Genomic DNA, 134,444 nt, shown 5'->3' with positions numbered 1-134,444 from the left:
CAACAGCCCTAAGATCTTTGCCTCAGGAGCTCCCTCTTAGCACCACCCACAACTCTCCATAAGCCTGGAGAAAAACAACAAAAGAAAATACAAGCGATGCCTGACAAAGAAAGGATCCATTCACCTTGAAGTGGAATCATATATTTTTAAATATGTTACTTTATTTTTCCCAATTACTAAACTCCGATTTGTTTCTAAATCTTGAGAACTATTGAAAATTACAACACAAGAAAATTAAATTATGCACAATTCTATCCAACATTTTGGTTATTCACATCTACATATTTATTTACTTTTCTTTTTTCCAAATTGGAACCATACTATTTTATGACCTCCATTTTTCATAACAATTCTTAAATATCTTTCCCTGTCATAAAAGAGTCTTCTAAAACAGCATTTTAATGACCACAAAATATTCCATTCTATGGCTTTAAAGTAATTGATTGAATCCCTTATTGTTGACTGCTTAGTTTTTCCCACCCTAAACAATACAACCTCGGGGCTCCTAACTTGTAAATCTTTGCATGTAGACATATTCCCTGTAATTAATGTCTGTTGACCATTTGCTGTGAAAAGCTTTCCCCCTATGGGCACAATAGATACAGGGGACGGCCAGGAAGGAGCCTGCTTTCCACCCTGCTGGCATCATCAGTCCATTGTTGAAGGCAGTTGGGGGCAGAGGTGGGGAAGACAGATAAACCTGTGTTCGAATTCCAGCTCTGCCACTTACCAATTGATCCCATTAAGGAAGTATTTGGCTGCAAATAGCAATCACATAAAAAGCTGAAGGTAGCTTAAAAATAGAAGGGTTTCTTGGTCTGGGGGTATACGGCATGGGGCTAATGCAATGGCTCTTCAGGGACCCACATCCTTTCATTATTCTATCTCGCCACCCTTATCCTTATCCTCATTTCTTTCACTTAATGATTGCAACATCGCTTGGCCCCAAGTGAGCATTATAGGCAGGAAGAAGGAGGAAAGAGAAGAAGCTGCAGAGATTGATTTCTGCTCATGCCCCATTGGCCAGAAAAATGTCCCATGACTGGAAATCACGTTTTACCTTGCATTCCAGCCTCTATTAGCACCTCTAATAGAGATATAACGTAAGCCACAAATGTGCACCACGTCTATTCTAATCGCCATGTTCATAGACGTAAAGAAACACAGGTGAAGTGAATTTTTTTCATACTAAGTCTGCAAAATCCTTTGTGTATTTTACACTTCCAGCACTTCTCAGTTGGGACTAGCCACATTTCAGGTGTACCGTAGCCACATGCAGCCAGCGCCTACTCTGTTGGACAGTGTGGCTCTATAATATAAAGCAAGCAAGGGAGAACATGAGTGAGAAATAAGGGTTGAGTCGGTCAGTCTAACCTGTCAAAACTATTGCTGATCGCTTAACCTTCCTGAGCCTGCTTCCTCATCTTACAATGGGGTTTACAGTCGGTGACAATAGCTCACTCGTGGCTGATACAAGGATTATAGCGGATAGACGTGGAAAGCTGGTAGTAACCTGGTACACAATAACTGCTCTTGTTGTAATAAATGTTGCTATTCAGATTTCTGTTCTGGGGCATGGAAAATGAGGATAATGACTTAAAGGACATTTTGTGGACAAACAAAGTGGTAATAGTATTTTGTTTTGTGGGACTTTTAAAAGTGTCACCTTTTAGAGGTACATATTGAGGAGTTATGGATAAAATGATAAGCTATGTGGACTTTGCTTCACTGTAATACTGGGAGGGAGGAAAGGTAGAGGGGCAGGGAGGCGAAACTAGATTGACTGTCAGCTGATTAATTGTTGAAATTGGGAATGCATTCCTTATTTTTTTTGTGTTTGATGTTTACCATAAATGAAAGTTTGGTTAAAAGAATATTATGTGGTTATTCAATACATCTTGAGTTTCTCAGGTTCCAGGCTGCTATTTTGGAAATTTGTTGGGTCTGGTGATTGCCTGGTAGAATAAACGATTCAATTGGCCTCTTGTGTACCAGAAGTAGCTTCCATGCTGCCCAGTGCAATAATCATTATTGAAGAGAAGGAATGGTATAGTATTGCCAACAATTATTTTATTTCCCCCACTTAATATTTCAAAGGAAGAGACCCTTGTTTTATCTCAGCTCAAGTCACCCAAGCCTTGTGTTCTTTGATGCCGGCAGGGGCATAGTTGAAGGTTATGAAGATGGTAATTAACCATTTAACTGCTTTGTTTGTGTATTGTTCTTTCTCGTAGTAGATTCGAGTATGTAAGAGCTAATTACGGTAATTACTTCTATTAAACATTTAATTACTCAAAAAAAAAGTATGCAGAACTATGAATCATTATGAAAAAGAGCAATAATGAGCAGGAAACAAGTTATTGGTCAGCAGGGGCAGGAAGGCCACATGCCCGGGGCAAAGTGCCTTCGCTGTGACCAGAGCCCTGCAAATCAAGCCCCCGCGAGGTGCCGGTAAACCCTCGGGGGGCTTGCTCGGGGCCTGGGTGCCCTATGTGTTGGTGTGGACGGGGACCACCTTGGGAGCCTGTGGCAACACCCCAAAAGCTCGAGCGCGCGAGGCCTGCCCTGGAGATGTGCTCAGGTGCAGTGAAGAACGGCGGCCAGGAATCCGCACAGCGGCAGTGCTTGCGGTGGTGGGAAATTGCAAATGACCAGGGTGTCTGACAAAAGGAGAAAGGACAAGGATGCGGTGGCGGCCAAAGGCACTGCCCCTCTGTGGCGGCCTCACGGGGCTGTGTGTGCAGACCCTGAGCATCCTCGGGGGTCAGGTGAGCAGCCCGCGGAAGCGGGTGCTGAGGCTGGGGGCAACATGAGGCGTCCCGTGGGTGGGCTGGGGGCCCTACCCCATTTGTGAACCTCTGCAGGGGTGGGTAGGGGCGTGGGCACAAGCACTGGGACCCATGAGGGGCCCGTCGGGGTGGCTGTGTGGACATTCATTTTATTGTAATCCGTAACGTGAGCATGTTACATCTGTTCTTTGGGCGTATCGGGTATTATGTTATAAAACAGGATAAGTCCACACACACACCTTTGTGAGTGTGTTTTACACACGTGCTTTGTTGTCTTGTTGGGTTCCAACTGCTCTGGTCCCTTTAGCACCAGACCTTGCTGCCCCTGGGCCAGCTGTCCTCCCCTGCTCAGCTCAGGGTCTCCTATTTGGCTCCCCAGTCAACCTTGGCTCAACCTTGACCTGAGGTGTGTGGCTGGTGGGGACCCTGGCCTCTCTCCTGCAGCCTCTGCCCCCCAGCCAGGGGTCGTGCTGGTTTGTCCCCAGGATCTCCTGCATGGCACATCTCTGTGTGGAACACGGGGGGCACCTGGGGAGTGTCCTGCTGGGACCGAGATGTGGCTGAAGTCGGCCATCTCTAAGGGGCCTTTGCACAGTGGGTCCCTTCTCAGTCTTCTGAGCTGGAGGCAGAAGGAACAGGAATGCAATTTTGGAGACTTGGGCGTTGGCCGGACCAGGCCTTCCGGGAGTGTCCATGGACATCCATCTCCTCCTGGCTCCTCGTGGCTTCTCCTTCCCAGTCCAGCTGTCCTCTGCATATCAGGACTCCAGTCTGGCTGGATTAGGACCCACCCTGGCTCAGCTTGGCAGCACCTTAGAGGTTCTTTGGAGATCCCATTCCCAAGTGAGTCTTCACTCCTGGGACTCCTGGGACTGGGGCTCAGCCTTGCGCCTATCTTTGTGGGGATGAGTCACTCCACCACAGCCCACAGGAGTCTTGGGGAAGCGTGTGTACATTCTGTGTCTCCCCCTAGCTTATAGGGCCCTTTCCAGTTCCCTGGACTCATGGCTGTGGACATGGTTCATGCAGTCCTGTCTGCAGACACGTGTGTGCATGCTTATGCATGTGTGTGTACCTGTGCATGCACGTGCCTGTGCATTTGTGTGCATATGTGCATATGCATGTGCACATGTGCCTGTGCTTGTGCGCATATGCCTATGTGTGCGTTCATGTGTCCTGTGAATGTGTGTGCCTGTTCGTGTGCATTTGCCTTGTGTGTATGCATGCCTGTGCTTTTGCATTCATGTGTCGTGTGCATGTGTGCCTGTGTATGCACATTTGTCTGTGTATGTGCATCTGCTCGTGTGCCTGTGTGTGTATGCTCATGTGCTGTGCGAGTGCCTGTTCATGTGTACATGAGTCTATGTGTGTGTGCCTCTGTGTGCGCATGCCTGTGCATGTATGTATGTGCTTGTGCATTTTTGCACATGTCCCTGTGCATGTATGCCTGTGTGTGCATGTACATGTGTGTGTGTATGCGTGTGCCTGTCCGTGTGTGCATGTGCTTGCATTCACAGTTATTTTTTTTTAATACTTTAGAAATCTCTATGCATTGTCTTCTTAAATTTGGGTTTAATATTTTCTCTTTAGCTGTTTTATGTGAAATCTAACATCTATATATAGGAAACTGCATACATGTTCAGAGCTGAGCTCAAGCTATTACTCCCAAGTGGATTCCTGTGTAGCCACTGTCTAGGCCAGGAAATACAATGTTGCTAGGATCCCTGAAACTCCTATTCTTCTCTTTCATCTCCATAAATAACCCTATCCCAACTTCAATTTGCTGTTTACTCTTGCTTTACCTTTGGTTTACTACCTAAACAGGCATAGCTTAGTTTCATCTTGTTTTTTGAATTTTATATAATAGAATCATACAATACATATTCTTTTGTGTCTGGCTTCTTTTTCAAACATTACTTTGTGAACTTCAAACATGTTGGAGGTAGCAGTCTTTATTTATTCATTCACTCATTCATGCATTCATGCTGGATGGCGGGATCACGTTTCATTATTTTTCCATGTGAGTATCCTGATATACAGCACCATTTGTTGAATTGTTCATAATCGAACCGGGGTCTCCCGCATGGCAGGCAAGAATCCCACTCTGAACTACCCTTGCACCCCCCATTCATTTATTTTTAATGCTGCACAAAATACATTGTATGGCTATCCTCAATTTATGTATTCATTCTACTTTTGATGGACATTTGGGTGGTTTCCAGTTTTCAGCCATTACAAATAGTGTTTCTGTGAATGTTCTCTTGCTCCTGTGTGCACATTTCTGTTGGTCTGTATCTAGGAGATTTCCTGAGTCACAGGGTGTGCCTGTGTTCAGCTTTTGTGTATAATATCACTTTTCCTCAGTGGGTGTGTCAGTTTACATTCCCATCACCAGTGTAGCACAGTTGCAGTTGTTTCACATCCTACCAAAACTTGGTATGGTCAGTCTTCTTAATTTTAGCCATTCTTGTGGGTGTGTGGAGGTATCTCATTGTGCGTTAATTTGTATTTTGTTGATAACCAAAGATATTGAGCATCTCATAGTTGGTCATGGAAGAAGTGCCTTTTTGAGTCTCTTTGCCATTTTCTCCCATTGTAGTATCTACCTAATATATACAACTTATTAATATATACTGGAGAGGGAACTTTTTTTTTCTAGTCTATTGGAGATATCTTCTCCCTCTCTGTGACTTGCCTTGCCATTCTCTCAGTGCTGTCTCTCAATGAACAGAAATTCTTAATTTTCATTCAGTCTGATTTACCAGTCTGTTCTTTGTATGGATACAGTTTTTTTGTGTTCCATTTAATTTTGTCCCCTAAGTTCTTAAATATATTCTCCTATATACTATCTTCTAATAAAGCTTCCTTCCCTTCCTCCCGTCTTCCTTCCTTTTCTGTTAAGATTTAGGACTACCAATCACATGGAATTGCTCTTTTTTTGTAAAGGGTATGAGCTATCAGTCAAATTTTATCTTTTAAAATATGTATTTTAATTTATATACAGTAAAGTTGGCCCTTTTAGTGGGCAGATCTGTGAGTTTTAACTTTTTTTTCCTGTATGGATAAACAATTCTCCCAGCAGCCTTTATGGAAAAGGAAATCCTTTTTCACCTCTCTGCAGTGCCATCATGATATAGATCTTGCATTCATTATGCCTGGTCTGTTTCTGGATTCTTTATTCTGTTCCTTACTTTTTGCATTTATTTAAATGCAAAATTTAAATAGATTATTTAAATTTATTTAAATTTTATTTAAATCTTCTTTGATTTCTTTTAGCAAATTTTTGTAGTTTTCCATGTATGAATTTTTTACATCGTTAGCTACATTTATTCCTAGATACTTGATTCTTTTAGATGCTCTTGTAAATGGAATTTTTTTTTTCTTTACTTCCTTCTCAGATTGCTTATCACTAGTTTATACAAATTCTACCGGATTTTGCATGTTGGTCTTGTATCCTGCCACTTTATTGACTTCATTTATTAGCTCTAGTAGCTGTGTTATCATTTTTTTTTTGGACTTTCTAAATATAGGCTCGTGTCATCTGCACATAGATAACAGTTGTACTTCTTCCTTTCCAATTTGGATGGCTTTTGTTTTTTTTTCTCGTCTAATTGCTCTGATTAGAACTTCCAGCACAGGGTTGAATTAGAGTATCGACAGTGGGCATCCTTGTCTTATTTCCGATCCCAGAGAGAAAGCTTTCAGTCTTTCACCATTAAGTGCAATGTTGGCTGTGAGGCTTTTGTATATGCCCTTTATTGGGTTGAGGAAGTTTCCTTTTAGTCCTCTCTTTTGATGTATTTTTAGCAAGAAAGGATGTTGGGTTTTTTTTTTTTTTATTAATTAAATAAAAAAAAAGAAATTAACACAACATTTAGAAATCATTCCATTCTACATATGCATTCAGTAATTCTTAATATCACATAGAAGTATGATCATCATTTCTTAGTACATTTGCATCGATTTAGGAAAAGAACTAGCAAAACAACAGAAAAAGATATAGAATGTTAATGTAGAGAAAAAAATAAAAATAATAATAATAATAAAAAATATATAAAAAAAGGAAAAAGAAAAAAAACAAAAGACACAAACAAACAAACAAACAAAAAAACTATAGCTCAGATGCAGCTTCATTCAGTGTTTTAACATAATTACATTACACTTAGGTATTATTGTGCTGTCCATTTTTGAGTTTTTGTATCTAGTCCTGTTGCACAGTCTGTATCCCTTCAGGATGTTGGGTTTTGTTACAACACTTTTCTACATCAGTCAAGGTGATCATGTGGTTTCCCCCTCAGATTTGTTAACGTGGTGTACTACATTACTTGATTTTCTTGTGTTGAACCACCATACCTGGGATAAAACCTATTTGGTCATGGTTTTTTAATAGTTCTTTTAATGTGCTATTGGATTCAATTTGTAGGTATTTTATTGAGAATTTTTGCATCTATATTCATTAGAGAGATTGGTCTGTAATTTTCTTTTCTTTTAGTGTCTTTATCTGGCTTTGGTATTAGGGTGATGCTGGCTTTGTAGAGTGAGTCAAGGAGTTTTACTCTTCATTTTTTTTGGAAGAGTTTTAAGCAGGATTGATATTGATCTAGCAAAGTTTGGTAGAATTCAGCAGTGAAGCCATGTGGTCATGGCCTTTTCATTGTCAGGAGATTTTTGATGACTGATTAAATCTCTCTATTTGTAACTGGTCTGTTGAGATAGTCTCTTTCTTCTGGAGTCAGTGTAGGTTGTTTGTATGATTCTAGGAATTTTTTCATTTCATCTAGATTGTCTGATTTGTTGGCATACAGTTGTTCATAGTATCTTCGTAGATCCTTTTTATTTCTGTAGTCTTAAAAGTACTGATCCCCTCTTCTCATTTCTGATTTTATTTGCATCTTCTCTTTTTTCTGTCAGTCCAGCTAAGGCTTTGTTTGTCAATTTTATTGATCTTTTCAAAGAATCAACTTTTAATTTCGTTAATGCTCTCTATTATTTTTATTTTCTATTTCATTTATTTCTGTTCTAATCCTTGTTATTTCTTTCCTTCAGCTTCCTGTGAGTTTAGTTTGCCGTTATTTTTCTGGTTCCTCCAGGTATGCAGTTAGGTCTTTGGTTTTAGCTCTTTCTTCTTTTTCTAAATGCAAATTTATCAAGATGTATTCACACACCATACAAACCATCCAAACGTATGCAATCACTGGCTCACAATATCATCACGTTAGTTTTGCGTACGTCCCCATGATCAATTTTAGAACATCTTCATTACTCTAGAAAAGAAATACAAATTAAAAATGAATTTTTTTTGTAGCTATCCTCCCATTTGCAGATTTTGTGCAAGTCCTCCTATGCTCCTTATCCCTCCCCCCCATTACTGACACCATCATATTGGTGTGGTACATTTGTTACTATTGATGAAAGAGTACTAAAATATGATTGTTAACCATAGTCCATAGTTTACAATAAGTACATTTCCCCCCATGTACCACTCTATTATTAAGTCCTTGTAATAATGGTGTACATTTGCTCTAGTTCATGAAATAATTTTTTTTATTGCAGTTAAACACAAGATTCACTGTGTTATACATTCCCATGTATCAACCACCAACTTTCCTTCTGGTGATGTACATGTCTCAACTTTCCCTTTCCACCACATTCACACGCCACTCAGCACTGTTAATTATTCTCACAATAATGTGCTACTGTCACCTCTGTCCATTTCCTAACATTTAAGTTAAGCATTCTGCATATATGAAGCAACCACTTTCCATTCCTTAAACTCATTCTATATCCTGGTACCCTAATTCTATATTTTATGTCTATGCATTTACATATTATAATTAGTTCATAACAGTGAGATTGTACAACATTTGTTGTTTTGTGTCTGACCTATTTCACTTACTATAATATCCTCAAGGTTTGTCCATGTTGTTGTGTGCTTCAGAACTTCATTCCTTTTCAGAGCTGAATATTATTCCATCATATGTATATACCACATTTTGTTTATCCATTCATCTGTTGGCAGACACTTAGATTGTTTCCATCTTTTGGCAATTGTGAAAAATGCTGCTATGAACATCGGTGTGCAATGTCTGCTCATGTCTCTACTTTCAGATCTTCTGGGTATATCCTAAATAGCTGATTGTTGGGTCATAAGGCAACTCTAAGCTTCCCTGAGGAACTACCAAACTGCCTTCTACAGTGGCTGTACCATTTTACATTTCCACCAGCAGTGAATAAGTGTTCTAGTTTCTCCACGTGCTCTCCAACACTTGTAGTTCTCTGTTTGTTTAATAGCAGCCATTCTAGTAGATCTGAGATGATATCTCATTGTGGTTTTAATTTGCGTTTCCCTAATAGCTTGTGAAGTTGAACATCTTTTCATGTGCTTTTTAGCTATTTGTATTTCCTCTTTGGAAAAGTGTCTCTTCATGTCTTTTACCCTTTTTAAAAATTGTGTTGTTTGTCTTTTTATTGTTGACTTGAAGGATTTTTTTTTTTATATATTCTGGATATCAAACCCTTATCAGATATATGGTTTCCAAATATTTTCTCCCAGTGAATCAGTTGCCTTTTCACCCTTATGACAAAATCCTTTGAACACTGAAGTATTCAATTTTGAGCAGTTCCCATTTATCTGTTTTTTGTTCCATTGCTGTTTTTCTCATGTAAAGTCTAAGAAATTATCTCCTATCACTAGGTCTTAAAGATGTTTCCCTGCATTTCCTTCTAGGAGTTTTATGGTACTGTCTCTTATATTTAGGTCTTTGATTAATTTTGAGTTAATTTTTGAATAGGTTATGAGATACGGGTCCTATTTCATTCTTTTCATTATGGATATCCAGTTCTTCTACTATCATTTATTGAAAAGGCTCTTCTGTCCCAGTTGAGTGGACATGGAAGCCTTATCAAAACAATTGACCATAGCTCTGAGGGTCTAGTTATGAGCTCTCAATTTGATTCCGTTCATCAATATGTCTATCTTTATGCCTCTACCATGCTGTTTTGACCACTGTAGTTTTAAAATATGCTTTAAAGTCAGGAAGCATGATACTGCCCACTTCCTCCTTCTTTTTCAAAGTGTTTTTGGCTATTCAATGCCCCCTCAAATTGATAATTAGCTTTTCCATTTCTGCAAAGTAGCCTAATGGAAATTTGATTGGTATTGCTTTGAATCTGTAGATCAATTTGGATAGAATTGACATCTTGATGTCATTTAGTTTTCTGATCCATGAACATGGGATGTCTTTCCATTTATTCAGGGCTTCTCTGATATTTTTTAGCAATATTTTGTAGTTTTCTGTGTATAAGACCTTTATATCCTTGGCTAAATTTATTTCTAGATATTTAGTTCTTTTAGTTTCTATTGTAAATGGAAGTTTTTTCTTGATTACATCCTTGGGTGTCCTCAGATATCTCAATACTAGTGTCTAGAAATACCATTGATTTTTATGTGTTGATCTTGTATCCTGAACTTTGCCAAACTTGTTTATTAGTTCAAGTAGCTTTGCTGTTGTTTTTTTCTGAATTTTCTAAATATAGGATCATGCCATCTACAAATAGTGACCATTTACTTCTTCCTTTCCAATTTGGATACATTTTAGTTATTTTTATTGCCTAATCATTCTAGCTAGAATGTCTACCACAGTGTTGAATAATAGTGGGCATCCTTGTTTTGTTCTTCATCTTTGAGGGAAAGTGTACTAATTTGTTAATGCTGCCAGAATTCAATATACCAGAAATGGGTTGGCTTTTTAAAGGGAATTTATTAAGTTGTAAGTTTACAGTTCTAAGGCCATACAAATGTCCAACCTAAGCATACAGGGAAAGCTACCTTGAATCAAGAGAGGCCGATGGGTCCAGAATACCTCTGTCAGCTGCGATGGCATGTCACTGGCATCTGCTGGTCTTTGCCATCTGGTTTCAGACAGCTTCCCGGGAGTGCTTTCTTTCTGCATCGCCAAACATCTGGGTCTTGTGTTGGCTCAAAGCTTTTTCCAAAATGGTTCTTTCTTAAAGGACTCCTTTAAGTGGATTAAGATACACCTTGAATGGGTGGGTCACATATCCATGGAAACAATCTAATCAAAGTTTTCCACACCACAATATTGAATCAGGATGAAAGGAAATGGCTTTTCTGGGATACAGTACACTTTCAAACCAGCACATTCCACCCTCTGGACCCCATAAGACATATTCTTTCCATATACAAAATACATTCACTCCATCACAATATTACAAAAGCCTTAAACCATTTCAGTAAAAATACAAATACAGTACCAAGTAAAAATCAGTACAAAATCTCATCAAAGTCAGCTACAGGCATGGTCTCTCCAAAGGCAAGATTCTCTGGCTGTTGACCTGTAAAACTCAGAACAAGTTGTCTGCTTCCAAATAAAGAGGGACAGTCATAGGATACATGTTCCCTTTGCCATATGAAGAAAGCGAAAGGAAAACAGGTTCCAAAAACCTGCAGGGCAAACTCCATTAGATTTCAAAGTCTGAGAGTCATTTATCCTTGGGGCTTTAGAAAGCTACAGTCTCACCTTTCCAAGGGCTAGTGCAGCAGCCCTGCTCTCTCCAAGTGCTGGGGTGAGTTGCAACACTGGGGAACATTGGGAGATCAATCAGTTTTCCTTGGCTACACCCTTTCCAAGCCTCTGCCATCTCCAGGACACACACTTAACCCCCTGAAAACAATGGGGCAATCCCCAGGCTTACCCCAACCCCCCATTTATGTGATCCACCTTCTCCAAGGCCTGGGGCACCCAAACTCTTCCTGAGCAATGGATGGGAAGGCCCCGCCTCTGCCTCCAGGGTACACTCACCCTCTCTTCATGTATGGCCCTAGATTTCCTGGCCCAGACATTAGCTTCCAAGATTCTGCCTCTGAAATAATTTTCCCTTCAATTTGTTCCTTTCCTGTCCCTTTTAGTCCAGACTTGGAATGGTTCCATTTATACAGATCCCACAACACTTTGGTGTTTTTGTTTATGCAGTATGCAGGGATCATGCCTATCAGACAATAGTCTTTTTACAAATCCTTTCTGGGAGAAGCCATCTCCAATTCTCACTTGCCCTATAATGGCTGACTGCTTCCATGTTTGGTTAATTCCTCATGTGGGGCGCTATTCACTGCAGCACTTTCTGGGAGCCCAGAATTTTCCAGACCATCAATCTGTTTTCTTTGTACCCAAGAGTTCAGTTATCAGCTTAACTATTTCCTCTTGTATTTTACTATAAGCTACAAGGAGCAACCGGGCTGTATTTTCCACATTTAATTTGGAAATTTCCTCAGCTAAGTATCCTGGGACATTGCCTTTAAATTCTAACATCCATCCAAGAGCAGTACACAATTTTGCCAAGTTATCTGTCACTTGAAAACAAGGATCACCTTCCTTCCAGTTTGCAATGACACATTCCTCATTTCTGTGTAAGACCTCATCAGAAGTATCTTTAGAGTCCACATTTCTACCAACAGTCTCTTCAAAATAATCCAGGACTTTCCTATTCACCACCTCACAATTTTCCCATAATCGTACCCTTATCCATTTAAAAAGTCATTCAACATGTTTGGCATTTGCAAACCAGCAGCAGCACCCCACTTCTCTGGTACCAAAAATCTGTATTGGTTTGCTAATGCTGCCAGAATGCAATATACCAGAAATGGGTTAGTTTTTATAAAAGGAATTTTTAAAATTATAAGTTTACAGTTCTAAGGCAATAAATATGTCCAAACTAAGGCATCCAGGGAAAGATACCTTGATTCAAGAAAGACCGATGGCATCAGGAACACCTCTGTCAGCTGGGAAGGCATGTGGCTGGCATCTGGTGGTCTCCCAGCTTCCTCGGGTGCATTTTCTTTCTGCATCTCCCAATGTCTGGGTCTTGTGTTGGCTCTGAAGCTCTTTCCAAAATGGTTCCTTCTAAAACGATTCCAGCAAGTGACCCACTTTGAATGGGTAGAGACACATCTTCCTGGAAACTACTTAATCCAAACATCTCACCCACACTTGGATGGGTCACATCTCCATGGAAACAATCTAATCAAAAGTTTCCACCCTACAATATTTTTTCTCTTTTTTTTAAATTAAGTTTTAAATTTTTAAAAAATATAACAACAAACACAAATACTCTTAACATATGATCATTCCATTCTACATATATAATCAGTAATTCACAATATCATCACATAGTTGTATATTCATCATCATGATCAATTCTTAGAACATTTGCATCAATTCAGAAAAAGAAATAAAGAGAAAACAGAAAAAAAATTCATACATACCATGCCCCTTACCCCTCCCTTTCATTGATCACTAGCATTTCAATCTACTAAATTTATTTTAACATTTGTTCCCCCTATTATTTATTTTTATTCCATATGTTTTACTCGTCTGTTGGTAAGGTAGATAAAAAGAGCATCAGACATGAGGTTTTCACAATCACAGAGTCACATTGTGAAAGCTATCTCATTATACAATCATCTTCAAGAAACATGGCTACTGGAACACAGCTCTACATTTTCAGGTAGTTCCCTCCAGCCTCTCCATTACATCTTGACTAACAAGATGATACCTATTTAATGCATAAGAGTAACCTCCAGGATAACCTCTCGACTCTGTTTGGATCCACCCTACAATATTGACTCAGGATTAAAGGACATGGCTTTTCTGGAGTACACAACACTTTCAAACCAGCACAGAAAGCTTTCAGTCTTTCACCATTAAGTGCAATGTTACTTGTGGGTTTTCATATATGCCCTTTATCATGCTGAGGAAATTTTCTTTTATTCCTCTTTTGAAGTGTTTTTATCATGATAGGATGCTGAATTTCATCAGATCCCCTTTCTGCATCAATCAAGATGATCATGTGGTTTTTCCCTTTTAATTTGTTAATTCAGTGTACTACATTAATTGATTTTCTTCTGTTGAACCGCCCATTCATACCTGAAATAAACCCAATTGGTCATGGTGTATAATTTTAAGGGGATGTTGGATTTGATTTGCAGATATTTTGTTGAAGGTTTTACATCTATATTCATTAGAGAGATTGGTCTCAAGTTTTCTTTCCTTGTAGTATCTTTATCCTACTTTGGTATTAGGGTAATGTTGGCTTCATAGAGAGAATTATGTGTGTTCCCTCGTCTTCAGTTTTTTGGAAGTATTTGAGCAGGAATGGTATTAATACTAAGTGGAATCATGGGTAAAATTTTCCTGTGAAGCCATCCGGTCCTGGGCTTTTCTTTGTTGATAGGTTTTGGGTTCAATCCCTTTACTTGTGATTGGTTTGTTAGGGTCATATGTTTTTTCTAGAGTCTGTGTGCTTGTAGGAAGTTGTCCATTTCATCTAAGTTGTCTAGTTTGCTGGCATACAGTTTTTCCATAGTAACCACTTATGATCTCTTTTATTTCTTTTGGGTCCCTTCTTTCTCATTTATTCATTTACAACTTCTCTCTTTTTTTCTTTATCAATCTAGGTAAGGATTTCTTAATTTTGTGGATCTTCTAAAGAACCACCTTTGATTTTCCTTAATGCTCTCTATTATTTTTATTCTTTATTTCATTTATTTCTGCTCTAATCTTTGTTATTTCTTTCCTTCTGTTTCCTTTGGGTTTAGTTTGCTGTTGTTTTTCTGGTTCCTCTAGTGTTCTAGTTTGCTAGCTGCCAGAATGCAACACACCAGAGATGGATTGGTTTTTAATAAAAGGGGACTTTTTTCATTAAGAACATGTAGTTCTTCAGAGGAAAGGCAGATAACTTTCAACTGAGGTTCTTTCTTATGTGGGAAGGCACAGGGTAATCTCTGCTGGCCTTCTCTCCAGGTCTCTGGGTTCCAACAACTTTCCCCAGGGTGATTCCTTTCTGCATCTCCAAAGGCCTGGGCTGAGCTGCCCAGTGCTGAGATGAGGTATGCTGAGCTGCTTGGGCTGTGCTATGTTGAGCTCTCTCATTTAAGCACCAGCCAATTAAATCAAACAGCATTCATTGCAGCAGGCACGCCTCCTAGCCGACTGCAGATATAATGAGCAACAGATGAGGTTCACATGCCATTGGCTCATGTCCACAGCAGTAGAACTAGGTGCCTTCACCTGGCCAAGTTGACACCTGAACATAACTACCTCTAGGTATGCAGTTAGGTCTTTGGTTTTAGTTCTTTCTTCTTTTTAATGTAAGAATTTAAGGCTAGAAATTTCCCTCTCAGCACTGCTTTCACTGCATCCCATAAGTTTTGATATGTTGTGCTCTTGTCTTCTTTCATTTCAAGATATTAATGAGTTCTCTTATAATTTCTTCTTTGGCCCACGGATTGTTTAGGATTGTGCTGTTTACCTTTCATACATCTGTGGGATTATTTCCAGTTATCTGCTTGTTACTAATCTCCAGCTTTGTTCCATTATGTTTAGAGAAGATGCTTTGAATAATTTCAGTCTTTTTCACTTTGAGTCTTGTTTGTTTCAATATGTGGTTGATCCTGAAGAATGATCCATGTGTACTTGGGAAGAAGGTATAGCCTGCTCTTTTGGGGTGCAATGTTCTGTATATGTCTGTTAGCTCTAGTTCATTTATCGTGTTATTCAACTTCTGTATTTCCTTATTGATTTTCCGTTTAGATGTTCCATCTACTGACAAGTGTGGTGTGTTGAAGTCCCCAACTGTTATTGTAGGTTGTCTATTTATCCCTTCAGTTTTGTCAGTATTTGCTACATGTATTTTAGGACATTGCAATTAGGTGCATAAATATTTATGATTGTTATTTATACTTGGTGGGTTGATCATTTTTATCTTGGTTTTATATATTTAGTACCGTTCTTTGTCTCTCTTTTCCTTTATTGCAGTCTCCTCTCTGTAGTTGATCTTTTGTGATGTATCTGACTGGTCGCTTTCTAATTTCTGTGTATGTATGTCTTGAAAATACATTCTTTGTTATCACCATTCGGTTTTTATTATACAACCTACATGTATAGCCTACAAATTTGAAAAGATACTAATGTAGTTTCAATAGCATACATGTTCTCTGTTCCCAAAGCTCTGTCTTTCCCATCTTTATATTGTTTTTGTCCCTCATTGCCTCTTTATATTTTGTGTGTCCATTATCAGGAAATATGACTTTTTTTGGTTCAATTGTATTCTGACTCTTATATGAATTAAAAAGTAGAGTTACATGGGGTGGTGCAACCGTAGTTCAGTGGTAGAATTCTTGCCTGCAATGCATGAGACCTGGGCTTGATTCCTGGAGACTGCACATGCCAAAAAAAATGAGAGAAATTTCAAATAGGTAGAATTATATACTGAAGATATAGTTCTATTGAGCTTTCAGTGCACTCTTTTAGTTATCTTTACTGAAGCTCTTTTTTTTTCTCACGGTACTCCGAGCCATTCTCTCCTGTTTTTTCCTTTCAATTGGAAGCACTCCCTTTAGCAATTCTTGTAGGGCATGTCTTTTGTTGATGAACTCTCTCAGTTTCTGTTTATATGTAAATATTTTAAATTTTCCCTCATTTGATAACGTTTGGGTTTCTCTGTCAGCTGACAACCACGAGGCCTTCTCCTGGTCCTTTGCTCCTGGATTGCATTGCTTTCAATTTCTGATTCCAGTGTCTGTCTTTTTTTTTTTTTTCAGGTCTCCATTTTCTTTTATTTTTTAAAAGTAATTTCTGTCTTTTACAATGTGTTGTCACACACACATGTGTACACACTTACACACAACACACACGACTTGAGATGGGCAGAGAAACAAGGATAACCTACAGTTGTGCTTTTTTTTTTACAAAATTCAAAGTAGACTACATTTATGTGCTTTTCAGTCATTGCACAACATACAGACATGATCCATTTAGTGATTTATGCTCCCCAAATGGTTAAACAAGAGGATTTTCTATGAAAGTATACATAAATGCTTTTTAGAAGTAAAGTCCTGTTTCCTGCAAAAACCAGTCTCAGGCATACATTTTATGTTTACATATAGTGTTTGAGAATATTATAGTAGCAGTACATAAGTTCATTCTGTAAAAAGATCTGAAAGATGATTTTTAAGAGACTTCTTCGTAAAGCACTGTGCTCTCAGATGAAAATCCTAAATCAAAAGATAATAACAGTTAAAACTGCATATTTATGTCAGAGATCGGAAGAGGTTTATAAAGAAATATAAATAGCTGTGCTTAGGGGACTCTTCTTTGGCAAAGTTGTTCTAAAAATAAATAAAAACTTTAGAAGTCTCAGAGACTGATATGAAATAGACACAGATATTAAGGATTACCTATACTTGGTTTTGAGTTTAAAGGAGAAAATAATCTCCATGTGAAGGACACCGCATCTAGTAATCCCAATTTGGGCAAGTTCTTACTGTCATCAGGCAAGGTGGTTTGGGAGAAAGGATAAAATTGTTTTTCCCCACTTAACAGAAAGTCAGGGTGAACCAATTAGCTAAACCAATGCCTTACCTCCTTTAGAAGTCTTAGATCAAATAGAGAGGTCGCCCTGTTTCCAATGGGTTTTAATTAAAAAACCCCACATGCTTGGTATCTGGACCACAATCTATTTTGTAGTTCACTTAGGATAAGCATGAGCCCTCAGTGCTTTAGGCTTTTTTTTTGAACTTCCACGCATGAACAGTAAAACTCTTATTTTAGAAATACCATGACAACTGTTTATGGTGCTAGAGGGCATAAGGTATAATTTACATAGTAACGTTGCTGCTTGTAGCCAAGAAGTAAACGTAATTTTTATTTTTAGGCTAGTCAGTTTGCTCTTTTAGGCCTTTAACTTTGAAGGACACATGACCTTAACAATCAAAGCAAACTAAAAAAAGATGGCAAGCTAGCAAATGTTGTTTTAGTTAAAGTCTTCTGTGCAATAGGTACAGATACAAAAAGTATTTCTTCAAATAATTTCATTGGTGCCACTCAGAAGCATCCTTGCCGTCTGTAACGTAATGTGCTAGAGTCCTTCAAATAGAATTATAGAGTAATTTAAAATATATATTAAATATTTGAAGTTATTTTAAATAATTCAATAGTTTATAGCATGTTAATGGAGTGAGGTAAGGAGACAGGCTATCCACATTCATGATACATTGAAGATAAAATTACTTCAGAAGTCAGTTGAAATTCTTGCTCATGTTCTAAGAATAGCCATTGTGATAAGACCAAAAATATAAGCAGCCACTGATTTTGATTCACCCTTAAGTGGAGGGAGCGCGGTACCAGCGATAGGAAGCATTAGGGCTGCAGTGCCCACCAATCCCAGGAAGAAGCTTAGGAGACGAGGCCCTGAGGAGACAGTTCTGTTTCCTGGTTGAAATGACTGCTCAAAAAATAAACCTTCTCTTATATGCTCCCTTATTCTTTTTTCCTCCTCCTTTTGTTGTTCTTTTGCAGATGGAAGAAGTGTAGCAACAACTTCTTTCCTTCCTAAAGCCTTCCTCTGGCTTTGCTCAGAAACGTGGAGACGGAAGTTTTGTCTGTCACACCATAGCGACAGGGCCAAGCATCTCCATGGGGAATCACAAATATCCACACAACAGGGAGGCTTTACTGCACCTGCAGCATCTACGGCAGCACACTTATTTGGAGTAGTACACACAACTTTGAACTTGAAGGCAAACTCGCAGGGATTATACAGAGTCAACATTGGCTTATGTGTTGACTGATCATCTGCATAAAATTTAGCTCCATGGGAAATACAAAAGCAGGAGATTTCTTTCCACTAACTCTGGCTGTCTTTTTTGTTGATGTCTTGGCACGAATCCTCCCTTACTACAGCTTGTTTTGACAGCCTCGTCTATTCTGGACTTTTCTTACATTCAGTTACAAACTCCAAAGCATTTTGGCAATCTTGGGAACACGGGCTCCTTGGAAAGCAGCTGCGACTGCTCCTCCCGCCCTTTGTTAGCGTCTCTAGGCCGCACTGCCTGCTGGGATACCAGAGAACCCGGAATCCAGGGTCTTTCTATGTTGGCTTCCCAAGCATCTTCGAACAACCATGTCTTTCTGCTCTCTGTATCAGCTCTGACTCATTCTCTCGCCAGTAAAGGAATTAAGACCCACCTTGAATGGGTGGGGTCACATCTTCATGGAAACAGCCTAATCAAAAGGTCCCACCCACAATAAGCCTACACCTGCAAGGTTGGATTAAAAGAACATGGCTTTTCTGGGGTGCATAATAGATCCAAACCAGCACATTCCACCTCTGGACCCCAAAAGACGTGTTCTTTCCATATATATCACATCACAATATACAGAAGTCTTAAACCATTTCAGTAATAATGCAATTACAATACCAAATAAAGAAAAAAAAACAGTGGAAAATCTCATCAAATCAGCTTACAGGAGTGATTTGTCCTAAGTCAAAATTCTCCTAGTCAAATATCCCACCCGCAGTAAGCCTGCACCCACAAGGTTGGAAAAGGCATGGCTTTTCTGGGGTGCGTGACAGCTTCAGATCAGCTCAGGCTCTGAGCGAGGTGAGTGGCTTCCTAGGTGGGAGGCGTCCAGCTTTGTGTGAAGTGACCTGAGTTTCCAGTGTGTGCAGCCGGGCCCGAGGTGAGGGGATGCTGTGACTGGGGTCCGACTGATGTGGATGGCCTTGGGACTCATCTCCAGTGAGGTGACTTGAGCTTTAGGGGAAGGGGTTCCGCTTTTGAACGGGGTTCTCCAGGCTCAGAATGAAGCAAGCCCAGCTTTGAATGAGGTGAGCGGGGCTTTGATTATGAGGACCTGGGGTCCAAAGTGAGGCAGGCTGGACTCTGAAGAAGTGAGTGGGGGCTTTGGAGAGGTAAGTGTGACTTGAGTGATGTGATCTGGGATATGGGCGGGGTGGTCCCGGCTCTGGGCGTGGGACCCTGGCTCAGAGTGAGGCATGCCATGCTCTGGGTGAGCTTGAGTGCTGGGTGAGGAAAGTCCACCCTCGAGTCAGGGGAGCCGGGAACTGGGCGAGGGGCATCTGGCTTGAGTAGGTTGAGGGCGGCTGTCAGTGAGATGGGCCTTCCAAATCCCTCCTCACAGTGTCTGCTAATTGAGAGATTGCTCTTAGGTTTTAACTTCTCTGAACTTGGTTTAAATGAAATCAGCCCCTTTGGGGAAATGAGTAATAGCTACCTGTTTGTTTTTTTTTTTTAATTTTTTATTAATTAAAAAAAATTACAAGAAACACAAACATTCCCAACACATACACTCAGCAATTCACAATATCATCACAGTTGCATATTCATCATCATGATCATTTCCCAGAACATTAGCATCAATTCAGAAAAAGAAATAAAAAGACAACAGAAAAATATAACAAACAAAGAAAAAACATTTTACATGCCATACCCCTTACTGATCCCTTTCATTGATCACTAGCATTTCAAACTAAATCTATTTTAACATTTGTTCCCCCTATTATTTATTTTTATTCCATATGTTCCTCTCATCTGTTGACAAGGTAGGTAAAAGGAGCATCAGACACAAGGTTTTCACAATCACACAGTCACATTGTGAAAGCTTTATCATTATACGATCATCATCAAGAAACATGGCTACTGGAACACAGCTCTACATTTTCAGGCAGTTCCATCCAGCCTCTCCATTACATCTTGGATAACAAGGTGATGTCTACTTAATGCATAAGAATAACCTCCAGGATAACCTCTCGACTTTGTTTGGAATCTCTCAGCCATTGACACTTTCTCTCATTTCACTCTTCCCCCTTTTGGTCGAGAAGGTTTTCTCAATCCCTTGATGCTGGGTCTCAGCTCATTCTAGAGTTTTTCTCAATCCCTTGATGCTGAATCTCAGCTCATTCTGGGATTTCTGTCTCACGCTGCCGGGAAGATCCACACCCCTGGTAGTCATGTCCCATGTAGACAGGGGGAGGGTGGTGAGTCTGCTTGCTGTGTTGGCTGGAGAGAGAGGCCACATCTGAGCAACAAAAGAGGTTCTCTTGGGGGTGACTCTTAGGCTTAATTTTAAGTAGGCTTGACCTATCCCCTGTGAGGTTAAGTTTCATATGAACAAACCCCAAGACTGGGGTCTCAGCTTGTGAGAATATCAAGAATTCAACTTGGGGAAGTTGAGATTTCCCCCGTTCTCACCATTCCCCGAAGGGGACTTTGCAAATACTTTTCCAATCACTGATCAAATCTCTCTGGGATTCATCATGGCATCACCTGGACAAACCAACAAAATCTCATGTCCTATACAAAGTTCCATGTACTTAAGGCGTTCAATCAACTATCTACATAAGTTATATTAGGAGATGCACTAGTCAAAGTATAGATTTGTACCAAATAAACATTTTTTGCTTTAGTCTCACACATTAATTGAAATTTTAAACTATTAAGTACCATCTCTTTTCAGCACACTGCAGTAATGACATTCTTTTGTTCTTCCTCATGCAAAAACATTTTTTAAGTTTGTACATTTAGTCACTATCATTATACACTCTAGGCATTTCTAGATTACACCATCTCAATCTTTATCGTCTATCTTTTTTTGTGATTTCATTTATGCCCCAGCCCTCCTCTCTCTATCATTCTCATATGCAATTTCATTCAGTGTTTTAACATAATTGTATTACAGTTAGGTAATATTGTGCTGTCCATTTCTGAGTTTTTATATTCAGTCCTGTTGCACAATCTGTATCCTTTCAGCTCCAATTACCCAATATCTTACCCTATTTCTATCTCCTGATGGTCTCTGTTACCAAGGAAATATTCCAAGTTTATTCACTAACGTCAGTTCATATCAGTGAGACCATACAGTATTTGTCTTTTTTTTTTCTGGCTAATCACACTCAGCATAATGTCCTTAAGGTCCATTCATGTTGTAACATACTTCATAACTTTATTCTGTCTTACAGCTGCATAATATTCCATCTTATGTAAATGTCACAGTTTGTTTAGCCAACTGTCTGTTGATGGACATTTTGGCTTTTTCCATCTCTTGGTAATTGTTAATAATGCTGCTATAAACATTGGTGTGTAAATGTCCATTTGTGTCCTTGGCCTCGTGTCCTTTGAGTAGAGACAGCATATAGATAGGTCCTGTTTTTTAATCCATTCTGCCAGACTATGTCTTTTTTTAAATTTATTTATTTTTATTAATTAAAAAAATTAACAAACAAAACATTTAGATATCATTCCATTCTACATATACAATCAGTAATTCTTAATATCATCACATAGTTGCATATTCATCATTTCTTAGTACATTTGCATCGATTTAGAAAAAGAAATAAAAAGACAACAGAAAAAGAAATAAAATGATAATAGAGAAAAAAAAGATTATACATACCATACCCCTTACCCCTCGCTTTCTTTCATTTACCACTATTTCAAACTGAATTTATTTTAACATTTGTTCCCCCTATTATTTATTTTTATTCCATATGTTCTACTCTTCTGTTGATATAGTAGCTAAAAGGAGCATCAGACTTAAGGTTTTCACATTCGCAGAGTCTCATTGTGAAAGCTATATCATTGTTCAATCATCATCAAGAAACATGGCTACTGGAACACAGCACTACATTTTCAGGCAATTCCCTCCAGCCTCCCCACTACATCTTGAACAACAAGGTGATATCTACTTAATGCATAAGAATAACCTCCAGGATAACCTCTCAACTTTGTTTGGAATCTCTCAGCCATTGACACTTTCTCTCATTTTACTCTTCCCCCTTTTGGTCGAGAAGTTTCTCTCAATCCCTTGATGTTAATTCTCAACTCATTCTAGGTTTTTTCTCAGTCCCTTGATGCTGAGTCTCAGCTCATTCTAGGATCTCTGACCCATGTTGCCAGGAAGGTCCACACCCCTGGGAGTTATGTCCCATGCAGAGAGGGGGAGGGTGGTGAGACTGCTCGTCATGTTGGCTGTAGAGAGGGGCCACACCTGAGCAACAAAACAGGCTCTCTTGGAGGTGACTCTTAGGCCTAAATTTTAAGTAGACTTGACCTATCCTTTGTGGGGTTAAGTTTCATGTGAACAAACCCCAAGACTGGGGGCTCCAGACTATGCCTTTAATTGGAGAGTTTAATTCATTAACATTCAGTGTTATTACTGCATGGGTAGTACTTTCTTCTACTATTTTGCCTTCTGGATTTTATATGTCATATCTAATTTTCCTTCTTTTTACCTTTACTCATAGTCTTCCTTTCTGCACTCTTCTCCACACCTCTCTCTTCTGTCTTTTCATATCTGACTCTAGTGCTCCCTTTAGTATTTCTTGCAGAGCTGGTCTCTTGGTCACAAATTCTCTCAGTGATTTTTTGTCTGAAAATGTTTTAATTTCTCCCTCATTTTTGAAGGACAATTTTGCTGGATATAGAATTCTTGATTGGCAGTTCTTCTTTTTTAATAATTTAAATATATTATCCCACTGTCTTCTTGCCTCCATGGTTTTTGCTGAGAGATCTGCGCATAGTCTTATTGGGCTTCCCTTGTATGTGATGGATTGCTTTTCTCTTGCTGCTTTCAAGATCCTCTCTTTCTATTTGACCTCTGACATTCTAATTATTAAATGTCTTGGAATATGTCTATTTGGATCTGTTCTCTTTGGGGTATGCTGCACTTCTTGGATCTGTAATTTTAAGTCTTTCATAAGAGTTGGGAAATTTTCAGTGATAATTTCCTCCATTAGTTTTTCTCCTCCTTTTCCCTTCTCTTCTCCTTTTGGGACACCCACAACACGTATATTTGTGCGCTTCATATTGTCTTTCAATTCCCTGAGTCCCTGCTCATATTCTTCCATTTTTTTCCCTATAGTTTCTGCTTCTTGTCGGATTTCAGATGTTCCATCCTCCAGTTCAGAAATCCTATGTTCTGTCTCTCAAAATCTACCATTGTAGGTTTCCATTGTTTTTTTCATCTCTTCTATTATGTCTTTCGTTCCCATAAGTTCTGTGATTTGTTTTTTCAGACTTTCAATTTCTTCTTTTTGTTCTTTCCTTGCCTTCTTTATATCCTTCCTCAATTCATTGATTTGGTTTTTGATGAGGTTTTCCATGTCTGTTCGTATATTCTGAATTAATTGTTTCAGCTCCTGTATGTCATTTGAACTGTTGGTTTGTTCCTTTGACTGGGCCATATCTTCAATTTTCTTAGTGTGATTTGTTATTTTTTGCTGGCGTCTAGGCATTTAATTACCTTAATTAGTTTATTCTGGAGATTGCTTTCACTTCTTTTATCTGAGGTTTTCTTGCTGGATGAATTTGTTGTCTGTCTGTTCTTTGACATTCTGTTCAGCTTTATCTGGACCTTTAGCTTAAGTTTTGTTTAACAGAGGAGAATTTTTCAGTTCTTGTTTTCTTGTTTCTTGCCCTGCTTGTGTGGTGCCTCCCCCCGCCACACACACTTAGGAGGGTCTACTTAGATATTATAGACCCAAGCCAGATTTTTCCAGATCAAACTGGCCTCCTATCAGGAGGAAAGAGTCACCTGCATCGGTTTTCCCTGAGCGTGAGACCCAGCAGGTTGAAAGACTTTCCTGTGAAGTCTCTGGACTCTGTTTTTCTTACCCTGCCCAGTATGTGGTGCTTGTCTGACTGTAGGTCCCACCAGCATAAGATGATGCAGTACCTTTAACTTTGGCTGGGGGCGTGTTGGAGACAGAGGAGAGGTTGTAGGCTAGTTTTAATGGCTTCAAATTACCAAGCCATGGTGTCTGAATTCCTTGAGAGAGGGATTCCACCTGGGTGGGGCTTCACCCCTCCCCTGGGGAAGGCACAGGCTCCAGATAAGCCCCCCAAAGAGCTCACTTCTGCCTATGCCTGGGGCAGTTGCAGCCTGAAAAGTCCTGCCACTGTATCCAGAGGCAGTCACGCCTTTGTAGATACACAGCCACAAAAACCTCTGTTTCCTTCTCTTTTTTTCCCCCTTTTTCTGTCAGTCCTGCTCCCTTGGTGCCAGGGCAAAAATTAGCAACCTCCACTTTGTTCAGGTTCACCTAAGCTGGGGGCTTATTTTTAGTAGTCAGAATTTGTTAATTAATTCCACAATTGGCGTTTGATTGTGCCCAGTCCCTGCTGCTGGTAAAGTCCTTTTCTTTCCCCTCTGGGAAGCGGCCTGTGGGGGAGGGGCACTGGCCGCTACAGCTTTGAGAACTCACGGTTCGGGGGGGGGGGGTGCTCGCAGCCGGTCCAGCTGGTCCAGACTGGGGTACGCAGTGTGTCCGGTCACTGACGTGGCCCCAGGAGCTGTTCTGTACTGTTTCTGGTTATTTAGTAGTTGTTCTGGAGGACGAACTAAGATGCGCACGTTGTTAAGCCACCATCTTGACCTGGAAGTCCAGCTACCTGTTTTAAGGCCCATTCCGCTACCTCTACCCCATGCAAAATTGCTGACCCGAACTCTGAAGACGGAGATGAGAAAATACGAGCTCACTTGGAGACACAACCCAGGCTAGGAGCTCAGTATTCGGTCAACTGATGGAGGTCCTCTAGGCTTGCCTTTCCAGGAATGGAACCACAGCCCCACGAGCTGAGAAGGGGCAAACGCCCCAGTGTTCTCAGGGAGAACCCAAGATAGAGCCTCAATTCCATCAGTGGGGGTGAAGGGAAAGAAGGATTCACTACCTCTTCATTAAACTCATCTAGGACTCAATTTCAGCAATAACAGCTGGGTCAGGATAAGAAATGCTGATATCTTGCTCATACTGGTCCTTTCAGTGGGAGCTGGGTCATGTACTAGCCTCTCCCAAGGAAGCTGGGAATCAGAAAAACTTTTTATAATTGTACTATTAACTCTAGTGCATCATTTACAATGGGGTTCACTGTTTGGTTTGTACAGGACTATTTTTCTTAACTTTTAGTCTAGTAATACGTATACAACTTAAAATTTCCCTCAACTTCGTTCACACATGTAATTCAGTGCCATATTCACAATGTTGTGCTATCATCACCACTATTCATTACCAAAATCTTATGGCCAACCTAAATAGAAATTCTGTACAATTTAAGCATTAACCCCCTGTATTAGTTTGTTAAGCTTCAGAAAGTAATATACCATAAATAGAACAGTGTTTAAAAAGGGAAGTTAATAAGTTACGAGTTCATAGTTCTAAGGCCATAAATATGTCCTAACTAAGGCATTCAGGGAAAGAAACATTGGCTCAAGGAAGGGTTATCTGGGAAGGTACGTGACTGGCGTCTACTGGTCCTTGTTCCTGGTTCCATTACTCCCAGCTACTGATGCCAGTGGGTTCCTCTGTAAGCACCGGTGGGCATTCACGTAGCTGCTCTGGGACAAAAACTCTGGGTTTCTTCCCTTAACATCTACCAGGGCTGGAGATTTCTCTTCAGGTCTGGCTATTTCTATGAGTCCTGTTTAGCACCCACGCTTTTTCTGTCTTGATCTCCAAACGCCTACATCGGCTCTGAGCTTTCTCCAAAATGTTCCCTCTTTTAAGGGACTCCAGTAAACTAATGAAGACCCACATTGCAAAGGCGGAGTCACATCTCCATCTAACCAAAAGGCGACACTCACAATTGGGCACACCACATTTTCATGGAGATGATCTCATCAAAAGTTCACATCCACAACTAGGAGTGCTACATCTCCATGGCGGTAATCTAATCACAGGGTGTCCACCTTACAACGTTGAATCAGGATTAAAGGACATGGATTTTTTTGGGGGGTGCACAACACTTTCAAACTGGCACAGTCCTCATTCCTTATCCCTACTCTTTCCCTTGATAACCTATATTCTGGACATGTTGTTTCCATATTTAAAATACATTCACCCCATCACAGTATTACAATATTCTCACTCTGAGTTTGCTTAATTCTAATTATTTCGTATCAATGAGGTCTGACATTATTTGTCCTTTTGTGTAGGGCTTATTTCCCTAAACATGATGTTTTCAAGGTTTATCCATGTTGTTGCATGTATCAGAAGTTCATTCTTTTTGTAGTTGAATAATATTCAATTGTATGTGTATACCACATTTTATTTAGCCACTCACCAATGGATGGACACTGCCTTCAGTCTTATCATATCATGAATTGACCTTAAATGCAGCACATTGTGCACTGGATAATAAATAATATTAGTGAAGTGAATTAAAAATTTAAAAAGACACAGGGCATGTATCAGCATGGGCAGAAGTCATGGCAACAGTGATGAGAGGGAGACTGTATTGGATCTGGACACTGAAGTCTCCAAATTTGATGGCAGGATTGGGGAATTAAAGACAATATCTGGAGCTGGGTGCTAAGACATCCCACAGTCATGGATGGCTAGGAGAGATGATGATGAGTGAGAAGGAGAGTGACTGAGAGGCACAGGTGCATGGGGTAAGCCAAGACCAAACACTAGAGTCGATGGTAGTGTAAGATAAATATTTTGTTGCTATATTAAGGAGCAGTGAGTTAATGAACTTTACCAATTCTTCTGAAACTTGGGGCAGGAGAGCCTAATTTCCTTTGACGAAGCTGAAACAGGATCTGAGTAAAGCTTTGAAGGATATACACAGATTCTTAATTGTGGAAATGGCCTCCAGAATTACAAATGTGTTGATGGTAGAAGAACACGGAGTATTGGCTCAAAAGGAGGCACAGGGCACTGTGAGAGGATGCAGGATTGGAAACATGTCTCTTAGAGGTCACCATGAAAATAGTTCCTTGGCTGTGGAGTGGTGTGTAATCAATGCTGCTGATGGACTTAAGGCCTGATATGGAGACTACAGAGCGGAGACTGTGGTCTTACCACTGGTTTAGCTCATTCCCTCCACTGGGAAATCAAAGATAATCACAGGTCCAGAGATCCCTGGTGGAAGAAGGCAGAAGCACTGATGTCACCAGAAATCAAAAAACATGGGACTGTCCTTGGAGATTAGAATCTTGTCTTCATCCAAGATGTCCCAGCAAAGGGAGCTCCAAGAGTCAGGCACCTTAAAGGTTAACCAGAATGAATACTGATCCTTCAGTATATAATGCAAAGCTCATGTTTCCTTTTCCCCTTTTCAGATTAAGAAATGAGAAGCAAATGAGAAAGACCTAGCTTCAGTGTTCCTGAGCCAACCTCATGACTGTTAACTTCGGCACTCCAGGGTGTGTCTGTTTGGTCAGTGGTCCATTGGTCTCCCGGTGGAGTTGAGGTCATGAGTCAGACATTTCCCAGAAGTCACTGGAGCAGGAAGACTTGTCCACATTAAGCTTCAGGCTGTAAGCCCTCCTTCTCCCACAGGACTGACCCTGCTGCTCTCTGCTGGGTACCAGCCATGATCAGGTTGCATAATACCTGAAAAATGCTTAGGAAAGCTTTCTCTGCGTAAATGAATGCCTTCACTTGAACACGTTCATGAACATTATTAATATTGTAGCATCAGGAAGTTAGGGTGTGACAAGCACCATTATAGCAAATAGGAAAGTGGCTATGTGAAAAGAAAAGTACTTTTATGAAGAAAAATGTGTAAATATTTATGAAAAAATTTCACATAATTTATAAGGTCTGAACACAAAAATACTATCAGAAATCATAACAGCATGGCTGGGTGTATGAAGTCAAGAAACACAATGTATCTCTCATTAGCCTCCTCTCCATTTTTGCTGGCATTTAACCATTCCGACAGGGTCTTCTCCTTTATGTTTTCTTGGTTTCCTCTTTGAAATATTATGACCATATTTGGCTTCAAAATATCTCCTCAGAATTTAGGACTTTAAGATGTACCTGACTACACACCCAAAAAAGAATTTGAAAAAGGAAGATGTTTTGATGCAATCAGCTGTGATAATACAGAAAGAAAAGTCATTTCATTGGGCAATCATATTGCCACTAGTTCTGTGAAGGAATGTGGTACTTTTATCTTGAAGAAATTACAAAACAAAGTTTATTCTATTCAACAATATCCCATCTCATTTGAATGCTGGGATTGTATAGCTAATATTTAGTCTGTCTAGCATTGTGACACTACAATTTCAAATCTTTACCTTCTTCAAGACTTTTGGATTATTTTTATTTACACTGAAAAAAAGAGACTTGGGTACATGTTCATTCTCTGAACCAATTCTTAGAAAACAACATTGTGTTATGTGACAGTAGAGTGCAATGTGCTTGGTTCTGGAAATGGAGTGGATAAAACACAGTCCTTCCCAGGAGCTCAGCATCAAATTTATTTGCTGAAAATGGAGTGTCACAGAGTGTAGTAGAGGTGGCTCTGCATGCTTCAATGGAACCCAAAACAAATAGTTTGCATGACAAAAGAGGAGGATGTATTACCCTAAAAGGTAATATATCATGCGAAAATATGGGGAGTGCAAAAAACAAGCCCCATGGAAAAATTATCCAGATAATAGTAAGTGGTTGATGAATAAATCAGGTAGCCAAAATTTGCAGAAAATTGGGAACACTGTCCATGCTTTGACCAGGGTCCATGCCACGCAGAGTTTTCCGTAAAATGGCTCAGGCCTTAGTGAAAATCCCCTCCCTTTGTCAGAAAAACTAAACTAGAGTGTAAAATTTATTAAAAGTCTATGCATTCAAAGGAATGTCAATAATACAGGGTGTTGAAAATACATGGTAATTAATATTTTAACATTTTAACTTATGAGTGAGACTAAAGCAAGAAATGTTTATTTGGTACAAAATATATATTTCGACTAGTGCATTTCCTAATATAACTTATGTGGACAGCTTAATTCAACACCATAAGCACATGGAACCTTGAGTAGGGCAAGAGATTTTGTAGGTTTGTCCAGAGTGATGCCTCGGTAAATCCCAGAAGGATTTGAACGGTGAATAAAAAAGTATTTGCGAAGTCCCCTTGGGGGAATGGTGAGAAAGGGGGAAAATTCAACTTCTCCAAGTGAAGAATTCTTGATATTCTCACAAGCAGTGGGGACAACCAAAGCAATAGGCTAAGCCCCCAATCTTTGGGTTTGTTCATATGAAACTTAACCCTGCAAAGGAGAGGCTAAGGCTATTTAAAATTAGACCTAAGAGTCAACCCCAAGAGAACTGTGCTGGTTTGAAAGGATGTATATCCTCTAGAAAAGCCTTGTTTTAATCTAAATTCCATTTCATAAAGGCAGAATAATTCCTATTCAGTATTGTATGTTTGAATCTGTAATCAGATCATCTCCCTGGAGATGTGATATAATTGAGAGTGGTTGTTAAACTGGATTAGGTGACGACATGTCTCCACCCATTCGGATGGGTTTTGATTAGTTTCTGAAGTCCTATAAAAGAGGAAACGTTTTGGAGAATGAGAGATTCAGAGAGAGCAGAGCAGAACGACATAGCCACGAGAAGCAGAGCCCACCAACCAGTGATCTTTGGAGATGAAGAAGGAAAATGCCTCCCAGGGAGCTTCATGAAACAGGAAGCCAAGAGAAGGTAGCAGATGATTCAGGGTTTACCATGTGCCCTTCCAGATGAGAGAGAAACTGACTGTTCACCGTGTGCCTTCTCACTTGACAGAGAAACCCTGAACTTCATCAGCCTTCTTGAACCAAGGTATCTTTCCCTGGATGCCTTTGATTGGACATTTCTATAGACTTGTTTTAATTGGGACATTTTCTCAGCCTTAGAACTGTAAACTAGCAACTCATTAAATTCCCCTTTTTAAAAGCCATTCCATTTCTGGTATATTGCATTCTGGCAGCTAGCAAACTACAACAAGAACCTTTTTTTGTGTGTGTGTGTGTATTTTTTTAAATTAATTAAAGAAAAAAAAGAAATTAACACAACATTTAGAAATCATTCCATTCTACACATGCAATCAGTAATTCTTAACATCATCACATAGATAGATGTATGATCATCATTTCTTAGTACATTTGCATCGATTTAGGAAAAGAACTAGCAAAACAACAGAAAAAAAAGACACAAATAAACAAACAAAAAAACCTATAGCTCAAATGCAGCTTCATTCAGTGTTTTAACATGATTACTTTACAATTAGGTATTATTGTGCTGTCCATTTTTGAGTTTTTGTATCTAGTCCTGTTGCACAGTCTGTATTCCTTCAGCTCCAATTACCCATTATCTTACCCTGTTTCTAACTCCTGCTGGTCTCTGTTACCAATGACATATTCCAAGTTTATTCTCGAATGTCGGAAGAACCTTTTTTGTTGCTCAGATGTGCCTTCTATCAGTCAACACAACAAGCAAACTCACTGCCCTTCCCCTCTCTATGTGGGACATGACTCCCAGGTATGCGGACCTTCCTGGCAATGTGGGACAGAAATCCTACAATGAGCTGGGACGCAGCACCAAGGGATTGAGAACACCTTAACCGAAAGGGGGAAGAGAGAAATGAGACAAAATAAAGTGTCAATGGCTGAGAGATTCCAAACAGAGTCAAGAGGTTATCCTGGAGGTTATTCTTATGCATTAAACAGATATCACCTTTTTAGTTAAGGTGTAGCAGAGAGGCTGGAGGGAACTGCCTGAAAATGTAGAGCTGTGTTCCAGTAGCCATGTTTCTTGAAGGTGATTGTATAAAGAAATAGCTTTTGCAATGTGACTGTGTGATTGTGAAAACCTTGTGTCTGATGCTTCTTTTATCTACCTTATGGACAGATGAGTAAAACATATGGATTAAAAATAAATAATAGGGGGAACAAATGTTAAAATAATTTTAGTAGATTGAAATGCTAGTGATCAGTGAAAGGGAGGGGTAAGGGGTATGGTATGTAGGAATTTTTTTCTGTTTTCTTTTTATTTCTTTTTCTGAATTGATGCAAACGTTCTAAGAAATGATCATGATGATGAATATACAACTCTGTGATGAAAAAAGTCTATGCATTTACTAGTGAATATTTCATTGAAATAAAAAAGGGCTATATGGTTAAATCTTATTAAAATGTAATTAACATATGATAATTTCATATATTAAAGTGTAAATTTGATAGATATTTACATGTATGTCCAAATGTGTAACCATCACTACAAACCAGATAATGAATTCCTGAAATTGTTCTCTTGTTCCTCTATTTTTTTGTATATACCTGGAAGTGGAATTCAGGGGTTTCATAACAGTTTTTTGTGTGTGCTGCCCCAGCCTCTATCTGCCTTTGGCTGAACCACTTGCCTCAACACTGGCCTAGTTAATAAGCCTCTCTCCAGCCCTGGGACATAAACTGCCCCAGGGTCCAAACCCATATCTCTGGGCACCACTCACACCACCCATCCACCTTGCCCAAAACCCACACCTAGTTTCCAGAGGATAAGCAAACCCTCTCCGTGCCCCCAGATCCCCAGGTGCTTTTCCTCTTTGTGCACTTGCTTTAAACTAACCAGTCCTTGACTCCCATGTAAAATCTAACCTCCACCTCTGTGTCCCCATAAAGGCACAAGCCCAGGGGTCCCTTTTGCTCTGCTTGTGTGCTCCTAACATGCTGGCTGAGACCTTGAACAGATCATACTTCCTGTGGACCCCTCATGGCGGCCCCTCTCTCTGGGACCTGTGAGTAACAAACTATCCTTTCTCTTGGTTTATTGACTCAGTTTCCTATTGTGTCACGCCTGACTTCCACCCAGATTCAAACTTAAAATCCAGCCTAACTGATTTGAAACAAGTTTCACTGTTGTCATACCATGGGAAAAGGGGTCTAATGCCTTTTGGCTGGTTTGGGCCTGCCAATTGGCTCTCTCAGATAGCTAATGACCTCTGGGAAGAGCCCAGGGCTTGCTCATGTGTGAGTCTGTGCAGCTTTGAGCTGCTGCCTGTTGCCTCTGGTGGGTGAGGCCTCGGCTTCCCACCCAAAAGTTGAGGCACTGGAGAGCTGCAATCTCTCGAGTATCTGCAAAAGCCCTGGTAAGGCAGAGAGAAAACCCTGTGGCTTCTGGTACTCCCTTGAATGGGAACATCTGGCACCGGGTGACTCTGACACTGAGCAGCATTGGCTGCATAAGGAAGGGCTTGTTGTGTCTCTGAGACAGGCATCGCCGGCCTGGAGCACCCACTCGTGAGTGAGGTCACTAGAGCTAAATACATGTGGGCCAAAGGCACCATCCTGGACCTCCCAGAGCCTGGACCACAGGAGCTAAGGTTCTGCTGGGGAAGGCTTCCCCTACAGTGCCCATGGACCATGCATCTAAGTCTTAACATGCCCCAAGCTCAAGGAGTCCTTCCTCTAAGGGAAACACAATGGCACCCCATGTGCAACAGTGGGTCTGCCAGCATCATGTTGCTGCTGGTGTCCCTCATCGTCCCCGAATGCCATAGGATATAGAAAATCTAACTTCTGGCATGACTTTACAGAGGACTGTTGAACAAAAAACATAAAAAGGAAGGGGCCTGAGCGTGCTGTGCCAGAGCTCCAAAGACACCAGAGAATGCTCCTAAGTTGCTTAAGAAATGTAAGACTCTGGTGTAATATGCATGGGCCCTGCTCAGTGCTACTGCTGATCCACCAAAGCCCTAGTGCTGCCCTCCTGCAATCTGGGGACTAAGGCTAATGGTCTCACCACCATCACATTAGTAAAAACAAGCCTGAACCCCCATAACATTGATTGGCACTCCCTAAAGAAGGAGAAATGGTTGCCTATGAGTGTGGAGGGCAGGAACCACTAATCTTCCTTGTCATCACACCTAACATCAAGTGAGACCCCAAAAAGGGAGCCCAAATTGGAAATTCAACTCAAAATTACACTTGAATGGAGATTCTAAACATTCTAAAGATTTTGTTCAAGGGGCCAAGGAGATTGGTTGCCAAGAGTCTTTAAATTTGGGTCCAGGTTGCCATTCTCATCCTAGAAAACGAGGCAATTTGCTGGTATCACTAATGACTATGAGCCCTATTAACTTAAATATTTATAGCATTAAAAGTAACAAAAAGCACACCTGTCCATAGTGGGTATTCTCACCAAGACAGATGCCCAACGTCAGACAATTAATGAGGCCCAAGTTTTATTTAGAAAGATTGAGAGGATGCAACGGGTATAGCATTCCTGGGAGCATACAGACTAAAGATACCTGAAGCTCCTCTCCAATGCTGAGACAGGATCCTTTTGACAACAAATATTGGAAAATTTTCTTATAGGAAGCCCCCTCCTTCCAAATTATCGGGCATCTTTGCTCAACCTGATGGGTAAGGCTCACACTGTCCATGAGGTTATGGATGGGGCGGAACAATCGGCAGGACATGAGTGGGCCGCCCATCCCATTCACAGAACCTGGCTTATCAGGTCCAGGGGGTCACCCTACAGGAGGCACATGGCCGGCCCCTGGATGCCCTGGTCTCTTGTGTATCACAGACCCACTCCCCAGCCCCTCTGGAGTTGTGACAACTGGAATAGTCTTATTGAACAGCTACCTCTAGTGGTGGCATTTTTTATCTTGCTCTTCCCACTGTAAGTATTGATGCTTTAACATGTTGCCTGGAATCAGATCAAATCTTGGCTCCCTTGGTGGGCCATGCCAAATAGGATCCCCCACAGTATTGCCCCTACCCATCAAGATGATAAATGCCACAATATCGCCTGAAACAAAGTACTAAGGGGCTCAGGCCTATAATCAAATCCTCAAAGTTGGAGTTATACCTACCATCTCCTCACACAGTTGCCCTATTTGGCCAGCTTTAAAGCCTATACCCTGAACAGGGATTAACCATCAACTATACTAATCTTAATGTAAAGCTGTGCCCATCGAATTCCCTATTCCTAACATGATGTATTTAATGGTAATATATACACAGAAACATGGGCAATTGCATTGCTATGGCTGACTTGGCCAACGTGTACTCAGTATCAAGCCTTAAAAAACAGAAAGAAAGAAGCTTCCAATGGTTACTGTCAAGACCTTAACAAATGGTCTTCAAAAAAAAACTTGCAAAAATCCATTTGATATTGGCTTTATAAAGCTGTAATCCAATTAAAGGGTGACTATAAAACGGGTCTCCAAGAAGACCTAGCCTCACTCATTCTCATTTACAGGACAATAGCACCCCATAAAATTCAAAGGCCATAAAATTCTTTCAAATTCATGGGTGCCATCTGTTCTCCTAAGGGCATACGTATTTCTAACTCCATTAAACACGTGCTTCCCTCAGATGAAACATGAACAGCACCTGTTAGGATTATTCATGGTCTTCATTTCTCACTCTCATTACAACCCATATACAAAACCATACCTGTGGCTATAAGGAGTGGAGTCTCAGAGATGTGCATTTTATAACCATGCATCCCCCCTCATTTGGTCTTGTCTATACTGATCTGCAGTGCTGCATTGGAATGGCCGTTGACCAGTTCCAACAATGGCATGGGGGCAGCAGAGCCCACTGCTGGACAGCACTGAGCTTGTTCTCGTCCCCCTGCTCAGGAAGGTGTGCAGAGCTGAGTTCAGGTTACAGACGCTCGAGGACTGGTGCTTAGAGAGCAGATCCCACAAACCTAGGAGGCCACTCACCTCTGCCCTCACAGAAGAAGAAGAGTGGGGGGCAGAGGCAAGAACAGCAAGAATTCCAAGGCTAGGGATGAATCAAAAGTGGGGAAAATGAGCTGTGTGTGTGTGTGCATGTGTGTGTGTGGTAACCTCTGGATGATACAAGTTTGTTGAATGAATAAAGACAGCATCCATGTTCAACAGGGAGGATATGCACCCATTTTAACTTCACTAACATTTACTCCATGTATCCTGAATCTGCTCCCCCCCCAAACAAAACAAGACTGAGTTACATAATGTCCCTCAGATCTCTTCTGAGACACTGGGGCTGTTGCTCTGGAGCTCCGGAGAGAAAGAAGAAGCCCCTAACCCTAACAGGGAGCCCCCTTCCTGCCTCCCCCTGCCCCTGCTCCTTGGTGAGCCTGTGCTTGGTGTCCTGAGCATAGCCAGCCCTATCCACTTCTGGGTACCTGAGGGACAGATGTAGGTCTCGTCTCAGTGCTTCCCTGACTGCCTTTGTGGCCCACCCTTGTACATGCTGTGTTCTCAGTTCTCAGGTGCTAAGAACCTGGGGAACCAGGTTCTAAGATGGTCTCAAGAAGAATCAATCCGCTTTTTACCATCCTTTTTCACATATCAGATGTGCAGAGTATATCTGACCCATGATGAAGCACCTCACAGGGTAGTTAGGTTGATTTCAGAGGTTTCTGAGGGGAGATTCTGAGTATCTGAGAATCTCCCTCTACTCATTCGGTCTACACACCTGCACACACAGAGACACTGGATCCTGGAAACCAGCCCCTCATATAGATAGATGATAGATAGATAGATAGATAGATAGATAGATAGATAGATAGATAGATAGATAGATAGATAGATAGAGAGTCTGGATAGAACAGCTACGGACCAATATCAAATCCCAAGAATTCAAAAAGTTTTATTTAATTGTCCGTGGTGAAACACCATAAGAGATTCTGACATTAAATCAGGTTTGAGAATCACTATTTATGAATATTATAAAATAATCAGAAAACATTTGGTGCAGTAAAGGAAAAGAATGGAGGCACTTGAATGTGTCAATTTCTTCATCACACATGGTGGGTGTCACTCTATGAGACAGGAGTATCAAGGTGTCAGTGAGGTTGGGGGGAAGTGAGACAATTGCGAGATGGCCATTGGATACAGGTGTCTAGGATGTGGGGGTTGGGGTGGAGTCTAGAGTGTTACTAGAGCCATAAATACAATTTACAAAGCAGGTTCCAATGTGATGGCAATGGAGCTTTCAGAGTAGATGGCCTGACCCAAGGGAGATGTGGGAGCTGGCCAAGAGTGGACACCCAAGGGGTGGCATATGAAATTGGGAAAGGCATCAAGAGGTTCTGGAAGCACTGACATGCAGACTAGGGATAGAACGCCAAGACGGTGATGTTTTCCCTAAACCAAAATAGAAGATTCTGGGATGTAGGGTGTTTTTTCGGGGCCATGCACAGTGACTGGGATAGGGAGCCGTGGTGGAGGGGAGCACAGGGTGTAAATTCAAGACAGAGAGGATGGAACACTGGCCTGAACTCTCCTGAGCTCATTTAAAAAGAAAAATCTTCAAAAGCCTTTTCTCATAGTTTCCATCAATGTAATAGTCACTCCTTCAGAAATGACTGAATCCCAGAGTAAGAAAAGATGTGTGGGCGGGCCACGCTGGCTCAGCAGGCAGAGTTCTCGCATGCCATGCCGTAGACCTGGGTTCGATTCCCGGTTGCCTGCCCATGCCAAAAAAAAAAAAAAAAAGGAAAGGAAAGAGAAAAGAGATGTGTGGTGGGCCTAGGAGAGGAAACATTGCATGCTGAGAGTAACCTCCCCTGGCTCTCACCCTGCCCCTGTCGTCCCTCCCTCCCATGTAGCTTGGAGTTTCCTATCTTCATGCAGCAGCAGGTGTCAGGCCCAGTGCAAAGAACACTTAGGTGTTTTTCCAGAATATTTAGTTAAATTAAGAATGAATCCAGCATTTCCAAGTGAGCTGTCTCTCTACTTCTCATTAGAGTATACATGACGATTTAGAGGAAACAAAGTTGATCTCACAAATCTATTCATATCGGGATGACATGATCTAGTTTTGGCACCAAAGAAGTGAATTGAAAAATACAAGTGTTGACATATATAGAATTTTAGAACCACATTGAAATTCCAATATTTGTTGTTTATTTGGTACAAAATTTATATTTTGACTTGTGCATTTCCTAATATAACTTATGTTGACAGCTTAATTGAACACCGTAAGTATATGGAACCTCGAGTAGGGCATGAGATTTTGTTGGTTTGTCCAGAGTGATGCCCCGATAAATCCCAGAGTGATTTGAACAGTGAATAAAAAAGTATTTGCAAAGCCCCTGTGGTAGTTAGATTCAGTTGTCAACTTGGCCAGGTGAAGGCACCTAGTTCTGTTGCTATGAACGTGAGCCAATGGTACATGAACCTCACCTGTTGCTCATTACATCTGCAGTCAGTTAGGAGGTGCACCTGCTGCAATGAATGATATTTGACTTAATTGGCTGGTGCTTAAATGAGAGAGCTCAACATAGCACAGCCCAAGCAGTTCAGCGTACCTCATCTCAGCACTGGGCAGCTCAGCCCAGGCCTTTGGAGATGCAGAAAGAAATCACCCCAGGGAAAATTGTTGGAACCCAGACACCTGGGGAATGGTGAGAATTCTTGATATTCTCACAAGCAGTGCGGACAACTAAAGCTATAGGCTGAGCCCCCAAGCTTGGGGCTTGTTCATATGAAATTTAACCCCATAAAGGATAGGTCAAGCCTACTTAAAATTAGGCCTAAGAGTCACCCCCAAGAGAACCTCTTTTGTTGCTCAAAATGTGGCCTGTCTCTCTTTCCAACCAACACAGCAAGCAAACTCACTGCCCTCCCCCGTCTACATGCGATGTGACTCCCAGGGGTGTCCTGGCAACATGGGACAGAAATCCTAGAATGAGCTGAGACTCAGCATCAAGAGATTGAGAAAACCTTCTTGACCAAAAGAGGGAAGAGCAAAATGAGACAAAATAAAGTGTCAGTGGCTGAGAGATTCCAAACAGAGTAGAGAGGTTATCCTGGGAACTACTCTTATGCATTAAAAGATAGCACCTTGTTAGTCAAGATGTAATCGAGAGGCTGGAGGGAACTGTCTGAAACTGTAGAGCTGTGTTCCAGTAGCCATGTTTCTTGAAGATGACTGTATAATGATATAACTTTCACAATGTGACTGTGTGATTGTGAAAACCTTGTGTCTGATGCTCCTTTTATCTGCCTTATCAACAGATGAGTAAAACACATGGAATAAAAATAAATAATAGGGGGAACAAATGTTAAAATAAATTTAGATTGAAATTCTAGTGATCAGTGAAATGGAAGAGTAAGGGGTACGGTATGTATAAATTTTTTTTTTCCGTTTTCTTTATCTCTTTTTCTGAATTGATGCAAATGTTCTAAGAAATGATTATGATGATGAATATGCAACTATGTGATGATATTGTGAATTACTGGTTATATATATAGAATGGATTGATCAAAAGTTAAGAATGTTCGTGTTTGTTTATTGTTATATTTTTTTAAAAAATTAAAAATTAATAAAAAAAGAAATTCCCGTATTTGTGCTTTATAGTAAAAATGAAGAAACCATTTCCCCCCAAATTTTGAATTTCCTAGATCAATTCAACAGATTTTTTTGTAAATAGAAAAATATTTATTTGCATATGGAAAAAAGTGTAATTTTTAAAAAAAATCTTAGCACAAATTGTCATCTTCTCAGCTCCCTGAACTGACAAGTAATACCAATTTCAGAAGATAGCTGCCTAGTTTTTTTCCCAAAGGAATTCAGCAGATTTTGAGGTTTGAGTGGAGAAAATAAATCATAGCATTTCATTCTAATCAAACTTGCAACAAGTAAGAAAGAGGAATCAATGTCAGAAGAATGGAGAGTACCTCAATTTCTGGTGGTGGTTAAGTGTAGAATATAATGGAGATATGATAGTCTAACAAGCTTATGGATTCTGAATTCCTTAGTTAGGCAGACCAAAGCAGCTTTCATTGGCAGTGGGCAGATTGGGGTCTCAGAACAGTAGATTTTGTTTCTCTATAAAATCACAGCTGAGGAACTCTGAAAACCCTGAGGTTGGCACCTGGCCAACCCCACTAATCTGTCTGTTCCTTGTGGAAAGGGAGCAAGGTCTTCCCCATCACAACACAAGATAGTTGTGCTCAGGTCATTGCCCTGTATTAGCTGAGGGGCCTGCTGGCCAGGGTAGGCAAATGCCCATTAGTGAGACTGACTTTGCTCTGCCTCTTCTCTATGTGAGGAAAGTGTTGTTCCAATCAGCCCTTGTGTGTACTGTGTCTACTTTGGCAGCTGAAATCCAAGGAGGGGGCAGAGGTGTTTGGAACTGGTGTGCCCCCTTCATGAATCCTCAGCCCAGACCTTGTTGGATATTGCCGATGAACCAGTGTCAATGAAGACCATTAATACAAACCCAATTAACAACAGCTTTGGCAAGAGATAAACCAGCCTTCAGAGTAAACTCACCAAGATAATCTGGTACCCAGCCATCAGCAAAAAATAACAAGCCATATGAAGAAACAGTAAGCTGTGGCCCAGTCAAAGGGGGAAATAAAAAAGTCAGAGGAGATACAGAATCAAGAACAACTAATTAAAGATGTTCAAACAAATCTCCTAAACCAATTCAAGGAGATTGCTAAAGAAGTAAAGTATATAAAGAAGACACTGGATGAGCATAAAGAAAAATTGGAGTCTGGAGAGAAAAAAATAACAGATATTACAGGAATGAAAGGCACAATAGATGAAATTAAAAATAATCTAGAGGCACACAATAGCAGATTAGAAGAGACAGAAGAAAATGTTAACCAGCTAGAATATAGAGCATCTAAATTCAAACAGATAGCCAAAAGAATGGGAAAATTTGAGCAGGGAACTGATTGACAACATGAAGCAAACAAACATTTATGACATGGGTGTATCTGATGAACGATATAAGGGAAAAGGGGCAGAAGGATTATTTGAGGAAATAATGGATGAGAATTCCCAACTCTTGTGAAAGGCATTGATATCCTTGTCCAAGAAGCACAATGTACTCCAAACTGAATAAATCCAAATAGACCTACTCCAAGATTCATGCTAATTAGAATATCAAATGCCAAAGATAGCAAAAGAATTCTGAAAGCAGTAAGAGAACAGCAATACATTACATATGAGGGATGCCCAGTAAGACTAAGCTCTGATTTATCCTTGAAACCATGGCAGTGAAAAGACAGTAGTATGATATATTTAAGATACTGAAAGTGAAAAACTTACAGATAAGAACTCTCTATCCAGCAAAACTGTTCTACAAAAATAAGGGTGAGTTTAACATATTCACAGAGAGACAGAAGCTGAGAGATTTCATTAACAAGAGACGTTCTCTACAAGAAATAATAAATGGAGTCCTATACATTGAAAGCAAAGGACAGAAGTGAGTGGCTTGGAGGACAGTACAGAAATGAAAAGTATCAGTAAATATAACTAAAAGGATATAAAGAAAGACAAAAATAAGACATGACATATAAAAGAGAAAAGAAAAAATGGTTGAAGTGCTGCCATTACAGTAATTGAATGTTAATGGATTAAATTCCCCAGTCAAAAGACATAGACTGGCAGCATGGTTAAAAAATATATAAGCCTTCTATATGCTGTCTACAAGAGACTCATCCTATATGCAAGGATGCTGTGCTAATTTGAAGCTGTTATGTACCCTAGAAAAGGCCATGTTCTTTCAGTCAGTTCCTGTGGGTACAGCTCTATTGTGGATAGAACCTTTTGAATAGGTTGTTTCAACTGAGGTGTGACCCAAGCCATTCAAGGAGGGTCTTAATCCTTTCACTGAAGTCCTTTATGAGAGGATAAAGGGCAGAAGGAGCCAAGAGAGCTTAGAGAGAAAATCCCAGAAAGCTTGGAGAGAAAAGCCCCAGAGATCTAAGAGAAGACCCACAGAAGCTCAGAGAGGCCACTGGAACGAGAAGCTTAAAGCAATGAGACCTGGTAGTGAAGGACCAGCAGACACAGGCCATGTGCCTTGCTATCTGACAGAGGATCCCTGGATGCCAGCAGCCTGTCTTCAGAGTTCAGGTATCATCCTGCAATGGGACATTCATTATGACCCTTAATTGGGACATTTTTATGGTCTTAGAACTGTAACTTTTAAGGCAATTTCCATTGTAAAAGCCAATCCATTTCTGGTGTGTCGCTTCTAGCAACTTTAGCAAACCCCAGAAGATAGAAATAGGTATAAAGTGAATAAAGTAGATATTCCATGCAAACATTATCCAAAAAGTAGCTGAGGAGCAAACCTGATTTTGGAAAAAGTTGACTTTCAATTAAAAGCTGTTGTAAGAGACAAAGGACATTATATATTAATAAAAGAGGCAATTCGTCAATAAGAAATAACAATCATAAACATATATGCACCTAACAAAGATGCCTCAAAATACTTGAGTTAAACCCTAGCAAAACTGAAGGGAGAAATAGGCATATCTACAATAATAGTCAGAGACTTCAATACACCACTCGCATCAATAGATAAACATTTGACAGAGACTCAGTAAGGAAACATAGAACTTGAATAATTTGAGAAATAAACTAGAATTAACAGACATATGAAGAACAGTGCACCCCCAAACACAGGATAAACATTCTTCTAAAATGCTCATGGATCATTCTTCACAATAGAACACATGTTGGATCACAAAAAAGGTCTTAATAAATTAAAAAAGATTGAAATGCAGAAAGCACTTTCTCTAATTATAATGGAATGAAGCTGGAAATAAAAACAGGCAAAGGACTGGAAAATGCACAAATTTATGGAGGTTGAATACCATGCTCTTAAACAGTTGGTGGATCAAAAAATAAATTGCAAGAGAAATCAGTAAATATCTTGAGACAAATGAAAATGAGAACATAACATATCAAAAGTTAGGAGATGCAGTTATGACTACGCTGAGAGGGAAATTTAAAGCCATAAATGCCTACATCACAAAGGAAGAAAGAACTAAAATCTAAGACCTAACTGAACCCCAGAAGAAATTAGAGAAAGAACCGCAAACTAATCTCAAAACAAGCAGAAAGTAAGAAATTACAAAGATTAGAGCAGAAATAAATGAAATTGAGAACAAATGACAATAGAGAGAATAAAAAACCAAAAGTTACTTATTTGAGAAGATGAATAAAATATACAAACCTTTAGCTAGACTGACAGAGAAAAAAAGAGAGAAGATTTAAATAAATATAATAAAAAATGGGGGGGGCATTATTACTGACCACACAGGAGTAATACAGATCAAAATAGATTACTGTGAATAACAATGCACCAAAAAAAACCCCACAAAAAAACAAAAAAAAAACCAAAAAAAAAAAAAACCAAAACCAAACTGGGCAACTTAGGGTGAAATGGACAATTTTCTAGATAACACATGACTGACTTTTGGAGAAACAGATCTCAGCAAAGCATTCACAAGTAAAGAGGTTGAAACAATCATAAAAAATCTCCAGACCAAGACCACGTGATTTCATGGGTGATTTCTACCAATCGTTTCAAGAAGAATTAATGCCAATCCTACTCCAACTCTTCAAAAAAGCTGAGGAGGAGGGAAAGCTCCTTAACTCATTCTGGAAACAAACATCACCCTAATATGAAAATCAGATAAAGATACTTCAAGAAAAGGAAATTACAGAACAATCTCTCTAATCAATATAGTACAAAAATCCTCAACAACATACTTGCTAATTGAATCCAACTACAAATTAAGAGAATTATGCACCATGATCAAGTTGTTTTTTCCCCAGGTATGCAAGGGTCATTCAACACAAGAAAATAAAGTAATGTAGTACACCACATTGACAAATTGAAGGAAAATAACAACATGATCATCTCAATTGATGCAGAAAAGACATTTGACAAATTCCAGCATCATTCCTTGATAAAAACACTTTGAAAGATAAGAATAGAAGGAAACTTCCTCAACACGATAAAGGACATATATGAAAAACACACAACTTACATTGTACTCAGTGGAGAGAGACTGAGACTTTCCTTCTAAGACTGTGAACAAGATAACTGTCACAACTGTTACTCAACATTGTGCTAGAAGTTCTTACTCAACATTGTGCTAGAAGTTCTAGCTAGAGCAATTAAGCAAGAAAAAGAAATAAAAGGCATCTAAATTGGAAAGGAAAATATTCAGTATTTGTAGATGACATACCTAGAAACTCCTGAAAATCTACAACAAAGCTACTAGAGTTAGTAAAAGAGACCAGCCAAATGGCAGTTGATAAGAGTAGCACACAAAAATCAGTAGTATTTCTATACATTAGTAATGATCAATCTGAGGAGAAAATCAGGAAAAAATTCCAGTCACAAAAGAAGCAAATATATAGGAATGAACTTAATTAAGGATAAAAAGACCTGTGTTCAGAAAACTACAGGCATTGCTAAAAGAAATCAAAGAAGACCTATGCAAATGGAAGGACATACCATGTTCATGGATTGGAGGACTAAATATTGTTAAGATGTCAATTCTACCCAAATTGATTTGCAGATTCAATGCAATTCCAACCCAAATTCCAACAACCTGCTTTCCAGAAATGAAAGAGCCAATTACCAAATTTATTTGGAAGGGTAAGGAGCCTCAAATAACCAAACACATCTTGAAATAAAAAATAAAGTCACTTCCTGACCTTAAAGCATATTACAAAGCTACAATGATAAAACAACATGGTATTGGTATAAAGATAGATATATTGACCAATGGAATCAAATTCAGAGCTCCAAAACAGATCTTCAACTATGGTAAATTGATATTTTAATGAAAATTTATTGGGATATATTCACAGTCTGTACAATCTGTTCAAAGTATACAGTCAATGGATCACAGTATCATCACATAGTTGTGCATTCATCACCACAATAAATGTCACAACATTTTCATTATCCAAACAAACAAAAAAAAGAGAAAACCCAAACGTCTCACACCCCTTACCCATCTCCATCATTGACCACCACTAGCATTTATATGGTACATTTGTTGGTGTTGATGAAAAAATATTAAAATATTACTATAACTATAGTCCATAGTTTGCAATAGGGGCATTTTCCCCAAATGTCACTCCATTATTACCTCCTTGTAATAGTAGGGTCCATTGTTCTAGTTCATGAATGAATATGTTTATATTTGTACTATCAATCAAAATTGTCATCCACCAAGGTTCACTGTGATACAGTCCCATGTTTCATCCTCTCGCCTTCCTTCTAGTAACAACTCTAAACTTCCCTCTTTCAACCACAATCACACACATAATTCAGTGCTGTTAATTACACGCACCATATTGTGCTACCATCACCTCTGTCCATTTTCAAACATTTAAATTCAATCTAGCTAAAAAATTCTGCACAATTAGGTATTTGTTCCTGTTTTTCTAGCCTCATTCTATCTCCTGACAACTACATTCTAGATTCTAACTCTATGAGTTTGCTTATTCTAATTAGTTCATATCAGTGAGCTCATACATTTGTCCTTTTGTGTCTGACTTATTTCACTCAACATAATGTCCTCAAGTTTCATCCGTATGGTCACATGCATCAGGACTTCATTCATTCTCACTGCTGAATAATATTCCATCATACATATATACCAGTTTGTTTATCCACTCATGGTTGATAGACACTTAGGTTTATTACATCATTTGGCAATTGTGAATAAGGATGCTATGATATCGGTGTGCAAATATCTGTTTGTGTCCCTACTTTCAGTTCTTCTAGGTATATACTTATTAGTAGGATTGCCAGGTTATATGGTAATTCTACACCTTGATTCCTGAGGAACTGCCAAACTGTTTCTCACAGTGGCCGCACCATTTTATATTCCCAACAGAAACGACTGAGGCTTAATACTTCACTCCTCTTCAACATTTTTCTGTTTGTTTAATAGTGGCCATTTAGGTAGGTGTGAAATAATTTGCATTTCCCTAATAACTAGTGATATTGCGCATCATTTCATGTGCTTTATTTTGTATACTGTATGGTGGGGGGTCACCTTTCATTCTTTTTCCACATGAGTATCATGTTATTGCAGCACCATTTGTTGAAAATTTTTTTGAGGGGGAAGTGCACAGGCAGGGAACTGAACCTGGGTGTCTTGCATGGCAGGCAAGAATTCTACCACTGAAGTAGCCTTGCACCATCTCACGTGCTTTTCTAACTACTTGTGTTTCTTCTTTGTAAAAATGTATAATCATGTCTTTAGCCAATTTTTAAATTGGGTTATTTCTTTTCATTGCTGAGTTGTAGGCTTTCTTTGTATATTCCGGATGTCAAACCCTTATCAGGTAGGTGGTTTCCAAATATTTTCTCCCACTGAGTAGTCCGCCTTTTCACCTTTTTGATAAAGTCCTTTGCATCACAGAAATACTCAATTTTGAAGAGGCTTCATTTATCTGTTTTTTCTTTCGTGCTTATGCTTTGAGTATAAGGTCTAAGAAACTACTGCCTATGCTAGATCTTGAAGATATTTCCCTACGTTTTCTTCTAGGAGTCTTAAGGTATTGCTTCTTTAAGTCCTTGATCCACTTTTTTGTGTGTGGGGAGTGAGATAGTGGTCCTTTTTCATTCTTTTGTGTATGGATATGTAGTTATTCCAGTACCATTTATTGAAGAGACTCTTCTGTCCCAGCTGAGTGGACTTGGGAGCCTTGTGAAAAATCAATTGACCACAGATCTGAGGGTCTATTTCTGAACTTTCACTTTAATTCCATTGATTAATATGTCTATCTTTATACCAGCACCATGTTATTTTGACCACTGTGGCTTTATAATATGCATTAAAGTCAGGAAGTGTGAGTCCTCCTACTTTATCTTTTTCAAATGTTTTTGGCTACTTGAGGTCCCTTTCCCTTCCAAATAAGCTTGATGATTAGCTTCTACATTTCTGCAGAGCAGGCTGTTGGAATTTGGTAGGCGTTGCATTGATTCTGTAGATCAACTTGGGTAAAATAGACATTTTGATGACATTTTAGCCTTCCACTACATGAACGTGGAAGGTCTATCCATTTATTTTGTTCTTCTTTGATTTCTTTTTTTATTAATTAAAAAAATTAACTAACACAACATTTAGAAATCATTCCATTCTACATATGCAATCAGTAATTCTTAATATCATCACAAAGATGTATGATCATCATTTCTTAGTACATTTGCATCGATTTAGAAAAAAAATAGCAAGACAACAGAAAAAGAAATAAAATGATAATATAGAGAAAAAATAAAACTAAAAAATACAATATATATATATAAAAAACAGAACAAACAAACAAACAAAAAAAAACAAAAAACTATAGCTCAGATGCAGCTTCATTCAGTGTTTTAACATAATTACATTGCAAAAAATTAGGTAGTATTGTGCTGTCCATTTTTGAGTTTTTGTATCTAGTCCTGTTGCACAGTCTGTATCCCTTCAGCTCCAATTACCCATTATCTTACCCTATTTCTAACTCCTGATGGTCTCTGTTACCAATAACATATTCCAAGTTTATTCTCTAATGTCGGTTCACATCAGCGGGGCCATACAGTATTTGTCCTTTAGTTTTTGGCTAGTCTCACTCAGCATAATGTTCTCTAGGTCCATCCATGTTATTACATGCTTCATAAGTTTATTCTGTCTTAAAGCTGCATAATATTCCATTGTATGTATATACCACAGTTTGTTTAGTCACTTGTCTGTTGATGGACAGTTTGGCTGTTTCCATCTCTTTGCAATTGTAAATAATGCTGCTATAAACATTGGTGTGCAAATGTCCGTTTGTGTCTTTGCCCTTAAGTCCTTTGAGTAGATACCTAGCAATGGTATTGGTGGGTCGTATGGCAATTCTATATTCAGTTTTTTTGAGGAACCGCCAAACTGCCTTTCACAGTGGTTGCACCATTTGACATTCCCACCAACAGTGGATAAGTGTGTCTCATTCTCCGCATCCTCTCCAGCACTTGTCATTTTTTGTTTTGTTGATAATGGCCATTCTGGTGGGTGTGAGATGATAACTCATTGTGGTTTTGATTTGCATTTCTCTAATGGTCAGGGACATTGAGCATCTCTTCATGTGCCTTTTGGCCATTTGTATTTCCTCTTCTGAGAGGTGTCTGTTCAAGTCTTTTTCCCATTTTGTAATTGGGTTGGCTGTCTTTTTGTTGTTGAGTTGAACAATCTCTTTATAAATTCTGGATACTAGACCTTTATCTGATATGTCGTTTCCAAATATTGTCTCCCATTGTGTAGGCTGTCTTTCTACTTTCTTGATGAAGTTCTTTGATGCACAAAAGTGTTTAATTTTGAGGAGCTCCCATTTATTTATTTCCTTCTTCAGTGCTCTTGCTTTAGGTTTAAGGTCCATAAAACCACCTCCAATTGTAAGTTTCATAAGATATCTCCCTACATTTTCCTCTAACTGTTTTATGGTCTTAGACCTAATGTTTAGATCTTTGATCCATTTTGAGTTAACTTTTTTGTAGGGTGTGAGATATGGGTCCTCTTTCATTCTTTTGCATATGGATATCCAGTTCTCTAGGCACCATTTATTGAAGAGACTGTTCTGTCCCAGGTGAGTTGGCTTGACTGCCTTATCAAAGATCAAATGTCCATAGATGAGAGGGTCTATATCTGAGCACTCTATTCAATTCTATTGGTCGATATATCTATCTTTATGCCAATACCGTGCTGTTTTGACCACTGTGGCTTCATAATATGCCTTAAAGTCCGGCAGCGTGAGACCTCCAGCTTCATTTTTTTCCCCTCAAGATACTTTTAGCAATTCGGGGCACCCTGCCCTGCCAGATAAATTTGCTTATTGGTTTTTCTATTTCTGAAAAATAAGTTGTTGGGATTTTGATTGGTATTGCATTGAATCTGTAAATCAATTTAGGTAGGATTGACATCTTAACTATATTTAGTCTTCCAATCCATGAACATGGTATGCCCTTCCATCTATTTAGGTCTTCTGTGATTTCTTTTAACAGTTTTTTGTAGTTTTCTTTGTATAGGTCTTTTGTCTCTTTAGTTAAATTTATTCCTAAGTACTTTATTCTTTTAGTTGCAATTGTAAATGGAATTCATTTCTTGATTTCCCCTTCAGCTTGTTCATTGCTAGTGTATAGAACACTGAAGATTTTTGAATGTTGATCTTATAACCTGCTACTTTGCTTACTCATTTATTAGCTCTAGTAGTTTTGTTGTGGATTTTTCCAGGTTTTTGACATATAGTATCATATTGTCTGCAAACAGTGATAGTTTTACTTCTTCCTTTCCAATTTTGATGCCTTGTATTTCTTTTTCTTGTCTAATTGCTCTGGCTAGAACCTCCAACACGATGTTGAATAATAGTGGTGATAATGGACATCTTTGTCTTATTCCTGATCTTAGGGGGAAAGTTTTCAATTTTTCCCCATTGAGGATGATATTAGCTGTGGGTTTTTCATATATTCCCTCTATCATTTTAAGGAAGTTCCCTTGTATTCCTATCCTTTGAAGTGTTTTCAACAGGAAAGGATGTTGAATCTTGTCAAATGCCTTCTCTGCATCAATTGAGATGATCATGTGATTTTCTGCTTTGATTTGTTGATATGGTGTATTACATTAATTGATTTTCTTATGTTGAACCATCTTTGCATACCTGGGATGAATCCTACTTGATCATGATGTATAATTCTTTTAATGTGTTGCTGGATTCGATTTGCTAGAATTTTGTTGAGGATTTTTGCATCTATATTCATTACAGAGATTGGTCTGCAGTTTTTTTTTTTTTGTAATATCTTTGCCTGGTTTTGGTATGAGGGTGATGTTGGCTTCATAGAATGAATTAAGTAGCTTTCCCTCCGCTTTGATTTTTTTGAAGAGTTTGAGGAGAGTTGGTACTAATTCTTTCTGGAATGTTTGGTAGAATTCACATGTGAAGCCATCTGGTCCTGGACTTTTCTTTTTGAGAAGCTTTTGAATGACTGATTCAATTTCCTTACTTGTGATTGGTTTGTTGAGGTCATCTATTCATTCTTGAGTCAAAGTTGGTTGTTCGTGTCTTTCTAGGAACTTGTCCATTTCATCTACATTGTTGTATTTATTAGCGCAAAGTTGTTCGTAGTATCCTGTTATTACCTCCTTTATTTCTGTGAGGTCAGTGGTTATGTCTCCTCTTCCATTTCTGATCTTATTTATTTGCATCCTCTCTCTTCTTCTTTTTGTCAATCTTGCTAAGGGCCCATCAATCTTATTGATTTTCTCATAGAACAAACTTCTGGTCTTATTGATTTTCTCTATTGTTTTCATGTTCTCAATTTCATTTATTTCTGCTCTAATCTTTGTTATTTCTTTCCTTTTGCTTGCTTTGGGGTCAGTTTGCTGTTCTTTCTCCAGTTCTTCCAAGTGGACAGTTAATTCCTGCATTTTTGCCTTTTCTTCTTTTCTGATATAGGCATTTAGGGCAATAAATTTCCCTCCTAGCACTGCCTTTGCTGCGTCCCATAGGTTTTGATATGTTGTGTTTTCATTTTCATTCACCTCGAGATATTTACTAATTTCTCTTGTAATTTCTTCCTTGACCCACTGGTTGTTTAAGAGTGTGTTGTTGAGCCTCCACGTATTTGTGAATTTTCTGGCACTCCGCCTATTATTGATTTCCGACTTCATCCCTTTATGATCCGAGAAAGTGTTGTGTATGATTTCAATCTTTTTAAATTTGTTGAGACTTGCTTTGTGACCCAGCATATGGTCTATCTTTGAGAATGATCCATGAGCACTTGAGAAAAAGGTGTATCCTGCTGTTGTGGGATGTAATGTCCTATAAATGTCTGTTAAGTCTAGCTCATTTATTGTAATATTCAAATTCTCTGTTTATTTATTGATCCTCTGTCTAGATGTTCTGTCCATTGATGAGAGTGGCGAATTGAAGTCTCCAACTATTATGGTAGATGTGTCTATTTCCCTTTTCAGTGTTTGCAGTGTATTCCTCACGTATTTTGGGGCATTCTGGTTCGGAGCATAAATATTTATGATTGTTATGTCTACTTGTTTAATTGTTCCTTTTATTAGTATATAGTGTCCTTCTTTGTCTCTTTTAACTGTTTTACATTTGAAGTCTAATTTGTTGGATATTAGTATAGCCACTCCTGTTCTTTTCTGGTTGTTATTTGCATGACATATCTTTTCCCAATCTCTCACTTTCAACCTATGTTTATCTTTGGGTCTAAGATGTGTTTCCTGTAGACAGCATATAGAAGGATCCTGTTTTTAAATCCATTCTGCCAGTCTATGTCTTTTGATTGGGGAATTCAGTCCATTAACATTTAGTGTTATTACTGTTTGGGTAATACTTTCCTCTACCATTTTGCCTTTTATATTATATATATCATATCTGATTTTCCTTCTTTTTACACTCTTCTCCATACCTCTCTCTTCTGTCTTTTCGTATCTGACTCTAGTGCTCCCTTTAGTATTTCTTGCAGAGCTGGTCTCTTGGTCACAAATTCTCTCAGTGACTTTTTGTCTGAAAATGTTTTAATTTCTCCCTCATTTTTGAAGGACAATTTTGCTGGATATAGGAGTCTTGGTTGGCAGTTTTTCTCTTTTAGTAATTTAAATATATCATCCCACTGTCTTCTAGCTTCCATGGTTTCTGTTGAGAAATCTACACATAGTCTTATTGGGTTTCCCTTGTATGTAATGGATTGTTTTTCTCTTGCTGCTTTCAAGATACTCTCTTTCTCTTTGACCTCTGACATTCTAACTAGTAAGTATCTTGGAGAATGCCTATTTGGGTCTATTCTCTTTGGGGTGTGCTGCACTTCTTGGATCTGTAATTTTAGGTCTTTCATAAGAGTTGAGAAATTTTCAGTGATAATTTCTTCTATTAGTTTTTCTCCTCCTTTTCCCTTCTCTTCTCCTTCTGGGACACCCACAACACATATATTTGTGCACTTCATATTATCATTCAATTCCCTGAGCTCCTGCTCATATTTTTCCATTCTTTTCCCTGTAGTTTCTGTTTCTTTTTGGCTTTCAGATGTTCCATCCTCCAGTTCACTAATTCTATCCTCTGTCTCTTTAAATCTACCATTGTAGGTTTCCATTGTTTTTTTCATCTCTTCTACTGTGTCTTTCAATCCCATAAGTTCTGTGATTTCTTTTTTCAGACTTTCCATTTCTTCTTTTTGTTGATCCCATGCCTTCTTCATGTCCTCCCTCAATTTATTGATTTGGTTTTTGAAGAGAATTTCCATTTCTGTTCGTATATTCAGAATTAGTTGTCTCAGCTCCTGTATCTCACTTGAGCTATTGGTTTGTTCCTTTGACTGGGCCATATCCTCAACTTTCCTGGTGTGATCCGTTATTTTTTGCTGGCATCTGGGCATTTAATCAGATTTCCCTGAGTGCAGGACCAAGCAGGTTGAAAGACTTTCCTGTGAAGTCTCTGGGCTCTGTTTTTCTTATCCTGCCCAGTATGTAGTGCTTGTCTGTCTGTGGGTCCCACCAGCAAAAGATGTTGTGGCTCCTTTAACTTTGGAAGACTCTCGCTGCTGGGTGTGTGGTGAAGACAGAGGAAAGGTTGTAGGTTGGTTTTAATGGCTTCAAATTGTGAAGTCCTGGGATCTGAATTCCTTGAGAGAGGGATTCCACCTGAGTTGCGTTTCACCCCTCCTGCGGGGAAGGTTCAGGTGGTAGAGAGCCCTGAAAGCAGCCTGTTTCTGCATTAGGGGCAGTTGTAACCTGTGTAATCCCAGCGCTGAGCCCAGAGGCAATGAAGCCTCCATAGAAACAGCCGCAGAAGTCTCTGTTTCACCCCATTTCCTCTTTTTCAGTTAGCCCAATTGGCGACTTCTGCCTTGATCAGTTTTGCCTGAGCTGAGGGCCTATTTTTAGTAGTCAGAAGTTGTTCATTAATGCCACTATTGGTGTTAGGTTGGACTCAGTCTCTACTACTGTTGGAGACTCTTTCCTTTCCCTCTGGGAAGTCGCCTGTGGGGGAGGGTCGTCAGCCGCCGTGACTTGGGGAACTGCTGTTCCGAGGCTCCCAGCAGGCCCGGGAAGCCGCGTGTGTGGAAGGGGCTGTGGTCATCGGCCCCTGCGGCTTGGGGGACCGCTGTTCCGAGGCTCCCAGCCGACCCGGGAAGCCGCGCATGGGGGAGGGTCGCCGGCCACCACAGCTTGGGGAACCACTGCTCCAAAGCTCCCAGCTGGCCTGGGAAGCCGCGTGTGGGAGGGCCGCCGTGGCTTGGGGAACCGCCGATCCAAGGTTCCCAGTCGGCCCGGGATGCTGCATGTGTGGAAGGGGCTCCGGTCGCCAGCCACCGCGGCTTGGGGAACCTCTGCTCCGAGGGTCCCAGCTGGCCCGGGAAGCCGTGCGTGGGGGAGGGGCGCCGGCCGCCACGGCTTGGGGAACCCGGTCCAAAGCTCCCAGCCGGCCCGGGAAGGAGGGAGGGAGGGGCTCCAGCTGCCAGCCACTGCGGCCCGGGGAAGCGCACGCCTCTTGGGGACCTCACCGCAGTGGAGTCTCTTAGCCAGTCCAGCCGGTCCAGAATGGGGTATGCTGTGTGTCTCGTTCCTTCCACGGCTCCGGGAGCTGCTCTGCACTGTTTCTAGTTCTTTAATAGTTGTTCTGGAGGAGGAACTAAGACCCGCGTGCCTTAGTAAGCCGCCATCTTCTCCAGAAGTCCTCCTTCTTTGATTTCTTTAAGCAATGTTGTATAGTTTTCTATTTACAAGTCCCTTCATTCCTTGGTTAAGTTCATTCCTAGATATTTGATTCATTTACTTGCTATTGTTAAAGGATTTTTTTCTTGATTACTGCTTCAGATAACTCATTAATTGTGTATAGAGACACTCCTGTGTTTTTCATTTGTTCCTCCTGCAATTTTGCTGAACTCATTTATTAGCTCTGGTAGCTTTGTAGCACTTTTTTTTTAGAGCTTTCTAATTATAGGATCATGTCATCTGCAAATAGTGAAAGTTTACTTCTTCTTTTCAGATTTGGATGCTTTTTATTTCTTTTTCCTGCCTAATCACCCTAGCTAGAACTTCTAGTACAATGTCAAATAACAGTGATAACAGTGTGCATCATTGTTTTGGACCTTATTTAATAACAGTGTGCATCATTGTTTTGGACCTTATCGTAGAGCGGAAGCTTTCAGCCTCTCACTAATGAGTGCAATGTTAGCTGTGTGTTTTTCATATACGCCCTTTATCATTTTGAGGGAATTTCCTTCAAAAATACATTTTCCTTCAAAAAAATATATTGTTTTGCATGGGCAGGTGCCGGGAATCGAATGTGGGTCTCCAACATGGACAATTCCTATATTTTGAAGTGTTTTCTATCAAGAAAGGATGCTGGATTTTATCAAATGCCTTTCCTGCATCAATCTAGATGATCATGTGTTTTTTTCCCTTCCAATTTGCTAATGTGGTGTATTATATTAATTGATTTTCTTGTGTTGAACCACCCTTGCATACCTGGAATAAAACCCTCTTGGTCATGGTGTATAATTTATTTTAAAGTGTTGTTGGGTTTGATTTGCAAGTGTATCATGAGGACTTTTTTTTTTATCATCAGGACTTTTAAAATGTATATTCATTAGAGAGATTAGTCTGTAGTTTTCTTTTCTAGTATTATCTTTATTAGGCTTTGGTATCAGAGTGTTGCTGGCTTCCTAGAATGAGTTAGGTAGTGTTCCTTCTTCTTCAATTCTTTTTGACGAGTTTGAGCAGAATTCTTACTAATTCTCCTTCAAATGCCTGGTAGAATTCACCTGTAAAGCCATGTGGTCCTGGCCTTTTCTTTGCTGGGAGGTTTTTCTGATGATTGTTTGATTTCTTTTCTTGTGACTGCTTTGTTGAAGATTTCTATTTCCTCTGGAGTCAGTGTAGGATGTTCATGTCTTCCTAGAAAATTGTCCATTTCCTGTAAACTGTCTAGCTTTTGGCATACAGTTCTTTACTATATCCTCTTATGATCTTTTTTTTTTTTTCTCCAGGGCCCATGGTAATGATTCCTCTCTCATTACTGATTTTCTTTATTTGTATCTTCTCTCTTTTTTGTCTTTATCAGTCTTACTAAGGGTTTGTCCATTTTATTGGCCTTCTCAAAGAACCAGGTTTTGTTTTTATCGAGTCTTTCTACTTTTTTTTGGTTCTCCACTTCATTTATTTCTGTTCTAATCTTTGTTATTTCTCTCTGTCTGCTTGCCTTGGGATTAGTTTGATGTTTTTTTCTCTCACTTTCCCAGGTGTTAAGTTAGGTCTTAGACTTTACCTATTTCTTCCTTTTTAATGTGGGCATTTAGATCTATAAATTTACCTCAGCACTGCCTTCACTGCATCCCATAATTTTGCTATGTTGTATTCTCACTTTCATTCATCTCAAGATATTTATTGATTTATCTTGCAATTTCTTCTCTGACTCTCTCATTAGTTTAAGGGCATGCTGTTTAGCCTCCATATATTTGTGAATTTTCTAGTTATCTCACTGTTGGTGATTTCCAGCTTCATTCTATTATGATCAAAAAATATGCTTTGTGTAATTTCAATCTTCTAAAATTTGCTACAACCTGTTTAGTGCCCCCGAACGTAGTTTATCCTGTAGAATGTTCCATAAATACTCGAGGGGAATGTATATCCTGCTATTTTTAGATGCAATATTCTATATGTGTCTGTTATGCCTAGTTCATTCATCATATAATTTAGGTTGATGTTTCATATTGATCTCTGTTTAGTTGTTGAATCTATTGAAAAAAGTGTTGAAGTGTCCCACTATTTTTGTACAGATATCAATTACTCCTTACAGTTTTGGCAGTGTTTGCCTCATGTACTTTGGAGTACTTGGTTGGGTGCATAGATATTTATGATTACTATTTCTTCTTGGTGAATTTCCCCTTTTATTAATGTATAGTGTTCTTCTTTGTATTTTATAGTATTTTTTTGCATTTACAGTCTATTTTGTCTGATATTAGTATAGCTAACCCAGTGTTTTTTTATTTTTCTTTTTTGTTTTGTTTTGTTTTGATTACTACTTGTGTGAAATACTTTTTTCCATCCTTTCACTTTCAAACCATTTGTGTCTTTCGGTCTAAAATGAGTCTCTTGTAAACAACATATAGATGGGTCGTATTTTTATTCATTCTGCTAATCTGTGTCTTTTGATTGGGGAGTTTACGCCATTAACATTCAAAATTATTGCTATAAAAGCATTTCTTATTTTATCCTTTGGCTTTTATTTGGCCAGTCTATTTTTTCCCTCTTTTTAATCTTTTGGTTAGCCTTACTGTACATCTTTATTTCTGTACTCTCCTCCAAGCCTTTCTCCCCTTTTATTTTCACCTTGCATAACTCCCTTTAATATTTCTTGTATGACAGGTCTTTTACTAACAAACTCTCAGCTTCTGTTTGTGAATATTTTAAACTCTCCTGCACTTTTAAATGTTTATTGTAAAACATAACATTTATATATATATAAAACAAAGAAAGAAAAAAGCAATAATTCACAAAGCACATTTCAACAAGTAGTTCCAGAACAGATTCCAGAATGTGTCATATGTTACCATTCCACCATCTCAGATTTTTCCTTCTAGTTACTCCAAAAACACTGAAGGCTAGAAGGAATGTTAATATAGTGATTCAGCAGTCATACACATTTGTTAAATCCTATTTTCACTGTTATACCACCTCCTTCTCCTTTGATTCTTCTCCCAATCTGTAGGGATCTTTGGGCAATACCCACTCTTTTTTCATTTTGAGAAGGGGCTTTCTACACTGAAGGACAGGGATATGTAATCAATTGATAAACCTGGAGGGGCTGGTCCCTCTGGTTTTCAGAATTTATCTGACCTAGGAACCCTCCAGAAATTAGAGGGTTCAGGGGAGCAAATTTAGCATACAAACCCTTTATAGTGTTTCAGTTTGAGTCCTAGGCATTCTTGAGAGTGAACAGGAGTGATGTCAGTTGAGGTTCAGCAGACCACGCAATAAGCACTCTCAAACTGAAGTTTGGATAAGAGTAGCTTCCAGAACAGCCTCTTGACTCCGTTTGATCTCTGTTGGCCACTGATCCTTTATTTTATTACACTTCTTTCCCCCTGTTAGGGCCAGACTCATCCCCTGGAACCATGCCCTACTTTGTGAAGGAGGTTCTCACCCCTGAATATCATGTCCCACATAGGGGGGAGGGGAATGATTTTCTTTGCATAGTGGTCCCTGGCGTTTATTTTTTATTTTTTTTTAATTGAGAAATCTTCACACACATACAGTCCAGCCATATTATATAACCCATGGCTGACAATATCATCACATAGTTGTGCGTTCTTCAGCATGAAAATTTTTAGAACATTTGCATCATTCCAGAAAAAATAAAAAAATCAAAAAAAGAACTCATACATCCTGTATCCCTTGTCCCTCCCTCTCATCGACCCACGGTATTTCAATCTACCAAATTTTTACCCTTTATCACCCCCTATTATTTATTTACTTTTTCTCATCTGTCCATACCTAGATAAAAGAGGCATCAGACACCAGGTTTTCACAATAACACAGTCACGCTATAAAAGCTGTATCATTATACGATCATCTTCAGGAATCAAGGCTACTGGAACACAGCTCAACAGTTTCAGGTACTTCCCTCCACCCACTGCAAAACAGCAAATCTAAAAATAGATATCTATATAATGCATAAGAATAAGCGCCAGGCCCAACATTTTTTTTAATTAATTAAAAATTTTTTTAAATACCAAAAAAACACCAAACAAACACAAACGTTCGTAACTTGATCATTCTGCTCTACATATATAATCAGTAATTCACAGCATCATCATATAGTTCCAGCATCTTTAAAGGACAGCTTTGTTTGCTATTAAAATGGGGGCTTTCATTGGAAAGGAACAGGAATCTGAAAATTAGAGTGGGGACATATGCGTTGATAATGATGATGGGGGGACATAGAAACCTTAAATTCTGCTGAGTCTTTGCCTATTAAGTAGTTGCCCTGTGGAAACCACTACTGAACCTCCAACCAGCCTCCCAACCTCTTATCTGCCCCAAGAGATCAGCTACTCGATGCCCACCTGAAGACATTGACCCTACAGTGACTGTTAAACTTGTAACCACCTTCCTTGGGCTGACAGCCTTTACTTTTCTGTCTGAAGAGATTAATTCTGTTTCACCAGATGAAACTGCAATGGAATTCTCTGAGATAGTTGGCTTGCATGACATTTCTTTTTTTTTTTTTGCCATAAAAAAATACTTGTATTGATAAATCTTCACGGGTATACATTCCATACATGGTGTACAATTGGTGGCTCACAATATCATTACATAGTTGTGCATTTATCACTATGATCATTTTTTAGAACATTTGCATCACTTCAGAAAAAGAAAAAAAAAGGAAAAAAAAACATACACACCACTGACCAATAGTATTTCCATCTACCTAATTTATTTTACCCTTTATTCCCCCTATTATTTTGCAAGACACTTCTAATTCATCTCATGATTCACCCCTACTACCCCTCTTTTCTTCCAGACCTATAACTAAACTGTAGTTCCAACATGCCCCAAAAGGTGAGGTGCAACTTGTGACCCATGAGGAGTTATGCTATAATCCAAAAGAACTTGTGACCCATGAGGAGTTATGCTATAATCCAAAAGAAAGCCAGAGCTTTCCAATCTATCTAGATAGAAATTAGGGGAATATGTGTGGGAATGGATATTAAGGATGTGAGATAATGGTGTAAGGAATATAAAGTTGGATCAGGCTGAATTTACAGATACGGGTTCACTAGGAGAGATTCTGGATTCAAAGTTGTAGCTCAAGGGGTTAGAAAGGGCTTTAACGGTCTGTTCAGGTGGTTGGAAGAAGCATAGACCAAAAGGTGGCTGACATTAGTTTAGTCTCATGTAGATGAGACATTGCCATTCTTTCTAAATCTCTCTCTCCAAAGATTTAGAGAGAATGGTATGTGAGAATGGATTTGTCTCGTAAGACCTACTCACATACCCAAGGAATGTCCAGAGGACACACCTTTCAGTAGGACTGCAAAGAATAAATTTGTGAGACTAAATCCATAGGCTGTGAAGAGCTCTGTGGTTGCTCTTCTCTGTAGGTCAGATATTACTGTGGGGACTGCTGCCAAACCACTTGGATCTTTAAACACAATGGGGATGATCACATCCAAGTTGGCTTAAACCAAGTGACAGTACTTAATCTACAAAGACAGAGAATCACAATCCCTTAATCAATTCTCAGACTTGAGGGAGTTTGCAGACCCAGAGCCCCATGAATGAGGGAGTCCTAGTTTGCTAGCTTCAGAATGCAATATACCAGAAACAGAATAGCTTTTAAAAAGGGAAATTTAATAAGTTGCAAGTTAACAGTTTTTAGGCCATGGAAATGTCTCAGTTAAATCAAGTCTATAGAAATGTCCAATCTCAGGCATGCAGAGGAAGATACCTTGATTCAAGAAGGCCGATGAAGTTCAGGGTCTCTCTCTCAAGTGGAAAAGCACATGGCAAACACGGTCAGGGCTTCTCTCTCAGCTGGATGGGCATGTGGCAAACATGGCGTCATCTGTTCACTTCCTCCCCTGGCTTTCTGTTTCATGTAGCTCTCCGGGAGGCATTTTCCTTCTTCATCTTCAAATGTCACTGGCTGGTGGACTCTCTGCTTCTCGTGGCTATGTCATTCTGCTCTCTCAAAATCTCCCACATTCTCCAAAATACTTCCTCTTTTATAGATTCCAGTAAACTAATCAAGACCCGCCCGAATGGGTGGAGACATATCTCTACCTAATCCAGTTTAACAACCACTCTTGATTGAATTACACCTCCAGGAAGATGATCTAATTACAGTTTCAAACATGCAGTACTAAATAAGGATTAGAAGAAACAACTGCCTTTACAAAATGGAATCAGATTAAAACATGGCTTTTCTAGGGTACATACATCCTTTCAAACTGGTGCAGAGGGGAAGGCTGAGCCTTCTGGGGAAGGACCCTGTTATACCACCAAAAATTTACTCTATTAACCTTCCTTCCATCTTTCCTACAAAAGACCAATGGCCTTTTACCAAGATGATCATGCATTGTGGAAAAGAAAATGATCAGACATTTCAGGTGTTATTAGACACTGACTCAGAAGTGATAATTCCAGGAGAATCCAAAATGTCATTGTGGTCCACCAGTAAGAGTAGGGGCTTGTGAACATGAGGTGATTGATGGATTTTCAGCTCAGGTCCATCTTTAAGTGGGTTCAGCGTGTTCCTGGTCCCATTTTGTGGTTATTTTTCCAGTTCCAGAATGCGTAATTGGAATAGACATACTCAGACATAGAATCCCCACATTGGTTATCTAACTTGTGGGGTGAGGGTTTTTGTTATAGAAAAGGCCAAGTGGAAACCAGTGGGACTTACCTTACTTAGAAAAATAGTAAGTCCAAAGCAATATTAGAGTTTTGGAGGGATTGCAGAGATTAATGCCATTCTAATTCCTTAAAGGATGCAGGGTGGGGATTCTCACCACATCCCCATTCAAATCTCCTATTCAGTCTGTGCAGAGAACAGATGGACCCTGCAGGAGGGCAGTGGATTATAATGAATTTAACTGGGTGGACATTCCAATTGCACTTCTGTTCTAGAAGTGGTATCATTGCTTGAGCAAATCAACATATCCTGTAGTACCTGGTATGCAGCTATTCACCTGGAAAATGCTTTTTTTCTCAATAGCTGTCAGTAAAGACCACCAGAGGCAAGGCCAGCAACATACTTTCACCTTCCTACCTCAAGGGTATATCATCTATTCAGTCGTATGTCATAATCTTGTCTGCCGAGGTCTTGGATCATTTGTCTCTCCCATAAGACATCACACTGATCCATTATATCAATGATATCATGTTGATTGGACCTAATGAGAAAGAACTAAAAACTTCTAGACTTATTGGAAAGGCATTTGCAGGTCAGAGATAAATACAGCAAAAATACTTTCTACCTTAGTGAAATTTCTAGGTGTCCAGTGGTGTGGAATGTATCAAGATATCCTTTCTAAGGTGAAGGATAAACTGTTGCATCTGGTCCCTTCTACAACCAATAAAAGAAGTATAATGCATAGTTGGCCTCTTTGGATTTAGGAGACAAATTCCTCATTTGGGTTTGCAACTCTGGTCCATTTATGGAGTGGCTACAAAAGCTACTAGTTTTGAGTGAGGACTGGAACATGAGGAGGCTCTGTGACATATCCGGGTTACTGTGCAAGCTGCTCTGCCACTTGGGCCATATGATCCAGCAGATCAAATGGCATTTGAAATGTCAGGGGCAAATAGAGATGCTGTCTGGAGACTTTGGAAGGTGCCTAAAGGAGAATCACAATGCATACCCTTAGGATTTTGAAGCAAAGACTTACCATCCTCTGCAGATAACTACTGTCCTTTTCAGAAAAGCTTCTGACCCACTACTGGATCTTAGTAGAGACAGAACGCTTAACCATGGACCACCAAGTTACCATGTGACCTGAGTTGCCTATCATGAGCTGGGTTTTTTCTTGGACCCACTAAGCCATAGAGTTGGATGTGCACAGCAATACTCCGTCATAAAATGGATGTGGTGTATATGAAACAGGGCTAAAGCAGGTCCTGAAGGCACAAATAAGTTACATGAGGAATGTGTCCCAAATGCCCATGACCCTCACTCCTGCCACATTATCCTCTCTTTCCCAGCCCACAGCCTTGGTCTCTTGGGGAGTTCCTCACAGTCACTTGACTGAGAAAGAGAAAACTCAATTTACAGATGGTTCTGTATGATATGCAGGTACCACATGAAAGTGTATGGCTGCAGCATCACAACCCCTTTCTGGATGTCTCTGTATGGCAGTGATAAGGGGAAATGCTCCCAGTGGGCAGAACTTTGAGCACTGCATCTGGTTGTTCATTTTTTGGGGAAGGAGAAATGGTCGAGGGTCCATTTTTACACTGAATCCATGGCCTGTTGCCAATGATTTGGCTGGATTGTCTGGGACTTGGAAGGAACATGATTGGAAAACTGGTAACAAAGAGGTCTGGGGAAAAGATATGTGGCTAGACCTTTCTGAGTGATCAGAAAACATGAAGATATTTGTGTTCCATGTGAATGCTCACCAGAAGTTGACTTCAGCAGAGGAAGATTTTAATAATCAAGTGGCTAAGGTGACCCATTCTGTGAACACAAATAATCTTCTTTTCCCAGTCACTCCTTTCATTGTCCAATGAGCTCATAAACAAAGTGGGCCTGCTGGTAGGGATGGAGGTTATGCATAGACTGCCACTCACCAAGGCTGACCTGGCTACAGCCACTGCTGAGTGCCCAATCTACCAGCAGCAGAGACCCACACTAATTCCTTAAATGGCACCATTCCCTGAAGTGATCAGCCTGCAACCTGATGGCAGGTTGATTGCTTTGAACCACTTCCATCATGGAAGGGTCAGTGATTTGTTCCAACTGGAATAGACACGCCAGATATGGTTTTACCTTCCCTGCACACAATGCTTCTGCCAAAATTACCATCCATGGACTCCAAGAACACCTTATCCACCATCAGGGTATTCCACCCAACATTGCTTCTGATCAAGAACACCCTTCATGGCAGTTTGGCGGTTCCTCAGGAAGCTAAATATAGAGTTGCCATATGACCTGGCAATACCATTGCTAGGTATCTACTCAGAGAACATGAGCGCAAAGACACAAACAGACATTTGCACACCAATGTTTATAGCAGCATTATTTACTATTGCAAAGAGATAGAAACAGCCAAAATGTCCATTAACAAATGAGTGGCTAAATAAACTGTGGTATATACATACGATGGAATATTATGTAGCTGTAAGACAGAATAAAGTTATGAAGTATGTAACAACATGGATGGACTTAAGGTCATTATGCTGAGTGAGATTAGCCAGAAACAAAAGGACAAATACTGTATGGTCTCACTGATTTGAGCTGACATTAGTGAATAAATTTGGAGAATTTCATTGGGAACAGAGACCATCAGGAGATAGAAATAGGGTAGGATATTGGGTAATTGGAGCTGAAGGTCTAGAGATTGTGCAACAGGACTGACTGTAAAAACTCAGAAATTGATAGCACAATACTTCCTAACTGTAATACAATTAGGTTAAAACACTGAATGAAGCTGAATGTGAGAATGATAGAGGGAGGAGGGCTGGGGGCACAAATGAAATCAGAAAGAAAGATAGATGATAAAGACTGAGATGGTATAATCTAGGAATGCCTAGAGTGTATAATACAGTGACTAAATGTACAAATTGAAAAAATACTTTCTCTGATCATAATGGAATGAAGTTGGAAATCAATCACAGCGGAGGACCAGAAAATGAACAAATGTATGGAGGTTAAACTACATGCTCTTAAACAATCAGTGGGTCAGAAAAGAAATTGCAAGGCAAGTCAGTAAATATCTTGAGATGAATTGAAAACAAGAACACAACATATCAAAACTTATGGGATGCAGTGATAATAGTCCTGAGAGGGAAATATATACCCCTAAAGACATACTTTAAAAAGGATGAAAGAGCTAAAATCAAAGACCTAACTGAACACCTGGAAAACTAGAGAAAGAACAGCAAAGTAATCTCAAAGTAAAAAGAAGGAAAGAAATAACAAAGATGAGAGCAGAAATAAATGGAGAACAAGAAAAGAACCAATAGGATCAATAAAACCAGAAGATGGTTCTTTGATAAAATCAATAAAATTGACCAACCTTTAGCTAGATGGACAAAGACAAAAAGAGAAGAAGCAAATAAATAAAATCAGAAATGAGAGGGTGGGTCATTACCAGGAGCCCTGAAGAAATGAACGTCATAAGAGGATATTAAGAACAACTGTTCATCGACAAACTACACAACATAGATGAAATGGACAATTTCCTAGAAACATGCAAACAACCTACACTGATTCAAGAAGAAATAGAAGACCACAACAGACCAATCACAGGAGATTGAATCACTCAACAAAAAAACTCCAAAAAGAAAAATCCAGGACCAGGTGGCTTCATATGCAAATTTTACCAAGCATTCCAACAAGACTTAATACAAATTCTGCTTAAGTCTTTTGAAAAATTGAAGAGGGAACACTACCTAAGTCATTCTAGGAAGTCAGCATCAACCTATTACCAAAGCCTGATCAAGATACTATGAGAATTTTTTTGGAGTAATGAAAATGTTCTAAAAAATGATGATGATGATGAATACCCAACTATGTGATGATATTGTGGGCCATTGATTGTACACCATGAATGGAATGTATTGTGTGAAGATTTATCAATAAAAATATTTTAAAAAGATACTACGACAAAAGAAAACTACAGGCTGATCTCGAATGAATACAGATACAAAAACCTCAACAAAATACTTGCAAATCAAATCCAACATCACCCTAAAAGAATTATACATCATGACCAATTGAGTCTTAACCCAGGTATGCAAGGATGGTTCAATGCAAGGAATTCAATTAATGCAATACAATATTAAGACCACAAAAGGAAAACCACACAATCATTTCAATTAATGCAGGAAAGGCATTTGAAAAAACTCAGCATACTTTCTTTTTTTGCATGGGCAGGCACCGGGAATCGAACCCGGGTCTCTGGCATGGCAGGTGAGAACTCTGCCTGCTGAGCCACCATGGCCCGCCCCAGCATACTTTCTTGATAAAAACACTTCAAAATCCATGTGTCCATCAACAGATGAGTGGTTTAACAAAATGTGGTAAATACTTATGATGGAATATTATGTAGCAATATGACTAAATGATATCCTGAAGCACAGGACAAAATGAATGAGCCTTGAAGACGTAATGCTGAGTGAAATAAGCCAGACATAAAAGGATAGATACTGTATGACTTCACTTTTATGACCATTTTAAGGGTAAAATCAGAAGCTTATAATATAGCATATTGGGGACCTGGATATACATGGAAGCTAGAGATGTGTGAACAGTTAGTTAATGAGGTTGATCTCAAATGTAAGGGAATAGATAGAAGTGAAGGCAGTTCACTAGTGGGTCTATAAGTAATATTTCCATATTGAAGGTAAACATGATTGAAAGGGGTTGTTTAGACCTATGTTTCTCACTGATAAACACTACAAATATAAGTAATTTCTTGCATTAATTACTTCAAAGTTATGAACCTTGTACAAGGAATGTATAAGTTTAGTAATTAGGGGAAAAACTGCTATTGCATACTATGGCTATGTTTAACAGGGAAACATCAACAGTACCACAGCAAAACCAGGGGTAAATAATGGAGGGGAGGACAAGAGATAAGGAGAGGTTTAGATTTTTCTATTTGGTGAGGGTGTGTTTATTGGTTATCTTTCTCTTGGAAACAATGAAATTATCTAAAATTGAGAGTGTTGATGGTCTGTAGACTTTGGACATCATATATGATGCCCAATGAATGGATGTGGCTGAAGGATGCACTAATGGAGAAGTTGAATGGTGAATGATGATGTATACATATGATCGAATACTGTCCTGCTGAAAGAAGGAAGTTGTGAGGTGTGCAGCATTGTGAATGAAACTGTGGGAAATTTGGTAAGTCAAAATAAGCCAGAAACAAAAGAGCAAATATTGTATGATCTCACTTAGAAAATACTAAAAAGAAAACAGGGGCCTAGATTATAAGCTCATATAGCAGTCACAGTTAGTCCAGAGTGGTAATTATTATTTCTGGATTCTGAGAGGCTGTTTCATATAGGTACAACTTGGGTATTTAGAGATAAAAATGAAACTGATCAGGCTGGGATTAAAGTAATTCAGAATACAAGAGTAAGGAAGACATTGTCTATATTTTAGAACCTCGTCTACTTTTTGAGACCAAAGGAAGAAAGATTTATTTTGTCCAGAACCTAAATTTTCTGTAGCGCATAATTCAACTCAACCTTTCTAGATAGATAATTTAAACAATCCAAAATACAGGGGGCCTAGAATAAGAACGAGAGCCTTTAATCCTGTATAGCTTAGTATAATGCCTGGATACATCCTAGAGCATATTAAGCAGTTAATCAATAAGTATCAGCAAAGTCCCTTGAGGGATGGGAGAAAAAATATGGAACTATCAAACTTTACCACTGGGGAAACCCTGGATACTGTGTCATACATTAGGGACTCCCAAATCAACAGGCCAAGCTCTCGAGCTTGAGGCTTGCTCTTGTGAAGCTTATGTATATGGCAGAGAACCTGGAATGGTAACCCATACCAAAATCTGAAATCTGTTCTACAACTAATTGTTGCAATGTGCTTTGAAATTTATTACTTTTTTGTATATATATGTTATTTTCCATCAAAAAGAAAAAAGTTAATTGTGATGATAAATGCACAGTTATATGAAAAAAAATTAAAAGGTAACAGGACTGTATAACACATGAGCCCTACTGTAAATGATGGGATACAGTTCATTGTACAATTATAAAAATGTTTTTTCATACTTTGTAACAAATTTAATGCACTACTGTAAGTTAATAATAGAAATATATGAGAAAAATTATGCCCCTTAATATAACACAAAAATAACAGCATTAATTTAATGCTTTACTGAAACCAACACCCCAAAGTTGGGTTTAAGAGTATAAAGATGTGATATTATTCATAATAGCACAGAAGTGGAAATAACCCAAATGCTCATTAATAAATGAAAGGATAAATGGTAAAAAAAAAATACTTCAAAAGATAGTGTACCAGACATGATTCTCTAGACAAACAGAACCAACAGTAGATATCTGTAAATATGAGATTTATATGTGTCTCATGCAACCGTGGGAAAGCAAGACTCCCAAATCCATATGGCAGGCTGCAAGGCTGGCAACTCTGATGAAGGGTCTTGACAAATTCCATAGGAGAGGGTCCCTGGCTGAGGAAGTAGTGAAAATTCTCTCTTCTTCCTTAAAATATTCAACTGATTGGATCAAATCCGACTCACTGGATTATCTCATTTGTGGGAGACACATCCTTAGTTTATCACAGATGTAATTAGCTGCAGCTGCAATTAGCTGACTGATGATTTTATAAACCAGCTTTCTGGTTTATCAACCAGCCACAAAAAATACTTGCAAGAATGGTTAGTCCAGTGCTTACCTGACCAGACAATTTGACACCATCACACTAACCATCACAGTACACCCCTTATCAACTTGGCACTGCACATATCACCTTGAAACATGCTTAATTTCTAAGCAGAATAAAATAACGAATTTTCACCTAACAATACACAACTGTCCTGCATACAATCAGAAATGCACTAAATCTCTCCAAAATAGGGCACAAGTCTGTTCTAGTTTGCTAGCTGCCGGAATGCAATAAAACAGAAACAGAATGGCATTTAAAAAGGGGAATTTAATATGTTTCTAATTTACAGTTCTAAGGCCAAGAAAATGTCCCAATTAAAGCAAGTCCATAGAGATGTCCAATCTGAGGCATCCAGGGAAAGATACCTTGGTTCAAGAAGCCTGATGAAGTTCAGGGTTTCTCTCTCAAGTAACAAGGCACATGGCAAACACAGTCAGGGTTTCTCTCTCAACTGGAAAGGCAAGTGGCAAACACGGCATCACCTGATAACTTTCTCTCCTGGCTTCCTGTTTCATGAAACTCCCCAGGAGGCGTTTTACTTCTTCATCTCCAAAGGTCGCTGGCTGGTGGACTCTCTGCTTCTCATGGCTATGTCGTTCTTCTCTGCTCTTTCTGAATCTCTCTCATTCTCCAAAATATTTCCTTTTTTATAGGATTCCAGTAAACTAGTCAAGACCCACCCGGATGGGTGCAGACATGTCTCCACCTAATCCATCTTAACAACCACTCTTGATTGAGTCACATCTCCAGGGAGATGATTTAATTACAGTTTCAAACATACAGTACTGAATAGGGATTCGAAGAAATGGCTGCCTTTACAAAATGGGATTAGGATTAAAACACGGCTTTTCTAGGGTGCATGCATCCTTTCAAACCAGCACAAAGTCCTTACGTAAATACACTCTTTTTTTCTTTTGTTACTTTGTATCTTTCAGTCTAATTTTTTGAAACTTTTTTTATTATTTAGTAGAACATATATACAAAGCAAAGAAAGAAAAGCAATAGTTTTCAAAGCACTCTTCAACAGGTAGTTACAGGACAGATCCCATGGGCTACCATACCATCCTCTCAGATTTTCCCTTCTAGTTGCTCCAGAATATAGGTGGCTATAATATATATATATTTTGTCATCACAATCAACTTAAATTTTTTTGCATGTGAAAAATAACATATATATATATATAAAAGGAAAAAATTTCAAAGTACAGTGCAACAATTAGTTGTAGAACAGGTTTCAGAGTTTGGTATGGGTTGCAATTCACAATTTTAGGTTTTTTCTTCTAGCTGCTCTAAGATACTGGAGACTAAACAAAATATCAATTTAATGATTCAGCAATCATATTCGTTTGTTAAGCCTACTTTTCCTGTATAACTCCACCATCACTCTTGATCTTTCTATCCCACTTTTTAGGGGTGTTTGGGCTATGGCCGTTCTAACTTTTGGAAGGGTCTGTCACTAATATGGGGTAGGGAGATGGAACTAGCTGATGTTCTGGAGAAGCTGGGCCCTCTATGTTTCAGGACTTATCTGGTCCTGGGGCCCATATGAAGGTTGTAGATTTCTGGAAAGTTACCCTAGTGCGTGGAACCTTTGTAGAATCTTGTATATTACCTAGGTGTTCTTTAGGATTGGCTGGAATGGTTTTGGTTGGGGTTTGGCAAGTTATGATAGTTAGCAATGTCTAACTGAAGCTTACATAAGAGCAACCTCCAGTGTAGCCTCTCAACTCTATTTGAACTCTCACAGCCATTGATATTTTATTAGTTACACTTCTTTTCCCATTTTGGTCAGGATGGAATTGTTGATTCTACAGTGCCCGGGCTGGACTCTTCCCTGGGAGTCATCTCCCATGCTGCCAGGGAGACTTTCACCCCTGGATGTCATGTCCCATGTAGTGGGGAGGGCAATGATTTCACCTACAGAGTTGGGCTTAAAGAGAGTGAGTCCATATCTGAGCAACAAAATGGTCCTCCAGAAGTAACTCTTAGGCATACCTATCAGTAGGGTAAGTTTCTCTGCTACCTACATAAGCTTCACAAGAGAAGCCTCAAGATCATTCGTTTGGCCTATTGATTTGGGTGTCCCTAATATTTGACACAGTATCAGGGGATTCCCTGATGGTAAAGTTTAATAGTTCCATATTTTTTTTTCCATCCTCAAGGGGCTTTGCCAATACTTTTTTATTATCTGCTTAATATATTCTAGGCTGTATCCAGGCATTATAGGAGTAAAGGCCCTCATTCTTATTCTGGGGTCCTTGTGTTTCAATTGTTCAAATGAACTGTCCAGACAGGTTGATTTGTTTACGTGCTACAGAAAATTTAGGTTCTGGACAAAACAAATCTTTCTTCCTTTGGTCTCGAAGAGTAGGTACCGTCTAAAATATAGACAATGTCTTCCTTACCCTTGTATTCTTACCTTAATCCCGATCTGATCGACTTGTTCTTATCTCTAAATACCAGGTTATACACATAAGAAACAGATTCTCAAAATCCAGAAATAATAATTACCACTCCAGACTAAATGTGTCTGTTATAAAAGCTTATAATCTAGGCCTCCATTTTCTTATAAGCATTTTCTAAAGGAGACCATTCAATAATTATTCTTTTGTTTCTGGCTCATTTTGCCTCAAAAAATGTCCCACAGGCTCATTCACATCGTTGCAAGCCTCACGACTTCATTCTTTTTTGTAGCAGCACAACATTCATTTATAAGTATACATCATCGTTTGCCAATCTACTTCTCAGCCAGTGCATCCTTCAGCCACCTGCATTCGTTAAGCATCATGTATAAAGTTCAAAGTTCACAGTCCATCAACGTTCTCAATTTTAGATAATTTCATTGTTCCCAAGAGAAAGATAACCAATAACACACCCTCACCAACTAGGAAATCTAAACCTTGCCTTCAATCTTTCCCTCCCCCCATTATTTACCTCTGCTGTTGCTGTGGTAGTGCTGATGTTTTCCTGTTAAACATAGCCCATAGCATGTAATAGAAGTTTTCCTCTGTACCCAGGACTTAAACACTCTTTGTACCTGCATCATAACTTTGAAGTAGTTCTTGCAAGAATTTATTGATATTTCTAGTGTTAATCAGTGGGACACATAGGTCTATACAATCTCTTTCAATCATGTTCACCTTCAATATGGAAAAATTACTTATAGACCCACTAGAGAACCACCTTCATTTCTATCTATTTCCTCACATTTGCGTTCAACCTCATTAGCTAACCGTTCACACATCTCTAGCTTCTATGTATTTCTAAGTCTCCTATATTTTGTATTATAAGCCTCTTATTTTATCTTTACCATGGTCATAAAAGTGGATTCATACAGTATCTATCCTTTTGTGTCTGGCTAACTTTACTCAGCATTATGTCCTCAAGGCTCATCCATTTTGTCAGGTGCTTCAGGATGTCATTTCATCTTATATAATGCATGTACATAATATTCCATCATATGTATATACCACATTTTGTTAATCCACTCATCTGTTGATGGGCACTTGGATTGTTTGCATCTTTTGGTGATTGTGAATAATACTGCTATGAATATTGGTGTGAAAATGATGGTTTGAGTCACTGCTTTCAGCTCTTCTAGGTATGTACCAAATAGTGTTATTGCAGGTCATAGGGCAACTCGATATTTAACTTTCTGAGGGATTGCCAGACTGTCTTCCATAGCGGCTATATCATTATGCATTCCCACCAGCAGTGCATAAGTGGGGTTGCATGACTGTATGGGCTGCGGGCAGGTGTAGCCTGGGTATGGAGGTAAACCCCTTCAGCCTTTTATGTGCTGGTGACCACCTGCAGGGGTAAGTGAGGGGGAGGTAGGGCTGGGAAAGGGCGGGGCGAGACTGCACTTTTGCAGGAGAGGTGGGTTGGGCTGGGGCAGGTGCGTGTGTACTTGGGGTGGGAGTGTAGGGTGGTTACTCACGCAGGACCTGGTGGAGCAGGGGCACTTGGAGCGTGGGGAGGAAGGGGGTAGGTGACAGGGTTCAGGTGCGTGGGTGCGAGGTGAGTCGCAGTTTGTGGAGCTGCACTGGTGAGGGTAGCACATTCAAGGAGAGCATCTTGGCTTACTTCCTAGTCCTTTTTTCCCCATCTGTGCACTCCTGAGGGCTCCGGGATTCCACGTTAGGCTGTTTGCACCAGCCAGATGGTTTCCAGTTCTCTCCGTCTCAGTTCCTCAGCCTCTGCAACCAGGGCCTCCCTATGTGGTGAAGAAGACTCTCCCAGGTCTCTTACACCCCAGTTGCCCCCCCTGGCCTTTCTCTAGCTGTTCCTCGGAGCAGGGATGAACTCAATATATCCTATTTTGCCATCTTCCAGACCTCAAAAGTGGTAACATTCACTCTTTTTTTTTTAATTAATTAAAAAAAATTAACAACAAACAAAAACATTCACATATCATTCAACATTCACTCTTAAACTTACTATTCTATAACTTAAATACTATAATATGAACAATGCAACTTATATCATATGACAAAGGAGCAAACAAGATATTTACTTTATGTACAAATACAAACAACTCATAAAAAACCAAGAAGGAAATATTCATACCACACGATACTCATTTCTGTAACTGGTCACGTGATCATAGTTCATATTTACCAATACCTTCTTCCATTACCCATTCCATATTTCCTTTACCTTCAGCGAGCACTTCAGCTGGCCATAGTTCCTTGCCTGGTGGGGTGACCTAAGCCTTCATTCCTGGAGTTTCTGGGATGTTGGTAGTTCTGCCTGGATTGGGTTGTTGCAGTTTTCCAGTGATTTTAATCGCAGAGCATGGTAGTACTAAAAGACTCCCTAGGGGATCTCCTGTATTCCAGGAAAACTCTTCTTTACCTCCAATGTGTAGTTACCATCCTATTTCCCCTTGACAGTCAGGATCAATCACCCCAGACAGTACATTAATCCTCTTCTTTGTCTGTTGATTCAGAGGCATGAGAAGCACAAAGTGGCCAAGTGCCAGTCCTAACTTCAAGGTCAATGGAATCATTGTTGTGTCTCCTGGTAGGAACACTCCTCCATTTGGAACTAAGACGTGTAGACCAGCAGAGGTTGAGGTTGCAGGGACAGGAAGCAAAAGTTTTTCTGGTGGGTCACTAGGGATGATAGTGAGTGACCACTCCCATTTCCACACCTTGATTCCTGGACATGGAAGTCCTGCCTATGGGAGAAACAGCACCCTAGAGTGGACGCTGAGTCAGAGCACACACAACCTCCTGGAACATTGCCCCAGCCCTGCAAGGTATTGCAACCTAGTTGGCAATGTAATTGGGTCTTCAAAAGGCCATTCCTTTATTCTGTCAACTCAGCTGCCTCTGGATGATGGGAACATGGTAAGACCAGAGAATTCCCTGAGCATGTGGCCATTCCTGCACTTCATTTGCTGTGCAGTGCATTCCTTGATCAGAAGCAATGCTCTGTGGAATACCATGATGGTGGATAAGATATTCCGTTAGAACACATATGGTAGTTTTCATGTGTGCAAGGAATGCAAACTCATATCCAGAGTATGTGTGGATTCCAATTCGAAACAAATCACTGCCCCTTCCATGATGTAAGTGGTTCAAAGTAATCAACCTGCCAGGTAGCAGGCTGATCCTTTCAGGGAATGGTGCCATATTGGGGACTGAGAGTGGGTCTCTGTTGCTGGCAGATTAAGTACTCATAATGGGCCTCGCTAGGTCCCACTTTGTTCATGAGCCTTTGGGCCACGGCAGGAGTGGCTAGGGAAGGAGGATGACAGGCATTCATAGAATGGGTCATCATTTTATTTTTTTTAAATGTAACAACATACAAACATGAACATTCTTACCATATGATCATTCCATACTTGGTATATAATCAATAACTCATGATGTCATCACATAGCTGTATATGTGATGATCATTTTTTTTAAACATTTGCATCAATTCAGAAAAAGAAATAAAGAGAAAAAAGAAAAAAAAACTCATGCATACCATACTCCTTACCCCTCCCTCTCATTAGCTGCTAGTATTTCCATCTATCCAATATATTTTAGCCTTTGTTTCCCCTATTTATTTCTATACCCCTTACCACTCCCTTTCATTGATCACTAGCATTTCAATCTACTAAATTTATTTTAACATTTGTTTCCCCTATTATTTACTTATTTTTAATCCATATGTTTTACTCATCTGTCCGTACCATTAGTAAAAGGAGCATCAGACACAAGTTTTTCACAATCACACAGAATGGGTCATCTTAACCACTTGACTATTAAACCTTTCTCTTCTGAAGTCACCCTCTTGTAAGCATTCACATGGGATGCAAATATCTTCATGTTTTTTGCCCACTCAGAAAGGTCTATCCACATACCTCATCCTCAGACCTATCTGAGAAGGTAATGTAGAAAACATTTCCATTTAAAATAGCAGCTAAAAGAATCAAATATCTAGAAATAAACTCAACCAAGGATGTAAAACGTACAAAACTGCTAAAAGACATCGAAGAAGACATAAACAACTGGAAGGATATTCCATGTTCAGGGATCAGAAGACTCAATATAATTAAGATGTCAATTCTGCCTAAATAATGCAATAGCAGTCACAATTTCAACAGCCTACTTTACTAAAATGGAAGAGATGAATATCATATTCGTTTAGAAGGGAAAGGGGCCTCTAATAGCCAAAAACATTTTGAAAAAGAAGAACAAAGTGGGATGACGTATTTCCTGACTTTAAAACATATCATAAAGCCACAGTGGTCAGAACAGCATGATTCTGGCATAAACATAGATATATTGACAAATGGAATCACATTGAAGGCTTCCAGCAAGAGGATTTAGATGCACCCTGAATGAAATGGGTCACATCTCAAGTTAAGGTTCTACTCACCAAAGATCCTATTTAAATTGGCTCCACACCCCCTGGAATGGATTAGCTCTAATAAGAACCTGTGTTTCTTGGATATGATCAATTTCAGACAATCACACCGTCCAAGGTGTAACTGAAGTGCAAAAAGAGAGGAAATAGAGATTAAATATACACAGATCTAAGGAGGACAATGTACCCCAAAAGGAATAAAAATAAAAATATTAAATCAAGGCCCAGCCAAATAAAATCCCCAAGAAGGAAAAATCAAAAAGAAAAAAGTAAGAAGCAAAACTGAGATCCACTCACATTACCAAGGGAAGGACAGCTAAAAACAATATCTTATCAGAAGAAAAACGATCGAAACCAGAAGGCAAAGGATTGATTTCCTGGACTAGTAAAATAAAAGTAACCACCGTCAGGTTAGAATTTTAAAGTGATTGGAAATGTCTGCCAAAGTTGGAATGAAATTGAATGGAAATGAAATGACAACATCTCGATATTTGTGCCTTGCCGCTAAAGCAGTGTTTAGAGGAAAATTTATAGCATAAAATAAGGAAGACTATTGGTGTGCTCTGGCCGGTTCGAGCTCCCGGTGCCATGCTCGCCTGCAGGTTCAGATCCTAATCAGGCCGAAGCCGACTTCTCACTCACCTCTAACTGCCTCTCTGGGCTCTGCCACCACGTTCGCAGCTCCATCCTGGAGAAGGTGGTGGAGGTGCTCACCGACCTCATCAGTGAGGCTGGGACATAGGCTGGAGCGGCGTGAACCTGCGCTCAAGGGCTTGCACACACACCACTGTGACTGCAACCTGGCCATGGGCGTGAACTCACCAGCGTGTCCAAAATACTAAAATGTGCTGACAATGAAGACATCCTTACACTAAGGGCTGAAAATGTGAACGCCTTGGCACTAGGATTTGAATGTTCTCTGCTCCCATATTTCTCTTTTTCTCCTCTTACTGTTGTTTATGCCCCATATTACCTCTTTATATTTTGCATGTTCATTATCAGAATGTTCTATTCAAATTGTATTCTGACTCATAGGAATTGAAGAGTAGAGTCATTTACGTATTGAGGATACAGTAAAACAGGATTTGAATGTACTCTTTTAGTTACCTTGGGTAAAGATTTTCATTTCTTTGCCCTTCTCCAAGCCACTATCTCCTGTCTCTTCCTTTCAACCTGCAGAACTGCCTTTGGTAATTCTTGGAAAGCAGGTCTTTTGTGGACAAACGCTCAAATTTTCTGATAGGGCCATGAGATAAATCCCATTCAAGGAGCGGCTAGTGGTCTGCTGTTGGTCCTTAGTGATGGAGCATTTTGCATTTTGGGTGCTGCGTGAGTTTTAAGTCCAGAGCTTCCCATTCTCACATGTGTACTCAGATCCTACTAATAAAGTAAGAAAGACCCAGCAAAACTCCATATATAAATGGAAATGTTCCATCCAAGACTAAACCATACTAGGGTCTTGTACTAGTTTGCAGGATGCCGGAATGTGATAGACCAGAATTGGAACCGCTTTCAAAAGGGGGGAATTTAATAAGCTACAAGTTTATGGTTCTAAGCCTATAAAAATGTCCAAACTGAGGCATCCAAGGAAGGATACCTTAATTCGAGGAAGGCCAATGGGTTAGGAACACCTCTGTCAGCTGGGCAGTCATGTGCTGGTATCTGCTGGCCCCTTGCTGCTGGGCTCCATTGCTTTCAGCCTGTGTTCTTGTGGGGTCTCCTCACTTTGCTTCTCTGGGACTGGCTTACATCTCTCGGCTTCCCTTGGCTCTCTCCAGGTTCTGGCTTGTTTAACATCTCATGGTGATGTCTGCTGGGCTCCAAGCATTTCCAAACCTTCATGTCTCCTTTCTCCATGTGTCAGCATCTGTGTCAGCTCTCTCTCTGTTGGCTCTGCTCTCTCCAAAATGTTCCCTCTTTTAAAGAACTCCAGCAAACTAATCAAGACCTACCTGGAATGGGTGAAGTCACATCTCTGTCTAATCAAAAGTTCACACCCACAACTGGTCACGACGCAGCTCCATGGAGATAATCTAATCAGAACTGTCTGCCCTACAATATCGAATTAAGTTTAAAAGAAATGGCTGCCCTCACAAGACTGAATCAGGATCAACACATGGCTTTTATGGAGTATGATACCTTCAAACTGGCACAGACCTCTAGAAGTCAATGGCTCCGTGAAGAGACTGGTGCTTCACCAGAGAATGCTAAGCAGTCTGTAGGGCACACTCCTGCCTCTCCCCAGTTTAAAGACAGCCTTGCTGATGATATAGGTTGGTTTACAGGTCTACAAAATTTAAGGCCAATGGAAGCCATTGGGCCATTAAGGACCCTGTCCTGAGAATGGTCACCTTCTGACTGGAACTGGATAAGTTCATTCTGCACAATGGGCTGAAGTCCAGGTGGTGGTGATGGCTGTGCAGGCCACTCTGGCTACATGTTTGCAGACTCATGGCCCATTGCAATCAGACTACCTTATGGTTTGGTACTGCCAAACTAATGACTGAATATTATTTAGGTTTCCCTATGTTGGGACCAGGCTATGGCAACAGTTGCCCACTGGGATGCTGATCCATTCCCATCCATGTCGCTGAGCCTGGAGAAAAGGCCATTTAAGGCAGAATGTGAGTAAATTCCAGCACTGTCCAAGCATGTCCTCATCATTGTGCCTCTATTACCTACTGGATTCACAACTGAATGGGTCATGGAAGCCCACCTCAGATACAAGAATGGGCTAAATCATTCAGACTCACTCTAAAGGGAGTGGGAATCAAAGATGCAACGCAGACATGTGGCTCCTGCCAACAAGCTCACACCATGCACATGGCGAATTGGCCACATCAACTGGGTATCAGACCCCACACAGGTCTGTCAACTTTCCACATCTAGATCAATGGCTCCCAGCTATGGATGCTGATGTTACCTCACCACCACAGACATCTTCTGCACCTATGGGACCACCAAGTGCCTGGTGTGGCATGTGGATGCATTGGAAGTAGCTGCATGCAAATTTATTGCACAGAATTTGCACTGGGAAAGTGTCTGTGTCATCTTCGGAGGTACCCTATGGGATTCCAATATGATCAGGAGACATCTTTTACTGCACAAGCAGTGCAGCAATGAATAAGGTCAGCTTCCCATGCACCCCAGTGGGTCAGTGAGTGATGGGTTGGACAACTGAAGCAGCAGCTGAGAACAGGACGTCGGGATAGCCTGGTAACAGGGTGGCTCCCCCTCCTAACTATGGCCCTATAGATATGTAACAGTGCACTCCAGGATAAGTGCAAAACAGCGTTGCAAAGTCTGTTCCAAAATACTGCACTTGGCAGGGGTGGAGGTGGAGTCTTGAATCACTTCATTAGGCTGCACCTGCAGAATCCCAATCTCAGGATTTTCAAATATTCTTTTCCTTGTTTCCCTCTAGGACACAGTGTGGGGCATTTGCAGTTTGGGAGGTACCCCTGACAGAGCCTTGATTCCAAAATGCAAGTATATTGATACTGAACATCTCACTTGTGAGGAAAAGGTCAGGAAGGGTGAAGGGACCACGGCAGTAGGGTTCCCTTGGTGTCTCTGTGAGTGCCTGACTCCTCAACACATGGGGCCGATGCCATAGTACGCATTAAATTTGATCAGGATGTGACCACTCTTCCCAGACTGGACGACCAGGCCCAGCAGGTTTTGGTCATGTTACAGGAATACTCGGTCCCGAGATTATGGCCTTGGGCTTAGACAACCTGCGTCACAGTCCCTGGGCAGCCTCCTGCCCAGATAATAGGCCAGGGACACCTGCAGTCATGAGGGATACAAGCAGAGTGAGGCAGATGAGGAAGCCCATCTTTCTCTCTTGTGCCTCTTAGAACCCGTGCTAGCACCTGGACCAATGCCAGCCTTGGGAAAGCTGGTGGAGCGGTGGCAGCAGTGGTGCCCTCAAGCAATGCTGGATCTGCCACTCCAGGACAGGGGCTCTCTCTCAGCACGGATATGTACTGGCCGCCTGCCCTGCACACGGTGACACAGGTTTAGCCCAAGCGATCGATGGGTGATTGGCCGGGCTCCCCACTGATGCGTGCTCAGTTGCACTCTCGCCCTGGTGTTTGCTGCTTTGTGTCATGAATGCATGAGTGGAAGTCACCCTGCACAGGAACCAGGTCACTCGCGCATCTTGGCACTTCGGATAAGCCAGGGCTGGCATCACTCACCTGCACACTGTGCTTCGTGCGGGAAGAAATAAAGAAGGTGGGTTAATGGGATATGCACACCGAGGCAGCATGATGGGTGTGGCAGTTTCAACTCGATTTGGTTATGGATCCCTTTGTCGAAATAAAATCATTCTCCAAAGCTGATTTTGTACAACAGACAGTGGGTCAGGACGAAGCAGGAGTGGGGGTGAGGGGTCTCTCTTACCTGGTACCCTCCTCGTCGCCCCGTACCCCAAAATGCCCAGTTTGAAAACCAGCAGGCAATAGTGGAGTGGTAGTTAGATTCAGTTGTCAACTTGGCCAGGTGAAGGCACCTAGTTCTGTTGCTGGGGACATGAGACAATGGTATGTGAACCTCATCTTATTGCCAGTTATATCTGCAGTCGGCTAGGAGGCGTGCCTGCTGCAATGAATGACGTTTGACTTAATTGGCTGGTGCTTAAATGAGAGAGTGCAACGTAGCGCAGCCCAAGCAGCTCAGCATACCTCATCTCAGCACTCACAGCTCAGCTCAGGCCTTCGGAGATGCAGAAAGAAGTCACCCCGGGGAAAGTTGTTGAAACCCAGAGGCCTGGAGAGAAGGCCAGCAGAGATTATCCTGAGCCTTCCCACGTAAGAAAGAACCTCAGATGAAAGTTAGCTGCCTTTCCTCTGAAGAACTAACGAAATAAATCCTCTTTTATTAAAAGCCAATCCGTCTCTGGTGTGTTGCATTCTGGCAGCTAGCAAACAAAAAAAAAGCCACTAGAACAAGTGGCTTTAATATTGGTATGTTTTAGGTTATTATGAACTATGAGCAATTCCCTTATATCCTGGTAAATTGCTACTATATGGAAGACATTTTCTAAAAGGTACAAATAAGAGATTTTTATGATTAGAAAAAGAGAGTTACAGAACTATAGTTAAAACTCTCATAAAAACACTTTATAGCTCACCCTATATTTCTTTCTCTAAACTCTTTCTCCCCTAATCTTCCCAACCTGCTACTGCAGATGCTGCCATCTGATTTTTTGGTCACCAGTCCTTGAAGTCTTGCTGTTTCCAGGACCTGCCTCATCTACTGCTGTCCTTTCAGCTGGCGCCTGCTCTGCATTGTCCAATGTGGCATCTGTAGCTTTCTTTTTCTCTTAAGGAAGAGTTAGAGGACTGGGGGTGGTGGCCTGTTTTGAACATCCTTAAACTCTGAGGCAGCCTATTAGATGCGGTTTAAACCCCTTCCCAGCAGAAGGGATCACAGCTCCACACAAAGGGCCCCCTTTGGACCCAGGCAGCAGCGCCCCAGGCCTGCACTTTCTGTGGTCTAAAGGGTTGTTCTGAGAAGATCAGAGGGTCATTTAAACCTTCCATCATCTTCATATTTCATTTTGTAAGCAAAGTTTTCTTTTCTAATTCTCTTTTCTTGGCTGTTTTTTCCCGAATGCCCATTTTCATGTTTGTCAAAAACACTGGTGCTGTGACTTGGTTTACAATGCGTGATATGAGATGAAAGGGTTTTCTGTTACGTTAAAAAGGAATGACATACACATACTTTAAAAAGGTGAAATGCTGCCTACATTTTAGAGGGTATGTCTGTGTGCACACTTGCAAATATGAAGGAAACTCATCCATAGTTCATAAAGGAAAACAACAGCTAACCCCTGAGCCTAGCTTTCAGTCGTGTGTAGTCAAACACTGGGCTTTACTGGTCCTCAAGGGAAACAAGCTAGACATTCACTAGAGATCAAAGAAAGGCTGTGTGTGTGCTTTGAGTAAGGGAAAACTGTAACCAGAGCAGTCCTCAAAATCTAGAAGGAGACGGAGCCGTGGCTCAGGCCCTGACGAAGCAAAGTGATTGGCTGGATGGCGACTCCACAGGGAAAGAATCTGAAAAAAGATCCCATGGCACAGAACCTACAAGAGTTTTCAAATTTCATACCTGTCAATCACAAAATACCAGACAAGCCTGGAGATAGGATCTGATGATGGAAAAGCAGGGATAAGGGAGAGAAAAAAAACACAATAGAGAAAAAGTGATATCAGCGCTGTCAATCACCAACCTTCCAATAAAAACCTCTGTAGTCAAGGAGGCAGATGCAAGATGGAAATGACAAATGAATCAATTACAAATTTTAGAGGTGAAAATTACAAAGGTGGTTCAATAGCACATCAAGCAAAGCAGCAGTGGACGCAATTTGAAAGGGAAGACGGTTGAGCAGAATAGATACAGAGGGAAGCATAGAGAACACCAAGAAGACTATCAGGTCTTAAGGCACAGGCAGTAGGATGAACCTGGTGGAGACGAGAGGGAGAATGGAGAAGGAGCAAGATTTGCAATTATGTGGAGGAGGTGGCCAAGGGACAGTGGCCCTCCCACCTGGGCCTCACCTCCTCCCAGATCATTTTGCTCAGAGGCCGGAGTGCTGCACAAGCTTGTCCCTGCTCCAAGCTTCAGCTGCACATCTCCTGCACCAATCCCCAGCTCAGAGCAGGGAGTGTGTACCCTCCAGGGGTGGCCTCACAGCCATACTTTGCCCGGGCCACAACTGTCCTGAATTCTCCTGACTACGAGAAACTCCGAATACCTTCTGTCTCTGGCCTGAGTGGTGCTAAGCCAGTGTTCATATAAGGAGGAGAGGGAAGTGCATGGTTTAAAATACTATGTGGGGAAGCATGCAGACATCATTTATAAAAATTGATAAGGACCTGAAAGAGGCTTTCCTGGGAACGAAAAGTGTTTCCCACAATTGAAATAGTTCCACATGCTATTTTTTTTTGGCATGCTGTACTGTGGGGTCATATTTCATCATTTTCCCATGTGAGTGTCCCATTATTATAACACCATTTGTTGACTTTTTGTTCGTTTGTTTTTTGGGAAGTGCATGGACCAGGAATCAAACTTGGGTCTCCTGCATGGCAGATGCAAATTCTATCACTGAACTATTGCACCCCCTTTCCATATGCTTGCTTGTATATAGTGGTTTTGTGGTTGTTTGAATTTGAGTCAAATTTTCTCTGATATGAAGTATATCAGATGTATTTTAGTGACTGTATTGATGATTCTTAATGTTTAAATTACGTTCACATTAATAGATTCAGAGAACCTACCACAGTTTCAAAATTGATTTCCTGATCTGTCGTCATTCCCCTCCATATCTCCACTTTTCCAAGCTCCCTAAGTGATTGGCCTTGCAGGTCTTATTAGTGTCAGCTGTATGTGGGAAGGAGCGGGGAGAAAGCACAAGCACAGTGATTGGAACTCTGAAAGTTCAAAGGACGGTGGGGTGAGCATTTAAGTTATCTGATCTCACACTAAATTTCACATTTATATTCCCTTATATACTGGAGCATACTGAAACACAGAAGTGCCCCAGAAGTAGGTAAAATATAGAACAGTGGTAAGTCTGGAAGGATGTTTAAGACATGGCATCAAGATGTATTTGCAGAGGAGGGATTTTCAGAACAATGCAGATAGAGAGAAGTGGTGTTCAATTAGGCGTGCATCTAGAAAAGAACTGGAAATACATATCACCACAGGCTAAAGGTGGCTTTCTGAGGATGATATCGTGGCTGTAATTTCATAGGTTATGCTAGGGATTTTTTTTATCCTTTCCATTCTCGAAGATGTACCTGAATTACACTGAAAAAAAATCAGTGCAGTTTATGTTTTGTGGGATGTGGTCTGGTTTCCCACACCCAAAGCCCTGACCATTTGAAAAAGCAGTTTCTATTGTTGTCCTGACTTACTGGACTAGCAGCTGTACCTCCCTTCACTGACACACAGAGGCAGAAGGAGGGAGGAACTAACATTCGTGCAGCACCCACCGATGCCAGAGCCAGCGTCAGGAGCATTTACCTCATCTTCTCAGGGAATACCGCCGAGGTAACATCCTCCCCTGGGAGCCTGGGCTCTCCCATGGGGCCTGTGTCCTCCAGGTCAGCACAGCCCATGCTGGGTGGGGATTTGGACCCCATCCCTTCCATTGCAGGGAGCAGAAGGTAGTGGGGATTAGGGATAGCCCCCAAATGCTCTAAACCCACCTTGGGTCTAGAGAAGCACAGATTACCTGGATTAGAAGGAAAACCTCCATGCTCAAGAATGCTGTCTCAGAGAAACGTCATCAGTGTGCGACTATAGGAGGCCCACTCCCATTCATTCTGGACCCAGAGAGCTCAGGTCTGACCCAGATGCTGACTCAGGTCTTCCCCAGCATTCAAAGCTTGGGTTTAGTTTGGGCTTTCTACCCCTTATAAACTATTGATACCATGCCCACATGTGATTTTTTTGAAATTTATTTTCAATTGAGTGTCACTGATTCCTGTTTTTCTTGCTGTCTGTAATTTTTTATTCATTTGGCAGTCTCTCTTACAATTTATTTTCTTCTCAGATGTTTCTTCTGGGTATGTGCTATGTTTCTATGTGTATTGGGGGAGATGACTTATTTTTTATTCTATTTCTTCTTACTTTTATCTTGCTCAGGTTTAACAGTGGATTTACCTTGCATGGTCTTATCTTCCATGTCTGTGACTTTGACAGTTTTGACATTTCGTACGTTTGTGGCCAACCCAATGAGGAATGCAAATATCAAACCATAGATGCGACCAAAGAACACTCTCAAATATTCCACCAGTTCTTTACTTTGCGTCACGGACCGCCTTGTCGGTAGAGGGGGTCCACTGTCTACACTGCCACCACTACCTTTGCTGAGACATAATGGAGGAGCCCAGCCTATGTGACAATGACAGTTTCTTCTATTGTTGCAGACTCCTCTATAATTGCACTTGTTGGGGTCACAGTCATATTTAATTGCAGCCATAGTTGCATTGCAATAGGTATTTGAACAGAACAATCCACTGGCACAGGGGGTACCATTTCTCACAAGTCCAACGTCAGTTGTTCCTGTTGAACGGTGTGCGTCCACCCCAAAACACGTGAACCCTGAGATAACAGACTGATGGAATGAAACATGTTCCTGCAACTGGGGAAGCTGAGTGACATTGCTGCACTGCAACCTCCCACACTTAACATCTTCCTTTGCACATCTTGTAAAACTTGATACATGTTCTTCTCTCCTACAGTGTCCAAATCGGTTTCCTTTAGTATTTATATTATAGCAAGCATCTTGGGCAGCTATAGCATCTATACCAAAGATTTCTTTGCAGTGCACGTTGCGGTCTGTGCAGTTGCCTCTATAGCAGTAGCCCTCCTCAGTGCATGGGGTTCCGTCTTGCATGTAAAAGTCATGAGGGCAATTGTAGGTGTACCCAGTGCAGTACTCTGGAAGGTCACATATGTTTGCGATAGGTCTACAGAGTGTCCCAGGTGGGGAGTAAGTACAGTTTGTACAGCACCCTCCCACATCACAAATGCTGTTAGTTGTCAACCGACAGTCGTTCTGACAGCATGGGTCATCATAACACTGCTTGAAGGAGCCACAGTCACACTGCTCCTTTGATTCCACTATTCCGTTTCCACAACGAGTTATTGTTAAAGTTTGATTAACAAATGTGCGAGGCGTTGAGAATAGGCAACTCATATACGGTTTAATTGTGTTTTGCAGATGTAAAATGCTGCAGTTGCTGAACGCATCTGTTAACCCAGGGTATCTGTACATAATGCAGAAGGCCCTCCTGTAGCAATAACATTCAGAACTATCATAATTTAGACCCAAAGTTCTCCCAGTTTGCTGTGTTGCAATCACAGATAAATACAAATAATGTCTGCCTAGATGGCCAACGATTATTAAACCCTGTGCCTTGCATATGCCATAATGAACTGCATTAAATTCTGAGTCAAAAGGTGCATCTCTATCCACCACAAAAGATGAGTGGTGTGGAATAGTTTTATAGACAGTGTCTGAATACACTCTATGAAATGGATTTCCTGGCACCTTATAATCACCCAGGGCGGCCGGATTCCTTTGGTTGTAGACCATCAAACCAACTACATGGTACCTCATGTGAAGACGCCAGAATAATGCATCCATTATGCTGGCCATATTTATTAAAAATTTGACGGCTTTTGTGAAATTGTTGTATACAGTATATGTTGCATAAGAACATTGAGGAAGGCCTTGAATCCCACTTGCATGGGAAGCATGACGTCTAGGAGGCGTCCTCAGGGCTGCACTGACGTTGGCTGCAGAGAACAAGGGGTCCGTATCCTCTTTGTGTCCTAGTCTATATGCAGGCTCTGTTGCATTTTTCTCTGCCACTAGCTGAGAAACGATGTGTTCAAACGTGTGGGAATTCTTGAGGGGTTTGATTTCATAGGCAAGGTCATCTAGCTTCATGATCCCTTCGATACCCCCATAGCATGTGTCAACGGTGACCAGGGAGTAAGGAATATCCTCCAGGAAGCCGAGGTAGTAACAGTCTCTTGGGATATAGGGATAGTCCATCTGGATGGCTCCTTGGTTGTCCTGGGATATCACCGGCAGATGTCTGGGCAAGAGCAGTTTCTTGAGTCGCATGTGGATGACGTGTCTCTGGCCGCCAAATTTTAGGCTATAGGACACCCAGCCTGGCACCTGAATACCCTTACCATGGTGCATCTGCTTCCTGGGAATCACGACCTCGGAGGAGATATAGCGCCACAAGGGACGGCCTTGAGAACATTGCACTGGACCCAGGAGGGCCCAGAGCCCAAGCAGTAAGAAGGGACCTCTGCTGCGGGTCCCCTGGCCCTCTGTCAGCTTCATACCCAGCTCCATGATATCTGTCTGAGGAGACTGGATAAAGGGAATATACTCAGTGAAGCCAGGTATGAACCATCTGCTGAAGATGCATGTCACGCAGGGAGATCCTCACAGGCAACTTGGAGCTGCCTCCGGGCTCTGGGCCTCCAGGTCTGGGTAGGTTACCTGGTTACTGAGGACATTAGGTCACAACCACTGGGTGTGGCAGTGGGTGGACCTGGAGATGAATCCTTGATGTTGGGTGGGACAGGAAAGAGAGTCAGGTCTCTGGTTGCCAAACTTGAAGGGAAAGAGAGAGGGTAGCTGGTGCATTTGTATCGAGGCACCCTCAGAATTTCCAAGCCACCTCAGGAAGGAAACCATGGAGAGCACTGGCACTTTCCTAGTTTTCCTTGTCTTTGGGACTAGGGAAATGGGGGTTTCCATGGCCAGGGGACACATCTCCATGTCAGACTTCTTGGAAGAATCCAGACAATTGGTTTTTGCTCTACCAGTTCAGGGACGTGTTTCTGCCTTGGGGTGGCCCAACCGTCTTTTCCCTATGAAGGGAGCTGTTCAGTGCAGAGGGGCAGCAAATCGTCTTCCCAGTCAAAGACAAATTAATCTCTTTCCTTTTGGGCTAGTTGCCAGTTGGGTCTTTTGGCTGCTCCAGAAACCCACATGCTGAGACTTGTGCACTTGTGCAGAATCCAAATAATCTTGACACAGTGAGAGTAAAGTCACCCTAAAAGTGAAGAATCACTTGGGCTGGGATTTAGCTTCTACCCAGAGACTTCACAGGAACAACAGCAGGCGAAGGGAATACAAGGAACTTCACAGGATGATACTATGTTTAGAGGATGGATTCACTGCCTGATGCCCACCTACTGCTGATGTGCTAGATGAAGGAAAAGTGAACTTCCATCATTTCAGATTGGATCTGCTTGACACAGCATCTTGAATTGTACCCTATTATTCAGTCCTAAATTTCTCACTTTTTGTTCTTTTTCATACTTTCATGAGAGATTTGGATAACATTCATAAATCAATGGCAGTATTTCAAGTAAAATGTAATTTATGAACCTTGTTAATTTCAGTAATAAAGACACGCTGCAATGGTTACCGACAGGATGATGCAATGGTTTTCAAAACGGTCCGGGTCCAAGATGTGTAAGTGGCTTGCTTCATACTAGGTTGGACTGTCAGGTGGGGCATAGGACATGGAAAAATGCTGGCCAGTGAAACATCAGGATTATAAATTTCCCCCAAATGTAATGAAATCTATGAAGAAAGAATTGAACAGCGGCTTTCCCATCAGATAGCATTTGTTGAGAGAAAGCAGACCCTAGCAGCTTAGAACTAAATAAGGCCAATGGTCTACTCTATGCTGACCCCTTCCATATAATGTTCTCAGTCCTTTAGTACAGAACAAAATGGAGAGCAGAAGGTGAGAAGACATGAGACTGTATAGGAGAGACAGGTGTGTCCTACTGAGGCCATTCATGTCTAGTCCATCACTCTAGCACACTGACCTAGGCATTACTTGATCTTTAGATCTTGGAGGAGAAGCATCCCCTACACCCATCGATGATTTGAATCTATTTCATCACCAGTGAAATAAAGTAAGATATCTTAAATACTCAATCTCTCAAGTGGAATTTAGAGAAAACTTAGAGTGGATGATCGTGAAAATTGTTACTGAAACTTTCACCAGAAAGTTTCCAAAAAACTATCGATATGTTACAGTGTCCAACTATGCCACATCTGTATAGAGAGTTCTGTCTTAAAATTATTGTCTGCCACAGTTTTAAGAGTGTCCTTTCTCGTGAAAAAGGAAAAAAAGTCAACAACATCTTCAGATTGGATGATACATTTTCTTTTCACTCTCCTACTAAGAATTACAGTAATTTAGAAAGTGTCATAGTAATGACAGGGTAGACACATTGTTCAGTGGGTCAGATCGGAAAACCCAAAAGTAGACCTCAACCATAAAAGGCCCCACTGAGTTTGTTCAAAAATTCAAAAACGAATCATTTGATAATGGATAGCCCCGTCAACAAATGGTGCTTAGGAACTTGCACGAGTATAGACAAAATAAATGAGCCACAATCTAAAGATCAGAATGGATGATGGTCTTAAATGTGAAATGATAAGAAGAAAACATCTACAAAAATACACAGTAGAAAATCTTTGAGATCAAAGATTAGGCAAAGGATTCTTAGAATTCTCACCACAAGCATGATCTATAAAAAGAAAGCTATCTTTCTTTAAATTTCCCCCAAAGACCCTTTTAAGGGGACAAAAAGAGGAGCCATAGACTGGCAGAAAATAGTTGCCATCATATATTCGACATAGAATTAATATCTAGAAGATTTAAATTTTCAATTTGCTAAAGTTGTCAAAACACAATATACCAGAATGGGCTGGATTTTAACAATGGGGATATATTAGCTAAAAGTTTAACAGATCTGAGGCTGTGAAAATGTCCAAATCAAGGCATCAACAGGATAATACCTTCTTTTTGAAGGCTTTTGGTGATCCGGGCCTCCTCTGTCACATGGGAAGCACGTGTGGTATGTTGGACCTTCTCTCCTGGGTTCCGTTGCTTTCAGCTTCTGGCTGGCCGTCTGTGTTTCTGCATGTTTCTCTCTTTTAGCTTCTGTCTCTCTTAGCTTCTCTGTCTTTTTCTCTATTTCATGCTCTTACAAAGGGCTCCAGTAAGAGGATTAAGACCCACCTGGTCACGTTATTCCCACGTTGCCAGTGAGATTTACACCCCTGAGAGTCATGTCCTTGTAGGGGGCGATGAGAGTGAGTTCACCTGCCAAGCTGGCAGCTGTGGCTGATTACATCTAGGATCAACGAATGTGATAACCCAATCAGCTGAAGACTTCTAAGGGAGACAGGAGAATATTCACTGTTTCTTCAGCCAGCAAACCTCTCCTGTAGATTTTGTCCAGACCCTTCATCGGAGTGGCTAGCTTCACAGCCTGCTCTAAAGATTTTATATTCTTGTATCCCTATAGTTGCATGACACACATTTATAAATCTCATATTCACAGATATCTCCTGTTGGTTCTGTTTCTCTAGAGAGCTCTGACTAATAGAGCATAGTACCAGAGTGGTTCTTGAGAAGCAGAATTTAAAAAATGGGGTTTTACAATTGGCTTTCCACTCTGATTAGACTCAGAGGCACTAAGGACTCTGTTTCCAATAATCAAGATGGCACTGACAGTCCATGGCCTGAGTTGTCAATAGAGATATGCAAAATATCACCATATGATCCTGATAATTGTATGCTTATATGAGGCAAGGTTCTGGATGATAATGTTTTTGATACCTTAATGGAGTTTTATGGAGTCAAGAGAATAATAATGTTGCTGATTGTTCCTAGATATACTGGAAACAGTTATGAGGGAAAGGGATGAGATGAAGGCCTCAAATTTGCAACTTAAAGACCGTATGAAAGAGGTAAAAGTTTCTATGTGTGCCATGAAAGAAAATCTTATTTTCTGTGGTCACAGACTTGAGATCTCTGAAAAATGGACCTGAGACCCATTGTATGAGTAGCAGTTTTACAATGTAAACTAAAACCTCCAACTTCTAGGGTTTCTGCTGTTAAAGTAAGGGCTTTGATTGGAAAAGAATGGGGTGCTGAAACTTGGGATGGGGACATTTGGGTTGACAATAATGATTTGGGAACATGGGAACCCTGGAATCTGCTCTGTCTCTGCTACATAGACCTGTAATGGTGCGGTCTGAGGAAAGAGCCGCACACCTACAGCCTGCCCTGAAGAAACAGTTTCCTGGCCTCCACTCCATTCTGAGGAGTCGGCCACTCATCCAGAGATTAACCCTTCATGCCTGCTAAATCTATAACCACCTCCCATTGGGTAAACAGCCCTAATTTCTCTGTCTGAAGCGATTAGTCCTGTTCCACCAGATGAAACTGCAACAGAATGCCCTGAGCTAACAGGCTTCAAAGAAACTTCTAATTCTTTTCATGACTCACCCCCACCACCCCTCTTTTCTTCAAGATTTCTAACTAAAGCCCCAGTAGGTCCCTAAACGTGAAGTACATAGTGTGACCCATGAAGAGATGTGCTATACTCCAAAAGAATTGCATGAGTTTTCCAATCTGTATAGGCGGAAATCAGGGCAATATGTGTGGGAATGGATATTAAGGGTGTGGGATAATGGTGGAAGGAATATGAAGCTGGATGAAGCTGAATTTATTGATATGGGCCCACTAAGCAGAGATTCTGCATTCAGTGTTGTAGCTCGAGGGATTAGAAAGGGCATTAACAATTTGATTGAATGGTTGGCTGAAATATGGATCAAAAAGTGGTGACATTACCTGAGGTCCAAATGCCAGAACTGCCCTGATATATTGTAGATGAGGGGATTCAGAGGCTTAAATAGATGTGAGAGTGGATTATTGTGGAACACTTGCTCACATACCTTCCAGCACGACTTTGAGGAATACATTAGTGAGACGAGCTCTTTCATCCCTGAAGAGTTCTGTTGTTGCCATTCTCTGTCGGACAGATATTACTGTGAAAGCTGCTGTCATTGAGTTGGAATCCATAAACACAGGGGGATGATTGGATCCTGAGTTGGCAGAAACAATGTGGCAACAGTTAATCACCATAAAGAAGGTAGGCGTGGCCACATAACGGACAGAAGACTCAAAGCAGCAGTCAAAATAATCTGACTTGCAGAGACTTGTGGCTTGGCTAGTAGACCATGTACCTAGAAGTAAAATAGATGGGCAGTCTACTAAATTCTTATCTGAGCTGTATAAGCAGAACAGCTCTAGGTCAAGTGAACAGAAGTCTAAATTTGAATTACAAAAAAAGAGAGTCATGGCCCCTAATCAATTTGCAGACTTGAGAGAGTTTACAGACACAGAGCCCTTTGAATAAGGGGAGGGCCAGTACCCTTGGGGAAGGACCCTGTTACAATGCACAATATATACACTGTTAACCTTCCTCCAAGCCTTCTCCAAGGAGACCTATGGCTTTTTACGAGGGTGATTGTGCGTTAGGGAAAAGGAAATGATCAGATACTTTTGGGATTATTAGAGACTGGCTCAGAAGTGACATTAATTCCAGGAGACCCAAAATGCCACTCAGGCCCACTAAGGGCTTAAGGAGGTCAGGTGATTGATGGAGGTTTAGCTCAGGTCCATCTCACAGTGGGCCCAGTGGTCCATTGTGTGGTCATTTCCAAGTTCCAGAGTGCATAATTGGAATCTACATACTCAACAACTGGCAGAATCCCCACACTGGTTCTCTAACTTGTGGAGTGAGAGCTATTATGGTAGGAAAGGACAAGTGGAAGCCACTAGAACTTCCCCTACCTAGCAAAATAGTATATCAATATCAGATTCCTGGAGGGATTGCAGGGATTAGTGCCACTCTTAAGGACTTGAAAGATGCAAGGGTGGTGATTCCCACCACATCCCCATTCAACTTACCTATTTAACCTGTGCAGAAAGTAGATCGGTCTTGGAGGATGACAGTGGATTATCATAAACTTAACCAGGTGGTGACTCAATTGCAGCTACTATTCTAAATGTGATATCATTGCTTGAACCAATTAACACATCCTCTGGTAACTGGTAAGAAGCTGTTGATCTGGCAAATGCAATTTTCTCAATAGCTATTAGCAAGGACCACCAGAAACAGTTTGCATTCAGCTGGCAGGGCCAGTATTTTACCTTCACTGTCCTGCCTCAAGGATATATCAACTTTCCAGCCCTATGTCGCAATCTTGTCTGCAGGGACGTTGATGGTTATTAGCAACTACTCTATACTTATTGGTAAGGCATTTGCGGTTCATAGGTGTGCAAATGTCTGTTTTGTGTCATGGCTTTCACCTCTTCTGGGTATATACAAGGTAGTGCTATTGCTGGGTCATAGGGCAACTTGATATTTTGTTTTCTACAGAACTGCCAAATTGTCTTCCACAGTGGCTGTACCATTAAAATTCCCACCAGCAGTGCATAAGTGTCCCACATTTTCCACATCCTCTCCAACATTTATAGTCTTCTTGTTGGTTTAATAGAAGCCATTTTTATAGGTGTGAGGTGGTATCTCATTGTAGTCCTGATCTGCATTTCCCTTTAAGCTAATGAAAATGAGCATCTCTTCATGGGCTTTTCAGCCATCTGTATTTGCTCTTCAGAAAAATGCCTATACGTATCTTTAGCCCATTTTAAAACTGGGTTGTTCGTTCTTTTGTTGTTGAGTTTTATGGTTTCTTGATGTATACAGGATATCAAACCTTTGTCCGATGTATGATTTCCAAATATTTTTTCCCATTGAGTTGGCTACCTTTTCATCTTTTTGACAAAGTCTTTTGAGGTTCAGAAGCATTTGATTTTGAGGAGTTCCCATTTATCTATTTTTTCTTATGTTGCTTATGCTTTGGGTTTAGGAAGCTATCTTCTATTAGTAGGTCTTGAAGATGTTTTCCTACATTTTCTTCTAGAAGTTGATGGTGCTAATTCTTATATTGATCCACTTTGAGTTAATTTTTGTATAGGTGTAAGATAAGGGTCTTCTTTCATTCTTTTGGCTATTGATATCCAGTTGTCCCATGCCCATTTATTAAAAAGACTATTCTGTCTCAGTTCAGTGGATTTGGGGGCCTTGTCAAAAATCAGTTGACCATGGATTTGGTGGTCTATTTCTGCACTCTCAATTAGATTGCATTGGTCAACATTTCTATCTTTGTGCCAGTACCATGTTGTTTTGACCACTGTGGCTTTATAGTAAGTTTTAAAGTCAGGAAGTGTTAATCCTCCCACTTTGTTCATCTTTTTTAGGATGCTTTTTATTTGGGGTGTCTTTCCCTTCCAGATGAACTTGGTAACTCTCTTTTCCAGGTCTTCAAAGTAGGTTGTTGGAACTTTTATTGGTGTCGCATTGAATTTGTTTATCAATTTGGATATAATTGACATCTTAACTATATTTAACCTACTTATCCATGAGCAGAGAATGTCTTTCCACCTATTTAGATCTTCTTTGATTTCTTCTAGCAATTTTATGTAGTTTCCTGTGTACAATTCCTTTATATCCCTAATTAACTTCATTCCTAAGTACTTGATTCTTTTAGTTGCTATTTTGAATGGAATTTCTTCCTTAACTGACTCCTCAGTTAGGTCATTGCTTGTGTATAGAAATGTTACTGATTTTTGCACATTAATTTTATATCTTGTCACCTTGTTCTATTTGTTTATTAGCTCAAATAACTTTGTTGTAGATTTCTCAGAACTTTTCAAGTATAGTATCATGTCATCTGAAAATAATGAAAGTTTTACTTCTTCTTTTCCAGTTTGGATACCTTTTATTTCTTTGTCCTGCCTAATTGCTCTGGCTAAAAACTCTTGCACAGTGTTGAATAACAGTGGTGACACTGGGCTCTTTTCTCATTCCTGATCTCATAGGGAAAGCTTTCAATCTCTCTCAGTGGAGTACAATGCTGGCTATTGTTTTTTTCATATATGCCCTTTATCATATTGAGGGAATTACCTTTGTTTCCTGTCCTTTGAAGTATTTTTATCAGAAAAGGAAGTTGAATTTTGTCAAATGCTTCCTCAACATCAATTGAGATGATCGTATGATTTCTACCTTTTGATTTGTTAAAGTGATGTAATACATTAATTGATTTTCTTGTGTTGAACCATCCTTGCATTCCTGGTATAAACCCCACTTGGTCATGATGTATAATTATTTTAATATGTTGTTGGATTCTATTTGCTAGTATTTTGTTGAGAATTTTTGTATCTATGTTCATTAGGGAGATTGGCCTGTAGTTTTCCTTTCTTATAACATCTTTACCCAGTTTTGGTATTAGAATGATGTTAACTTCATAAAATGAGTTAGGTAGTGTTCCTTTTTCCTCAACTTTTTCAAACAGTCTCAGTAGGATTGGTGTTAGTTCTTTTTGGAATGTTTGCTAAAATTCCCCTGTGAAGTCATCTGGCCCTGGGCTTTTCTTTGTAGGAAGTTTTTTGATGACTGATTGATATCTCTTTACTTGTGATTGGCTTGTTGAGATCTATTTCTTCCTGAGTCAGTGTAGCTTGTTTGTGTGTTTACAGGAATTTGTTCATTTCCTCTAAGTTGTCTAGTTTGTTGGCCAATAGTTGTTTATAGTATCATCTTATGATTTATTTCTTCAGGGTCTGTGGTAACGCACCCCTTTTCATTTCTGATTTTATTTGCATCCGTTCTCATTTTTTCTTTGTCAGTTTTGCTAGTGGCACATAAATTTTATTGATTTTCTCAAAGAACCAACTTTTGGTTTTATTGATTCTTTCTATTGTTCTTCTAGTCTCCCATTCATTTAACTCTGCTTTAATCTTTGTTATTTCTCTTCTATTTGCTTTGGGGTTAGTTTGCTGTTCTTTCTCAAGTTCCTCCAGATGAGCAGTTAAGTCTGCGATTTTTGCTCTTTCTTGTTTTTTAGTATAGGTATTTAGGGCAATAAATGCTTATATACTCATTTTCATTCATCTCCAGATAGCTACTGATTTCTCTAGCAATTTCTTCTTTGACCCACTGGTTGTTTAAGAGTGTTATTTAATCTCCATATATTTCTGAATGTTCTCATTCTTTGGTAGTTATTGATATTCAGCTACATTTCATTGTTATCAGACCAAGTGCTTTGAGTAATTTCAATGTTTTTAAATTTATAAAGATCTGTTTTGTGCCCCAGCATATGATTTACCCTGGAGAATGTTCCATGAGCACTAAAGAAGAATGTATATCCTGTGTTTTGGGGTATAATGACCTATATATGTGTGTTAGGTCTAATTTACTTATCAAGTTGTTTAACTTCTATATTTCCTTGTGATCTTTAGTCTGGTTGTTCTATCTATAGAGGAGAGTGGTGTGTTGAAGTTTCCTACTATTATTAATGAAACATCTAATACTTCCTTCAGTTTTACCAATGTCTGTCTCATTTTTTTTGGAGCTCTTTGATTGGGGCATAAACATTTATGATTGTTATTTCTTTTTGGTGACTTGTCCCTTTTACTAATATATAGTATCCTTCTTTATCTCTTATGATATCTTTACATTTAAAGCCTATTTTGACCAATATTAGTATAGCTGCTCCTTGCTTCCTTTTGGTTACAACTTGCGTGAAACATCTTTTTCCATCCTTTTACTTTCAATCTATTTGTATCCTTGTGACTAAGATGAGTCTCTTATAAGCAGCATATAACTGGATTATGTTTCTTAATCCATTCTGCCAATCTGTGTCTTTTCATTGGTTAGGTTAGTCCATCAACATTCAAAGTTATTACTGAATAGGCATTTCTTGAATCCACTATCTTATCTTTTAGATTTTATTTGTCAGAGCTATATTTTCCTTCTTTCTCTTTTTATTCTTTAAGTTACCCTTACTGGTACTCTTCAACTCTCTATCCTCCTCCAGACCTCCCTCACCTGTTTTTTTTTTTTTTCCAATTAGCAGAACTCCTTTTAGTACTTTTTGTAGGGCCAGTCTCTTGTTGACAAATTCTTTCAGGATTTATTTGTTTGCGAAAATGTTAATCTCTGCCTCAGTTTTGGGGAACGGTTCATCTGGGTACAGAATTCTTGGCTGGAAGTCTTTCTCTTTCAGGATCTTAAATATGTCATACCACTGCCTTCTCACCTCCATAGTGCCAGTTGGGTAGTCCGAACTCAGTTTTAGGTGGTTTCCCTTGTATGTAGTAGATTGTTTTTCTCTTGCCACTTTCAGGATTTTCTGTTTCTCTTCAACATTTAACAGTCTATTATGTGTCCTGGGGAAGGTCTATTTGGATTTATTCTATTTGGAGTTCGTTGAACTTCTTTGACTTGTATATTTATGTCCTTTATAAGGGATGGGAAGTTTTCCCCCACTATATCCTCAACTAATCTTCCTAGCCTTTTACTCTTCTCTTCTTCTGGGACACCAATGATTCTTATATTTGTGTGCTTTGTTTTGTCCAACATTTTCCAGAGATCCAATTCAAATTTTTCCTTCTTTTTTGCCATTTGCTGTTTTGAGTACTTGAAATCAGTTTTCCTGCCCTCTAATTCATTTATTCTTCCTTCTGTCTGTTCAAATCTGGTGTTGTGTGTCTCTATCATATTTTTTATTTGGTCTACAGCATTTTAAGTCTCTGTGATAGTGCTATTTTTCTATTTATTCTTTCAAATTCTCTTTATGCTTCTAGTATCTTCTTGATGTCCTTTGTGTCATTAGCCATCTCATTTATTTTATTTAGTAGAGTTATATGAATATCTTTGATTAGTTGTTCCAACATCTTTGTCTCCTCTGGTGTTTTAATTGGGTCATTAGGCTGGGTTATATCTGTCTGCATCATGATATGCTTAATGATCGTCTGTTGTCTTCACATCATGTAAATATCTTGATTGGTTTACTTTGGAAGTTGATTTCCTTCAGTGGTCTAAAGACTTGTATTTGCAGGATGGATGTGGAGTAGGATGAAGAGCATGGGGTGGAGCAGAACAGTGTGGTGATGCATTGCAGTGCAGGTATATGTGCAGGTTGAGGATGCTACACTGGTGCCTGTGAGTGTGGACCCCAGCAGCAGGGGAGGATGTGGCTGTGTGGGTGGATGGGTCTAGGGGCGTGGGGTCTTGGTGTTGCTGATCTAGGGTGGGGGGCCCTTTGTGCACATGTGCAGAGCTAGGGCAGCGGATTGGCATTGTGTTTGCATGGGCTGGAAGCTGATGTGGCCCCACTGTGCTGGTCAGCTCTTTCCCAGAACTGGGGGGGCGTGCCTGATGTCAATGCGCATGCGCCGATCTGAGACTGCTGTAAACTGATGTACATGTGTGCAGAGCTCAGTGGGGAGTCAGATGGGGCTACACAACCATATGGACTGGGGGCAGGTGTAGCCTGGGTATGGAGGTAAGCCCTTACAGCCTTTCTGAGCTGGTGACTGCCTGTAGGGGCAGAGTCTGGGAGGTAGGGCTCAGAAGGGGTGGAATGAGACTGCACTTGGGTAAGTGAGGTGGGTTGGACTGGGGCAGGCATGGGTGCACTTGGGTTGGGATCGTGGGGTGGAGGCATTTGGAGCGTGCGGAGTGGGGGTCCATGACATGGTTCAGGTGCATAGGGTGTGGGGTGAGTTGTTGTTTGTGGAGCTGCAATGGTGAGGGTAGTGCATTCAAGGAACATGGCTTGGCTTGCTTCCTCATCCCCGTCTCCCTGTCCATGCACTCCTGAGGGCTGCAGGCTTTCACGTTAGGCTGTTTGCACCAGCTGGCCATTCTCTGGTTCTCTGCTTCTCAGTTCCTTTGCTTTTGCAACCAGGGCCACCCTATGTAGTGCAGAAGACTCTCCCAGGTCATTTACACCCTGGAATCACCATCTCAGTTGCCCTACCATCCCTTCTCTAGCTGTTCCTTGGAGCAGGGTTGAAATTGGTCTATCCTATCCCACCATCTTTCCAGAACTCATTCCATAAATTTTGATATGTTGTGTTATTTTCTTTCATCTCGAGATATTTACTGACTTATATTGCAATTTCTTTTCCGACCCACTGATTGTTTAAGAGAGTGTTGTTTAACCTCCATGTATTTGTAAGTTTTCTGGTTCTCCTGCTGTTATTGATTTCCAACTTCATTCCATTATGATCAGAGAAAGTGCTTTGCATAATTTCAAAATTTTGACATGTATTAATGTTACCAGACAAAGGCCATGGATTCTTTTGCCTGATGCTGTCAACAACCGGTTCCTGAGATACTGGGGTTTCAGAGAGAAAGAATATATTACTACACATGCAGTAGGAGAGCAGATGGCCCAAAATCTGTCTCCCTGAACTGCAGTAATTCGGATGTTTTATTAGAGAAAAGGTTGGCACGGTTTAGGATAATGAGCACAGTGGCCCCAGATACTGTAATTAGAGGGGATTTAAGTATTGAGCATGCGCAGATTGATTGCATGCTTAGTCATAGAATGTATGAAAGAAAAGGGTGGAATGAGGTATAGGTGACTTGTAGGTTAAGTCTAAGGTACTGTGCATATCAGGTGGGCCCACTTAGGTTAAATCTGGTGTTGATCATCAAGATAATTTTGGACTTGGGGTGAGTTAGTTCTGGGTGGACAGAAGACCCATCATTAACAAACATTGGGGTCTGTCTTGAGTGATTACAAGACTGTAAAGTTGAAAAACTGCATAGCTAGGTGCAGATGAATGTCAGTCACAAGGTTTTTACAATCACAGAGGCAGATGACAAGGGCTATACAACCATTATCAGAGATCAAAACAGCTGCATTACCATTTAGAGATTTCAGGTATTTCCCTGTCTCCTCCAATATGCCAGAAAGCAAAAAGGAATATTTATATAATGATTCAGTAATCAAAATCATCCCTTAAAATCTGATTTCTCAGTTACATTAAGGCCTGTTTTTTTTGCCACAGTATATGTTCTGGACAATATTCCTTGAGCACCTGAGAACAATGCATATTCTGCTATTTGGGGGTGCAATGTTCTATATATGTCTGTTAAATCTAGTTCATTTATCGTATTATTCAAGTTCTCTGCTTCCTCACTGATCCTCTGTTCTACCTACTGAAGAGTGTGGTGTGTTAAAGTTCCCACTATTTTTTTATTTTTATTGATTTTTTTATGCGTGCTTTTGTGTACAAATCATGTACTGTTGGGCATGGCTTTTTTTTTTTTTTTTTTTAACATGGGCAAGCACAGGGAATCGAACCCGGGTCCTCGGGCATGGCAGGCAAGCACTCTTACCTGCTGAGCCACCATGGCCCGTCCCCCACTATTTTTGTAGACACATCTGTTATTCCCTTCAGTTTTCCAGTGTTTGCCTCATGCACTTTGGGGCACCTTGACTAGGTGCATAAATATGATTGTTGTTTCTTCTTGGTGACTCTCCCCCTTTATTAATATATAGTGTCCTTTGTCTCTCATAATATTTTTACATTTAAAGTCTATTTTGTCTGATATTGCTGTAGCTACCCTGAGTTTTTTTCACTACTGCTTGCATGCAATATCTTTTTCCATCTGACAAATGCATCCTGGGCCAGGAGCTGGGGTGAGGTTAGGGAAGTAAGAAGCCAGGTGCCTGGTGGGCCTGGGTCTCTGAGGAGGCTGGCAGGGGCCCAAGCGACTGGGGCCAAGCCTGGGCACAGAGTGTATTAAAGGAAGGAACCGAGCACCAGCATGTGGGAACTGCTGGCACTGAAGCTAAGAGGGGCCCCAGCCCACAGGCTGACCTGGAATGGGCACAGGGGAAAGGGGCCTGGAGGCATGGAGTCTGTGGTGGAAGTTTTCAGAGCATTCCAGGGGAGTACGTGCATGTGAGTGTGAGTGTGTGATTGTGAGAGTGTATATGTGTGCAATCGTGTCTGTGCTGTGTGTGCATGTCTGTGTGCATTCTTGTGTCTGTGTCCGTTGTATATCTTGAACATGGATGCTAATGTGTATGTGTGTCCTCGTGTGTGTGTGTTGATGAGTGTGTAAGAGTGTGTGTGGCTGCATGTGTGTGTGTATGTGTGAGTATATGGATGTGTGTGGGAGTACGTTCTAAGTGTATGAAGATGTTTGTGAGAGTGTGTTGGGAGTGTGCCTGCATGCGTTGTATGCCTGTGAGCATACCCTTGTGAGTGTACTGGTTGTGCCTGTGAGCGTGAGTGTGCCTTTGGAGTGTGAGTGTCCTGTGTGGAGAGTGGCGTGTCTGTGTGTTTCTGGGCACCAGCTAAGGTGTGCCCCAGTATCGTGCCCTCCTCTGTGAGCATGGCTATGAGAAATTGGGGGGTCAGAAAAGTGTGTGTCACTCGGATTTTCAAGAAGGCCTCCCCGTGGGGCAGGGTCCAGAGTGTAGGGTGTGGCCATCCTGTGGTGGGAGGGAGGACAAGGCCTGAGTTCCTGCCCCCACCTGCCCCACCAAGTGTTCTAAGATTGGCAAAGCTCCCAGGTCAGGGCCCCGGGGAAGGGGTGGGCTGGGCAGAAACACAGGCAGGGGTCTGCTCTGAGACCCAGCACACACACGCATCCCAGAGACACCTCGACGGGTGCACTCTGACAGACATGCCCACCAGCACAATCACTCCATCCCCACCCACATGTACCCGGACACACACACACCATCTCCTACACACAGCTGATATGCACGTCCAGAGCCCTGGCACCAGTGGCACCCCTCAAGCATGCTACTCCAGGGAAGTACAAAGGGTCTCTGCCCTGGCCCAGCTGCAGCCTCCAGAACAGAGGTGAGCGCAGTGTGTGAGGCCGGAGCTCACCGGATCTGCTGTGTGGCAGACACGCCCCTCTTTGAAGATAGCCTGGGGCCTGGAAGGGGGACTGGCCCTGGAGAGGTGCTGGTTCTGGAGGGCGGAGTAGCCTGGGCCCTGGAGGGGGACAGGACCTTTTCATCACCTCAACTGTCTCTGCCCACCCTCTTGGGGTGCCTGCTCTCTATTTGCACCTTTGCCCCCACCTGGGTCTGTGCTTCTGACTGCCAGTCTCCCCTCTCACTCAGACTTGTCCCTGTCCTTCTCTGAATATGGAACCAGTGGATGAGGGAATAAGGACTGCCCTGGCAGTGCCAGCCACAGCTTTAAGCCCAGCCCAGAAGATGCCAGGGGACAGGGTGGGGAGGGGGGGGTAGGGGGTGGCCTTGGCTCCAGAAGCCCCTGCAGTAAGTAGCCCCTGCCAGGCAGGGATGGCAGGAGGGCCCAGATGTGAGGGTGGGTGCAAGGCTTCAGGAGGGCATCCAGATCAGGGGGTGGGGGATGGGGTTCAAGGGCCCGGGTCTGGCCAATCAGTGTTCTCGAGGACCCAGTACTGTCCGAGTCTCGGTAGAGGGAGGGGTAGGGCAGTGACTAGAGAGATGCTGTGGGGTGACACGGCCTGGAAGTGGGGGTGCGGGCACTAAACTGTGCATTTCAATCCTGGGAGAGCCCAACGTGTCCCCAGCCAGTGGCCTGGGTGGTGGGTGGGCCTGAGGTAGGTGAGGTGGGGACCCAAGCAATGGCCTGAGCTAGGTGAGGATGACTGGGGTGGGAGATCTCCCGATCCCTGGGGCCAGCCACGGAAGCCCTGAGCACCCTACATTGGGGCCTGGACGGGTGCAGAGATAAAGTTGTTTTGCAAGATGCGCGCGTACAGGGGAGACGAGGAGGCTGGATACAGCGCAGCTGAGGGGAGGAGCTGCGGACCTTGTAGGAAGGGCCTGAGGATCACGAGGGGCTGTTGGGGAGGGGCCTGAGGGACAACCAGGAGGCTGGGAGAAAGTGGGTGTGGCCCCGGGGACACCTGCAGAGCAGGGAGGTGAAGAGACTAAGGGAAAACCCTGCAGCTGACCGCTCCCCCGCCTGGGGGTGGGAGGTGGGCAGCAGGGGCGTCCTTAGCTGGCACTGACGGGGGGGCGGGGTAGGGATTCCCCGAGGAGGCGAGGACCCTACCGCGGCCGGCAGCCCCTCCCTCTACGTGAGCTGAGGGCAGCCTCCAGGTGTCTGAGGTGAGGGCCGCGAGGGCATGGACGGCCTGACCCCGCAGCCCCGGCTCATGCAGTCTCCGCCTGGCACCGGGGAGGAGTCGTGCGGCCTCTGCCTGGCCTGGGCGTGCGGACTTGGGCGGCTCCCGCCGATCTCGGGTGCTTTCTCGCAGAGATCAGTACCTTCCCGGGCGGCCGAGTGGCTCCCCAGGCCACAGAGAGGTAGAGGGGCTCCCCCGGCCAGCAGAGGGCTCCCCTCTATGGGAATCGTCTGTCCTGAATACCCCGGGGCGTCCTGACTGCTGTCCGAGGGGACTTCCCGGGGAGAGTCCCGGGACGACTGGCAAAGGCTGGGCGGTCCCGCGGGGTGGGGACGGGCTTCCTGGCCCCGCCTAGGCAGAGCAGGTACTCGGGGGCTGGCTACAGGGCTGGGGAACCCCCTCTTCCCGCAGGTGCCCCCCAGTACTCTCTGCGGCTGGGTGCGGTCAAAGTGTGCAGGGACAAACGCGCACGCTAACGTGCATCTTTTTCCGCTTCAGAGGTGCAGGCCACTCCCCGGGTCCCGCACGTCTAGGGGCTGGAGCAGGTGCCGGCGGGTCGGGGAAGCCTCGGTCTCGCAGAGCCCAGGGCTAGGGCGGAGCCTGAGCCCGCCAGGGAAATCCGCCCGCCTGAAGAGTCCCTGCAGGTTTCCTACGTGCCCCGCCCTGCCTCGCGGGGCCCGCGTCCTGCCCGGAGGCGGGGAAGACCACATGACCTTTTCCGGGGGTCAGCGCGAATCCGATGTCCCCGGGTCCAAGTGGCAGGCCCAGGGGCGGGTCTCCAAGGGGCGGTGCAGGAGGAGCGCTGAAAACCGCCCACCCGGCTCCACCCACCCAGTCCGCGCCGTCCACCCGCACCGCCTTAGCTGTAGCCGCTCCGACTCGGCACCGCGATGCCCAAGTGCCCCAAATGCGCCAAGGAGGTGTACTTCCGTGAGCGCGAGCCCCGAGGAAGCGCGGCCCAGAGGCGTCGGGCCGGGCGGGAGCTGGGCGCGCTCAGGTGGGCCAGGGGAGCCGGGACCCCTGGGCGCCGCCCTGGCAACGAGACTGTAGCCCCAGAACCCTGCGCCCGCCCCATCGGCCCGGAGCCGCTTCGCTGCCCCCAGCCCTACGCGCCTTCCTCCCACGATGGGAGGGTCCCCCTAGCTCTTCCGGTCTCTGGATCCCGCTGTCTCTTCCTGTTCGGAGCTCCGGGTCTCTATGCCCCTCGCCCCTCGGGCGCGCCCTTGGAGCGCGGGTACCCAGACACCCGGCTCGGCCGCCCCTCCCAGTGCTAAGTGGAAACAGACGCGAAAACCAGCGCGCGGGGCGCCGCCTCGGCCCCGCACTGGGATCCCGGGCGCCCGCTTTCTTGCCCTCCAGCCATATGGAGCGCTGGGCCCGCGCCCATGCCTGGGACTCCGTCCCCGGGGGAGAGCGGGAAGAAGTGCCCTGGTCCCTGGTGTGAGGGCAGGGTGGCCGGCCTGGCGAAGCCGGCTTAACCTGGTGGCGCCTACCACCCTGGGGGGGGCCCCCAGCCTGGCCGCACGCCCTCTGCCCTGTGACCACCCCACGCTCCTTACCCAGTCCCTGAAAGCGCCCCCTTTCTCCTCCTCTAGCCCCAACCAAGCTCTCAGGACGTCACCAGGGCCCCTCGAGGGGAAGTGCGGGGGGGGGGGGGGGGGAGACCAGCGCCCCCTCCCGTTGTTAAGCTGAATTGGCCCAGAGGACGGGAGGCATAACCCCCCTTTTCTCCAGCCTCTGGGGCAGAGGGAGGGCTAGACCTTGGGGTGGGGGTGAAGCGGAGGAATGTCCTCATGAGTGGGTGATACCTTGGGCCAGGGGTGACCTGGAACAAGAGGTGAGTGAGGGCAGGGCAGGAGTACTGGGCCGGCTTGTGGCTCACACCAGGACTGCTGTCTGGGCCTTTGCAGCCGAGCGGGTGACATCCCTGGGCAAGGACTGGCATCGCCCCTGCCTGAAGTGTGAGAAATGTGGAAGAACCCTGACTTCGGGGGGCCATGCCAAGGTAAGCTGGGGGCTGCAGTCCAAGACCTGGGGGGTGGCAGGGGCAGGAGCTGAGGGTCCCTTCTCATGGCCCCTCTCTCTGCAGCATGAGGGCAAGCCCTACTGCAACCACCCCTGCTATGCAGCCATGTTCGGGCCCAAAGGTATGCTTCCTGTGACCTCTGACCCAGCCCCTGGCTACCCCTCACCTGCCCGCTCTTTCCTCCATAGGCTTTGGGCGGGGAGGAGCTGAGAGTCACACTTTCAAGTAAAGCCGGGTAGAAGTGCCACAGCCCTGCCTACCCCACCTGTCCCTAGCAACCTCACCGGAGTAGGGGGCTGGGAGGGAGAGTGGGATGGGACTTAGCTTACCTGTCTCTGTCTCTCTCTGCACAGGTGGTGGAATCCCCATCTGCTGCCCCCCAGCCACCCACCATGCTGCTGGCCTCCCTAAGGCAAAATCACACCCAGACTCCTCAACTCCCTTGTAGCCCCTCACATCCTCAATAAACCCCAAACACTCCCAAGCCCTGTGGCCCCTGTATGTATGTATGTATGTATGCATATATGTATGTATGTATGTGTGTGTATGTGCCAGGTCAAGGGCTGCTGCAGTTGGGCTGTCCTGCCCTACCAGGAGTAGCACCCACTTCCTCAGTGTCCTCCTGGGCCCACTGCAAGCCCAAACCCCCTCTGTACCCGAGAACCACATGCCTAGACTCAGTGCTCCATCGCCCAATCCAGCAGAGAGGCCCCGAGCCCCTTCTTGGGGTTCTGGAATGGGCCTGGAGGGTCAGGGGGAATGAAGCCTGGGGCGGGTGGGGCTGGTGGAGCACAGGCTAACCTGGTAGGGGTCCGAGCCTGCATGAGTCAGCTGCAGTTCAGCTAGTTCCCTTTAGGAGAAGCTTTTGGGGCAGCTGTGGGGCTCCTTGCCTGCCCCTGTACCCCCGCTTCCTGCTGCCTCTCCCCTTTGGTCTCTTCCAGCCTGCCCCGGCATCTCTGCAGGGGGTTCTGTGGCTGCATAGGAGGCTCAGCCTGTCTATCCAGCCTACCAAGTGGCTTGCAGCTCTGGTGGAGGGATTTGGGACATGCACTTTCTGGGCAGCAAGAAGGAAAGGGCCCAGAGGGGCCACCTCAGCCTGGGAAGTGGCCTTAGCTCGGCCTTTGGTCTCTGGTGGTGTTTTGGGAGCCTGAGCTCAGTAGGCCATGGGAAGAGGCCGAGGGCAGTGTCAGGGGCCCGTGGTGGGTGTGTATGTATGTGGAAACTTGGTGTCCCCCAAATTCCTGGGGAACTCCTAAGGTGGCAGCCACAACAATTTGGGTGACCAAAGAGACAGGAGGAGGAGGATGCTAAGGAGGGCCCGAGGGTGTTTGGTTGGACAGTGGTGGGTGGGGGCTGGGGTGCCAGTGTCCTCTGGAGGGATATGGGGTGCAGGTGACAGCTGGTGGCCAGAATCGGTCCTCCAGGTGGAGAGAAGCTGCGCGAGGACAATCTTCCCTGAGCTGGAAGAGGCTTTTCTGAATAGGACAGCGTGCTCACACGTAAGCTCACAATCCAGGTGGGGGTTGACACAGCGCTAGTGCTTAGAAAGCTGAGATCTGCAGGAAGAGTAGGAGAGCATGCCAGGCAGGAAGCACAGCTGGTGCCAAGGCCCCGAGGGCAAGGGCTCACTGGGTTTGGAACCCAGTGTATCAGGAACCAAAACGGGCAGGGTGAGGAATGAGGTCTTTATGTTGAAGGCTGTATGGAGCTATAAAGGGTGTTAGGGCCAAGGTGGCCAGAAAGGCCTTGGGGTTGCTGCGCAGAAAAGGAAGGCTCAGTAGAGCTTGGAGCCCATGGTGGCACCTGCCTGAGTTGCAGGTGGACCCTGGACAGGTGGTGGAGGTGAGGGCCTGGTGGAGAGAGGGGTGATCACTGGAAGAGGGTGAGGAGGGCCATTCGGGAGACGAGCATGGTGTGGGGTGCACGTGACCACTTGGGATGAGGTTGCCTAGTGCAGCTCCCTGGAGAACAGGGAGACAATAAATGATCCAGTCAAGGTGGGGGTGCCTGGGGGGGGGGGAACCCCGGAGCTACCTGGGCAGGAGGCCAAAGACAGGGGTACTTGGAGAAGGAGGTGGGGCAGTTAGTGAGGGGAGGGGTGGGGCAACAGCTGGCGGATAGCATGTGCCAAGATGTTTCCAAAGCGGCTGTACGGATCTTTCTTCAAAGATCCTGCTGCAAGTTTCTGTTCCACGGTGCCAGGCGAGAAAGAGAGGCTGAAGGTGCGGAGCGGCGCCCTGAGGGCTGGCCTGGGCGGCGGCTGAGGGAAGGCGCTGGGGTGGCCTGGGGGCCTGGAAGGGGTGACAGAGCGGCCACCTTTTCTTCTGAGGGCTCACAGCGCAGCGAGGGGCGTCGCCTGCCTACCCCAGGCCCATGTGCAGGGGCTGGGCTCTTGGGGGCAGACCACGGGAAGCGGGACCCGGGGCGGCGCAGGAGCGAGTCGCGGGGCGCAGGCCCGAGAGGCCCCAGGGGTGCCCTCGATGTGGCTTCGCCCCCGGCCCCGCGCGTTCAGCCTTTCGGGGCGGCTGCGAGGCGACCGTGCGCGTACGCTGGACTGGGGGCAGGCCGGCTCGTCCCGGCGCTGCTAAGACTAGGAGGGAAAGGCTCGCCGGCGGGAGACTCCACCGCGGGGACTACGGGAACGCCTGGGCGGACACACTGGACCAGGCCGTAGGGGCGGGGCCGGTGCGAAGATTGACTGGGTGCGGGGCGGTGGAAGACATGCTGGTTGGGCGCGGTATTTGGGCCCCGGGTCCTGCCCCGCGGTGATTGGGCGCGGGGTGGGGCCGGCGCGGTGGTTGGGCCCCGGCCCAGCCGCGCAGTGATTGACCGGCCCTGGGGCGGGTCCGGCGCGGTGATTGACTGGGCGCGGGCGGGGCCAGGCCATTCGAGGCTGGCTGGTGCGGGCTGCATGGGGCGGCGGCGGCGGCGTGGGGTGGACCGGGCACCCGGAGCAGGGGACCCTGCCCGAGGCCATCGCCGCGCTGAGTCGAGCGCTGCCCATCGGGCCCAGCCCCGAGACCTTCTGCCGTGCCAAGTTCGACCACCCAGAGGCGGTGAGCCCCGCGGGGCAGGCGGCGGGGGGGGGAGGAGGGCCCAGGTGGGCGCGAGAAGGTGGGCCGGGACCTGGGACCGCCTGCTTTGTCTCCGCAGGCTCCGCGCTCTGACAGCTGCTCTTAGGAGTGCTCTCGGCGATCTCGGAGGACGGCGCCAAGGCCCCTTGGGCCCTTGGTAAGCCCCTGCCCACCAGCAACATCGCGCCCCCAGCAAGCCCCGCCCCCCAACTCTCGGTTCTCGGCAAGTCTCTCAGTCCCCCGCAGCCCCCTCCGTCCTAGCCCCTCCCGCCCCATACAGTCCCGCCCTCCCTGGTAGCCCCTCCGCCACATCCCTACCCTCCTTGCTAGTCACGCCCACCCCACAACCACGCCTCCCTGCTAGCCCCTCCCCGCAACAGCCCTATCATTAAGCCCCACCCCTACTGATCCCACCCAGCAGCTTCCCTAGTCTTGCGTGAGCCCCGCCCCCTCCATAGACTGCCCTGGCTAGTCCCTGGCCTGTTCCTGGGATGCTCATCCTGGGGTGACCCGGAGCCTGCGCCTAGGGTCCAGGTGTTCTGGTCTCCGTGGGGCACAGCAGGACAGAGTTGGGGTAACCTTGGGGTGGGGGCTAGGTGGGTACATGGCTGGCCCCTCCCTCGGCTCCCTGGCCTGGTAGAAGGAACCAGGTTTCAGGGGTGATGAGATCAGGTCCGGAGTCTGTTCCAGCGGGTGGGCCCGGCCCAGGGAGGGCATCTGTGGAGACTCCTGGAGAGGTTCTGATGAATTGTCACCTTGCCAGTCGAATCACATCTTGCACAGACATGGGAGTGCTGAACTGATGGGCCCTGCCAGGGATCTGGTTTGCATCTTTCCTAACTCGCCTGTATTGGGCAGCAGGGGAGGAGGGCCTGGTGCCACTGGGCAGGGGCAGTGGGAGCACGCCCGAGGCTATGCGGGGCAGAGATGGGCTCAGGGTTCCCCATGCACATTTTGGTGCATGCTACAACCGAAATGTCTAAGGCTGAGCACTGCCACGGTGGAAGGCAGGGTGGGCTGGGGGCCGGACACTTGCTGGGGACCGTGGGGGATTCTTGGGACGGACTGCAGGTGCCCGAGTCCGACCCTGTTTCCTGCTTTCCTGAACAGCAACCTGGCTGCTTTGCCCTCCCTCTGTGGCCTGTGCCTGCCCGGCCCTCTGTGAATTGGTCCCTGCAGGAACCCTAGGGTGGGTGTTGTGGGGGGTGGGCATTGGCTTTGGGGACCTGCTCAGGCTCCTGGGCGTGTGGCTCTCAGTTGTGCTGCTGGCCACTGCTGGTGGTGCACCTGGAGGTGTGATGTCCTCCTGGAGGCCTGGGGTCGCCGCTGGGAGGGGTCTTCAGCGTGGGTCTCACTGGGCTGCGCTTGGGTTCCTGGGGCCCGGAGGCCAAGCAGGAGAGCTGGGGGTCGGGGTAGGGGGTTAGGCACTGCTTCCTGGGTAGGTGGGACTTGACTGAGTGGTTGGAGGAAGGTATCTCCCCACCACTGCACAACATCCTGTGCATCCCCCCTCCTCCCCACTGGACCATACCCTGTGCACCCCCACTGCACCTAACCCTGTGCCATCCTCTCCCCCTCACTGCATCTCCCTGGGTGCACCCCGCTCCTCACTGCATCACACCTTGTGCATCTCCTTTTCCCCTACTGCCCCCCACTCTGGGACATCTTTCACTCTTGCTCGGACCTGTTTCCCTCACTTCTGTTGTACCCCTTTTTATGCTTCTTTGCCTCCTTGAGTTCAACTCCTTTGGGGAGTCTCCCTGCCTCCTGCCCCCCCAGGCCGAGATAGCACTCTTGTCCAGCCCCTATGCCCCTGTCCTCGCTGGACCTCAGGCCCTGTCTGGAGGCCATTCCACCTCACACTGCTGCTCAGAGCCTAGCCTTAGCGCCCCCTCCACAGTCCCCTGGGTGGCAGGTGGTTGGGTGGGGGACCCCTAGGGGAATTCTGCCTGTGCAGCCCCTCTGAGCCCTCGCCCTCGAACAGGTACCATGGAGGGTGGGACATGGGATGTGTGCGGGCGCCCCTAGGCTCACATAAGGAGCATGCCCCGCCCCATCCTTGTCCCGCCCTGTCCCTGCCCAACCTGTGTGTATGCGGTTTCAGGTCCACGCATAAACCCAAGGTTGCCACAGCAGCCTGAGCCTTGGCCACTTGTCTGTCGCCCAGACGGAACTGCTCAGGGATCTGGAGAGCAGCTGGCAGGTGAGGCTGGGGTCTAGGAGGGTCCTGGGACAGAAGACCCAGCTTTCAGGAGCCGAAGCTTGACCGCTGGGCACCTGTGGCCATAGGTGCAGCCAGGGCAGGTGGGCTGAGGGCTGGGCTGGCTGTGGCCACCCACGCAGATTGTGGGGATACCATCTGGGGTTCACACGCATGGGGTTGCAGCCTGGAGGTCTGCAGGTTCCAGTCCCTGGTGGTGCAGAGGGGTTTGGGGTCTTGTCGAGGGTGGGGCCCCGAAGCCCATGCTGAGGACAGGGAGCTCCCAGGGCCCGCCCGCCCTTGGTGGGCATGGCACTTCCTTAGCAGGCCTGCCCTGGGCTCTGAGCTAACCCACCTAGAGCCCAGGCAGATGGCCACCTGTCCCTTGACCCCTCCTGCCACTGTCCCCACTGACCCTTGGCCTCATGCCTCTTTGTCAGGTCTATGTGTCAGCCCTGACTCTTTCCCCATCTGGCTGACACTTTTGCGATAAGGCTGGCACTACCCAGCCCGGGGCTTGGCACCTTCTCGGCCCCTCCCCGCCTGCAGTCTCAGAGGCCCGGCTCCTGCTTCTGGCTCAAGCGGCCCCTGCAACCTGGGCTTGTTGTGGTTAGGGATATGGGGGTCAGAGGCACCCCACTGTGGGCCTCCTGCCACAGTGGCTGGCCAGCAGGTACTGCCCAGAGGCGGGACCATGAGGGAGGCTGCCAGCAAGTGGCTCTAGGGGGATCTGTGTCTCCCTATATGCCCTGGGTCCCTCCTGGCTCCAGTGGCCTGGTCCCTGCAAGGCCGGGTGGGGCCTGTGTTCTACCTAGATGTACTGGGGGTCCCTGGGTGCCCTGGGCTTTGCTCCTCCTGGAGATGACTTGGCTGCTCGTCCCCCCCCCCCCCCACGACTGCCCCACCCCCGCAGCTGCTCCTCCTTGGCCCTTAGGCTAGAAGTTGCTCAGGGCAGTGCTGGATGCTGGGTGGGGCAGGGACCCTACGGCCGGAGGGAGACCTGGGCCCAGGGGAGTGAGGCGCCTGGGCAGATGCGGTGGGGCACGGAGCCCTGAGGGGCTGGGAGCTGAGGCTGGTGGTATGTGGGAGAGGCACGGCCCTGAGATGTGGGGGCTTCACCGGGTTTGGGGGTCCTGACAGCCAGGGCCATGTTTCAGCTGCTGCAGGCGCTGGAGAAGGAGAACGCACACCTGGAGGCTGCCGTGGCGTGGCGGCACCGAGAGCTGGTCTTCTGGCGGTGGATGGTACGGGCTGCACAGCTGCTCGCCCGCTCCCAGGGCCTGGAGCTTGGCAGCCCTGCGTGGGTGGGAGGGGCTTCCCGTTTTCCAGACAGGAAGGGCAGGCTCTGGGGCACGAGGGGTGAGGCAGGGGCAGGGAGGGGACTGGAAGGGAAGCCCCAGGGCAGCTGTGTGTCCGTTCCTGGCTTCTGGTCTAGTCCCTGTCCGGATTGGCCACCTCGGGAGCCCTCGGCCATCTGGGGGCACGTGGATCCGTTGGGGGACCAGCTGGGTGGATACTGAGGTGCACCCCAGGGGCGCTGTGGGTCATCCCCACCTGGCAGCTCCCTTGCTTGGCCTGTGCTCTGCGTTTGTTTGAGGCTTTGGGGCCTCCAAGCTCAGGGCCGTCTCTGGGTTCTACGTGGCTGGACGGGGACACCAGTGGGCAAGGGAGCCAGGGGCTCCAGGCTGGTGGGGACACAATGCTACTGGCTCCTGTCTCTGGCTCGGGGCTGCAGCCTTCTGGACTCTGGCCTCTGTGCCCCTCTGAGCCTCGGCGCTGTCTGCCCCTGATGCCCAGGAAGCTGGGCCTGTTGTCTGCAGCCCTGTCTGTCATCCCCTCCCTTGGGTCTGTCTGCAGGACACAGTCCTGGACACCTGCCCCCCACAGGCCCCTGATGCTGGCCCACTGCCCACGTTTCTGCCCAACATCCCTGACCCTGTGGTTGGCAGTGGGAGTTGGTGGCAGGGGAGCTGAGGTCCTTGAGGAGGAGCTGCGGGCACTCACAGAGCCCTGCTGGCAGTGTGGGACACGCAGGTGAGCACGTGGGGGGTCTGCTTCAACCCTGGGGTCCTCTGCCATCTCTGGGGTCCCTTCCAGCCTTGGGGATCCCCTTTGTCCCCAGGGGTCCTCTCCCATCCCAGGAAGTCCCCTCCATCCCCAGGCATCCTTTCCATCCCTGGGATTCCCTCCCATCTCCTGGGATCTTCTCTTATCCCCTGGGATCACCTCCATCCTCTAGGATCCCCTCCATTCTAGGGGGTCCTCTCCCATCCCCATGAATTCCCTCCCATTTCTGGGGGTCCACTCCATCCCCAGGGGTCCTCTCCATACCTGGGAGTTCCTCTCATCTCCTGGGGTCCTCTCCCATTTCTGGGGCACCTCTCTATCCTCAGTGATCCCCTCCCTTCCCTGGAGGTCTCTATCCCCAGGGTTTTTCTCCATCCCAGGGGTCCTCTCCATCCTCGGGGCTCCCTTCTTCCCAAGGTGAGGGTCCTCTCTATTTCTGTGGGTCCTCTCCCATCCCCAAGAGTCCCCTCCATTCCCAGGCGTCCTCTCCATCCCAGCATCCTCTCCATTCCCCAGGGTTCCTCTCTATCCTGGGGGTCCCCTCCATCCCCGGGACCTCCGGGACCTCCTCAGCCTCTTTCCTTGCAGTGACTGCCCCCGCCCCCAGGCACTCTAGCCCCTTCCGCTTCCACCAGCCTCTTCTGGGGGCAGGGCTGAGGGGCTGAGGGTGGGTTTCTTTCCCGGAGCCCCTCAGTGCCCTTGGGTTTGTGCGCCGTTTGCACTCAAAGGGCCGTGTTGGTCCATGGTGAAGACCCTGCCGCATCCCTGCTGCTCCACACCTGCCTAGACGCCTGGTTCTCCCAAAGCTGCGTTTGTGCTGCTCTGGCCTGGCCTTGCATCTGACTCCCACGCGTGGCCGAAGCACCCGTGGAGTGTTCCGCGGCCGGTGCCCCTGTATGTTTTGTTCTGGCTGCTAGGGGTCCTCATAGCCCCCCGTTCCACCTGCCCACTGCCTTGGGGCCTCCTGGGGTTATGGTCACCAGCCCTGGGCAACCCCCGGCCATGGCTGAGCAGAGCCATTCATGCAGTGCCACATTTGCTTCTTCAGTTTAGTTTTTCAGACACATTTGAAAAGTTTGCAGGCATGGTTTCCCTTTGAAATGTTCTCTCACTTCTCTAAAGAGGAAGGACTCCTCCCTGCCCCTGCCCCTACCCAAGTGGCGATGATGCCTGCTGCCCCCCACCGGGGCTGTCCCCGTCCCCTGGCCCTTCACCGGGTGTCTGCATGAGTCAGGGCTGTCCCCTTGGCCAGGCTGAGCTGGACATACTCTCCCCAGCAGCGGTGAGGATGCATGACGCTCCACGTGTCAGACTGTGGCCATTTCCCTTTCTTAGACACCTCACAGGCAGAGCCGTTTTTAAGCAGAGTTGGGGTACAGGGTGCCTCTCTTGGGGCAGGGGCCCAGCTGTGGACAGGAAGACCCCATGGAGAGGCCCCGCTCCAGCCTTCCCGGGGCTGTGGGATAGGACCTCCCCAGAGGGACCTGGGAGGCAGCAGCAGCTTAATGTGTGCTCAGTCTGTCCACATGCACAGCAGGCGGGTCTGCAGGGGCCAGGAAGCTGGTCATGTACTGCTGCTGCATGGCAGGAGGCTGGTCAAGAGCCCAGAGGGGACATCACAGGCTGGCTGTCCCCTAGGGGCCTGGCCTGCTGGAACCTGGCCCTGCCTGGAGCAAGTAGGGTATGCAGCTGGGTAGTCCTGAGGGAGGGGCAGGGACCGAACAGAGACTGGTGACCTGCTGCAAGGCCCACAGTGCTGGGATCAGGCTGTACCTGAGTCTAGTGGGGGCCCTGTGGTCACTGGCCCAGTGAGGGTGGGCAGAGCTGGCCAGGAGGGGGCCTTCTGAACTGGCTCTGGCAGGCGCACCATCCTTTGGAGAAGTTGGGTCAGGGAGCTGGAGTGCCAAGGGGACACTGTGCGATGGCCTGGCTGGGCTGGTCCCCGGGCACTGCAAGTGCTGCCATCTCCTCCATGCAGGTCCGAGGCCAGAGCCGGGGCTCTGTGTGGAGCACGACACTGCGGACCTTGCGGGCAGCTGTGATGCAAGACCTGGTGGCCTTGCAGCAGGCCTGGGATTGAGACAGGGGCCTGGCCCAGCTCCATGGGCCCCACCGGCTGGTGAGGAGCCAGCCCGGGGCGCCTATGGGTCAGGGCCTGCCCGCTGCCAAGAAGATCTGAGTGCTGAGGAGCAAGGAGGCCTGCCTGGAGGCGGCATTGTGACAGCGTCAACATGAGTTGCTGCCTGGATGCTGAGGCCACCTGGCACACCCCCCTTGGTGGGATCCTGACCTTGGAGTGGCAGTTGCACACTCTGGGCTGTGCTCACTGCGCCCATCCTGGCCCACCAGGGTCCAGCTCTTTGGCCAGCAGCACTGGGTGGGTCCAGAGTCCTGGCCTGACTATCGCCTCCCTACCACCCCGTACCCCTGGAGGTCATAAGAACTTCTGGTGGCCATGGGTTCAGGCCTGAGGTGGACTCAGAAATAAATCATGGAGTCCCCTGCAGGACAGGGTTGCTGGCTGTCCCTTTGTGGCCCTCTCAGGTCTCTGTCTGGGGGAGGAGTCAGGGGAGGGGTATACCCAGGAGGCAGGTGTAGCAGAAGCTGGACACGTGGGGGGCTGGTGGGCATGGAGATTCAGGTGCATCCTACACTGGGAGGGTGTCAGGACCCTTGGAATGCTGCTGAAGTCCATGTCCCTGAACCCAAAAAGCCAATGGGCCTGGTCATCCTGAGCAATTGCCTTGGATACCCGGTCCCTGTACTGGGCTAAAAGTGTGTCTGGTGCACATGTGAGCGGGCTTATGCACAGGTGTGTCCATTGTGCATGTGTGTGTGTATGGGTGTGCATGTGAGCATGCTTGTGCATGCCCAATGCATGTTTAAGTGTATGTATATGTGTACATGTATGTGCATGCATGTGTGTGTGTGCGTGCAAGCATATGTGCAGGTATGTGCCTGGTACACATGTGAGTGTATGTGCATGAATGTGCCTGGAGCACATGTGAGTATGTGTGCACGTGGTATGCATGTGAGTACATGCATGTGCCTGGTGCACATGTGAGTGGGCATGTGCACATGTGTGCATGCTGTGCATGTGAATGCATGGTACACATGTGAGTGGGTGTATGCACATGTGTGCATGTGTGCACGCATGTGCATAGTATACATGATTGGGTGTATGCAAGCATGTGTGTCTGGTGTGCATGTGAATGCACATATGTGTGAGTGTGTTGAGTACAGATGAATGCCCATTTCTTGGGGGGTGGCACCCAGTGTGAGTGGTGGACAGAGGGGTTCTGTCTTGGGGGCTCCCTGGCAAGCTTGGCCTGCCCCTGACAAAGAAGTGTTTGTGCTCCTGGGATGTCCCCCCAGCCTGCTAGAGTGTCCCTGTAGGCCCCTGCCCCCATCAGCAGACACAAACCAGCCTGGGGCCCCAGCCCTGCCTCCTTGTCAGGCACCCCTCTTCTCCTTTGTTGGGGCTCCCGCCAGCCTGGGTTGGGGCCTTAGCCTCAGCTCTCTCCTTGCCACCTCTGCTGTGGCCCCTCCTGCCCTCAGCCACAGGCTACCTCCCTTGTCCTGGCTCCCAGCAGTCCCTCTCCCGCTGTCATCTGTTCTGTGCTGGCACTCGCGCTGGGAAGCCCAGCTCAGCACAGCCAGGAGGCAAGCTAGCAGTGCACATGCCCACTGCAGGATGACGGGGTCTATGGGTCTGTGAGTCTGCGTGTGTCTGTGTGTGTATGTCTGTCTGATCCTACATCTCTGTCTGTGTTCCCTGTGTGTGTCTCTTTCTGACCCTGTGTCCCTGTGTCTGTGTGTCCCTGTGTCTGTCTGACTCTGTGTGTGTGTCTTTGTGCCTGGCCCTACATATCTGTGAGTCTGTCTTGTTATCTCTGAGTCTGTCTGTGGAACTCCAGACACGAATCTAACACGCAGGCAGTAGACAAGGGGTGCGGGCTGTGGCCTGGTAAGGACAACTGAGCGGCGGTGCCGAGGGAGACGGAATGGCCTCTTGCCCGCAGCCCTCTGCCCACAGTCTCCTGGCACTGCTCGATCAAGTTGCTGCACACTTGGCAGCTAAAAGCCACGTGGTGGCTTTGTGACTTTCTGGCTGTGGGGTTCAGCAGCCTGGCCCCGGTCACCGTATGGGGTGGGCAGGCTGAGTCTCCTACAGGCCATGGGCCTGGCTGCCAGGCTTGCTGGGTCATTGCTGCTGCCAGCAGGAGCTACCTGTGGCCTCCAGAGGCTGCCCTGGCTCCTACGCGTGGCCTCCACATCCTTGAGGGCCCTCACGCTGCTGCCATATGCTCTCCGCCTCCCTCTTCCACTTTCAGAGCCCCTCTGACCCCCTGAACACAGGGTGACCCCCCGTCTTAAGATCGGCAACCTCAGTCCCCATCAACTTCGGCAGTTGATCTGAACAGTTACATCTGTTCTGTGACTATATTACATTAAAAGACAAAGTCCACACACGGGACCTCACACATAGCTATGTGTGTGTTTTCACACACGTGCTTTGTTGTCTTGTTGGGTTCCAACTGCTCTGGTCCCTTTAGCACCCGACCTTGCTGCCCCTGGGCCAACTGTCCTCCCCTGCTCAGCTCAGGGTCTCCTATTTGGCTCCCCAGTCAACCTTGGCTCAACCTTGACCTGAGGTGTGTGGCTGGTGAGGACCCTGGCCTCTCTCCTGCAGCCTCTGCCCCCCAGCCAGGGGTCGTGCTGGTTTGTCCCCAGGATCTCCTGCATGGCACATCTCTGTGTGGAACACGGGAGGCACCTGGGGAGTGTCCTGCTGGGACCGAGATGTGGCTGAAGTCGGCCATCTCTAAGGGGCCTTTGCACAGTGGGTCCCTTCTCAGTCTTCTGAGCTGGAGGCAGAAGGAACAGGAATGCACTTTTGGAGACTTGGGCGTTGGCCGGACCAGGCCTTCCGGGAGTGTCCATGGACATCCATCTCTTCCTGGCTCCTCCGTGGCCTCTCCTTCCCAGTCCAGCTGTCCTCTGCATATCGGGACTCCAGCCTGGCTGGATTAGGACCCACCCTGGCTCAGCTTGGCAGCACCTTAGAGACTCTTTGGAGATCCCATTTCCAAGTGAGTCTTCACTCCTGGGACTCCTGGGACTGGGGCTCAGCCTTGCGCCTGTCTTTGTGGGATGAGTCACCCCACCACAGGAGTCCTGGGGAAGTGTATGTACATGCTGCGTCTCCCTCGAACCTGCAAGGCCCTCTCCAGTTCTGTGGCTTCGTGGCTGTGGACATAGTACATGCAGCCCTGTCTGTGCAGACTGGTGTGTGTGTGCATGTGTGCTGTGAGTGTGTGCATGCAGGTGCCTGTGTGTGTGCATGTGCACATGCATGTGTACCTGTGAGTGTGCATGCCAGTGTGTGCATGTGCCTGTGTATGCATCTTTGCATGTGTCTCTGTGCACATGTGTGCCTGTGTTTGCACAATGTGCGTGTGTGCATGCCTGTGCATGTGCCTGTATGTGTGCATGTGTCTGTGTGTGTGCTTTGCATGTGTGCCTTTGTGTGTGTGCACATTCATGTATATGTGCCTGTGCCTGTGTGCATGTGTGCGTGTCTGCCTGTGTGGTGTGCATGCCCATGTGTGCATTTATATGTACATGTGCATTCCTGTGCATGTATGCATCTGCTTGTGCATGTGTGCATTTGTGTGCACCTGTATCTTGCTGGGAGTGTGGCTTTATCGGTGATAAAGCCTAGTTTGTCCAGAGGCCAGAAGGAAGTGAGGGGAAGAGATGGTGAGGGCTGGTTGTCTGGCATGGCCTGAGCCAGGGGAGTGGAGGGAAGGCGGATGAGGTTGGAGAGGTAGCTGGGAAGGGTATGTGTTGCAGCTGTGTCCCGTGGTGAGGATTCTGGAAACTCTGGGCAAGACCGAAGTGCTGCAGCAGTGACGGCAGGGGAGGCTGGGCTGGATTTCATCCTGAAAGATTGTTGCTGGGTGAATGGGTTCTGGAGGCAGGGACAGGGGCTCAGGCAGAGAAGGCTAGGGAGAGGCTGTGGGCTGGACTGGGCTGGATGCTGGTAGGTGGGCAGGTGCAGGTCTCATGGGTCTCTTGATTGTGGGACAGGCAGGCAGCAGTCAGGGCGAAGCCTGAGGCTGGCGTCTGCAGTGGGGAGGATGAAGCTGCCTCTCCTGGGACTGAGGGCAGGCTTGAGGACGCGGTGTGGGCAGCTCGGGGCAGAGCTTCGACCCGTGATGTCTGCCATCCAAATGGGGCTGCTGTGGGTTGTGGGCTCCATAAGTCTGGCATTTGGGGAAGATGTGGCTGGAGCAGAGTGGAGATCCCATAGGCATGGAGCGAGGAGGCCAGAGAAGATGCCTGAGGATGGAGCCCTGGCTCAGAAGTTAAGGAAGAACCAGGGGGAACTGAGAGGGGCTGGTGAGGCAGGCTGGAGCTTTGATGGCCCAGGGAAGAAGGCATTTCAGAAGGGAGGGTTCTATGGTCAAAGACAATGACTGAGACTTGATGGCCAAATTAGGCAGCCTGGAGGCCCCTGGTTTCAGAGGGGCTCGGGATGAGGTGGACACTTGACTACAAAAGAGAATGGAAGGCAAAGAGGTGGAGCCAGGGAGTCTTGTCTTAGAGCAGCCACAAAAGAGGGGCGTCAGCTGGATGGGGGTGTAGGGCGCAGCCCCTGACTTTTTGGTGCTCTACACTAGAGCAGCTGGTACTGCTTCAGCTAATGTGGAAGTGGCTGCTGCTGTGTCCAGGACCTGGAGCCTGTGGCTTGAGCTGAGGAGCTTTGGAGAGGGACATTTGCTCAGTCCGTCCCTGCCTGCAGCCACGGGGAAAGCAGGTTGAGTGTCTGTCATGCCTGTGGCTAAGGAGTGGGGAAAGCCCAGATGATGGACCCTCACTTGCTGTGTTTAGCTTTTCATTGTGAAGGAGAAATGAGCTGGACCCAGTGGTGGCGAGTTTGAGACCAGAAATGAGGGGCAGTGGGGACTGCCAGTTACAATCCTATTAAAATTCCTATTACCAAAGGGCCTCAGGCTTGCAGCCACACCCTGTTAAGAACGTGAGAGGGGTGGGCAAGGAAGCCAAACAGCAGAAGTGATTCAGAGCCAAGACAAGTACAGCAGGAGGTGGGGTGACAGTGCAAAGGGCTGACTGGGGGTCACCCTGGAGGGAAGTGACCATGGAGACAGGCAGCCCAGGAAGGCATGGGAGGGGCCAGGAAAGCCCCGGTGAGCATCAGGTGTGTCAAAGATGTACCCCACAATTCTTATTGGAGCCCCCCAAACTCAGCCAGTATTTATGTCCTGAGGGCTGGGTAGCAATCTGGAAAAAGGAAACGCATAAATTGCAGAAAAATCGCCCTTAATTTACTTCTTGAACTCCTACAGTGACTTGCTAATAAGTTGTTTGGGGCTGTTAGGCTCTGGGCTTCTCAAACCTTAGCTGGGTTGAACATCGCCACCCTCCTTTCCTGGTCAGCATTGGCTTTGTCTGTAATTTACTTTTTATCATGGCAACTGCTGTAAGCCCAGCTTCGTAAAGACACATCATCAAAAGGAAAACAGTGTCATCTGATGCTGAAACTCTGAACTACCTCAAACTAATCGTTCATGTAGAGGATTCCAGTACTTCCACAGAAATTAAAATTACCTTGCCGGGCTCCTGTGAATTCACTGCGACACCCGGGGTGCCTCAGCACACTGTTTGGGAACCCTGGTCCTGACTAATGCAAGTATTTGTGTTTTCCCACTTTGTCTCTTTCCATTTAGTAGCATGTTTTAAAGCTCTGTCCATGAGGCTGTGTGTGCAGCTACTTCACTGCTTCTAACCCACGCTCACTGTCTCAACACTCCAACATGGCGCCTCCACCATGGTTACCTTTCATTTCCCAAAGGTGGCGCTGGGCTGCCTCCAGAGACCCTGCCCTCATGTGGACCTGAGTGAGCAACGCTTTGGGATTTATCCCCGGGGCAGACGAGCTAAATTATAGGGTGCGCAGGACCTGCATGTGAGCAGGGCTTTCTGACTGCACTCGGGATGGCCCTCCTGCCCACACACCCACTAGCCTCCTGGCCTTTCTCCCAACCCACAGGCTCCATTGCCATCCCTCCCTCTTCAGGGTCAACTTCCAGAGTTCTACCAGTCTGATTCGGTAGTCTCCCAGCTTAATCCCTACTGCTTTAACTCTTGAATTTGAGCATTTTTTCATGTAGTTATTTATTTATTTAATTTCCTCTTTTGTAAACTGCCTATTTCTGTCCTTTGATCACTTTTTCTTTGGGGATTGCTGCTTTTTCCAAGTTGATCTGCTGGAATCCCTTGAACATTTCAGATTTTAATCCATTGATGGTTTTGCACGTTGTAAATATTTTCTCCCAGTTTTTAATCTGGTTAAAATGTTGCCCATGGTTTCCCTTTGTTGAACAGAAAATGTAAATCTTTTTAATAATCAAATGCATCATTTTTCTTTTTGGCTCTTGGTTTTCACTTTTAACATTTTATTCAAGATGTTCTTCCCTCTCCTGGGATGTATTCTACACATCCTCCTGCTAATCTTTCCTTTAACATTTAGGTCTTCAATCCATCTAGAGCCCACCTTGTAGGTGGGGGATTATGCAGGAATCCAGCTCTTTTATTTTTCCCATATTGTGAGCCAACTTCCAACACCATCCGTTAAAATTATATCCTTTCCTCATTGATGTGGGGTCACCTTTCTCAATATTATGTTTCCAAAGGTACAGGGGTCTTCCACTGACCTCTTTCTTCTGTCCGTGATTCTATTTCTGTGCCAATACTACACCGCTTTTTTTTTTATTAATTAAAAAAAATTCTACACCGCTTTTATTGCTATGTGTATCAGTCAGCATTCAGCCACAGTAGGGGATATATATTGAGAGGAGATACATATATATGTGTGACTAGGTCTTGGTTTATGGGATTATAGGAACCAGGAGGCAAGTATAAAATCCATAATCTGTAGGGCAGGCATCAGGAAGGGCAGACTGAACCTTCTGGGCAAGACCTGGAGTTGCTATCCATAGGCAGAATTTCTCTTCAGAGGAGCCTCAGCTCTGCCTTTAAGACCCTTCAGTTGAATCAGGTCCATCTGATTACCTAGTATAATCTTCCTTATTTAAAGTCAACTGATTATAGACTTTCATGACATCAAAGTACCTTCATAGCACACCTCTACTGGTGTATGATTGAAGAACTGGGGACTTTAGCCTATTTGACATATCAACAAGACCATCAAACTGTGGCTTTGTATTATTTTAAATATCTGGTTGGGTGAAACTCTTTATTCTTCTTTTTTAAGGTTAAATAAGTTGTTTATGGCCATTTATTTCTCTATAAATTTCAGAATGTTTTTCAAGTTCCTTGGAAAATCCAGCTGGAATTGAGCCTGAATTAAGTCTATAGATGATTTTGGAGAACTGACATCTTTATGTTATGCCAATCCACCATAGAACACTGGACTGCTTTTCCTTTTATTAAAAACATTTTATATGCTCTTTATTAAACTTTACAACTTTTGTCCATAAATTCTTAAGTGGTTAGTCTCTGTATGCTTTATGATATTTTGTTATTGTGAGTAGTATCTTATGTTAAATTATATGTCCTGTCCTGTTATTGCTGGTGTAGAAAAATACTATTGTTGATTGTAGCTTAATTTTGGCTATCTTGTTAATGCTTGCTGTTCAGCAGTAGTGGTAGTGAATATCCCTGTTTTCTGTCTTAAACGGCATGTTCCTGAAGTTTCTCCATTAAGTTTGATGTTTGCAATGTGCTTTTGGTATGTGACTTTTATCAAGTTTAGAGCGTTTATTTCCGTTCCTGTTTTCTAAAAGTTAAAAAAAAAAATTATTATAAGTACTAAATACTTTGTCTTCATTAATCAATGCCATCATATGATTTTTTTGTTTGTTAATATAATGAGTGACATTACATTAATTGCACTAATATATTTTTCCATGTTGAACCATCCTTGCATTCCTGGATAAACCCTATTGATCATGATGTTTTAAGTTTTTAATACTCAATTACTTTCTGTTAGCTAAGGTTTTACTTAAGACTTTCATATCCATATTCAAAACTGAAATAGGTCCATAATTTTAATTCTTTCTTTTGTATCACCCTTACTAGGTTTTGGAATCTCATTTATCTCATAATATGAGCTAGGCAGCTTTTCCAATCTGTTTTCTGGAATAATTTAGTAAGGTAGGAATTAACTATTCCTTGAAATTTGGTAGACTTCACCTACAAACTATGTGGACCTGGCATTGCTAGATGGGGAGATTTTTAATTATTGTTCCAATTTCTTTAATACTTATATGCACAAAAACAAATTCTCCATTTTAAAAACCAGATTTGGTATTTTATATGAAAAATCTAAATAATGGTTCATTTATACACCTTTTCCAGTCATCCTGTTAAATATTGCTTGATACACTTTGAGGCTAAGTTGTTAGGTGTGTATATGTTTATGATAGGTTAATCTTGTTTTACTCTTCCTTTTGCTAGCATATAACTGCCTTCTTTGTCCATTATGGGTTTTCTTTTTTTGCCTTTAAGTCTGTTCCATTATATATTAAGGTAATATTATAGCTTTCTTTTGTTTCATATTTGCCTGGCATGATAGTTAATATTATGTGCCAATGTGGCTAGGCTATTGTGGTCTGAATTTGTCTGTAAAAATATTTTGTAGAAGTGATCAGCATCTACACTCAATTGGCTTTAATTAAAGGAGATTACTCTCAATAAGGTGGGTGGGTTTCACCTAATCAATGGAAGGCTTAGTGAGCAAAAACTGAGGATTCTTTAAGAAGAAATTCTGTCTCAAGATAGTTGAATTTCCAGCCTTTGAGCTTGCCCCATGGATTTTTGACTTGCCATCCCCACAACTGCATGAGCCAAGTCCTTTTAAAAGCTTCTTTATGCACACACACACTCACACTCATGTACATATATCCTATGAGTTCTGCTACTTTGGAGAAACCTCATTGATAAACCTGGTGTATGCTTATCCATCCTTTATTTTTCAACCTTCTTGTGTTTTTTTCCCTCAATAATGCTTTTTGTACATAGCATGTTGTTGACACTTGTTTTTTTATTTTTATTTTTTTATTTTTTTATTTTTAAATTAGTTATTTTATTTATTTATTTTTTATTTTTTTATTTTTTTATTTTTTTTATTAACGGAAAGAGAAAAAAAAAGAAATTAACACAACATTTAGAAATCATACCATTCTACATATGCACTCAGTAATTCTTAACATCATCACATAGATGCATGATCATTGTTTCTTAGTACATTTGCATCGGTTTAGAGGAACTAGCAACACAACAGAAAAAGATATAAAATGTTAATATAAAGAAAAGAAATAAAAGTAGTAGTAATAGTAAAAAACAACAACAACAAACAAACCAACAAGCAAACAAAAACAAAAAAAACCCTATAGCTCAGATGCAGCTTCATTCAGTATTTTAACATGATTACTTTACAATTAGGTATTATTGTGCTGTCCATTTTTGAGTTTTTGTATCTAGTCCTGTTGCACAGTCTGTATCCCTTCAGCTTCAATTACCCATTGTCTTACCCTGTTTCTAACTCCTGCTGAACTCTGTTACCAATGACATATTTCAAGTTTATTCTCGAATGTCCGTTCACATCAGTGGGACCATACAGTATTTGTCCTTTAGTTTTTGGCTGGATTCACTCAGCATAATATTCTCTAGGTCCATCCATGTTATTACATGGTTCATAAGTTTATCTTGTCTTAAAGCTGCATAATATTCCATCGTATGTACATACCACAGTTTGTTTAGCCACTCTTCTGTTGATGGAGATTTTGGCTGTTTCCATCTCTTTGCAATTGTAAATAACGCTGCTATAAACATTGGTGTGCAAATGTCCGTTTGTGTCTTTGCCCTTAAGTCCTTTGAGTAGATACCTAGCAATGGTATTGCTGGGTCGTATGGCAATTCTATATTCAGCTTTTTGAGGAACCGCCAAACTGCCTTCCACAGTGGTTGCACCCTTTGACATTCCCACCAACAGTGAATAAGTGTGCCTCTTTCTCCGCATCCTCTCCAGCACTTGTCATTTTCTGTTTTGTTGATAATGGCCATTCTGGTGGGTGTGAGATGATATCTCATTGTGGTTTTGATTTGCATTTCTCTAATGGCCAGGGACATTGAGCATCTCTTCATGTGCCTCTTGGCCATCCGTATTTCTTCTTCTGGTAGGTGTCTGTTTAAGTCTTTTTCCCATTTTGTAATTGGGTTGGCTGTCTTTTTGTTGTTGAGTTGAATAATCTCTTTATAAATTCTGGATACTAGACCTTTATCTGATATGTCATTTCCAAATATTGTCTCCCATTGTGTAGGCTGTCTTTCTACTTTCTTGATGAAGTTCTCTGATGCACAAAAGTGTTTAATTTTGAGGAGCTCCCATTTATTTATTTCCTTCTTCAGTGTTCTTGCTTTAGGTTTAAGGTCCATAAAACCACCTCCAGTTGTAAGATCCATAAGGTATCTCCCAACATTTTCCTCTAACTGTTTTATGGTCTTAGACCTAATGTTTAGATCTTTGATCCATTTTGAGTTAACTTTTGTATAGGGTGTGAGAGATGGGTCTTTTTTCATTCTTTTGCATATGGATATCCAGTTCTCTAGGCACCATTTATTGAAGAGACTGTTCTGTCCCAGGTGAGTTGGCTTGACTGCCTTATCAAAGATCAAATGTCCATAGATGAGAGGGTCTATATCTGAGCACTGTATTCGATTCCATTGGTCGATATATCTATCTTTATGCCAATACCATGCTGTTTTGACCACTGTGGCTTCATAATATGCCTTAAAGTCAGGCAGCGCGAGACCTCCAGCTTCGTTTTTTTCCCTCAAGATGTTTTTAGCAATTCGGGGTACCCTGCCCTTCCAGATAAATTTGCTTATTGGTTTTTCTATTTCTGAAAAATAAGTTGTTGGGATTTTGATTGGTATTGCATTGAATCTGTAAATCAATTTAGGTAGGATTGACATCTTAACTATATTTAGTCTTCCAATCCATGAACACGGTATGCCCTTCCATCTATTTAGGTCTTCTGTGATTTCTTTTAACAGTTTTTTGTAGTTTTCTTTATATAGGTTTTTTGTCTCTTTGGTTAAATTTATTCCTAGGTATTTTATTCTTTTAGTTGCGATTGTAAATGGGATTCGTTTCTTGATTTCCACCTCAGCTTGTTCATTACTAGTGTATAGAAAAGCTACAGATTTTTGAATGTTGATCTTGTAGCCTGCTACTTTGCTGTACTCATTTATTAGCTCTAGTAATTTTGTTGTGGATTTTTCTGGGTTTTCTACATATAGTATCATATCGTCTGCAAACAGTGATAGTTTTACTTCTTCCTTTCCAATTTTGATGCCTTGTATTTCTTTTTCTTGCCTAATTGCTCTGGCTAGAACTTCCAACACAATGTTGAATAATAGTGGTGATAGTGGACATCCTTGTCTTGTTCCTGATCTTAGGGGGAAAGTTTTCAATTTTTCCCCATTGAGGATGATATTAGCTGTGGGTTTTTCATATATTCCCTCTATCATTTTAAGGAAGTTCCCTTGTATTCCTATCTTTTGAAGTGTTTTCAGCAGGAAAGGATGTTGAATCTTGTCAAATGCCTTCTCTGCATCAATTGAGATGATCATGTGATTTTTCTGCTTTGATTTGTTGATATGGTGTATTACATTAATTGATTTTCTTATGTTGAACCATCCTTGCATACCTGGGATGAATCCTACTTGGTCATGATGTATAATTCTTTTAATGTGTTGTTGGATACGATTTGCTAGAATTTTATTGAGGATTTTTGCATCTGTATTCATTAGAGAGATTGGTCTGTAGTTTTCTTTTTTTGTAATATCTTTGCCTGGTTTTGGTATGAGGGTGATGTTGGCTTCATAGAATGAATTAGGTAGTTTTCCCTCCACTTCGATTATGTTGAAGAGTTTGAGGAGAGTAGGTACTAATTCTTTCTGGAATGTTTGATAGAATTCACATGTGAAGCCGTCTGGTCCTGGACTTTTCTTTTTAGGCAGCTTTTGAATAACTAATTCAATCTCTTTACTTGTGATTGGTTTGTTGAGGTCGTCTACTTCTTCTTGAGTCAAAGTTGGTTGTTCATGTCTTTCCAGGAACCTGTCCATTTCTTCTAAATTGTTGTATTTATTAGCGTAAAGTTGTTCATAGTATCCTGTTATTACCTCCTTTATTTCTGTGAGGTCAGTAGTTATGTCTCCTCTTTCATTTCTAATCTTATTTATTTGCATCCTCTCTCTTCTTCTTTTTGTCAATCTTGCTAAGGGCCCATCAATCTTGTTGATTTTCTCATAGAACCAACTTCTGGTCTTATTGATTTTCTCTATTGTTTTCATGTTTTCAATTTCATTTATTTCTGCTCTAATCTTTGTTATTTCTTTCCTTTTGCTTGCTTTGGGATTAGTTTGCTGTTCTTTCTCCAGTTCTTCCAAGTGGACAGTTAATTCCTGCATTTTTGCCTTTTCTTCTTTTCTGATAAAGGCATTTAGGGCAATAAATTTCCCTCTTAGCATTGCCTTTGCTGCGTCCCATAAGTTTTGATATGTTGTGTCTTCATTTTCATTTGCCTCTAGGTATTTACTAATTTCTCTTGCAATTTCTTCTTTGACCCACTTGTTGTTTAAGAGTGTGTTGTTGAGCCTCCATGTATTTATGAATTTTCTGGCACTCCGCCTATTATTGATTTCCAACTTCATTCCTTTATGATCCGAGAAAGTGTTGTGTATGATTTCAATATTTTTAAATTTTTTAAGACTTGCTTTGTGACCCAGCATATGGTCTATCTTTGAGAATGATCCATGAGCACTTGAAAAAAAGGTGTATCCTGCTGTTGTGGGATGTAATGTCCTATAAATGTCTGTTAAGTCAAGTTCATTTATAGTATTATTCAGGTTCTCTATTTCTTTATTGATCCTCTGTGTAGATGTTCTGTCCATTGATGAGAGTGGTGAATTGAAGTCTCCAACTATTATGGTATATGTGTCTATTTCCCTTTTCAGTGTTTGCAGTGTATTCCTCACGTATTTTGGGGCATTCTGGTTCGGTGCGTAAATATTTATGATTGTTATGTCTTCTTGTTTAATTGTTCCTTTTATTAGTATATAGTGTCCTTCTTTGTCTCTTTTAACTGTTTTACATTTGAAGTCTAATTTGTTGGATATTAGTATAGCCACTCCTGCTCTTTTCTGGTTGTTATTTGCATGAAATATCTTTTCCCAACCTTTCACTTTCAACCTATATTTATCTTTGGGTCTAAGATGTGTTTCCTGTAGACAGCATATAGAAGGATCCTGTTTTTTAATCCATTCTGCCAGTCTATGTCTTTTAATTGGGGAATTCAGTCCATTGACATTTAGAGTTATTACTGTTTGGATAATATTTTCCTCTACCATTTTGCCTTTTGTATTATATATATCATATCTGACTTTCCTTCTTTCTACACTTTTCTCCATGTCTCTCTCTTCTGTCTTTTTGTATCTGACTCTAGTGCTTCCTTTAGTATTTCTTGCAGAGCTGGTCTCTTGGTCACAAATTCTCTTAGTGACTTTTTGTCTGAGAATGTTTTAATTTCTCCCTCATTTTTGAAGGACAATTTTGCTGGATACAGGAGTCTTGGCTGGCAGTTTTTCTCTTTTAGTAACTTAAATATATCATCCCACTGTCTTCTAGCTTCCATGGTTTCTGCTGAGAAATCTACACATAGTCTTATTGGGTTTCCCTTGTATGTGACGGATTGTTTTTCTCTCGCTGCCTTCAAGATCCTCTCTTTCTCTTTGACCTCTGACATTCTAACTAGTAAGTGTCTTGGGGAACGCCTATTTGTGTCTAATCTCTTTGGGGTGCGCTGCACTTCTTGGATCTGTAATTTTAGGTCTTTCATAAGAGTTGGGAAATTTTCAGTGATAATTTCTTCCATTAGTTTTTCTCCTCCTTTTCCCCTCTCTTCTCCTTCTGGGATACCCACTACACGTATATTTGTACGGTTCACATTTTCCTTGAGTTCCCTGATACCCTGTTCAAATTTTTCCATTCTTTTCTGGATAGTTTCTGTTTCTTTTTGGAATTCAGATGTTTCATCCTCCAAATCACTAATTCTATCTTCTGTTTCTTTAAATCTGTCATTGTAGGTATCCATTGTTTTTTCCATCTTTTCTACTTTATCTTTCACTTCCATAAGTTCTGTGATTTGTTTTTTCAGTTTTTCTATTTCTTCTTTATGTTCAGCCCATGTCTTCTTCATGTCCTCCCTCAATTTATCGATTTCGTTTTTGAAGAGGTTTTCTATTTCTGTTCGTATATTCAGCATTAGTTGTTTCAGCTCCTGTGTCTCATTTGAACTATTGGTTTCTTCGTTTGACTGGGCCATGTGTTCAATTTTCTGAGCGTGATCCGTTATCTTCTGCTGGCGTCTGGGCATTTAGTCAGATTTCCCCGGGTGTTCGACCCCACAGGTTGAAAGATTTTTCTGTGCAATCTCTTGGTTCTGTTTTTCTTATCCTGCCCAGTAGGTGGCGCTCGTGGCACACGTTTGTCTGTGGGTTCCACCAGTGAAAGTTGCTGTAGGTCCTTTAACTCTAGAAAATTCTCGCCGTAGGGGAGGTTCGGCAGCCGAAGCGTCTTGGAAGAATGCCAGCCGGCCTGGGGTTCCGAATGCGGGGAGGGTCGCCGGCCGTCGCAGCACAGGAGAGCGTCCGGCCAAATTAGCTAGTCGGCCCTGGGCACCAAGCGTGGCGGGAGGGCGCCAGCTGTCGCAGCCTGGGAGAGTGCACTGTTCCCAGCCGACGGGGGAGTCACGTGTTTGGAAGGGATCCCCCGGTCACTGTTCTCCGCAGTCTGGGGATTTCCGACCCAACTATCTCAGTTGTTCCGGGGGGCCTCGTGTGGTGGGGGCACCAGCCGCCGCGGCCTAAGGGGACCGCCTGTCCAATTCTACCAGCCGGCCTGGGAAGGTGGAAGGGAGGGACTCCGGTCGCCTGCCGTCCCACCCAGGAAAGCCCGTGCCCCTCGGCGATCTCACCGGAGCCGGTTCTCCCAGACAGTCAGCTGCTCCAGGATGGGGTACGCTGTCCCTTTGATCTCCCTCGTGGCTCCGGGAGCTGCTCTGTACTATCTCCACTCCCCCAGTAGCTGTTCTGGAGGAGGAAAGGTGAGGGCGGCAAGGCTGTCGAGGCTGGTGGCGGAGGAGCACGGTGAAGGCGGGGGAAGAGGGCACCGTGGTGGTTGGAGAGCAGCCGGAGCAGGAGGGGGAGGAGGGGGGCGAAGGAGGTCGGGCGGCTCGGCTGCTGCGGGGCGTGGGCGCCGCGCGGCGGGCCGGCGGAGAAAGAGAGGGGCGAAGGAGGTCGGGCGGCTCGGCTGCTGCGGGGCGTGGGCGCCGCGCGGCGGGCTGGCGGAGAAAGACGACACTTGTTTTTTATTCTAATAAAATAATCTCTGTTTTAAGTGATTAATTTAATCCATTTACATTTACTGTAGTTACTATTATATTAGACATCCTTCCTGCTGTCTTGTTTTATATCTTCCATTTACTTTTGTTGTTTCTTTTTTTCCTTCTTTTCTGATTTCCACAGGCTAGATAGAATTTTCTTCTGGTGGCTTAACAATTATGCATTCTGTTTTCATTCTTGTGGTAGTTGCTCTTACCTTGAAACTCATTGTCATATTTATTTACCCTTATTGTGGAGGTTTGGTGCTTTTTACCCCAGAAAAACCATTTTCTTAAACTTAACCCATTCCTGAGGGTGTGAACCTTGTAAGTAGGATCTTTTGATGAGGTTACTCCTGTTAAAATATGGCCCAACTCAGTCAGGATGGGTCTTAACCCTATTACTGCAGTCCTTTATAGGCAGGATGAAATTCAGACAGATAGAAGACCATGGGAAGTAAGAAGACAAAGGCAATGGGATGTGAAAGAGAAAGGAGAAGACACTCATGAGTATGGCCATGTGACATAGGAGCCAAGGACCAAGGATCACTAGCAGCCAGCCCCAGAACACCAGCCTGGGGGAAGGAAACATCACCTCACTGGCTTCTCAGTTTTAGACTTTTAACCTCAAACTGTGAGCCGAGATGGCATTTGCTTTAGCAATGAGGAAACTAAAACAACTTATCAGTATCTCTACCTGTCTCCTTTAGCTTGTCTTTTTGCTTGCTTAAGTTCTTATTGATATTGTCTAAATTTGAGTTCTCAGTTTTTATAGAATTTATTTTCTTCTTCTTTTTTGTTCCATTATCTTTTGTTCTAGATTTATTTTAAGACAACCATAAACATTACTGAAATTTTTATTATATTTACCATGCTGGATCTCTTGAAGAGTCTCTTGAATGTGTTTCTGATTTTTTCTATAAATGTATTTTCAAGCGGGTCATCATGTGACAAACTTTCTGAGGCCTTTTTATCCTTATGTGAATAAAAATTTGCCTGTATATAGAATTTTAGATTCACAGTTATTTTCTTTTAATACTTTAGAATTCTCTATCCATTGTCTTCTTTGATTTGAGTTTAATATTTTCACTTTACCTGTTTTACTGTGAAATCTAGTACGTATATAGAAAACTGCATAAATACTCAGAGCTGAGCTCAAGGAATTACTCCCAAGTGAACTCCCATATAGTCGCTGCCTAGTACAAGAAATATAATGTGGCTAGCATCCCTGAAACTCCCAGGTGTTCTCTTCCATCTCTACAAATAATCTCATCCCAACTTTAATGCTATTTACTCTTGCTTTTCTTTTGCTTTGTTTCATCTTGTTTTGAATTCTTATATAATAGCATCATACAATACACATCCTTTTGTGTCTGGCTTATTTATTTATTTATTTTGCATGGGCAGGCACTGGGAATCGAACCTGGGTCTCTGGCATGGCAGGTGAGAACTCGGCCTGCTGAGCCAGTGTGGCCCACCCCCTGGCTTCTTTTTAAAACATTACTTTGTGAATTTCAAACATGTTGGATATGGTAGTCACTCATGTAGTTTAATTGCTGTACTAAATGTTATATGAATATCCTTAATTTATTTATTCATTTGGTGGTTTCCAGTTTTTAGCCATTACAGATAGTGTTTCTGTGAATGTTCTGTTGCTCCTGTGTGCACATTTCTGTTGGTCTGTATCTAGGAGATTTCCTGAGTCACAGGGTGTGCCTGTGTTCAGCTTTTGTAATATACTATCACTTTTCCTCAGTGAATTGTCAGTTTATGTTCCTGTCATCAGTATAGGACAGTTCCAGTTGCTTCACATCCTGCCAAAACTTGGTATGGTCGGTCTTTTTAATTTTAGTCATTCTTGTGGATGTGTGGAGGTATCTTATTGTGGCTTGATTTGTATTTTCTTGATACCCAAAGATGTTGAGCATCTCATAGTTGGACATTGAAGAAGTGCCTGTTTGAGTCTCTTTCCCATTTTCTCCCATTGGAGTATCTACCTAATATGTACAACTTATTAATGTATACTGGAGACGGTACCTTTTTTTTTGGTTTTACCTATTGTGAGTATCTTCTCCCTCTCTATGACTTGCCTCGTCATTCTCAGTGCTGTCTCTCAATGAACAGAAGCTCTTAATTTTCATTCGGTCTAGTTTATCAGTCTTTTCTTTGTATGGATACAGTTTTTTGTGTTCCATTTAATTTGTCCCCTAAGTTCTTTCTTCTAATAAAGTTTCCTTCCCTCCCTCCCTCTGTCATTCCCCCCTTTCTTCTTTCTTTTCCTGTTAATATTTAGGGCTGCAAATCACATAGAATTGCTTTTTTTTTGTAAAGGGTATGAGGTGTGAGTAAAATTGGGCAGCTCTGTGAGTTTTAACTTTTTTTCTATATGGATAACTAATTGTCCCAGCACCATTTATGGAAAAGCCAATCCTTCCTCATTGCTCTGCAGTGCCATCTTGTTGTAGATCTTGCATCCATTGTGCCTGGCCTGTTTCTAGGTTCTTTATTTTGTGCTGATACTCTTTTTTGCCTCTTTCCATTTATTTAGACCTTGTTTGATTTCTTTTTGCAAAGTTTTGTAGTTTTCCATGTATAAGTCCTTTACATCCTTGGCTACATTTATTCCTAGATATTTGATTCTTTTAGATGCTATTGTGATTGGAATTCTTTTCTTGATTTCCTCCTCCGATTGCTCATTACCAGTGTACAGAAACACTACTGAATTTTGCATGTTGATCTTGTATCCTGCCACTTTGTTTGCTTAGTTTATTATCTCTAGTAGCTTTGTTGTCAATTTTTAGGATCATGTCATCTGCACATGGTGACAGTTTTACTTCTTTCTTTCCAATCTGCATGTCTTTTATTTCTTTTCTTGTCTGATTGCTCTGGCTAGAACTTTCAGCACAGTGTTGAACAACAGTATTGATAGTGGGCATCTTTGCCTTGTTTCCAATCCTAGAGGGAAAGTTTTCAGTCTTTCACCATTAAGTGCAGTGTTGGCTGTGGGTTTTTTTTTTTTTTGTATATGCCCTTTATCAGGTTGAGGAAGTTTTCTTTTATTCCTCCCTTTTGAAATGTTTTTAGCAAGAAAGGATGCTGGGTTTTGTCAGAACCCTTTTCTGCATTAATCAGGATGATCCTGTGGTTTCCCCCTTAGATTTGTTAATGTGTGTACTACATTACTTGATTTTCTTGTGCTGAACCACCATACCTGGGATAAAATCCACTTGGTCATGGTGTATAGGTCTTTTAATGTGCTGTTGGATTAAATTTTATTGAGGATTTTTGCATCTATATTCATTAGAAAGATTGGTCTGTAATTTTCTTTTCTTTTAGTGTCTTTATCTGGCTTTGGTATTAGGGTGATGTTGGCTTTGTAGAGTGAGTCAAGTAATTTTCCTTTTCTTAAATTTTTTGGAAGCGTTTGAGCAGGATTGATATTAATTCTCCTAGCAAAGTTTGGTAGAATTCAACAGTGAAGCTATGTGGTCCTGGCCTTTTTTTTCCTTGGGAGATTTTTGATGACTGATTCAATCTCTCTATTTGTAACTGGTCTGTTGAGATAGTCTATTTCTTCTAGAGTCAGTGTAGATTGTTTGTATGCTTCTAGGAATTTGCCCATTTCATCTAGATGGTCTAATTTGTTGGCATACAATTGTTCATAGTATCCTCTTGTGATCCTTTTTATTTCTGTGGTATAAGAAGTAAGGACTTTCTCTCTCTTTTCTGATTTTTGTATCTTCTCTCTTTTTTTTTCAGTTCAGCTAAGAGTTTGTCAATTTTATTGATCTTTTCAAAGAATCAACTTTTAATTTTGTTAATGCTTTCTATTATTTTTATTTACTATTTCACTTAATTCTGTTCTAATCTTTATTTCTTTCCTTCAGCTTCCTGTGGGTTTAGTTTGCTGTTATTTTTCTGGTTCTTCCAGGTATGCAACTTGCTCTTTGAATTTAGCTCTTTCTTCTTCCTTTTTTTATTATTTTTTTCCTTTTAAAATAGCTTTCATTGAAGCAACATCAGGTAGGAAATCATCTTTAACTTAGTTTTGAGTAATCATTAACACCTTTATACAATTCACAAACATTTTCCCTCCTGAGTTGGATGTAAACTTACATCAAGGCAACTGTTCCCTTCATCCTTAACTTTTGGCAGACAGCAGAAAAATGTCTTCCTTGTTTTTAATCTAGATAGATTAAATTATCCAGTGATATTTTTGAAATATCAATGTATATGCACTTTAGAATGTACAATAATATTAAATAGTTTAATCTCAGACACAAGCCCACTATTTTGAGTGTATATATATATACAGATATATATATGTATATATATATATATATATATATATTTTTTTTTTTTACATGGGCAGGCACTGGGAATCGAACCCAGATCCTCTGGCATGGCAGGTAAGCATTCTTGCCTGCTGAGTCACCGTGGCCTGCTTTATTTTGAGTATTTTTATAGGAATCTGCTCTTTCAATGTAAATTCCTTCCATTTTTAAATGCAATTTTATCAAAATATATTCACATACCATACAAACCATTCAAATGTATACAATCACTGCCTCACAATATTGTCACATAGTTGTGCATACATCCCCATGATCAATTTTAGAACATCTTCATTACTCCAGAAAAGAAATACAAATAAAAAAGGATTTTTTTGCAGATATCCTCCCATTTGCAGATTTTTTTGCAAATCCTCCTATACCCCTTATTCCCCCTGCCCCATTACTGACCCATAGTATTGGTGTGGTACACTTGTTACTATTGATAAAAGAATACTAAAATATTATTGTTAACCACAGTCCATAGTTTGCAATAGGTACATTTCCCCCATGTACCACTCTATTATTAAGTCCTTGTAATAGTGGTGTCTACTTGCTCCAGTTCATGAAAGAACTTTTTATATTTGGACAGTTAATCACAGATACTATCCACCCCAAGATCTACTGTGTTATACATTCCCACCTCCAACTTTCCTGCTGGTGACGTATAGGACTCTAAATTTCCCCTTTCACCACACTCTCCCACTATTCAGTACTGTTCATTATTCTCACAATAATGTGTTACTGTCACCTCTGTCCGTTTCGTAACATTTAAGTTCCACCTAGTTAAACATTCTGCACTATGAAGCAACCACTTACCATTCCTTAGACTCATTCTATATCTCAGTAACATATATTCTATAATTTATGCCTATGAGTTTACATATTATAATTAGTTCACGTCAGTGAGATCATACAATATTTGTCCTTTTGCATTTGACTAATTTCACTTAACATAATATCCTCAAGGTTCATCGGTGTTGTTGCATAGTTCAAGACTTCATTCCTTCTTACTGAATAATATTCCATCGTATGTATATACCATATTTTGTTTATCCATTTATCTGTTTATGGGCACTTGGATTGTTTCCACCTTTTGGCAATTGTGAATAATGGTGCTATGAACATCAGTGTGTAAATGTCTGTTCATGTCCCTGCTTTCAGATCTTCTGGATATATCCCAAGTATCAGGATTGCTGGGTTATAAGACAACTTTAAGCTTCCTGAGGAACTGCCATTGAACTGTCCATTTATGTTCCTACACTCAGTTCCTTCAGGTATATACCGAGCAATGGAGTTTCAGGATCATATGGCAACTCCACCCCTAACCTACTGTGGAACCACCACACTGCCCTCCAAGGGGCTGTACCTCTTAGCTTCCCTACCAACAGGGAATAAATACATCTCTTTCTCCTCATTTTCTCCAGCATGTGCTTTTCTTTGTTCTTTTTTTTTTTTTGTGCATGGTCCTGGAATTGAACCTGAGTCTCCTGCATGGAAGGCAAGCATTCTACCACTGAACTACCCGTGCACCTTTCTGTTCATTTTTAAACAGTTGTATTTACATATTGTACAATTCAACCTAAGTAAAAAATAAATGGTTCCTGGTATAGTCATATAGCCATGCCTTTTCTGTCACACTCTATATGAACACATTTCCTTTTCTTCCACAAAGAATCCATACCCCTTCCCTATATCCCCGACTTGTGAACATTTAGCTTCGGCATAATGCCTTTGTTACATTCAGTGGAAGCATTTTACGATGTGACTGTTGGCTATAGACCCTAGCTAGCTTGCATTCATTGTATTTTTTCCCTGTATACCATCTCATTTTCAACATTTGCAATGTTGACACTCATTTGTTCTCCCTCAAGCAAGAACATTCTTATATTTGTACATATAATCACCATCATCATCCACTGTAAGCATACCTAAATTACACTGTCTCAATTTTTATCTTCTTTCTTTCCTTTTGGTGTCATATGTGCCCCCAGCCCTTCTCCCTCAACTGTACTCATATTTAGCTTCATTCAGTGTACTTATATTATTGTGCTACAATCAAGTAATATTGTGCCATCCATTTCTGAATTTTTACAATCAGTTCTGTTGCACATTTAGTACTCCTTCAACACTAAATGCTCAATCTCTACCCCTATTCTATCTCCTGATAACCTGTGTTCTCAAATTTACTCTCAAAGTTCACTCATTAATGTTAGTTCATATTAGCGAGACCATACAGTATTTGTCCTTTTGTTTCCGGTGAATTTCACTCAGCCTATGTCCTCAAGTTTCATCCATGCTGTTACATGCTTTGTGACTTTATTTTTACAGCTGTATAATATCCATCATATGTATATTCCACATCTTGTTTTGCTACTTATCTGCTGATGGACATTTGGGCTTTTTCCATCTCTTGGCAATCATGAATAATACTGGTATAAACATTGAAGTGAAGATGTCCATTTGTGTCCTTGCCTTCAGTTCCTCTGAATATATACCTAGTAATGGGATTGCTGGATCTTATGGCAATTCTATACTTAGCTTCCTGCAGAACCACCACACTGTCTTCCGCAGTGGTTGCACCATTTTACATTCCCACCAACAGTGGATAAGTGTACCTCTTTCACCACATCCTCTCTAGTAGTTGTTGGTTTCTTTCTTTCTTTATTTTTGATAATGGCCATTCTAGTGGGTGTGAGATATTGCACTGTGGTTTTGATTTGTATTTCCCTAATAGCCAGTGAAGTTGAGCATCTTTTCATGTGCCTTCTAGTCATTTGTATTTCCTTTTCTGAAAAATATCTGTTCATGTCTTTTGCCCATTTTTTAAACTTTTAAAATTGTATAATATAACATATTTACAAAGCAAAGAAAGAAAAAAACTCAATAATTTCAAAGTATACTTCACCAAGTAGTTACAGAACAAATTCCAGAGTTTGTCATGGGCTACCATTCCATCATCTCAGATTTTTCCTTCTAGCTGCTCCAAAATGCTGGAGGCTAGCAGGAATATCAATATAGTGGTTCAGCAGCCATACTCATTTGTTAAATCCCATTTTCTCTGTTATACTCCCCCCTCTTCTTTCATCCTTCTCGCATTCTATAGGGATCTTTGGAGAATGCCTTTTCTGACTTTTTCATGTTGAGAAGGGGTCTCCACACTGAAGGAAAGAGGGATGTAATTAATTGATAAACCTGGTGAGGCTGTTCTCTCTGAGTTTCAGGATTTATCTGACCTAGGAATCCTCTGGGAATTATATGTTGCAGGAATTATATGTTTGCGGGAAGGCAAACCTAGTGCATGAAACCTTTATAGAGTCTCAGTTGAGACCTAGGTGTTTTTTTTTGTTTTTGTTTTTTTTTAACATGGGCAGGCACCGGGAATTGAACCTGGGTCCTTGGGCATGGCAGGCAAGCACTCTTACCTGCTGAGCCACTGTGGCCCACCTGAGACCTAGGTGTTTTTAAGAGACAATGAGTGATGTTAATTGGGGCTTAGCAAACCATGACAATTAGCACTATCTTACTGAAGCTTGCATAAGAACAGCCTCCAGGATGGCCTCTTGACTCCATCTGATTTCTCTTGGCCACTGATGCCTTATTTTATTACACTTCTTTTCCCCCTTTTGGTTAGGAAGGCATTGTTTATCCCACAGTGCCAGGGCCAGACTCATTCCTGGGAGTCACATCTCATGTTGTCAGGGAGATTTTCAC

At 43.0% G+C, this 134,444-nt stretch overlaps 2 protein-coding genes and 2 pseudogenes across 4 annotated transcripts; 2 read left to right on the top strand and 2 right to left on the bottom strand.

Moving 5' to 3' along the window:
- Positions 1–17,900: 17,900 nt before the first annotated feature.
- Positions 17,901–81,293, bottom strand: LOC143655506 (motile sperm domain-containing protein 1 pseudogene; annotated as a pseudogene).
- Positions 81,294–81,619: 326 nt separating this feature from the next.
- LOC143656325 (disintegrin and metalloproteinase domain-containing protein 21-like) lies at positions 81,620–84,201 on the bottom strand. Its single transcript, XM_077128345.1, has one exon. It carries the CDS (start codon positions 84,053–84,055, stop codon positions 81,794–81,796), a length of 2,262 nt encoding a protein of 753 aa, XP_076984460.1. The 5' UTR covers positions 84,056–84,201; the 3' UTR covers positions 81,620–81,793.
- Positions 84,202–100,320: 16,119 nt separating this feature from the next.
- LOC143656327 (cysteine-rich protein 1-like) lies at positions 100,321–102,044 on the top strand. Of its 2 annotated transcripts, none has more exons than XM_077128350.1 (4): positions 100,321–100,464; positions 101,445–101,539; positions 101,624–101,681; positions 101,914–102,044. In XM_077128350.1, the coding sequence occupies exons 1-4, from the start codon at positions 100,425–100,427 to the stop codon at positions 102,006–102,008; spliced, it is 288 nt and encodes a 95-aa protein (XP_076984465.1). In that variant the 5' UTR covers positions 100,321–100,424; the 3' UTR covers positions 102,009–102,044. The 2 variants fall into 2 exon arrangements, with proteins under 2 accessions (XP_076984465.1, XP_076984466.1); XM_077128351.1 differs by lacking the exon at positions 101,914–102,044 and adding an exon at positions 101,749–101,840 and having other exon boundaries at positions 100,416–100,464.
- A 4,706-nt stretch (positions 102,045–106,750) lies between these two features.
- On the top strand, positions 106,751–119,982 carry LOC143655505 (tubulin epsilon and delta complex protein 1-like; annotated as a pseudogene). Its single transcript, XR_013162134.1, has 4 exons — positions 106,751–106,837; positions 107,992–108,078; positions 108,692–108,868; positions 118,248–119,982. The product of XR_013162134.1 is annotated as a tubulin epsilon and delta complex protein 1-like (transcript).
- Positions 119,983–134,444: the final 14,462 nt, after the last annotated feature.

The sequence above is a fragment of the Tamandua tetradactyla genome, chromosome 14 (genome assembly GCF_023851605.1).
Source record: "Tamandua tetradactyla isolate mTamTet1 chromosome 14, mTamTet1.pri, whole genome shotgun sequence".
Lineage (NCBI taxonomy): Eukaryota > Metazoa > Chordata > Mammalia > Pilosa > Myrmecophagidae > Tamandua > Tamandua tetradactyla.
Note: the sequence above shows the minus strand (reverse complement) of the source record. Positions and strands in the feature narration are given on the sequence as shown.

Coding starts and splice junctions, on each gene's coding strand:
- LOC143656327 (XM_077128350.1), top strand. CDS start 100,425: ATGCCCAAGTGCCCCAAATGCGCCAAGGAGGTGTACTTCC. Junction 101,540..101,623: donor CTTCGGGGGGCCATGCCAAG/GTAAGCTGGGGG, acceptor CTCTCTCTGCAG/CATGAGGGCAAGCCCTACTG. Junction 101,682..101,913: donor AGCCATGTTCGGGCCCAAAG/GTATGCTTCCTG, acceptor CTCTCTGCACAG/GTGGTGGAATCCCCATCTGC.
- LOC143656325 (XM_077128345.1), bottom strand. CDS start 84,055: ATGGAGCTGGGTATGAAGCTGACAGAGGGCCAGGGGACCCGCAGCAGA.